We start from the raw sequence: 101468 nt of genomic DNA on the forward strand, positions 1-101468 counted from the left end.
AAACTCTGGGCTTGGGGGACAGTAATATCAGGGCCCTGCACAAGGATTTTCCAAGAGTGATCTTTCAAATTGAGGAGGAAAAGTTTCAAGGTATTTTTTTTTTTGTCTGCCTTGTTACATTTTTAAGTAACTTTTCAAAAATAATGGTCTATAAGAGAAGAATTGGACACAGCCAGAATCAGTACTCTCCCCGGGCACTCCAGCTCCCTTCCTTCGAAGCCAAGTCAACACAGTCCAAAGCCAGTTGACACTGTCAGAGAGCTTCCCAAGAACATCGTGTTTGCTGTTATTATTTTGAATGCATTCAACTTTTCCTCAGGTGTCACTGAACTCTGCTCAGTCTGGCCTTCGGGGCATTGACCCTTAAGCAAATAGATAGTGTTCTCAAAAAAGCTTGAATTCTGTTCAGGGCTTTAAATGAGGAAAACTGGAGTTGGAACAGGTTGGAAAACCTTTTGACTCTCTACAGTGGAGTCCATTATTTCTTCTGGCTTCTTCAAGTTCCTGTTCCCAGGTAAGTGATTTATACTGTCTAGAGGATTGGAAGACTATGTCTGCAAGTCCAATTCCCCTTTAAGTCTTACTTTGTGGGGTGTTGTGTTTCTGACTCATAAAGGCTGGCATCTTGTTATACAAGAACAATGCTACAAGGCTTGGATAGGAACTTGCAGAATACATTAATGATTTCATAATATATATGATACAGATGACTATTGTTTTCTATCTCATTTATAGTAATGCTTTTTTTAATGCATCAATTCTCTTGAGAATATATGTGTGTGTGTGTGTGTGTGTGTGTGTGTGTGTGTGTGTGTGTGTTGGGGGCTGGTGTATAGGAGCATATGGTGCGAATGGGTGAACAGATTGAATAATCTGTCCAAAGTGTAAATGCTAGCAAACTTTTTAAACTTGGCTTTACGAGAGCGCAGTTGTGTTTTTCACTGACCACCACAAAATCCTACCCCAGAAAGCTGCTGCTGCTTTAATACAGAACTATACCAACTCCATCCTCCTAGTTTTCAATAATTTAGATACTGAGCTATGGATTCATGGCTAGAAGCGGAAAAGTTGGATTCTAGAATCTAACTTCCATTTTCAGTTTCCCTAGCCAGTAGAAATCACATGTTGCTGATGATTTGAACACATTGATCAAATATCATTTACTTTAAGACTGAGTATGAAGTGAGGCATTTCTAAACATTTTGAGGGTGGAAGAGCCTTCTAGACATTTTAGAGACAAATTATAATGATTGTCCTTAGAACTCTTAATATTGGAAACTGATAGTGGTTATTATTAAACTTTTAAAGTATTGACTTTTTTACAGGCTTATGCTTAATAGAAGTTCTTTAGTGTGCATCCACCCTCGTCCCTACCCTCCAAACTCCAGACTTATACTCCGCCCTGTAACACTCCTGTTTTAAGCTTCCATCTCCCTGCCTAGGGGATTATGCTCCCCTCCCCACCCTACTCAGTTGTAAGCCCTTGAATAATTTGTGTATCCTACTACGAAGAGTGACAGTGACAAATATTTGCTGATGCATGCTGGAAGTGGACTTGGAAGCAATTTAGGAAGAAAACATTGCCCACTTTGTGGTTTTCGAAGACCTTGAAATTGTTAGAAAATGCCAAGTCCTATTTCGGTAATCAAGTGTTAGGGTTATGTTGCTTTATGAAGGTGAAAGAACTATGCATGTAGAGTTGAAGTGCTGGGAGGAACTTTGGCGTTAAATCCTATTTTCCTCAAGTGCAGTTCATTAGTTCTCCATCTGAACTGTGACTCTGTGAAGCAGGGCTACCGGTGTGCACCTCAAGAATCACTGTGTATTTCTTTCCCTTCTCCATGGGCTGTAGTCTCCAGGGCTGAAGGGCCTCAGTTTCATTATCCCTGGACAGTGTCTTACTTTATTGACACACACTGTCACCCCACAACTTTTTTATCTGCAAGGCAGTATTTTTCTATTTTTCTTGCTTTTTAGTATAAATCAGTATTTCTTTCCTCCTCTGATGATCCTTGGGAGAAAGAAATCATTGGCTGGGTTTGATAATAACAAAGGGTGCCCTTCCTACATCACTACGTGTCAGCAGTGAAAGACATTTCAAAGGCTCTTTAAAAAAAATTAGAATTTGTGGTTTCAAAAGGAACTTGAAAATATTCATGCTGGGATATGGGGTGAAGGAGGCCATGTCTCACATCTCCTCACTCCCCATCACCCCACACCTCAGCTCTCCATGGCTGCAAGTGTGTGTAGATCTTCCTAACCATTGAAGCCTAAATGTGGAAAAACCTTTGCTTTTTCCTCCTGAACTCAGTCTAGGCAAGATCAACATGTTTCAAAAATAGTATTCTGAAGAAAATGAACGCAGAACAAATCTCCCTGAAGAAAATTCAAAGCCAAGAAGAGTGGTAGACTTGAGGAGCCATGTCCTAAATTGACAAGAGCCGGGCCCCGTTGGCTTGGCTGTCCCATCACACAGCCGTTTCCTTTGGTCACCTCAGGCCAGGTTGCCCGGGAGTGAGGTGACCTGGGTATGCTCCTGGCCTGGTAGATGGGGGGCACCACTGCTGGGTCTGGGGGATTTCTATCCTTCCCAACCTGGTCTCTTACTCTAAGAGTATGGACTTATCAGAGTGTTGTGGGTTTTTTTGAAAGTATAAATACGATTATATGCTTTCTTTTCCTGAAAGTCCTTATTAAAGGCCTAAGTCCTCAACATTATTAAGGATTTCAGTCTCCTGAGGAATGAGGCAGCCACATTGTCCACAGCTGTTCCATCCACTGTCCTTCAGACTCACTGGACACCCTTGGGTCCTTATGTATTGTCTCTCAAGTCCGGGCCTTTGCATGAGCCTGGAACTCCTCTTCTCCTGTTTCCTTGGCTAACTTGCCCTGTTTTCAAGGTCTCATCTTAAAAGCACTGGTTGCAAAGCCTTCCCCAACTCTCCAGGTGGGGACAGGGCCCTGCTTGAGGGTCTTGGAGATGCCTGCACTTCTCCTTTCCTCCATGTCATGGGGTTTATTTCTCATGTGTCATCTGTCTTCCCTGCACGATGTGAGCTCCATGAGGACAGGTAGGTTGGAGGGCCTGTGCTCCATTAGGTTTTTAGGTTGGTGAGAACCTTTCAGGTTCTCAAAGGTTTCTCCCCAGGCTTCAGGCTGTTCTGAACTGACCTAATAATGCAGGGGTCTGCAAATATATCAGTGAATATTTTAAGCATCGGTGGGAAGGTGGGAATCATCTCTGTCACAGTAGCTCTGATCTGCCATTGTAGCCCCAAAGCAGCCAAGGACAAAGCAAAAACAAATGGGCGTGACTGAATTCTAGTAAAACTGTATGTATAAAAACAGGCAGTGGGTTGAAGGCCTCTATTATTGTCATATCCTTCAGCCTGGAAGGATTCCAGCTCCCAGGAGAACTATTTTTACCTTGACATTTCTTTTCCCTCCCTGCCTCCTTCCTTCCTTGCTCCCTCCCTTTCTTTCTCCCCTTCTCTCTTGCCTTCTTCTCTCCTCCCTCCTTCCCTTCTTTCTTTCCTTCCTTTCTTTCTTTCCTTCCTTTCTTTCCCCCTTTTCCTACACTGTCAATAGCCAGTTGCTAGTGTTGACCCAGTCTTCAGTGAAGGTCAGCCCACTCATCTGTTGCTCCAGACTGGTGTCTTGAAGTCACACCAGCAGCCTCGTTGGGCACTTAGGATCTTTGATTAGCTCCTGGCACGGCCTGTGGAACGATCTCCTCCAGTTTTGACAGCCTCAACCCCTGGATCCACTGGTCCCTTAGCCCTCTCTCTGAGGTCTGTCAATGTTCCCAGTTCGCTCAGGTGACCCATTCAGGTGCTGCTGTCTGCTTACTCTCTCTCCTCCCTGGCAGTGGTCTTCCAGAATGTTGTTGCTAAAGTTCTAAGGTAGAAAAATCCTTGATGTGTCTACCAAAGGGTTTCCCTTATGGCTCAGGCAGTAGAGAATCCTCCTGCAAGGCAGAAGACCTGGGTTTGATCCCTGGGTTGGGAAGATCCCTTGGAGAAGGGAATAGAAGCCCACTCCAGCATCCTTTCCTGGAGAATCCCATGAGCATAGAAGCCAGGCAGGCTATAGTCCATGGGATTTCAAAGAGTCAGACTTGACTGAGCAACTAACACTATGTCTACCAATAAAGATCAGGAGACTGTTCTCTAATGTGGATTTCTATGTTGATAAGATTACACATTTTATCAAAGAAAAAGAAACTTCAACCCTGAATAGTTAAACAGAAGCACATTGTAGTATATGAGTCATAGACCATGCGCCATTTGGCAGAGGGGGAAATTTGTGTTGGCATGAGCAATTCAGAATTGTTGGAGGATTCCATGATTAGGTGGCCAAAATCTGCTGACCAGTGCTTAGAAATCTTGCTTTCCCACTTTGAGCATCTAGATTCTCTTAAGTTTATCAGAAGACCATATTTTTTTCTGGAAGACATTAAAAACTCAGTCTGTTTTCAAAGAGATTTTTCAGAGATGAGGATAATTTACTACATAAGAAGGTGGAGTGAGGAACCTCCCTGGTGGCCCAGTGGTTAAAACTTTGCCTTCTGGTGCAAGGGGTACAGGTTTTATCCTGTCAGGGAGCTAAGATTCCTCCATACCTAGCGGCCAAAAACCCGAAATTTAAGTAAAAGAAGCTGTATTGTAAGAAATTCACTAAAGACTTTAAAAATGGCCCACATCAAAAGAAAAAAAAATCTTAAAAAAAAAAGGTAGTGTGAAAAGGAAATAGCTCGATACCTTTTAACTCTGAGTTCTCTGGTGTGGGTTAAAGTACAATTTTGTTATTACAAATTAAGAAACCTTAATTAAAACTTCCTGCAATGTATGATACCCAAGTACCTTCCCCACACTTCAGGAAGCTCAAGAACCAATTGTTAGCTTAGAGATAATAGCTGAGACAGTACAATTAGATGACTTGATATCAGCTTGCATTCTTAAGTCATAAATCTTAAATCAGGTGAGGAGGAGGCATAGTCTCATTACCCTGTGTAACAAATGTTTGTCACTGAAATCTAGGTTCCTGCTCTTTTCAGGGTTTCATAGACTAGCAGAGATGTTCTCCAGCATCAGCTATATGAGTTTCCTGGAATCTAATCTAATAAAAAGGGAATTAATCAGTGGGAAAATACATGGTCTACTGATACATCAGACTACACTTACAATGATATGAGGCCATTCATCTAATATCAGAAACATTGTTCCTTTTTTTTTTTTCTCTGAAAAATACCAGGGGCAAAGCCTTCATTGATTCTTTCTAGTCATTTTGATGTCTCCTTGCACTTTCCCAAAAGCAGTGTTAGAAATTTGCCACTGTCTTTGTGGATGCATGCAAGTAATTAATATTCTCCACACAATGACCTTTAAAAGCCATCATGGCCATTTCAGCACTGGCCACAGAGAAGACAGCTAGCTCTCATTTCTGACTGAGCACCTGAGGCATGTCTTGTAGCACTGGAGAGTGTGTGTCTTTTAAAATACAGCTCCTTAGGGTGGACTACCGAAGTTCAGAGTGATGCACTGAACTCTGAGAAAGAAAACAAACAGACGAACAGCTCCAGATATTTGGTCGCTGACCTGGAACTCAGAGCTAAACTGTATTATTTGCTTATTAGAAATAAGCGATCTCTGTACATAATGTATATCAGAATGCCTTTAAAGGTTAACTATATACGTCATACAAGCAAGTTGTACCTTCTTTCTTTTTTCCTCTGTGCTACACAGTGTTCTTATTAGCCATCTCTTCCACACAAGTAGTGTATCTATGTCAATCTCAATGTCTCCACTCATCCCTTGGTATGCACATCCCATGTACTCTACCTCTGTTTTGCAAGCAGGTTCATCTGTACTATTTCTCTAGATTCCACATGTATATATTAATATACAATACTTGTTTTTCTCTTTCTGACTTATTTCCCTCTGTATGGCAATTCCATCCATGTCTCTGAAAATGGCACACTTTGTTCCTTTTTATGACTGAATAATATTCCATTGTATCTATGTACCACATCTTTATCTGTTCTTTTGTTGAGGGGGAGTTAGTATTTAATGGGGACAGAGTTTCTGGAGACGGATGATGGTGAGAGTTGCACAAAACTATATATGTACTTACTGCCTCTGAACTGTACAGTTAATTGTGGTTAAAATAGTATGTTTTATATTATGTGACTTTTTACCACACACACACAAAACATTAAAAAACAAAAGCATCAGGACCAAAAAAAGAAATAATTTCATAGAATACTCACTGTATTGCTCAATGTGCTCTAAGGTAACAGAAACAGTGGGATTATATATAGATACATAGAAAGAGATTTATTGTGAGGGATTGAGTCACACGACTACAGAGGCCAAGGAGTTATTGATCTGCTGTCTGCAAGATGCAGGCCCAGGGAAGTCACGGGTATAGTTCCAGTTCAAATCTAAAGGTCTAAGAACCAAGGGAGCTGTTGGCATAAGTCTCAGTTGGAATCTGAAGGCCCAAGAACCAGGAGAGCAAATGTTGGAGGGCAAAAAAAGTTGGATGTCCCAGCTAAGGCAAATGGGTAAATTCACCCTTCCTCAGCCTTAAAAAATTAAGGCTGACATATAACATATTTGTTGGCATATAGCATTATGTCAGTTTAAGGCATATATATAATGACATGTTGATTTGACACATTTATATTTATTACAATATGATTACCACTATACTTTTAGCTAGTAACTTTATCATATCACATAATTATTATTATTTGTTTTGTGGTGAGAACATTTGAAATCTAGTCCCCTAGCAACTTTGAAGTCTACAGTAGAGTATTGACTGCCATTACTGTGCTGTACATTAAATCTCCAGATTGTAAAATGGAGATCACAAAAATCACTATATTCGGAAGGAAGTAAAAGGCAAGCAGACCTCATATGAACCCTAATGTATAGAACAGCTGGGGAAATAGAGATGGAGAGTGAGAGACTAGGTTGGTTTATTAGCTTCTGCTTAACAGGTGATCTGAGGAGGGCAGGTGGGGATGGGGTGGGGGAACTTGGTTGCCAAGCCTGAAGGGCAAAGGGAGCTTTCTCTGCCTTCTCCTTTTGGGACAGCTGATGTACAGACTCAGTTTCCTGTCATTTTTATACCTATCCTGCAAGGTGAATTATACCACCATCACCTTCATTGCCTGACTTAAAAGGTAGAGAAGTCAGGGCCCAGAGAAAGGTTAAAAAGCATATCCAACAACACAGAGCGAAGCTGTAGGCAGTAACAGAATCTGAGAAACTCCAAAGTTCGCAGACAAGACACTACACCAATGGCCTCTAAACACTGCCAAATATTTGCACACCATTGGAAAGAAATCTTTCTAAATGAAGCCAGGAAAAAAAAATTGGAGACTGAATTTTTTCATAAAAGTCTTATTTTAAAATTAGGAAATGAAATATTATAACCATTGTTAAAGTTTTGTTATTATCCCCTTATCAAAGAGTTTCTTAGCTTCTTGAAAAAGTTTTTGGTCAAAATTTCAAAAATGGTGTGACCACCAAACATTGCAGACTGAATGTATTGTTGCTATAGTAAAGAAATTTTGTTGTTGGATAAAGAATTTTGAATTAGCTATTTTTTTTTACTGACCTGATAAACTACATAATTAATGTTTCTCACTCTACTTATTATCGTTTATTTTTAATTTTTTTTTAATAAATCATGTTGAAAGGTACTATTATCTTGATAGTACTTTTGATATGATGTAATGAGAAGGATACTTTACCTCCATGGTCTTCCTCTCCAAAACACACAACCCTTGTCTAATTATGAGAAAAACAGCAGATAAATCCCAATTTAAGGAACATTCTACAAAACAACTCCTCAGTACACCTCAAAACTGTCAAGATCATCAAAAACAAGACAGTTGTAAGAAATTGTCATGGTTAAGAGAAGCTTACAGAGATTTCACAACTTAATGTACTGTGTTTATAGCTTCCCAAAGCTTTGTACTGCTGGATATTTAATCTTTGCCAGTATTTCAGTGAGCTTTTTTAGTATTTGTCATTGATCTGTATCCAAATTTATTCATTGGACTACAATATAATGGTTTTTTTCTAATTTTATGAGCTTTTAAATTTCAGGAAATTAATTCTGATTAAATATCTCTTTCATCTATCAAAATGATCAAAAATGTTTACATTAGATAATCATTGCATTTCTGGTATCAGCATTTCTCACTATATTTTTTTCATAAACTGCTAAATTATGCTGAATATATTTAGTATTTTAAAATCCATTTTCAAAGTAATTATAGTTCTGTTTTTTTTCCTTATAGCATTTCTTCTTGTTCTGATGTCAAGGTTATACTTGTGTTACAAAATGAATTAGGTAGCAGTTTCCCTGGCCCACGCTGAACTTGCTGTATTCTGCATCTAGTGGCTGCATTTACAAAGGAGCACTGAAGCCGACCCACAGTATTTAACAGTATGTGGCTGTCGTTGGTCAGCTTCACTGACCCGAGAATGTCACCAGTGGGTCGTGCCCTTCTACTGGTTTTTAGTTTTACTCACTTAAAAAAATCAATCACATAAACAAGCAGGAGCAGATGAGAAGAAAGAACAAATGAAAAACAGCTATCCGCCTATCAACCAGAGAAACCCATAGTCAATGGTTTGGGATTATTATTTCCTAATAATTAAACTCTTTCATGGGATTATCAACTAACTGAAAAGCCTGCTTTTGTCTGAGATTGTTAGTTAAGGAAATTTCTTGAACCACATTGTTCTGTTTGGCTACATTGATTAAAGATGAGAAAATAAATAATAGTTGCAATGATTTAAAACATTTTTATTTATTTTTAATTGGAGGATAATTGCTTTACAGTATTGTGTTGGATCTGCCATATATCAACATGAATCAGCCATAGGTATACATATGTCCCCTCCCTCTGGAAGTTCCCTCCCATCTCCACCTGATCCCAGCCCTCTAGGTTTTTACAGAGCACTGGTTTGAGCTCCCTGAGTCATACAGCAAATTCACACTGGCTATTTATTTTACATATGGTATGTATATGCCTCCGTGCCACACTCTCCATTCGTCCCACCCCTCCTCCCCCCACTGCTATGTCCACAGCTGTTCTCTATGTCTGTGTCTCCATTGCTGCCGTGCAAATAAGTTCATCAGGACCATCTTTCTAGATTTCATATATATGCATTAATATATGGTATTTGTTTTTTTCTTTCTGACTCACTTCACTCTGTATAATAGACTCTAGGTTCATCTTCTTTTTAGAACTGACTCAAATGCATTCCTTTTTATGGATGAGTAATATTTCATTGTAAATATGTACTACAGCTTCTTTATTCCATTCATCTGTTGATGGACATCTAGGTTGCTTCCTTGTTCTAGCTATTGTAAATAGTGCTGCAATGAATATTGGGATACATGTGTCTTTTTCAGTTGTGGTTTTCTCGGGGTATATTTCTCAGGGTACTGGTCTTTCAGTAGTGGGACTTTTGGGTCATATGGTAGTTTTATTCCTAGTTTTTTAAAGGAATCTCCATACTGTTCTCCATAGTAGCTGTATCAATTTACATTCCCTTCAACAGTGCAAGAGAGTTCCTTTTTTTCCACATTCCAGCATTTATTGTTTATAGATTTTTGGATGATGGCCATTCTGACTGGTATGAGGTGATATCTCATTATAGTTTTGATTTGCATTTCTCTACTAATGAGTGATGTTGAGCATCTTTCCATATGTTTATTAGCCATCTGTATGTCTTCTTCATTGAAATGTCTGTTTAGGTCTTCTGCCCCTTTTTTGATTGGGTTGTTTGTTTTTCTGGTATTGAGTTGCATGAGCTGCTTGTATATTTTGAAAATTAATCCTTTGTCTGTTGTTTCATTTGCTATTATTTTCTCCCATTCTGAGGGTTGTCTTTTCACCTTGTTTATAGTTTCCTTTGCTGTACAAAGTTTTTAAGTTTAATTAGGTCCCATTTGTTTATTTTTGTTTTTATTTCCATTACTCTGGAAAGTGGGACATAGAGGATCTTGCTGTGATTTATGGCATAGACTGTTCTGCCTATGTTTTCCTCTAAGAGTTTCTGGCCTTAGATTTAGGTCTTTAATCCATTTTGAGTTTAGTTTTGTTTCTTATGTTAGGAAGTGTCTTAATTTCATTCTTTTAACATGTAGCTGTCCAGTTTTCCCAGAAGAACTTATTGAAGAGACCATCTTTTCTCCATTGTATATTCTTGCTTCCTTTGTCAAAGATAAGGTGCCCATAGATGCATGGGTTTATCTCTGGGCTTTCTATCTTATTCCATTGCTCTATATTTCTGCTTTTGTGAAAGTACCATACTGTTTTGATGACTGTAGCTTTGTAGTATAGTCTGAATCAGGCAGGTTGATTCCTCCAGTTTCAATCTTCTTTCCCAAGACTGCTTCAGCTCGTCAGAGTCTTTTGTATTTCCATACAAATTGTGAAATTTCTTGTTCTGGTTCTGTGAAAAATACCATTGGTAATTTGACAGGGATTGCACTGAATCTGTAGATTGCTTTTAGTAGTATAGTCATTTTCACAATACTGATTCTTCCAACACAGGAACATGGACTATCTCTCCATCTGTTTATGTTGTCTTTGACTTCTTTCGTCAGTGTCTTATAGTTTTCTGTATACAGTTCTTTTGTCTCCTTAGGTAGGTTTATTCCTAGGTATTTTATTCTTTTTGTTGCAAGGGTAAATGAGATTGATTTCTTAATTTCTCTTTCTGATTTTTCATTGTTACTGTATAGGAATGCAAGTGATTTCTGTATGTTGATTTTGTATCCTGCAACTTTACTAAATTGACTAGCTCTAGTAATTTTCTGATAGTATTTTTAGGGTTTCTATGTATAGTATCATGTCTTCTGTAAACAGTGAGCATTTTACTTCTTCTTTTCCAATCTGGATTCCTTTTATTTCTTTATAATCTTTCTCTGATTGCCCTGGATAGGTCTTCAAAAACTATGTTGAATAATAGTGGTGAGAGAGGGCACCCTTGTCTTATTCCTGATCTTAGAAGAAATGCTTTCAGTTTTTCACCATTGAGAATAATGTTTGCACTGAATTTATCATATACAGCCTTTGTTATGTTGAGGTAGGTTTCTTCTATGCCCATTTTTGGATGAGTTTTTATCATAAATGGGTGCTGAATATATTCAAAAGCTTTTTCTGCATCTATTGAGATTATCATGATTATCGTATGGTTTTTATCTTTCAGTTTGTTAATACAGTGTATCACAATGATTGATTTGTGTATATTGAAGAAGCCTTGTATCCCTGGAATAAATGCAACTTGATAATAGTGTATGACCTTTTTAATATGCTGTCGAATTCTGTTTGCTAGAATTTTTTTGAGGATTTTTGCATATATGTTCATCAGTGATATTGGCCTATAATTTTATTTTTTGTGTGATGTCTTTATCTGGTTTTGGTATCAGGGTGATAGTGGCCTTGTAGAATGAGTTTGGAAGTGTTCTTTCCTCTGCAATTTTTTGAGAAGGATAGGCATTAGCTCGTCTCTAAATGTCTAACAGAATTCACCTGTGGAGCCAATTGGCCCTGTGCTTTTGTTTTTTGAGGGATTTTTTGACCACAGTTTCGATTTCAGTGTTTGTGATTGGCTTATTCATAGTTTCTATTTCTTCCTGGCTCAATTTTGGAAGGTTGAACTTTTCTAAGAATCTGTCCATTTCTTCCAGGTTGTCCATTGTATTGGCATATGAAGTTGCTCATAATAGTCTCTTATGATCCTTTTTATGTCTGCATTGTCTATCGTAACTTCTCCGTTTTCATCTCTAATTTTGTTGATTTGATTCTTCTCCCCTTTTTCCTTGTTGAGTCTGGCTAATAGTTTGTCAATTTTGTTTATCTTCTCAAAGAACCAACTTTCAATTTTATTCTGCTAAGTCACTTCAGTCGTGTCTGACTCTGTGCGACCGCATAGACGGCAGCCCACCAGGCTCCCCTGTCCCTGGGATTCTCCAGGCAAGAACACTGGAGTGGGTTGCCATTTCCTTCTCCATCAGTTTTATTAGTCTTTACTATTTTTTCCTTTATTTCTACTCTGATCTTTATGATTTATTTCCTTCTATTAACCTTGAGGGTTTTTGTTCTTTTTTAGTTGTGTTAGGTGTAAAATTAGGTTGTCTATTTGATGTTTTTCTTGTTTCTTAAGGTAGGACTGTATTGCTATAAGCTTGCCTCTTAGAACAGCTTTTGCTGCATCCCGTAGGTTTTGAGTCATCATGTTTTCATTGCATTTGTTTCTAGGAACTTTTTTATTTCCCTTTTAATTTCTTCAGTAACCTGGTCATTATTTAGAAATGTATTGTTTAATCTCCATGTGTTTCTGCTTTTTTACTGTTGTTTTTCCCCCTGTAATTGATATCTAGTTTCATAGCGTTGTCGTCATAAAAGACGCTTGATACAATTTCAGTTGCCTTAAATTTTACTGAGGTTTGATTTTTGACTCAAGATGTGGTCTATGCTTGAGAATATTCCGTGTCACTTGAGAAGAAAGTGTATTGTTCTGCATTTAGATGAAATGTCCTGAAGATATCAATTAGGTTCCATCTGGTCTAATGTGTCATTTAACACCATGTTTCCTTATTAATTTTCTGTTTTGATGATCTCTCCATTGGTGAAAGTAGAATATCAAGTCCCCTACTACTATTGCGTTACTGTCCATTTCTCCTTTTATGTCTGTTAGCGTTTGCTTTATGTATTGTGGTGCTCCTATGTTGGGTGCATAAATACTTACAATTGTTATGTCTTCTTCTTGGATTGATCCCTTGATCATTATGTAGTGACCTTCATTATTTCTTTTAGTTTTCTTTATTTTAAGGTCTATTTTGTCTGATATGAAAATTGTTACTCTGGCTTTCCCTTGATTTCCATTTGCATGGAATATCTTTTTCCATCCTCTCACGTTCAGTCTGTGTGTGCCTCTAGGTCTGAAGTGGGTCTCTTGTCGACAGCATATATGTGGGTCTTGTTTTTGTATCCATTTAGCCTGTCTGTATGTTTTGGTTGGAGCATTTAATCCATTTGCATTTAAAGTAATTATTGATATATACTTTCCTATTGGCATTCTTCAAAATTGTTTTTATAGGTCTTTTCCTTCTCTTATGTTTCTTGCCTATAGATCTCTTTAACATTGTTGTAAACTGGTTTAGGAGGGCTATATTCTCTCAACTTCTGTTTGTCTGTAAAACTTTTGATTTCTCCATCAACTTTGAATGAGATCCTTGCCAGGTAGAGTAATCTTGGTTGTATATTTTCCTCTTTCAGTACTTTAAATACATCCTGCCATTTCCTCTGGTCTTCAGAGTGTCTGCTGAAAGATCAATTGTTAATCTTATGGGGTTCCTTTTGTATGTTACTTTCTGCTTTTCCCTTGCTGTTTTTAATATTCTTTCTCTGTGTTTAATCTTTGTTAGCTTGATTAGTATGTGTCTTGGCATGTTTCTCCTTGGGTTTATCCTCTATGGAACTTTGTGCTTCTTGGATCGATTGACTATTTCTTTGTCAATTAGGGACGTTTTGGGAAGTTTTCAACTATAATCTTTTCAAAAAATTTCTCAGACCCTTTGTTTTTCTCGTCTTCTTCTAGGACCCCTATAATTCAAATGTTAGTACCTTTAATATTGTCCCAGAAGTTTCTGAGACTATCCTCAATTCTTCTCATTCTCCTCTTATTCTGTTCTTCAGTTATTTCCACTATTCTGTCTTCCAGCTCATTTATCTGTTTTTCTGCCTCAGTTATTCTGCTATTGATTTCTTGTAGAGTATTTTTAATTTCAGTAATTGTGTTGCTTGTCCCTGTTTATTCTTAATTTCTTCTAGGTCTTTGTTAAATGTGTTAATTGATCCTTGCATTTTCTCCATTCTATTTTTGAGGTTTTGGGTCATCTTTACTATCATTATTTTGAATTCTTTTTCATGTAGTTTGCATGTGTCCTCTTTGTTTATTTGGTCTTGTGAATTTTTACCTTGTTCCTTCATTTGTGTAATATTTCTCTCTTTTCATTTTTTTCCAACTTACTTTGTCTGCGGTCTTCTTTTCCCAGGCTTTTGAGTCATATACCTTCTTCCTTTTGGTTACTGCCCTCGGTGGGTGAGGTTGGTCCAGTGGTTTGTGTCAGCTTTGTGTTGGGAGGTACTTGTGTCTGCATTCTGATAGGAGGAGGTGAGTTTTTTTTCCCTCTGATGGACAGGATTTGTGAGGTGGTCGGTTTTGAGGTGTCTGTGGCAAGCCTCTCCGCTAATGATTGGGTTTGTGTTTTTGTCTTACCTGTTGGCTGGGTGAGGTGTCTTGCACTGGGTGCTGCTGGCAGTTGGGTGATTCCAGGTCTTAGACACAAGTGGAGGTCTTCATGGAAGTTCTCAATAATCAATACTCCCTGGTGTCAGTAGGTCTCTGGCAGTCCACTGTCCTGGATTCAGAGCTTCCACTCCAAAGGCTCAGGCCCAATCTTTGCCTGGGGAACTGACACTCCACAAGCCATTTGTTATTGCATTAAAGGGGATTAAAACAAAAACACAAAAATAGCAAAACAAAACAAAATAATAAATAAAAGAGGAGCCCAGACAAATGGTAAATACAAAATCAAGCAAATAATAACAAAAACAAAGGAACACACACACGCACAAAACCCAAAATAGTCCAAAGACAAGAAAGTTCAAGAGAGTGACTTGGAAAGCAAAGAAAACCAAAAATGATACCAACCGATTAAAAACAAAACTAACTAAAACACAAATTGGTAAACAAGACCAAAGCAGAGTGTCAACTGGAGAATAAGCAAAGAAAACAAAACAAACTTACAAAAGGGTGAAATAATGAAAGAAAAGGAAGAAATAAAATATTTATATATATTAAAGAATAACTACAGCAGGAAAAGAACAGTAAGAAAAACAAACAAACAAACAAAATTTTAAAAAGAAAAAAGCCCCACAGAATCACAAAAACCAATGAAAAGGTATAAGTATATAAAGGAAACCAAAAGTGTGATTAAAAAAATTCTCAAAAACTTAGAGTTAATAGTAATAATAAAATCAACAACCATAGCAACAAAGAAGAAAAAAAAAGAAGATAAAAAAACTAGGATCAACTACGGAACAAATTAAAATATATGAACAATAATACGTGTTTTTCTTGGATCTCAGCTGCCAGTGTCCTTTCCTTCACTGTGAGTCACAGTCCACCTCTGCCTCCCTGGGATGCCCTCCAATACCGGCCTGATGTCTGGACCTGCTGTGGGAACAGCTCAGACTGATCTGGCCCTATTCCTGCCATGTTCTTGCCCGCAATGTCCACAGCTACTAGAGCTAGTGTGTTTTCTTTTGTGATAGCTCTCACTGTCCTTTTATATATTCCATAGACACAGTCTTCCTAACTGATCATGTGGATTTAATCTGCACCTTGTACAGCTGGTGGAAAGGCTTTTGATCCTCTTCCTTAGCCACACTGCCCTTGGAGTTCAATTGTGGTTTTATCCCCACCTCTGCGTGTGGGTCATCCACAGGAGTTTGCTCCTGAGGCTGCCCTGGCAGACTTAGGTCTGCCTTAGTGAGGACCGGGTGTGGAGGTGGCTCAGTTGCTTGGATCACAGGGGCCTTGGTGGTGCCAAGTGTGCAGAGATGCTGGTGGCCTCAGGCACAGGAGCTATGGCACTATTACAGTCTTTTTCTAGCCTCTGGCAGCTGGCATTCAAAAGGCCTCTCTGGCTAGTTCTTCTCTGTTGCTTGGTGCAGCAGGCACTCAAAGGTCTCCACTGGCTGGGGTCCTTCTCTATTGCTCTTGCCTCAGACACTCATAGGGTGACCCTCTCTGGGGTCTTTCTCTATTGGTCAGTTGCCAGCACTAGTGTGTGGGGGGAGAGAAGCTACAGTGATGGCTCCTCCCCCTGCACATGACTCAGCAGTACCGCTTTGCTTCAGTGGCTACTCAGCATTTCTCCAAAGATATTCTCCACCATGACTCCTCCCTCATGTCCCTCTGGGCTGTCTCCCAGCAGTCATCAGCAACCCTCACCCGGGGATTGCTCTCCAGTCCCTATGCTCCAGCTCCCAGACACTGTGTATTTCAGGAGACTTGGGTCCCTGACCAGGGTACATACAGCTGCAGCAAGGATTATCTGGTTCTCACTCCATTCAGACAGTCCCAGATCAGCTGCTTCACTCTCCAACAGCCTCAAATACTTCCCCTGTGTCTCCAACGATTGCTTCAATTTGGGGATCCGACCCCTGCTTCAGTTCCCCTAACCCCAGGTGCAGGTCCGGTCCTGCTCATCCTCCTCTTTCCCCCTTCCTTCCTTTGTCCTGCTGAGTTTTGGATCTATATATTCCTTTCCAGTGATCAGGGACTCCTGTCTGCTCTCAGCTGGTGTTCTGCGAGATCTTCTGCATCTGAAGGTGTATTCCTGATGTATCCACGGAGAGAGATGTACTGCACATCTGGCTACTCCTTCGCTATCTTGTCTTCCTCTGCAGTCACTCTTTTCTTTTATTTTCTAGGTTGTTTTTTTTTTCTTGCTGTGAACTGCAATTGTTATGTCTGACTCAGTAATTCTTCGCAGTGTGAAGAAATTTGGAGAGGACAATCATGGTTTTGAGTCAGACAGCTCATGTAAGTGGCCTTTTATCTTATTGTCTCTTGTACAAAAAACAAAACAAAAGTGGAACAAACTAGTGAAGATATTCAAGGAGCAGAGAAAATTCAGCAACAATAAGTAGAACTATTACCTCATATTCTTCTTGCACAACCTGGGTATTTCTCCCAAGAATCCATGTAATGTAACTGCTGAGAGTGCTAGGTAAGAACGTATAAATCCCAGGAGAGTGAAAGCATCTCACTATAAATATTTTTTCCCTGGATAGACTGGGGTTGTTTTAGCACTTGCTCAGATGGTAAAGAATCTGCCTGAAATGCAGGAGAGCTGGGTTTGATCCCTGGGTCAAGAAGATCCCCTGGAGAAGGGAATGGCTATCCACTCCAGTATTCTTGGCTGGAGAATTCCATGGACAGAGGAGTCTGGTGGGCTACAGTCCATGGAGTCGCAAAAAGTCAGACATGACTGAGTGACTAACACTTTCAATACTTTCATTATTATTACCTTTATTCATATATTGCTATAATTGATTATAGTAATATGCATTTAGTGAGCATTGCTCTCTGAGAGGAATGGTACAAAGACACTGCTGGCCAGAGAGAGGTAAAGTGGATGGGGATCCATAGCACCAGTACCTAGAGTGTGGTAAGGCAGATGATTCTATGCTATTATTATTTTCAAAAGTCCTATGATTTGACATTTTATAGAAAAGGAAACTGAGACTTAGAAACATTATCTTAAGCTTGACAAAGATTGCATGGCTATTGATTAAAGGAGCCATAATCCTAACCCAGTTCTGATTCCCAAATATGAGAAGTTAATCTTTGTCTACACTATAATGCCTCTTTACTCTGTATGAAATGAAATGAAAATGCCAGGGGAACCAGGATGTGCTGTCCCATGATGATGGTTGACATTAAAATCCTGGGTTCCTTACACTGTGGCTTCCCTATGCCCATGACCCTGAACCCCCACTTTCACTTCTTCCCTTCCATCTGCTCTGACCTATGCTGGGGAAAATAATATATGCCTCAATTCTATGGCTTCTACTGGCACAGGGGTGTCAATGACATCATATTGTCTGTATTTTATGGTCTGTATTTTAAGTAGATTTATGGTCTGTATTTTAAGTAGATAAATTCTGATGTTTCTAAAAAAACAAACAATAAATAAGTATTCATTTTATTTGGTAGTTCAAAAAAAATCAGATTTTTCTGTAACTAATTTACAAATATTGGTCTTTAGTTAACATTCAGAAGATAAAAAGATTTCATTTTCTGGAGAAGATGTAGTCAAGGGAGCAGTCCTATATGTGAAAGGGTGTTTTCTTCTATAATACGGAGGAAGAAAGAGAAAGGTGAAAAAGCAAATAATTATTTTGTATTGTTCCATGAATAAAATAATCATAGAAATGTTTTTCCAGAGCAAAATTGTTAATGATTATGTTTCATTTTGTCATTATGATTAACTGCTTTATGTATTGTTTTTATCCTGACAGATAACAATGATAAAAAATCAAAGTAAGTGACTGCTTCAAAAATGCAACACATTTTCAAAATAATTCCCCTAATATTCATATCAAAGGCACAAAGCAGAAGTAATATATGTTTTATATATGTTGCACTGCCTACAAATGGTGTATATAATCCATTCTTTTTCTCTTTAAAACATTACTATAATTTGATTTCAAAAATCTTTGGGAATATTCCTTCTGGATTGGGTTCAAATATCCCCTATATGTCCAGGAACCCCACAGAATTTCTGACTTAAACAAGCAGAGGAAATTTTGGATATGTAAGATTTCATGGTTGCAGAGGAAGTTCTTTCTACAGAAGAAAATCCCAATTCTTCCCAAAAGCAAATTGTAGAAACCTAAAATGTAGTGACTAGATATTTCTCTTTAAGAGTTAAAATTCTCTTAGAAACCAAATATCAGTTTATCCTAATTTGACTTGAGGACAGGATTAATGGAGTCTGATTTAGGAGATAAGGATGCCAGCTAAGTTTCTGAAATGGAGGTGGTGGAAAGGTAAAGGCTGAAAATGTGTAAAACATGTTAAGTGTTAATACTGCATGACAAAGAGAGCTGGTGGTTGTGGTAACAGTAGTATTTTACTTGGAATGGTAGGGTCAGTTGAGGACAGAAGAACCACTCTTGTCTCATTGGGTGGGAAACAGATGGAAAAGGGCATGGATGCAGAGAAATGAAGGATGCAGAGAAATGAGCTTCAGTGAGAGGATGAGCAGGAAGGTTGAGTGAGTACTTTGGTTTTTAGAGAAAATGAACCTATGTCTGCATAGATGTGGTAATGAAGAGTGAGAAGATCACAGTGAAAGTTTGATAAAGCCGCTGAGGGGAGTGGGAACAATCTGTAGAGGAATTAAGTATAGTACCTTGGGTTGAGTTGAGGTTGGAGACCATATTCATCTATTCATTTCACAAATATTAATTGAGGACTTCCTGGGTATCATCTGCCTGGTAAAGCATGTGCCTGCAATCCAGGAGACATGGGTTCAATCCCTGGGCTGGGAAGATCCCCTGGAGAAGGAAATGGCAACCCACTACAGTATTCTCGCCTGGAGAATTCCATGAGCAGAGGAGCCTGGTGGGCTACAGTCCATGGGGTTGCAAAGAGTCGGACACAACTGAGCAACTAATACACATACACACATATTGGGTATCAGCCACTGGTTTAGGTGCTGAGGATATAGAAAAGAAAAAAAATGGGCAAAAATCTCTGTCTTGAGGAACTTAACATGCCTTTGAAGAGTTCTCCCCTTTAGTGAGGGAGACATAATAAACACCATAAATAAATAAAATATATAGCATGGTAGATAATGATAATTTATCATCCCCTTTCTAAGAAAAAACAACAAACATGGAAATGGAGATTTGAAATGATGTGGGGGGACAGTTGAAATTATAAAGACTTTGACCATGGATGGCCCCCTTGAAAAGGCAGCTTTTGAGAGAAGGTATGAAGGAGGTGAGGGAGTTCTCCACTCTATTATCCAAAGAAAGAACACTTTGGTGAGAGGAAATAGCAAGTGCAAACACTCAGAGGTGGGAACAGATGTGGTGCGGATGAAAGTCAGCAGAAAGGCCAGGCGGCTCGGGTGGAGTGAAGCAGGAGGAAACAAGGTAAGAGAGTCAACTGGTCAGATCACAGAGGGCTTTGGACGTGTCAGCAAGGGTTTGTGATTCCACCCTGAGCTGGAAGGGAAGCTTAGGGCAGCTGAGCGCTAAGCACAACATGTGTTGATATCTGTTTAGACGGTGGAGAGGTTGTCTTCAGCAGGCCAAACAGCCTGGCTTCAGAAGGAGAAGGGGGAACAGCGAAATGCAGAGATGGAGTTTCCAAAGATGAATTTGGAAAAAAGGATTGAGGATGATGGTGAAAGCATGGTCCAAATGGCTGGCAATGGGACCTAGAATGCCTGGAGGAGGGAGAATCTTTTTTTTTTTTTTACTTTATCTTTGGTTGTGACAGGTCTTTGTTGCTTCGCTCTAGCTTTCTCTGGTTGCAGAGAGTGGGGCTACTCTCCATCTGGGCTTCTCATTGCAGTGGTTTCTCCTGTTTCAGAGCACAGGACCCAGGTGCATGGCTTCAGTAGTTGCTGCTTGTGGACTCTAGAGCACTGGCTCGGTAGTTGTGACGCATGGGCTTAGTTGCTCCAAGGCATGTGGAAACTTCCCAGACAGAGGTTGAACCCCTGTCCCCTGCACTGACAGGCAGATTCTTATCCAGTGTATCACCAGGCAAGTCCAAGGAAGGAGAATCTTGATGGTGTTTAGTGATTGTAAGTAAATGGAGGGTTTAAAGAACTGGGCTTCCCTGGTGGCTCAGATGGTAAAGAATCCATCTGCAATGCAGGAGACCCAGGTTTGATCCCTGGGTTGAAAAGATCCTCTGGAGGAAGAAATGGCAGCCCACTCCAGTATTCTTGCCTTGGGAAATTCCAGAGATAGAGGAGCCTGGTGGGAGAGTGGGACATGACTGAGCAGCTAACACACAAAGAACTGTGGGTCTCAACTGAGATGACAAATAGGTATGGAAGGAGGAAGGAGGTGAGAAAACAAGATGCATGGGTATTCCCAAAGAGCCAATGGAGTAGAGCGGTTCCAGGTGAAAATAAGACCTAAGGTGTATTCGTGGGTAGATAACTTAGGTGAATTAGACCTCTTTGGCATTAGAAAGTTCAAGAATGGGTTAAGTACAATTTTCTGAGCAATAAATTGAATAAGAAATAGTAAGTAAATGTGGTTTTAAGGGAAGTATGGGAGTTTTTGAATGTTTCATATCAGCACTATTTGATGTAGCTGCAAGTAAGAGCTAGAAGCAATAAATTAGATAATACAACCACCAAAATTTACTCACAAGGAAATGAAGGTAGATATAAATTGAGGGTCAACACTGAGGTTCCACAGTTATTTGTTACTGCAACTGGGGGTGCAGAGTACTTTTTGCTTTCTCTCAAAGAGAGAAAAAACCTCTCTGAAAAAACCTCAGTGAATCTCTACTGAACAAGAGACACAGCTATATTGAAATTGCTAGAAGAGGTAAATCGAAAAGTAATAGCCAGTTTTTAAGATATCAGTTTTGGAAAGAATTTCACAGCCAGTGGGGACTTTCATTCTTACTAAAGAATGACTCATGAAGTGACAATTTAGGGAGACTTTCTCATTGTTTTGGAAAGGATGGTCTGTAAATCCCTGTTTTTCTCCTCAGGTTACAAGATGAGAAGAAAGGTGGTAGCAGTCAAGTTGGCTTCTTTCGATTGGTAATAAAACTATGCTGATTAATGGCATAGGTTTTGCAACTGTGAGTTGTTCAGATCATGGAGAAAATGTTAATTTTTTAGTCATATTGGCAGGTGCTTAACTATAGTGATCACTTGTTTCAGTCATAAACTTTGTCTACGTGACAACATGTGGATTAGTAATTAGAAACTATTGCTGATTAAACACACATTCTATCTGGTAGATCAGAAAAGTGTTCTAGAAGATAATCTCTAAGTCCCTAATGATCATTTTAGTGAGGAAAATTGTCACAGTAATCATGTTATGCATATTTTTTCTTATGATGCCTTTAGAAGTTCCATAGTGTAGGTATTTTCTTCAAATTTGCAAATTGGAGACATTTCGGGGCACAAGCAGATGCTCTTCATGATCAATATCAGTTCTGGGAGCCAATTTCTACTATTGCTGAATAAGCCATATGGAGCATCTACACGGCAATAGCATCAGTGTCAGTGATTTTTTTCCCTCTAAGTTGGGGATGAAAAGCTAAGAACTAAAGTCAGCTCTTGGGGTAAAGAGAATGAATTAAGAGGCTAGAAAAGAAAGAACATGAGTTAACAGGGTAACAGTTTAATGACTTGGATAATTGATGCATCGTTTATTTCAGTGTTAGTGAAACTCTACATTTCAATTAAAACGATTCCCTTAAGACTTGGTGTTGAACACTATTTATCAGAATCTAGTAACTAAAATTAAATAGTCCTCCTACCTCTCCTGCTTTTCACCCATAGATGATCTCTGAATCCTTTGTTTTTCAAGTTTCGATTTTCTTCAAAGATTGACATTTGCCTGATGTCTATGGGGAGTTTATGTGCACTTCTCCATGGAGTAGCCTATCCAGGCGTGCTACTCATTTTTGGCACAATGACAGATGTTTTTATTGAGTATGACATGGAATTACAAGAACTCAGTATCCCTGGAAAAGCATGTGTGAATAACACCATAGTGTGGACCAACGACTCCCTCAACCAGAACATGACAAATGGGACACGCTGCGGGTAGGCTGCTATTTGTTTTTATTTATTTATTTATTTTTTGCTCATATCTTAGATTGTAATTCAAAATTACAGAGAACCTTATGTAAAGAGAACCTTATGGAAGGACCTGGAGTGGTATCTAACATGGAGTGAACAGAAACATATTTACACATATTTCTATAAATTACGCTGCCCTGATGTTCTTATTCCACTGGGTTTTAAAATCCCAACGACAGCAACAAAACACAGAATTGGAAATTACTCATTAAATATGTACCCAAATTTCACACTTTGTAGACCGTAGGCTCGAGAATGACACTATCGATACTTAATATCATTGGAAGGTGACTCATAAATTTTACTTGAGTCCTTGTCATTCCTCATATCTGAGACCTCCTTTTCCTTCCCTTCCTCTTTCTTCCGTCCTCCCCTCTTTCCTTCCTTCCTCTCTTCTCTTTTGTCCCCCAACTTCTGTGGCTGTGGCTGATGACCCACTTGACACTAGTCTTCTCTCTACAATGGGAATTTCATCATTCCTGTGCTTTCGGACTTGGAGTAGGGGGCACTGGCCTCAACTAGCAGTTGAGTTGCTGTGAAAGAGTGGTGTGGTGCTAAGAACAGAAGACAGCCATGCAGAGTTAGCCAGAGCTCACTGTGTCCCTGTTCTGTCTGTGATAAGCCTGATAGGCTGCCACGTAATCAGTGAGTCTGCAGTATACACAGGGTTGACTCACTGTCACAGCATGGACTTTGCAGCCTGCCTCACGCTGCCTCAGGGCCAGAACAAGATCATTTTCACATATAAATTCACTCAGGTTCAAGAATCAAAAGCAGGGCACATCCTGGCTAGAGAGGTACTCGGAATGGCTCCCTCAAGTGATTCATATTTTTCTCCACCATTTAAAATTTTTTCTATAGGCTTGACTCCAGATTATGACAAATCCTTCTAAACTGCTGATGTTCTTCTATAATATTTGTTGTTAGCATCTTTCATTCATCTACTCATTCAACCAAAATTTTTGGAACACCAGTTATGTACCAGGAAAATGTGTAAGCATAAAGGCTACAGTGGTGTCTTATGAGTAATGGTCCTTATCTTTGTGGAGCTCACGTCTAATTGGTGAGACCATCATGAAATCAATGACCATGCAGATAAGTATGTAGTTATAAACTGGTTAGCACTTGACAGAAAAGTACAGGACAACATACAATGTACAGAATTATCCTTAAAAAAATAAGCCTACTCATAAGAAATAAATTTCCAACATATAAATGTGTATATTTCTCTTCTAAATTTGGAAGTAACATAACAATTTGTATAAAAGAGAGACTGTCTTCAATGACAGTCTTTAAAATATTTTCACTTGCACCATGTGGCTTGCAAGATCTTAGTTCCCCAACCAGGGATTGAAACTGAGTCCTCTGCAGTGTAACTGCAGAGTCCTAACCACTGGACACGCAGGGAATTCACAATGACAATCTTTTATTTTCTTTCATTTATGTTGGAGAACAGAAGACTTGAACTGATATTTACAGAGTGATATGACTACAAAATGTGAACTAATCACTTCCCCCTTTGAAAAAAAAATCCATTCAGACTTACATATGTAAAAAGACCCCAGTTGTTAATAACATCAGTCAATCCTAAAGGAAATCAACCCTGAATATTCATTGGAAGGACTGATGTCGAAGCTGAAGCTCCAAAACTTTGGCCATCCTACGAGAAGAGTTGACTCATTGGAAAAGACCCTGATACTGGGAAATATTGAGGGCAGGAAGAGAAGAGGGTGATGAAGGATGAGATAGTTGGATGGCATCATCAACTCAATAGACATGAGTTTGAGCAAACTCTGGGAGATAGTGAAGGAGAGGGAAGCCTGACATGCTGTAGTCCATGGGTCACAAAGAGTCAGACACAACTGAGCAACTGGAAAACAATAAATTAATAACACTCATGAAAACAAACACTTCAAGTGAAAAATCCTGAAAGTATATCCTATAATGCCTTAAAAATTGGAAATAAATGTAAGAGGGAGCAGTATTTGAGACATATTCAAGATAACAAGTGCTCGTAAATATTTACTAGATAAACTGAAGAATGAATATGCCCTTAATGTCTGCATCACTGGCATCCATTAGAAAGGCTGCCTACCCATTACTCACTGGGCTTCCCAGCTGGCACTAGCAGTAAAGAACCCACCTGTCTCTTATGCCAAAGGAGACATAAAAGATGTGGGTTCAATCCCTGGGTCAGGAAGATCCTCTGGAGGAGGGAATGGCAACCCACTCCAGTATTCTTGTCTGGAGAAGCTCATGGACAGAGGAACCTGATGGGTTACAGTCCATTGGGTGGCAGAGTTGGACACAACTGGGGAAACTTAGCACATACCCATTATTCACACTTTATTGATTCTTACTGGGTCATATACTTGAAGGTGAGCAAATTGTTCAAAGCAAATAAGGGCTTTCAGAAATTCCTTGGCTTTGGCTGAATTCACATGATACCAAGCATGTAAATAGATATCTGTCTTTTTAAAAAAAATTTTTTTCATAAGGCTATTTGAAATTGTGTAGACCACACCTTTCTTAGGCCTTTACTAGGAGCTCACACAGAAGAGCTAAATATTTTAAATGTGAGTTATTATGGTCACTGACAAGAATACTGCTAATAAGCAGTATTCTGAATAAATGTTTGTTTAGCTTTCATGTGATGAGATCATTGTGAAAATGAACTTGGGTGGGACAGAAGAGAGGCAGGGGATGTTTTCTTACCAGGAAGTAGTGAATGTGCCTCCAAAATTACCCAACTCTTTCACAGATTTCTTTCTTGGAAAAAGTACAACATTAAAAGTACAATGTCTCCACCTACTCTAATCAGTGTGCTAGTCTTGGACTATACAAGCAACTCAGTGATCTTATCAACATAAACATGCATGTACAATGTAGGAGCTGGCTTTTCTCTTTCATTATATTGATTTCGACATATTAGTTATCATCCATTCGATGGAATTTTGGGCTGGAGGCTTCCAAATGGCTGAGTGAATAAGGCTGAGAAGGGTGGCAGAACATTAGGCCTTCTGATTAGCTTCTCAGAATTTGTTTTCTCAGAGTAGTCAAATAAGAAGGTAACAGAATGAAAGAAGAAAGAAAAAAAAATCACGATGCAGTTTACTTTTTTTTTTTAATCCAATTAAAATGTAAAACTCAAATGGAAGCTACAAGGCCTTATAACTTAATTGTGGAAGTGACATACCATCATTTCTGCTGTTTTCTGTTGGTCACACAGACCAACTCTGGTGTAATTTGGGAGAGGACTACACAGGAGCGTGAATGCCAGGGGGCAAAAATAATAAGGGGCTCCTTGGAGAATGGCCCACGACCACTGGGACGTTCATCCTTCCCTACTCAACATGGATGTGTTGATGCAGAAATCTAAGTCTGTACTTCCTCTTGGATTTCAGTCTATGTTCTTAGCAATATACATTTATCTTATGCACTCAGGTACTATTTTGAAGTTAGACACTGAAGATCACGTACTTTGAAAAACAGTTTTATCAGGATTTAATTCATATACCATAAAATTAACCCACTTAAAGTATACAGCTCAGTGGCTTTTAGTATATTCACAGAGCTATGCATTCATCACCGCAATCAATTTTAGAACATTTTTGTTATTTTGCTGCTGCTGCTAAGTCGCTTCAGTCGTGTCCAACTCCGTGCGACCCCATGACGGCAACCCATCAGGCTCTGCTGTCCCTGGGATTCTCCAGGCAAGAACACTGGAGTGGGTTGCCATTTCCTTCTCCAATGCATGAAAGTGAAAAGTGAAAGTGAAGTCGCTCAGTCGTGTCCGACTCTTAGCGACCCCATGGACTGGAGCCCACCAGGCTTCTCCATCTACGGGATTTTCCAGGCAAGAGTACTGGACTGGGGTGCCATTGCCTTCTCCGTTTGTTATTTTATTATCACTTAAATTTCACTCCCCAGTTCCCCATCCTCCCCTCAGCCCTAGACAACCACTAATCTACTTTCCATCTCTGTAGATTTGCTTATTCTGGACATTTCATGTAAATGGAATCATACAATATGTGGGCCTTTGTGACCAGGTTCTTCAACTTAGCCTAATGTTTCCAAGGTTCATCCATGTGGTATTAATAGCATAAATCAATACTTCATTTATTTTAATTGCTGAATAATATTTCATTGTATGAATATAATACATTTATTGTGTGGATATAATGTGTGGATTTATCCATTCATCAGTTGATGGACATTTGAGTTGTTTCCTCTTTTCAGTTATTACAAATGCTGCTATGAACGTTTGTGTACATGGTTTCCTATGGACACATGTTTTCATTTTTCTTGAGTAGATACCTAGAAAGGGGATTACTGGGTCAGATGTTAATTATATGTTTAACATATAATTGCAGAATTTCCAGACTGTTTTTCAAAATGGCTGTACCATTTTATGAGCTTCCCAAGTGGCTCAGACGGTAAAAAATTTGCCTGTAATGCGGGAGACTTGGGTTCGATTCCTGGGTTAGGAAGATCCCCTGAGAAGGAAATGGCAATCCACTCCAGTATTCTTGTGTGGAGAATTCCATGGACAGAGGAGCCTGGTGGGCTACAGTCCATGGGGTCACAAACAGCCGGACATGACTGAGTGACTGACACTTAACATGTGTGAGGGTTCCAGTTTCTTCACACTCACACCAATGCTTGTTATTATCTGTATCTTGACTGTTTCTCCGTGCATGCATGCGTGCTCAGTTGTGTCTGACTCTTTGCCACCGTATGGACTGAGATTTCCAGGCAAGGATACTGGAGTGGGTTGCCATTTCCTCCTCCAGGGGATCTTCTGACCCAGGGATTGAATCTGAATCTCCTTTAACTCCTTGCATTGGCAAGTGGATTCCTTACCACTGAGCCACCTGGGAAGCCCTGACTGTAGCTCCAGTAGGCTGAATAACGGCCCCCAAAGATATCTACGATATTTCTGTGAATGTTACCTTGTATGGGAAAAAGAGTCTATGCAGATATAATTAACTAAAATATCTTGGGATTGGGGAGAGTATACTGGATTACCCAGGTGAGCCCTAACTGCAATCATGAGTATTTTTTAAAAAGACGGTTACTAAAAAGAGGCAGAAGGAGATCTGACTTTAGAGAGAGAAAGAGACAAAAGGTGCCTATAAGGGCCTGAAGTGAGGTCCCAAGCTCAGGAACACCTGTAGCTACCTGAAGCTGGAAGAGGAAGAAACAGATTCTCCTCTAGAGCCTTTGGAGAAAGTGCACCCCCGCCGGCACCTTGATTTCAATCCTGTGAAGCTGATCTCAGACTTCTGGTCTCCAGAAATGTGAGAAAGACGGAAATATGTGTAGATATCAAAGGGTGACATAAGGAATCTTTGAATAAAGAAAATATTCTGCTCTTCATTGTATCCAAGTCAACATCCTGGTTGTGATAATGTCCAATAGTTTTGCAAGATGTTACCACTGGGGGAAAACTAGATAAAGGGCATGCATAATCTCTCTGTAATATATCTCACAATTGCATTAGCCATTCTGGCAATGTGCTAGCATAGTGTGAGGGTATTCTATAAAGCATCTTTACCTAGTAATAAATCATTTGTCCATAGGTCAATGTCCCACGCATTGAGGAATATGGACCCTTGCTATTTTGGAAGTAGGATATGGATACATTTCTACCAGCTGGGTTGCCACTGATATGCACTCTAATGCAATGGTCCACAACCTTCTTGGCAGCAGGGACTGATTTTGTGGAAGACACTTTTTCCCCATGGATTGGGTGTGGGGAGGATGGTTTCAGGATGATTCAAGTGCATTGCATTTATTGTACACTTTGTTTCTAACCTAATTCTGCCACTGAGCTAATGGGAGGTACCTGTATGTGGCCCAGAGGTTAGGGACCTGCTCTAAGGTGTCAATGCTACTGAGTCTACAGTGCATAAGAACCCCTATGAACCCCTACAGTTCATAAAAACCCTAGTGAAAAGAGAGCTTCTGGTGAGTCAATGCCTCTTGTCATAAAGACCTCCTAGGTATCTTCAATGAGAAACCTAAGTCTTTAGTACATCTGAAACCTTGGTATACATTGCTGTTGTCCAGTCGCTAAGTCATGTCTGATTTTTTATGACCCCATGGACTACAGTGCACCAGGCTTTCTTATCTTTCACTATTTCCTGGAGTTTGCTCAAACTCATATCATTGAGTGATTCAATTTATTTATCTTATTTTTCATAAAAAGCAAGGCAAGAATCCTCATATCATCTATTTTACCTTTTCCCTCCAAATGATATTTTTCTCCCCTCTTCTCTCTTTGACAAATGTGCCAGGGCAATCTTATTTACTCAAGAAGGCGTATGTCAGTTTGGTGTTAAAAAGAAAGACACTCAAATCACCTATAAAGTTTATAGAATACTTTCTAGGATTTTATAATCACAATAATTTTCCACCATGCAGATGATAAAGAGTCTAATGTGCAGTCAAAGGATTGAAGTCAATCTCCTGTTTTCCTTCCTAACAGTTCTTCTGATAGGCTTGCCCTATTGTCCCAGAAATATTCCCAAGTAGTCTTTAAAACTCTAATGATTCTTCCCGGAATAAATAAAACTGAGTTAATGATTCATCTCTGGGGTGCCTCATGAGTGAGAAGAACCACAAACCACACATGTTCCTATCCACACCCCCCAACAGTGATGCAGTTCTCCTGAACTTTGCCCCATTAAATCCCACAGCTGAGTCAATGGGTCCTTCGTCCATGACTGGCACTGCATTTTTCATGACAGGCACTCTTTCACCTCTGCTTCCATAGTCTATAGAGTAAATACATCCCAGGGAATCTAAGTAAAACTTTCTGACAAATGCTCATAGTTTTCTGTTTTGGGGACACACAAATTTTATTTCACAAACAGAAAACCAAGAGCATGCACTCATTTGTACATTAGAAATCTTTACTCATCAGTTCAGTTCAGTTGTTCAGTCGTGTCCGACTCTTTGTGACCCCATGAACTGCAGCACGCCAGGCCTCCCTGTCCATCACCAACTCCCGGAGTCCACCCAAACCCATGTCCATTGAGTCGGTGATGCCATCCAACTATTTCATCCTCTGTTGCCTCCTTCTCCTCCTGCCCTCAATCTTTCCCAGCATCAGGGTCTTTTCACATGAGTCACCTCTTCACATGAGGTGGCCAAAGCATTGGAGTTTCAGCCTCAGCATCAGTCCTTCCAATGAACATCCAGGACTGATCTCCTTTAGGATGGACTGGTTGGATCTCCTTGCAGTCCAAGGGACTCTCAAGAGTCTTCTCCAACACCACAGTTCAAAAGCACCAATTCTTTGGCATTCAGCTTTCTTTATAGTCCAACTCTCACATCCATACATGACCACTGGAAAAACCATAGCCTTGACTAGATGGACCTTTGTTGACAAAGTAATGTCTCTGCTTTTGAATATGCTGTCTAGGTTGGTCATAACTTTCCTTCCCAGGAGTAAGTGTCTTTTAATTTCATGGCTGAAATCACCACCTGCAGTGATTTTGAAGCCCAGAAAAATAAAGTCAGCCACTGTTTCCACTGTTTCCCCATCTATTTGCCATGAAGTGATGGGGCTGCATGTCATGATCTTATTTTTCTGAATATAGAGCTTTAAGCCAACTTTTTCACTCTCTTCTTTCACTTTCATCAAGAGGCTCTTTAGTTCTTCTTTACTTTCTGCCATAAGGGTGGTGTCATCTGCATATCTGAGGTTATTGAGATTTCTCCTGGCAATATTGATTCCAGCTTGTGCTTCCTCCAGCCCAGCGTTTCTCATGATGTACTCTGCATATAAGTTAAATAAACAGGGTGACAATATACATAATACTCATAATACTACCTTATACACTCTATCTTTGTAAGAATTTAGGTTTTGAAAAGGTCTCTCTGATTGTGGATACTTGTATATAAGTTTATGATTTTCTAGATCTTGTTCACTCTAGGGGTCCCCTTAAATCATCAAGAAAAACTAGGAATGTGGTAAACACAGACATATTAGCTGGTTTGGAGACTGTCAGAAGGGCAGTTGTTTCCTTCCTCTTTAGTATTTTTCAAGTGAAAGAAAATTCTAGAAACAATTGAGTACCTACTATGTGTAATGTATTGTATCAGGCCTCGGCAGTGAAAGCAAGCAGTCTTTGCTCTCAAGTCACTTGCGGTTTACTAGCAAGAGAAACATGAATATACTCGAAATAAATATATTCAATAAAAATATTGAATAATAGTGCAAAATGGCAATAAAAATCTGCCATGGAATAATAGTTTGTTCTGAATTAAATAAATTATAATTAAATACTTGGTCTGAATTCAGTAGAGGGAGAGAACAATTCAAACTTGGGTCACAAAAGAAAGGCTGATAGAAGCAGAAAGCTGGTAGAATGAGAACATCTAGGCTAAAGATGCTACTTTCTGATTATCTAAAGAAATGGATATCTAGCTTGTCTCTGTGGCTCAGATGTATCATCAACCAATGTGTTAATTTTCCAGTGACAAAACTTCTTAATTCCCGAAAGCAATTTAAGAATCATTTTTTTCTTCCCTTCCTGCCCCTGCCAATTCCAAACCCTGTGTCACAATGTGATAGCTGTGATGGGAAAATGCTGTATAGCTTCCTTGCTTCCTCACAAGTTCTTTGACTTCAGCCTTAGAGATTGTCCAGGAGAGCAAAGCTTTCTGGGCTGTGGTCAGCAGAAAGACTTGGTGAAGAAATTGTTTTTCTCTTTCTATGGGAAGGTAACAGGGGCTTCCCTTATGGCTCAGTAGTAAAAAATCTGCCTGCCAATGCAGGAGACATGGGTTCAATCCCTTGGTTAGAAAGATCCTTTGGAGAAGGAAATGGCAACCTATTCCAGTATTCCTGCCTGGAAAATTTCATGGTCAAAAGAGCCTGGTGGGCTACAGTCCATGGGGTCACAAAGAGTCAGACACAACTTAAAGACTAAACAACAGCAAAACAATGGGAAGGATGACACACACATTTCTCCCACTGTTACTCTGAAAGGAAGGAGTTGAAAAGTTGTTACCTAGAGTAGGTAACATGCCGGGGTCCAGCCCCAGCTGATTCAGGGTATTTGAAAGGGAGACAGCTTCGACGAGTTCACTGGATACAATAGCTTTATTTAAATATTCATTAGAGATATAAAGAGTAATAGAATGAGGATAGCTCAGCAGGAAAATTCAGTGGAGGAAAGAGGCTGAGTAGCTTGGTTTACACGGGAAATCAGTATAACCTGTGACATCAGGTTAGCTCTGACCACGGAGGCCGCAGGCGCCCTCTCGAATAGCGGAAGGTGCCCCACCTTAGGCACCTTCTCGAGTGGGTCTTAGAAGCCCAGGCAAATAAATGGTCGCAGAGGACCTCCACGCTCCAGATGGAAACTTCAGCCAGAAATTGAGAAAAAGAATGACATGGGGAGACCAAGCTTCAGTGAGCAAGGCCCGTAGCTTTATTTTCAACAGGAGCTTTTATACCCTAAGTTGCACATAGAGGATAATAGGGGATGTGAAATCATACAAAGTCAGCAGTTTTTGATCCTTATCGAAACCAGGGTTTCTTTTCTACAAACTTATTATACAAATGGTTTAGGTGATTTACATCATCTTCTGGCCAGAAGGCCTATTAATATTTTATGACTCTTGACAAAGGTTTGTCAACTGTAAGACTTATTTTCTCTAAGAGTAATTATTTTAAGGTTTGGTGCCATCCTCCGAAGGTGTTAGATAAAGTTGCATTCCTATAGGGCAGAGGTACAGTGGGTTTACAACAAAGGAAAAAATTTATTACCTTAAGGGTCTAAAGTTGCTAACACCAAGACCACTACTTATTTTTTCTACATACCAACTATATTAATTAATACACATTCAAGGATACAATACAGGGGATGTGGAAACTTGGCAGCAAGCATTGGCTCATCAATGAAATCTTTTACTAGTTTTATTCTGACAGTTTCTAACTCTCTGAGAGGCTCTAAGCTATTTGAATATCTTAAGCTTCCTGTGCCTCTCGAGACTGAGAGACTGTAAACAATCTGCATAGCTGTAAGAGTCCGGGTAAACCTGTCAGGCGAGTTAGAGAGCTATCTAAGGGGTTTAGATTTAAACACTCCTAATGCCCAGGAACTTTATTAACTGGAGCTGTAAGTTAACTCTTTATCAGAGAGAGCGAGATGGTGGTGGGGGACAGCCCCCAGTAAAGTCAGAAGTGAGAGCACAAAGCAGTAAAGTAGGCAGACTCTGGTTTTTGCGGGGTAGATGCTCGAGAATATCCTGGGGGACTCCTGAGGCTCGATCCCGCCTTTGCGTATGCCGAGCCTCCTTCCTCATGACCTTTGCCACGGGTGGAGCTCCTCACTTTGGCTCCTGGCAGTAACGTAAGTTGTTACTTAGAGTAGGTAACATAAGCCTCCTGATTTATAGCACACATCTCTATACCAGTGCCTTTGCAGACACTGGTCTGGCTTTTTGAAATCTTTCTCCAGCTGTGACTGTGCTTTCACTAGTAATGACCACAAGTGAAAGGAGCCTCAGTGGACAGAGCTCTAGGCTGCCATCTAGGGTCCCCTGTCTTCCCACAACTGCCTATTAATTACTAAACAACCCTCACCTCTCTACCATAAACATGAAGGAGGTAGGCATGTTTGCTACGATGGGTACCATGAGGTCTGTTTGGGGATTTGGATTGATTGTAATTCTACACAGATAAAATGCTTTATCCATTTTATTTACAATATGTATGTAACATATAATGTGTATATTTTAAATATATAATATGTGTATTTTAAAATCCTCTGTATGAACAAAGGCAATCTTTGGTAGCTAAATCCTACCTGTGAGTCTTACCATTTTTTCCCCTCTTTTGAAGGTTTCTGGACATTGAATCCGAAATGGTCAACTTTGCCAGTTACTATGCTGGCGTCGCTGTCGGAGTGCTTGTCACAGGATATTTTCAAGTTAGTGACACCTGCATTTTATTTATAGATCAACATCTGGGTTCAAAGACATGACAATGAAATACAAAATGTGTTCTTTAAAGTTATTCAGAAGCCCCAAGGACTAAAGTTTTATTTCAGGGGATGAAGAGGATGGAAAGAATTTTTCCTCTCAGCTGGGGAGGAGGATATGGGCACTTGCATAGAGAGGTAGAGAATAGACATTCAGCTTCAGTGTCTTGTCCTCTCCTGCCCTCCCTGCTTCACTCTCTCTTCTAAACTCAGAAATAGTGGTGGATGTTTTCATACAGGGAGACTGAGTCCCTGTGGAAAGTGGATGTGGGGAATTGGAGGAAAGCAAGCTTGACTTTCTTTTTTCTCTAGAATTCCAACCCAAATTCTGTAAACTGAACCCATATTCTAGATTTCAGTTATGGGCGGGCTTGGTGTTATTTAACTCTTACTAAGGAAGAAAAACATTTTATCTTTTGCCTTCTCATGTAGAGAAATAATAAATTCCCCCTACTCTCCATTCACTTATGAATTCCAGGAAGTTAGTTTTAGTTATAAAGAGAAATGAGTTAATCCTCATCCCCTACCTCCCCCTGTCCCCCCAACCATCCTGGCACTAAAGCTTTAATGACAGGCTTCTTTTGCTTGGGAGGGAAACTGTAGGCAAGATTCCCTGCTTATGTCATAATTTTTGTCTTACTTTTTTCTGAAAATCATTGTCCAAGAGCTTGAAAACTACAAGCATTCATGTTAAGTCATTTCAGTTGTGTCTGACTTGTTGTGACCCTTTGGACCATAGCCTACCAGGCTCCTCTGTCCATGGGATTCTCCAGGCAAGAATACTGGAATGGATTGCCACGTCCTCCTCCAGGGTTGAAAACTCTGCATGCATGTTTATTGGCAGGCCTCTCAAGAGAAAACTTTACTTGGAAGTGGCATGCAAAAGTAGTGATTTAAGAGCAAAAATTTATTTGTGGTGTGATGAGCCTTCTTTTACATATGAGGAGAGTGACAGTTAGTAAGGTTAACTCTGGAAGTGGTCAAGCTGGATTCAAACCCAAGTCTCTGGCTTCCCTGTTCACAGGGTTCCACTTGTCTCCACTCTCAGCTGCAGATGTCAGAGCTCACACCTTAGTTCTGAACAAGAGGCATGTTGTGAATTAATTTCCTCTTTTTTTCAGCTATTCTAGTGAAAGTATTTTCTAATGAAAAGAGAAGGAATTAATGCCTGTTCTTATCACAATGCTAAACATTCCTTGCTCCATTTCCAGATATGCTTTTGGGTAATTGCTGCAGCTCGTCAGATACAGAAAATGAGAAAATTTTACTTTAGGAGCATAATGAGGATGGAAATTGGATGGTTTGACTGCAATTCAGTGGGAGAGCTGAATACAAGATTTTCTGAGTAAGTGGCTGGTAGGATTTTTTTCTTTTTCTTTTTTTGGTCTGCACCACAGGGCATGTGAGATCCAGTTCCCTGACCAGGGATTAAACCTATGCACCATGCAGTGGAAGCATGAGTCTTAACCACTGGACTGCCAGGTAAATCCCTGGTAGGATGTTTTAATGGACATGTGATTTTTCTCTAATGAAACTTTTGTTTCTAAATTAATGACAATTGCTGAAACATTTTCAGTTCTTTTTGCTACATTTTGTCTCTTAAGTTGGGCTTTTATAGGTAGCATGACTTTTTTATAGGTAATGGTTTATCAAATTATTATGTATTATAGAAGACAGTTTAAAAGAAGTAGGGTTATTTGGCCTTGAAAGGAGAAACTGAGGGATGTCACAATCTATGTCCCCATACGGAAAACAATATAATCAGAATGAATTATTAATATCTTGCTTTGTCTGTTGATGTAATTTCTGCACATAAAAACAAAAGCAAAAAATTCAAAATAGTTTGAGAAAGATTTAAACTGAAAACTGGATTTAAATCCAGTTTATTTCTAAATACTTTGTTGTAGTTTAGTCACTAAGTCATGTCCGACTCTGTGTGACCCCCATGGACTGCAGCCCGCCAGGCTCCTCTGTCCATGGGATTTCCTAGGTAAAGTACTGGAGTGGGTTACCAAGCCCTTCTCCAGGGGATCTTCCTGATCCAGGGATTGAACCTGTATCTCCTGTATTGGCAGGTGAATTCTTTACCACTAAGCCACCCACAAAGCCCATACCTAAATATTAGTTTGAGTCATTAATAGTATCCCCCCCAACCCCATGTAATTTTTGAATGAGCCAAGCCCTGATTAATGAGAACTGTTGAACCTTATTGAAATTTGAGGTCCCATGAAAGACAGTTAGCAGTGTAGTGACAATAAAAGAAGACTGAATATTGGGAGTCCTAGTCTCCAGCACTGATTCTGCCTTTACTTATTTTGACTTTGAATAGATACTCATCCTTGTTAGAATACAATTGTCTAATCTCTATGTAATATCTGAGATCCTTTTGCTATTAAGTCCTGACCCTTGTTTGTTCCATCTGGACAAGAGATTATGGAAGGTTTGCAGGAATATGAATTTAATGTAATTATTGTCAACCAATACTCTGGAGCACTTACCCTGTGCAAGGCATTAAGGTATACCACAGAACTCCTGATCTCAAGGAACTTACATAGCAAATAATCAGAGCTAAGAGATATTGATCGCTTACAATATGCTAGACACTGTTCTACATACTTGACATATATTAACTAATACTCATTGCTACCTATTGAGGTAGGTTCTGTTATTATCCCCATTTTATAGATGAGGAAACTGAGACACAGAAAGATTAAGTAACTTGCCTAAGAAGACCTTGTGTTTAAATTCAGAGTCTGGCTCCAGAGTCAGGACTGTTAACCACTCTCCTATACTACCTATAAGCAGGAAGCAATAATTACATACACATACATGAAAACATGTATATGGATTAATTGGAGGCTTCCCTGATGGCTCACCAGGTAAAGAATCTGCCTGCAATGCAGGAGACGCAGGAGACACAGGTTAAATCTCTGGGTCAGGAAGATCCCGTGCAGGAGTAAATGGCAACCCATTCTAATATTTCTTGCCTGAAAAACCCCATGGACAGAGGAACCTGGCGGGCTATAGTTCAGTGGGTTGCAAAGAGTCAGATATGACTCAACCACTAAGCACACACACAGAGATTAATCACATTGCTATGGAAACACCGGGAAGAAGATAATACTTCTCCCTGCAGGATTATATAAATTTTTATGAAATAGGTGGTATGTGAGTAGAACTTTGAGACTGAAAAGATTTAGCATATACAAAGGAAAGAAGGGTTCTTCATGTCAGACCGGGATGTTAGCTTTCCGTTCAGTTCAGTTCAGTCACTCAGTCATGCCCAACTCTTTGCAACCCCATGGACTGCAGCACGCCAGGCTTCCCTGTCCATCACCAACTCCCAGAGCTTGCTCAAACTCATATCCATCGAGTTGGTGATACCATCCAACCACCTCATCCTCTGTCGTCCCCTTCTCCTCCTACCTTCAATCTTTCCCAGTATCAGGGTCTTTTCCAATGAGTCAGTTCTTTGCATCAGGTGGCCAAAGTATTGGAGTTTCAGCTTTAGCATCAGTCCTTCCAATGAATATTCAGGACTGATTTCCTTTAGGATGGACTGGTTGGATGTCCTTGCTGTCCAAGGGACTCTCAATAGTCTTCTCCAACACCACAGTTCAAAAGCATCAATTCTTTGGTGCTCAGCTTTCTTTATAAGCCCAACTCTCACATCCATACATGATTACTGGAAAAACCATAGCTTTGTTGGCAAAGCAATGTCTCTGGTTTTTAATACGCTGTCTAGGTTGGTCATAACTTTTTTTCCAAGGAGCAAGTGTCTTTTAATTTCATGGCTGCAGTCACCATCTGCAGTGATTTTGGAACTCAAGAAAATAAAGTCTCTCACTGTTTCCATTGTTTCCCCATCTATTTGCCATGAAGTGATAGGACCGGATGCCATGATCTTAGTTTAAAAGAGACAAATAAGATGGTTTCCAAAAGCCTTTGCCTATTTTGAGTAAACATCAGTTGGGAAAATTGGATTAAAGGCAAACTCCCTTGGCTATGAGGGGAGAGACTTAATGACCTCCCACACTACGGCAAATTTTCCAAGACATGAGAAGCTACTAAGTTTCCCAAGGGTAATGGGATACAGAAATGGGAGCATTTAGGAAAAAAAAAGGTTAAACTTTCTGGGAAAGATATTTGAATTGACCAAATTCAGTTTTAGTGATCAAAGCCTCTTTTGTTTCTAGTGATATTAACAAGGTCAATGATGCCATTGCTGACCAAATGGGTATTTTCATTCAGCGCATGACCACAAGCATCTTTGGGTTCCTGATGGGATTTTACCAGGGTTGGAAACTGACCTTGGTTATTATCTCTGTCAGCCCTCTCATTGGGATTGGAGCAGCCATCATTGGTCTGGTAAGAATGTCTTCTCACTTCTGTCCTTGGAAGACTTTTGCACTGAGAAACAGCCAAAAATGTGAAACTTGTTTTCCTTCTCCTGAGTGTGTTTAGTTAACATCATTATCACTACATTAATTTATTTTGTTTGATTATTACTCAGTATCAAATAACATGCACATATATTATTATATTAGTAATAGTAAAAATGTGCTTAGTCACTCAGTCATGTCTGACTCTTTGTGACCCCAAGGACTGAAGTCTGCCAGGCTCCTCTGTCCATGTGGATTCTCCAGGCAAGAATACTGGAGTAGGTTGCCATGCTCTCCTCCAATAATAACTGTATTAACTGGACATTTACGATTTTGCCAGGCATTATTAGGAGCTTCATGGACATGATCTATAATTTTACAACAATCTTATAAAGTATTAATGCCATTTTAAATATAAGAAACGGAGGCTAAGAGAGGTAAAGGGACTTTTACAGAACTGCACAGCCAGCAAGAGACAGAACGGGATTCGAATTCGAGGAAGCCTGATTCCAAATCCCCACCCACTGTCTAGTGTACATATGGCTTCCATGGTCTCCCAGGTTTAGATGCTTCCCTCAGAAAGACCCAGCAAATACACCTGGATCAGTAGCAAGCACATACAAGAGATTTCTGCAATCACGCTGTGTTCTCCATCCCGTGTGATCAGTTTCAGAGAGGTATCTGACCCATTCAGAGAAGTATCCCTGTCAGTTTCCATTCCCCAGGTATGCAAGTCAGGAAAAAGTGTAGGTGTAGGAACTTGGAGTCATCCCCCCAAAAAACACTCCCAAAGATTGAGAAATTATTTCATTTTACTTTCAGAGCAGTCCTTTGAGATAACACATCATGGGATCTGGCACACTAATAATTTGCTGTAAATGAGAATAGGGTTTAAGTGAAAAACCGCACACATATTCACATCACTGAGCAACAGGTACCAATCTCCATGACTATATTTTCTAGCAAAATATTCTTTACCCTCCACTGGCTATATTACTCAAACACATCCCAGGTAATACAGAGTGACAATAGCAAAGAGCTCACTCTACTTAAGTAGGTCACCACCTGGCTCTATCACTTGGCTCAAGAAAAATATGTTTAACCTGTCAAATGTCAGTTTCCTCCTTGTTAAAATAAAGTTAATACCCCCCAAAGTCATTGTGATGACTCAAGGCATTATCCATGTTATGTACTTAGCACAGCAGCAGGCACAGAACTAATTGCTAAAGAGATATTAGCTTTTATTTTTTTTCTCAATCTACTGAATCATGCAAGCTTTACAACAGTTTTTCCTATCAAATGCTTTCCAGTGGCACTCCAGGAAAGCTTCAACTTTTCCAGCAGGTTGTTGGGGACTCTGCAAACATTTGATTCAGCATTTTCCCCCCTAAATATATTTAATCTCTTACTTCAAACCCACCATAGATTAATAATCACCCTTAAATGGCTCATGTGTCACATTTTAACATGTTGGAGACCAATAACATGGCCTGGTTTACTTGGTCTCAAATAGGCTCAAAGCACAGTTTCTTTTGTCATCTCAGTGTCTATATTTCAACTTCTTGTAAATGTGTCACCAATTTGGAATGTTGTAGTTCTGCACTGGTTTCTTCTTGAATTCAGGTCTGTGCATGTTTATGTAAAATGATGTGAGCAATTTTACAAAGCTCAATTCACAAGCAGAAGAGAAAAAGGTGGAGGGGGCAATGCATGACATATTAGAAATGATTGTGGGTCTTGTATGCCTTTTCTGACTTTTATATTTACTGTAGGAAACATGATATTGCCAATATGCATCTTTTAAGCTTCTATATCAGTTTAGCTGGGGTATTAAGAGATTCTTTAATGTGACTCCCTGGTGGGTCAGATGGTAAAGAATCTGCCTGCAATGCAGGAGACCAGGGTTTGATCCCTGGGTTGGGAAGACCTCCTGTAGAAGGGAATGGCCACCCACTCTAGTATTCTTGCCTGGAGAATTCCATGGACAGAGGAGCCTGGCGGGCTCCATGGGGTCCATGGGGTCGCAAAGAGTTGGACAGAACTGAGTGACTAACATTTTCACTTTTCATTTTACAATAAAAACTGATAACATTTGCAACTACTTAATTTTCTCATTACTATGCTGCCTATCAGCTTCTCTGGTGGCTCAGTGTTAAAGAATCCACCTACCAATGCAGGAAACACGAGTACAATACCTGTGTTGGGAAAATCCCCTGGAGAAGGAAATGGCAAACCAATCCATTTTTCTTGCCTGGAAAATCCCATGGCAGGCTACAGTCCATGGGGTCTCAAAAGAGTTGGACACAACTTAGCAACTAAACAACAACATGCCACCTCTATGTATTTCAGAAGTACATTAGAAGAGGATTGTGGTAAAAACTGCAATGGCATCCATACTAACCAAATTCATATTTTAATGTTGACAAAAATATTCTCACTTTCCTTTATTGTTGACTTTTCAATCTTGTGAAATAAATATACTGGAATAAAATACTGCTTGTATGCTAAAATTCTAAGATTTTGTTTGATAAGATTCTTGCTGCTAAAAATTTGGAAAAACTTGGAGTATAAACTCCCTTAGTCTGGGTACTATATATATTTTTAGATTTCTGAGTCAGTTAATCTTTCACAACATTTGTTTTCTCCCCTTCTTGTTTCTTAACCTGTGTCAGGGAATTCTTTTGGTGGTTGATTCTAACTAGGACTCAATTCAAGTCCAATTTTAGAAGAAGTAACTTGTTTACTATTAAGTGCAATGTCTTTTTCTTTCCTTTTGTGAAAAGCAAACCTCGTTAGTTGAACCCCTACAGTAGAGTTGAAGTGGTGTAAGTTTTCTCCTTTGGAATTGCCTCTGCGTATCATATCATGTTTTTGGCTGCTCAGAACCTCTTTCTTATTCTATATTCTAATCAATATGATGCCTGCATGGTCCTTGGTCTTTGTATCTGGTGTTTGTAAACTATAACATGGCCTTTGGCCAATAGTAATGAAATGTGACAATTTGACTTGAAAACATCATTAATATGATGACTGAAATACTATGGTCCTGCAAAATGCCCTATCTGGGACTTAATCTGTGAGAGTTTTTTTGAAGCTGACTTTTAATGGAATTATTTTGATATGTCAACAAACATCCATGAATGAGGCTTGGTGGTGGCAGTGGTTTAGTTGCTAAGCCTTATCTGACTCTTTTGTGACGCGGTAGACTATCGTCTGCCAGGCTCCTCTGCTCCTGGGATTTCCCTGGCAAGAATATGGGGATGGGTTGCCATTTCCTTCTCCAGAGGATCTTCCCAATACAGGGATTGAACCCGAGTCTCCTACATTGCAAGTGGTCTCTGGCATTGCAGGTGGTCTCTGGCATTGCTGGTGGTCTCAGGCATTGCAGGTGGTCTGCACTGCAGGCAGATTCTTTACCGACTGAGCCACCAGGAAAGCCCAGATGAAGCTGGAAAGCCCAGGGAAGCCCAGATGAGGCTTAACATGGCTCAAACTTGACCAAATTCTTTCTTTCGTAAACACTGTCCCCGTGGGAATCTAGTTTTGTCTTAAGCCATACCACGTGTTTACTCTGCTAAATACACCACTGAGTGACAAGGTGACTTATCTGGTCTTCACATTTTGTTTTCTTCTTTTGGATTTCAGAGTGTGTCCAGATTTACCGACTATGAATTAAGGGCCTATGCCAAAGCTGGCTCAGTTGCTGATGAAGTCATATCATCTATCCGAACAGTGGCTGCTTTTGGTGGTGAGAAAAAAGAGGTTGAAAGGTTAGTTAATTGAGGGACTTCCCTGGTGAATCAGTGGTTAAAACTCTGAGCTTCCAATGCTGGGGCTGTGCATTCTATCCATCCCTGGTCAGGGAACTGAGATCCCACATGACTCGTAGCAAAGCCAAAAAGTAAAATAAAAAGGGAGTAAGAAATAAAAAGAAAGAAAGAAAAGCTAGTTAATTGAAATGTCTGACACTTCCTTGGAGTTTGTTGATCTGCACACTACCCTGAATCTTCCCCCATTTTGTATAAAGTGGCAGATTCACCTTGCTAGGGTACCCGGAGGGAGCTTTTGTTCAAGAAATAGCTAAGCAAAGTAATGAGATTGGTGAAAACACTTACAAAAGACTCCCAAACCTTTAGCTCTGTGTTTTCGAAGATGATGTAGTTGGTGGTTTTTAAAAAGTGATTTTAGTTTGGATACTTACGTCAAACTCTGATGATGTGTGTGTATGCACCCCACACACACTTCATGCCAATCTAAACCACTGTCTTCTGCCATTAAGGAAAAACTTACAAGATTTAAAATGCAATTCTGCACATTTTTATTGAATAGCATTTTATTCAATGTGTTTTACTTAGCTACCGTAGGCTCATTTGAAGTCCAAGATTTCCATTCAATCAAACAAAATTTGACATTGATATATTACAGACCATCATTCTAGGAGATAACTGTTAATACATATCAAAACCTAAATGGCCAAAACAACACAGTTGTTAAAACTTTGATTTTGTTTATTTTTCCATTTATTTAGTATTTATTGCGTGTTTATCAGGTTCTAGGTACTGATTCTATAAAATAGCCACCAACTTAATTAAACTCTTATTTCATATGTTATAGATCTAGCATGATCACATTCTCAGTTGCTACCAAATTCACCAAATGAAAAATAAAATAGGATTTACACTATCTAATTCAGAGAAGGCAATGGCACCCCACTCCAGTATTCTTGCCTGGAAAATCCATGGACAGAGGAGCCTGGTAGGCTGCAGTCCATGGGGTCGCTAAGAGTCAGACACGACTGAGCGACTTCCCTTTCACTTTTCACTTTCATGCACTGGAGAAGGAAATGGCAACCCACTCCAGTGTTCTTGCCTGGAGAATCCCAGGGACGGCAGAGCCTGGTGGGCTCACACAGAGTCGGACATGACTGAAGCAACTTACACACTATCTAATTATCCTCTTTTCTTTTTTCTCTTTTGCTTCTTTGGTTGTTTACCTTATTTCTCATAAAAAATTTCAGTAGCCCATTTCCTCCACTATGAGAGATATTATCTTTCATACCATATGACTTAATAAAAGAATTCAAACTCAAATAGTGTTGCAGTGAAAAGTAAAGAAAAGGAAGGAGTTTTTTTTCTTTTTCTTTCCTGAGGACAAGAAGATAAAGAGAACAGTGAGAAGACCTGAACAATCCTAGTTTTTTTTTTACTTTAACTGCTCCGAACTCTGCATATCTATAACTAAGCTTGCTTTTCTGCCCCCTTACTCTGCAAGAGTTACATATCGCACCTACTATCCTTTGCTTACCTTCGCAACAGCCTCTTCCCCTTGTAGTTCTTGTATCAGGAGGAAGGCCACAGAGCCAGGGAACTGCCAAACTCAATTACTGGGTTATTGACGCTAGCTTATGTTTTTGAACAAGATCCTAACACCTTTGTTTCTCATCACTGGCTCCTGACTGCAAGCCCTCATCTTGTATAAGCCCCTAGACTCCTCATGGAGGGGGTCACAGTTCTTGAGGCATGAGCCTACTGTGTTACTCTCTCTGCTGGCTGAGAATTAAAGGCAGCTTTCTATTTCCTCCAAACTCCGTCTCTGTATTTTCTTATTCAGCCCCAGTCGGCAGAGAAAGTGACGATTTTGGCCAGCAACAACAGTACTGGATCTCTTATGTCCAAATCGTTTTGTTGAAAATTCTTTTCTCCTGGGGGCAAAACTTGCCCCATCGTACTCATCCAAGAAGTCATCAACTATGAGACTTTCTTAGGCATCAATACATTGTCAATGCCAGCTTGAAATAAACTTTAAGCAACTACACAGATGTGATTGTTGTTTTCTTTCCCTACAGCTGCTCTGTGTTTGAAGTGATTTTATTATCATTGATTAAAACCACTGCATTGTGGCCTGTTTTAAACATTTTAACTTAAGCTGCTGTTGCTAAAATATACTCAAATGTTTTCTCTTCACAGGTATGAGAAAAATCTTGTGTTTGCCCAGCGCTGGGGAATTAGAAAAGGGATAGTGATGGGATTCTTTACTGGATTCATGTGGTGTCTCATCTTCCTGTGTTACGCGCTGGCCTTCTGGTATGGCTCCAAACTTGTCCTGGATGACGAAGAATATACACCAGGAGTTCTTGTCCAGGTACTTCCATCTTGATGACCTAGACAGAACATTTCCTGCCTGTATCTAGGAAAAGTCCACAGAGAAGGCATTTGGTTTATTCCATTAGTGTCTGAGAGAGGACGGCCTCAGTGATTTGATGGAGTCCATCTGCAGATACAAGCAATACTTGTGACTTTCATAGTAAAGGGATGTTGAGCATTTGAGTTGATAAGATTTGCAATTTAATGCTTTTCAATCAATGGAAGATTTTCTAGCTGTAAAACAATGATTTTTCTAACCGAGTCCAAAACATAATATGCCATGAAAATGGAAAGTCAGAGATCTCTCAGCTAAAAATTAATAGTTTATGTGATTGAGCTTAATAATAGCATGAGATATGTGCTGGACATAGTTGTGAAATAAAATGAGTTACTAAAATATGAAGTCAATAATACCCTCAACTGAACAGATAATACAGGCATATTTTATTTCTCACTTGCAGTGTAGCCAAGCTATAGCTAATGCCTTGGCTACTTTAATTTCCAATATCTTTTCAGTTGTTCTTTCAAGAATTAATTATTGGACATCTACTATATATGCCAGATTAATACAAAGTGCAGAGGATTCAATAGTGAGCAAAAGAAGTGTGATCTTTGCCTTGAAGGAATTTACAGTTTAGTGGGGGCAGGTGAGCAATAACTAATCACATCACTGTGTAATGACAATGGTATTATATGCTACAGAGGACAGGACCCTCAACTGTGAAGAGCAGGGTAACCAGGTGTGGCTGGGGTCAGGGAAAGCTCTTCCTCTTGCTTACTATCCCCAAATCTCCCCCCGCTGCCACCTTTATAGCTCCTGTCCTTGTTCAAGTTCTTAACTGGATGGCACTTCACCAGTCAGGTGTTCCATGATCATCCAATCTTTTTTTTTTCTTTTCTTGGGGCTTCCATGGTGGCTCTGTGGTAAAGAATCTGCCTGCCAATGCAGGAGATCTGGGTTTGATCCTAGGTCAGGAAGATCCCCTGGAGAAGGGAATGGCAACCCACTCCAGTGTTCTTGTTTAGGAAATGCCAAGGACAGAGGAGCCTGGCAGGCTGCAGTCCCTGGGACTGTATGGGATCTTTAGTTTACAAGGCTTTTATTTATTATTATCATTTTTTGGCTGTGCCCTGTTGCATGTAGAATCTTAGTTTCCTGACCAGGGATAGAACTTAAGTTCCTTGCAATGGGAGCTCAGAGTCTTAACCACTAGAACACCAGGGAAGTCCCGTCATCCTATCTTTTATTCTCTTGCATGTCCTGCTGAACTTTTCCTTTAGAGTCCTTGAATGCATCCGAACACTTGCATTTACTTATATTTGTTCCAATCGTTCCCAACTTCACACAGTAAGCTCCATGAGGTCAGGGAGGTAAAACAAGAAATATATGTTTCATTTGGTCTATTGATTATTCAATAAATTATATTAATTTTAAAGGCATGCAAGTGGTTTCATATAAGATTTAAAACAAATTGGCTCCAGATTCTTGTAGGACAGGCATAAATTAAATAACACAAAATACCAAAATCTCATATACCAGAAATTTGCTAGCCAGAAGACTGCAATTTGAGACCTACTGCTTTTATATAAATACATATTTAGGGAAAGTTGACAGAGAAGGCACTAGCAACCCACTCCAGTACTCTTGCCTGGAAAATCACATGGATGGAGTAGCCTGGTAGGCTGCAGTCCAGAGGGTCGCTAGGAGTCGGACACGACTGAGTGACTTCACTTTCACTTTTCACTTTCATGCATTGGAGAAGGAAATGGCAACCCACTCCAGTGTTCTTGCCTGGAGAATCCCAGGGACTGGGGAGCCTGGTGGGCTGCCATCTATGGGGTCACACAAGGTCGGACATGAGTGAAGCGACTTAGCAGCAGCAGCAGGGAAAGTTGAATAGAAATTTTATTTGCAAAAAAAAAAAAAGAAATTTTATTTGCAAATAGAAATGATTATTAGAGGCCAGGCTATAATCATTCTAAGCCACTGACTTTATTTCATAAGAACCTGATAATACACTAAGAATGATTTTTAAAAATGTATTTATTTATTATTTAGCTGCACTGGGTCTTCTTTGTGGCACATGGGATCTTCAGCTGTGGCACGTGGACTCTTAGCTGCAGCATGTGGGATCTAGTTCCCTAACCAGGGGTTGAACCCAGGCCTCCTGCATTGGGAGCTTGGAGTCTTATCCACTGTACCACCATGGAAGTGCCATTAAGAAGGACTTTATAAATTTTAGTTTTTCTTTTAAAGATAAACAGTTGGCATCACTTGAACTTTGTTTAAAAAAATTAAATATGATGAATCATGTTAAAATGTTTTGTAAACCTGAAAGGGATAGCATAGATGGAAAGTGTTACTATTATTATAATTTAAGCACTTAATAACTTTAATACAGCTTTGCACATTTGAAAAGCCAGTGAAGCTACTGCAGTTCTAAAATCTGACTGTAAAGTCTTTTTCTTTATTGACCTAATGACTCTTAAGAACTTTCAACTTTATCAAACCAAAAATACCTGTAGTTGACTTCAGTCTCAGCAGCTTGTATCTGCTCATTCTGCAGAAAGGCATTCACTGAGAAAAGAGATTCTTCTTATGATTCCTTGACTGTGAGTAGAGGAGAGAAATGTTCACAAATAACAGTTTCAGAGGGAATAATGAGAAAATGGTAAATTGAAAATACACAATTCTGGTTGGAACCATTGGATTAAAAAAAAAAATCCTTATTGAATCTCTCTAGAAAAGATCCAATTTTATGGTTTTGTTAAAAGATAAATTCAGGCATATTAAAATTTTTAGGAGTTTATTTGAGCAAAAATAATTCCAGTTGGGCCCACCAGGAGTAGCTAGAGGGGTTCTATTAATAGAAGTTAGGGAAAAGACAAACAGAGAAGAGAAGAGCAAGAAGCAAAGCCAGGAAATTATTTGGCTGGCTGTAGCTTAAGTAATTGCCTTATTTTGTTGTTATTTTAGTTGCTAAGTTGTGTCCTACTCTTTGTGACCCCATGGACTGCATGCAGCATACCAGGTGGCTAGATAGCATCAGCGGCTCAACGGACATTAATTTTACCTAACTCTGGGAGGTAGTTGCCTTATTTTGGAAAGCCTCTTTGGCTGTTTGTGATTTAGCTTTGTCCTTAGGTTTTGATTTCTTAGCCTTGAGGCATTCAGGCTTAGGTTTTGGTGGCTTACATAACCTGCTAAGGCATTAAGGCTACCTTAGTCTAATGGCAACCTTGTTTAACTCATTTAACAAGTTTTCACCTTCAAGTTTCCTGCCCAGGGGATTATAGGCTACTGTATACCTTCTATAAGAATTCCTTCTGTCAACGGATATTTTTTGAGTACTTACTATGTGCAGACATGATATGTAATATGTCTCTAACTTTTAATCATCAGTTACTAACCTCACCTCTTACTCCTTGTAAGCCACCATTTATATCTTAAGAAATTTTTCTTTGGGAAGAGGAGAAACATTCTTTAACAGTATGATTGTTGGTAAGCATTCCCTTTCTGGTTCTTTCTCTTTCTCTGTCTTGCATGTGCATGCACTTTATTGGCCATGCTCTGAGCTGTGAACTATTAAGGCTGAGTTTGCATGAGCTGAGTGTTTTTAATCCACTAAACTAATTAACAATTAGGTTAATCTAACACATTTTGTGATGCACAAAATCATTATTGGCTGCATGGTAATTGGGCCTAAATGGTAAGTAGTTCACATAAATGGCGGTAATTAGTATCACTTGTACATAGACAAAAACCGCACTCTGTGATCTATTACAAAAAAAAGATAAAAGGGAACTGAATGGTGCTGAAGTCTGCTCTTTCATGCCCCTTTTAAGTTTCAGGACTCGGTAATGAAAAAGTAACAGCAGTAATAGAGAGGAGCATTATTTAGTGTATACAAGGTGTCAAGCACTGAGTGAAGTATTTAATATAATTACCATGTGTAATAGTCACAACTTCATTCTGTAACTGATGCCATTATGCCACCACTTAAAAATGAGATGGAGCCAGGAGGTGAGAATTATATGCCAAGTAGCAGAGGGTGGGATCTGAGCCCAGATTTCTGTGATTCTGGGACCCGACCCATTAAGCACTGTGTTCCTGTTTCTGAATCTCTTCCAAAGCGCCACAGATTTCATTTTATTTATTTAATTGAAGTACAGTTGATTTACCATGTTGTTTTAGTTTCAGGTGTACAGGAGAGTGATTCAGTTTTACATATATACATACATATATATATATATTCTTTTTCAGATATTTTTCCATTATAGGTTATTATAAAATATTGAATACATTGATAGTTCCCTGTGCTATGCAGTAGGTCCTTGTTTCTTATCATTCTATATATAATAGTTTGCATCTGCTAGTCCCAAACTCCCAATTCATCCCTCCCCTACTCCCCTCTCCTTGGTAACCACAAGTTTGTTTTCTGTGCACAGATCCCCTCTCCAGCATAGCACACTCACAGATACACTGTTCCTCAGAGGCTTCTTTTGCCCACCTTCTTCCCATACTAATGTTTACAGGGCTAAAGACTGTGATATTTGGAATGAGAGATGGTGGTCTACCAGGAGATGTGCTAGCTCCTGCAATGGTATTAGTGCATGCAATGCAGGAGACCCAGATCCGATCCCTGGGTTGGGAGGATCCCCTGGAGAGGGGAGTGGCAACCCGCTCCAGTATTCTCATCTGGAGAATTCCATGGACAGAGGCACCTGGTGGTGGGTGGAGGGGGGTGGGGGCGGTGTACCAAAGAGTCAGACACAACTGAGCAACTAACACTTTTACTTTCTGTCTGTCTCACTCACTCTTCACCTAAGAACCTCAAGAGAGACATTCATTTCAGGTAATGCTTGCAAAAACCAGGCTGATTAAGGGTTTGACTTCAAACTTCAATTTAGGCCACTAGTGAATTGGTCTAGAATCTAGACCAAGGGTCAGCAAACAATGGTCCACAAATCAAATCGAGACTGTGGCCTGTTTTTGTAAATGACATTTTATTGGAACATAGCCACAGTCACTTTTTTCCTACTGTCTATGAATGCTTTTGTCCTACATAGTTGAGGAATTGAGTTGAATAACTGCTTTCTGCCCATATGGCCTGAAAAACCTAAAATCTTTACTAACAGGTCCTTTATGGAAAATGTTTACCAACTCTTGAACCAGGATATGTGGAAAATTAAACCAAGAACAAGTACTTTGTCTGTTCATCTTATCACTTCCTATGTGGAATCTCACTTCTTTCATCACCATCATCACTATTATTTCCATAGCTGTCCTTAGATTAATCATCTCTACACACATTATCATTTAATCCCTGTAAAAACTCCTTAACGTATATGCAGTCATTTTCCTCATGTTATCAATAATGAAATCAGGGCTTGAGAGATTAAGTAATCTGCCCATGGGAGGAATACCTGCCATAATTAAGGAAAAGGACAGATGGACAGATGGAGAACAGATGAAGAGAGAATGTTTATCTCATGCATAGCCTAGGGAATTCAGGGAGACGTCAAGAAGCTGGCCCACAGCATCATGATATATAGATTAGAGAGGATATTGGAGAGAGAGGAGATGGATAGCAGGCTCTGAGAAGCCCCATGGCCTAGCCATAAGGGAAAAAGAGAATGGGGAAGAATTCTGGGGCATTTTGTTCTGATGTGATGTAATCCATGGGAAGAATCCAGCTCATGGAACTACCACAGACTAGGATCACTTGATTACCTGAAAAAGACTACATTCAAGCAGGAGTCAACCTTTATTTTAGCTCAGCAAATAACTCCAATCCTCAATAGACGGCGACCAAGGAAACAGCCTCCATATGAGTCATGAGAAAAACAATCATTCTTTGGTTGAAAGAGTAGAGAGAAAGAATCGTGTGCTCATCCTAGAGGCCAGCATGAGGAATTGCCTGTTCCTTTACAAATAGCACTGATAAAAACAGTGCTGTTGGTTAGGAACAACTGATCGTGATCAGGTAGCCTTCCCCTAACTTAGTGAGATGGCCAGGTTTATGAGTCAAAAAACGTCTTCCCCAGCTCTACCCAGGAAGCTGGCTACTCCACTTGTGTGCAATAGCAGCAGATGAGCCTGAGAGCTGAACAAAATGTGAATGGAGAAAGTGAAAGTCACTCAGTCATGTCTGACTTTTTGTGACCCCATGGACTGTACAGTCTATGGAATTCTCCAGGCCAGAATACTGGAGTGGGTAGCATTTCCCTTCTCCAGGGGATCTTCCCAACCCAGGAATCAAACCGGGGTCTCCTGCATTGCAGGTGGATTCCTAACCAACTGAACTGTCAGGGAAGTCCTGTCTCAAATAGTGCTCTACCACTTAATATACACTGAGACATTAAGTTAGGCAGCCTCTATACACCTCTATTTTCTCTATTATTGTAAGGATTAAATGAAATAATACAAGTAAAGCACTTAGAAACATACCTGATTATTATTGTTATTATTACTGGTGGTAGTGGTATAACTGTGCATGCATGAGTGGGAAGTAGCTTCCGTCGTGTCCAACCCTTTGCGACCCTATGGACTGCAGCCTGCCAGGATCCTGTGTTCACAGAATTCTCCAGGCAAGAATACTAGAGTGGGTTGTCGAGCCCTCCTCCATGGGATCTTCCCAACCCAGGGATCAAACCCTCATCTCTTACGTCTACCTGCATTGGCAGGTGGGTTTTTCACCACTAGCATCACCTGGGAAGCCAGGTATAGCAGTAGTTATCCTAAAAATTAGTTCACTAGTAGCAGGAATACAGCTAGCAGTAAGCACATATTACATGTAACGAACTCTAGGATAGTCAAGCTAATAATAGTGTCTCTATTGTTTCAGTAACCCTTTCATCAGAAAACTATTGTAAGGCTGTTTATATAATGAATCAAATTCTTGTGTCATGACTCTAACTCACTCAGTGTCCATATGCTGCCTTATACACCTCTTACTGACCTAAAAACATGTTATTCTTTGTAGAATAGTTATGTTCAATAAAAAATAATGTATTCTTTTAAATAATAACAGTAGAAAAACTGGAGATACTTGACAGAACAAAAGCTATCCCAAGTGTTTCCAAAGAGTTATTTAGCTTTCAAACTCCCACAGAAGGAACTTCCCTGGTGGTGCAATGAATAGGAATCTGCCTGCCAATGTAGGGAACATTAGTTTGATCCCTGGTCCAGAAATATTCCACATGTTGAGGAGCAGCTAAGCCCATGTGCCACAACTACGAGCCCATGCTCTAGAGCCCAAGAGCTGCAACTATGAGCCCATGTGCTGCAACTGCTGAAGCCCTCACAGCTAAAGCCTATGCGCCACAAGAGAAGCCACTGCAACGAGAAGCCTGCACATCAAATTGAAGAGACGCATCTAGAGAAAGCCTGCATGCAGCAATGAAGACCAAGTGCAACAACAAAATAAATCAATTAAAATAAATAAATAAATTTTAAAAAGCCATGTTGTGAGCTGTCCTATGGAGAGGACCAAGTGATAAGGACTGCATGTCTCTGACCAACAAAGACCTAAGGTGGTCTGCTCACAGCCATTAAAAACACACACACACACACACACACACACAAAAACTCCCATGGAAGAATATTTCTGAGAAATTTTTGAGTTCACTTGGATAGCCCAAATGACAATGAACACTATTTACAAACTGATGAAAACTATGTTTATCTCTTTTTATTTCAGATTTTCCTCAGTGTCATAGTAGGAGCTTTAAATCTTGGCAATGCCTCTTCCTGTTTGGAAGCCTTTGCAGCTGGGCGTGCTGCAGCCGCCAGCATCTTTGAGACAATAGACCGGGTATGTAAAAGCCAAAAGTAAAAGTTGAGGGCAGGGAGAGAAATGAACTCATGAGGAATTTATCCTCAGTGTTAAAAAATATAAGGAACTATCACAATGCCCTTAATTCAGCAATACTTAATAAGTACTGTCATGAGCCAGACCACAGTATGAGATGGGAGTGCTAGAGTGAAATACAGCAAATAAGGCCCCTCCTCTCATATCATATGGGAAATAGGCATTAACGAAGTCAGTCAGTCAGTCAGTCAGTCAGTTCAGTCGCTCAGTGGTGTCCGACTCTTTGCGACCCCATGAATCGCAGCACGCCAGGCCTCCCTGTCCATCACCAACTCCCGCAGTTCACTCAGACTCACGTCCATCAAGTCAGTGATGCCATCCAGCCATCTCATCATCTGTCGTCCCCTTCTCCTCCTGCCCCCAATCCCTCCCAGCATCAGAGTCTTTTCCAATGAGTCAACTCTTCGCATGAGGTGGCCAAAGTACTAGAGGTACTCTGAAATCATCTTTCAGGATTTGAAATAGCATTAACGAAGTAGACATATCCAAAGATAGGATAATATTAGACAGTGATAAGTGCAATGGTGCCTCAGAAGGTAAAGAATCTGCCTGCAATTAGGGAGATGTGGTTCGATCCTGGCTTGGGAAGATCCCCTGCAGGAGGGCATGGAAACCCACTCCAGTATTCTTGCCTGGAGAATCCCCATGGACAGAGGAGCCTGGCGGGCTACAGTCTATGTGGTTGCAACGAGTTGGACACAACTGAGCGACTAAGAAGCAGCAGCAAGTACAGTAATGGAAATAAAACAGGTCACTGCAATAGCAGTTGGGGTAGGGGAAGGAGACTTTATATTGAGTGACAGTGACACCAGTTATGAACTGAGAACCAAAGCAGGTGAGTCAGCCATACAAAAAAGTACTTAGGAGAGGAGTGATGCCTGGGAGGTAAGAGCAGGGAGCATATTCAGGTTGGAACAGGGCTTGGTGAGTGTAAGGAAATAAAACAAAGTCAGTGTGACTGAACAGAGTGAGCAAGAGATAAGATGAAGAGATGGGAAGCGGCCAGATCACACAGGACTTTAAAACCCAGTTCATAAGATTAGATTAACTTCTAAATGTGACAGAAAGTCTACAGGCTTTGACCCTGGTAGCCTAGCTAAGAGTTTCCTGATTAATCTAGTGGAGCACATTGGACATCAAGATAGAAAGGTCAAAATCTACGAACATCTCTGAGAAGATGCCCAGGACTGAGTCAGAAGCCCTGGAAATCCAGACGTGCGTTGTGTCCCTACATTGTTAGTGTTGGTGAGATTAGAATCTGCCTGAGGAAACTGTCCATCACTTTATCTGTTTTATATTTTGGGGTTTCATTTATGGGGCTTTATAGAAAGATAGTTGAAAACCATGTAGAGCTATCCAAATTCTACCTCATTCTTGGCATTGTTGTATGCTCAAAAAAGATGTGTCTAAAACTCCCTTGAAACTATTACAAAAAATTAAGGCATTTAAAAATTTAAGAATAAAGAAGGAGAAATAGATGACACTGTAGCCCCAAAAAGAGATAGGATGATGAGTTTCTCTCACTAGAGTAAGAGAAGGAAGAAGTTGGCCCTGAGTGTTCTGGTAGCAGGAGATAACCCTCACTCTGGTCTGATTATCCACCATGGTTAAGTTCTGAATTAGGCTCACTACTAACAGCCATGGAGGTGAAATTCAGCATGTTGATTAAAAGTTGGTGGCATTTGAAGACACCACTTGAGAACATTCAGTTAGTGTCTATCATCATCTACAATAGTCAAATGTAGGATATTATTGGATCTTGACCACTTGAGACTCCTCTACTTCCTCAATGAACAAATGTGTATCATCTGTCAAGTTAGGTTATGGTGATGATCACATAAAAGAAAAAACATTAAAACACGTGTAGATTGTCTTCTGGGTATCTCAATATTATAGTACTCCATAATAATATCAATATATTATATACCAATATATTAATTACAGATTAATACCATATATTATATTGTGATATTTTCACTATATAAAATATGTCATAGTAATAGAAAATAAAAATACTAATTAAATTAAATTAATGTGATAATGTTTTATACCAATTATATGATTATTGGCAGTTTTAATTATAATTAATTATATGTTATTTATGTAAGTTTGGTTATATATAAATCTACATAATATACATAATATATAATATATTTTAATACAATTATATAGCAATAGTAATTACATAGTATACATCTCAACATTAATTTCCCAATAAGTGTTAGTGAATATTATTACTATTATTAATACAATTTAATGTAGAAGCAGCTTATCTTTGGCAATGTTTAGCCTGATTGCTGTTCTGTATTATGAATAAATTCAAACTGAGATGGACAGTAAATGCGTGTTATACATGCCGTTGCTCTATCCCTTTTCCATTCCACTTAAGAAACCCCTCATTGACTGTATGTCAGAAGATGGTTACAAGCTGGATCGAATTAAGGGTGAAATTGAATTCCATAATGTGACCTTCCACTATCCTTCCAGACCAGAGGTGAAGGTATGTGCCAATCTTTTCCCAATTTTCTTCTTTGATGATTCATTTCCAGAGCCACAGATTATTTATTTTTCTGAAGCATGACTCATTTTCCAGGAACAAGGCACAGAGGCATGTTTCTCTGGAAGTGTCCTCAGGTCTTGTTCCTTAGGCCACTAACCACATTCCTTGTGCTAATAATAATAATATACAAATCTCTTTGGTAGGAACAGTTTGGTAGCACATTCAGGTTAAGTCAGCTGAGTGACACCCTGTTGAAACAAGTGGCAGGTCCTGTCACTGTGAGAGCAGGCTAAACAAACTGCAAGGCAATCAGAACAATCCAGGACAGCTGTGCCAAGTATCTCTTTAGAGGCTGCAGAAGGTCGAACTCTGCCTGGGTGGGGCAGGAAGTGGCAAAGGAAAGCTGCTCTCTGAAATTTTTTACTTCCTATCCATGTTTACAAGGATCATTAGATCAGTCCTTAGAGGAAAGGTAATTTTGTAATCTTATAATCACTGTCTTGTACTATGCAATTGTTCTGGGCACAAGGTGAAGAAAATTTACACTGTTCCCACGCCTACTGAGCAAGTGTCTTTAAAGGCAATTTACCCTACAGGAAACAGAATCTACTTCTCTAAAAGAACTGGCTTTGGAAGGAGAGGAGACTAATTCCTCATTTTTAACAGAGTATCTTTTTCTTTTCATTTATTTACTTTTAATTGAAAAATAATTGATGCACAATATTGCACAACTTTCAGGTGTACTACATAGCAATTAGATACTTGCATACATCATGAAATGATCACTGTGGTAAGTCTAGCTATCATCTGCCCCTACCCAAAATCATTACAATATTATTGACCATATTCCTTATGCTGTATATTATGTCCACGTGCCTTATTTATTTTATAAATTCAGGCTTCTACCTCCTTAACCCCTTCACATATTTCCCCTTCTGGCAATCACTCATTTGTTCTCTGTATCTCTGAGTCTGTTTTCATTTTGTTTTGCTTGTTTGCTTCTTTTATTTTTTAGATTCTACATATAAGTGAGATCATACAGTATTTGTCCTTCTCTGATAGTTCACCTAGCATAATACTTTCTAGATTCATCCATGTTGTCACAAACACCAATATTTAATTTTTTATGTATGAGTAAATTCCTTTGTGTGTATGTGTGTATACATATGCATATGTATACATATATATATTCATCAGTAGATAAATGAGTATAGAAGATGTCTCTCTATATATACCACATTTTATTTACTCATTCATCTATTGATCTATTTAGATTGCTTCCATATCTTGGCTATTGTAAATAATACTGCAATGAACACTGGTATGCATGTATCTTTTCAAATTAATGTTTCGGTTTTTTTCTGATAAATACACAGAAGTGAAATTTCAGGATCATTTGGCATTTCCATTTTTAATATTTTGAGGAAACTTTGACTGTTTTCCATAGTTAGCTACCCTTCCTTAATATTTCTATGTCCCCACAGAGGTCATGGAAATGCAACTTAATTTTAACACTACATAGTTGTAACATAAATAAATTTATATATATACACATAGAAACAAATATACATCATACATACATACTTATATATGTATATAAGATAGGTACATGTATATTCTGATATTTCTGAAGTATATTCTTGATTACAACACACATACATATATAAACATCAAATGTAAAAGTGCCTAGTGAAATATAAATAACAAGGTAGTACTTACTCAGTAAACACTTTTGAATAAATGGCTAAAAACTCACTTTATAATATCTGTTTAGAGACAGCTGTTCAACAAATACCAGTTGAACTGAAACATATTTATTTCATTTCTGTTTTATCTTCTATTCTCAATGCCAGTAGTTTGCTTTAACAAAGTCTTACTGCTAAGTGACTTTCTCCCCTAAGCTAATTGGGACAGTCTCCTTGAGGTATCCTGGCATGTCAGAAATGTTTTAAATTAGATTTTGGAACATAGTTTTCGAGGTTGGCCTGGCTTATTTACTTCAACAGTGTTACCACACGTCATGTTATTTGTTGGCTATGGCTATTAGTTTATGACTAAGTAGTGTGCTAAATGCTAAAACCACATCCTAGCACTGTTTACTAATTTTTCTGGTTATTAATGAAAATCAATGGCTGTTGCTATGAGGGCATAAGTAAACACAAACACAGTCTCCTAACAAAGTGTTCTAACTTGTAGCCTAATTGATGATGATCTGAACATTGTTCTTTTATTTTCTCTGCAGATTTTAAATAAACTTAGCACAGTCATTAAATCAGGGGAAGTGACAGCTATGGTAGGATCCAGTGGAGCTGGGAAAAGCACAGCACTGCAGCTCATTCAGCGATTCTATGACCCCACTGAAGGCATGGTGTGTATCTTCTAGAAACTTCTTAATACATGGGGATGTGTGCATGGATTCTCAGTCATGTCCAACTCTTTGCAACCCCATGGACTAGCCCACCGGCTCCTCTGTCCATGGAATTTTCGAGGCAAGAATATTGGAGTGGGGTGCCATTTCCTCCTCCAAGGATCTTTCTGACCCAGGGATGGAACCTGTGTCTTCTGCCTCTCCCGCATTGGCAGACAGATTCTTTATTAGTGAGCCACCTGGGGATAAGAGGTTGAAAATGGTGATATATTGGTCAAATACAAACACCTAGCAAACACTGACAGCACTTTGACATCTGCGTAGTTCAGTTAATGATTTGTTTGGTTTGGTTTTTTGGCTGTAACCTGCGGCATGTGGGATCTTCCCAGGGATCAAAGTCTGACTTAATGATTTTTTTTTTGACTAAACCAAATGGACGAATTCTCTCCATAGTAGTTGTGTTCAATGAATAATCAGTCCATCTGCTCAGTGATGTAACTGAATGTACAGATACATTCAAAATGGTATTGCTGCCTTTTCAGTGAGGGAAAATTTCCATTTCTTTTTTCATATTATAACAAAATTGTTATTATTCCCTAAAGTTTTCCAAACACTAAGTATAAGAAAGCTTACATGGCCAGCATTAACAGAGAACAGTTCTTGATTGTTACTCTGAGATGTTAGGTCTAAAAATAATTACATTATTTTTGCAAACTACTTAGTCTCTTTCTCCTTGTTTTTGTCTGACTGTAAATATAGACTGAAACTAAAAAAATATTAATAATTGCTACTTATCACACATTATATGTCAAGTACTTTATAGAGATCATTACTTATTTTCACAGCAACTTCCAAAGATAAATATTCCCATTTTACAAATAAGGAAGCAGAGAAATTGAGAGTTGCCTCAGATTTGAACCCAGATCTGTTGGATGTCAAAGACTCTTTTCACTCTGCCTCATAATCATTCTTGTTAACATCTCCTTGATGCCTTGAGATAGAATCACTTGACTGTATATTAAATGACTTCTTCCATGCAATGAGCTCTATATAATGCAGGTACTGTCAGAGTGACGCGGCAAATGTGATAAGGTTTTCTTTTTTCACAGACACTTTATTCTCTGATTGGGTATTCTTTGCTACATACCACTATAATTATACTCTGAATATATAGATATCATGTTTTTTATATAAAATGTTTATATTTTTGCTAATAGTAATGTTTATTTACTTATCCCATTTATAGTTTCAATTGCATTTGAACACCTGAGTGTCATTTGATGAATCAGGCCAGAAAGTAAGATTTTATTCTAAAACATACACACATATGCAAGATAGAGACCACTGGTCATTTTCTTTGTATCTTTTGAAGTTCATTTTGGCTTCAAGTCAAAAGATAGAAATATTTAAAGTATGATGAATAACTGTACTCTTTATTGAGAAATTAAAACTTTTTCTATTCTTGGGCCAACTGAGCTAAACTAAGTAACCTTTATATCAATTGTGTTTCTACAATGAACTGTCCTACAGCTATACTTGATTTCAATTTATATTGTCATCCTTCTATTAACCACATTATAAGAGGAATTGTTTTGCACAGTCGTGTGGGTCTCATTTTTTCTCCTCATAGATCAAGTACAGCACAGTAGTAGTATTCAGAATCTTGAAGGATTCCAAGAGAAGTGATGTTGTGGGTTTTGTCCTCTAGGTGACCTTGGATGGCCATGACATTCGCTCTCTTAACATCCAGTGGCTCAGAGCTCAGATTGGGATAGTGGAGCAAGAGCCTGTTCTGTTTTCCACCACCATTGCAGAGAACATTCGCTATGGCCGAAAAGATGCAACAATGGAAGATATAGTCCGAGCAGCCAAGGAAGCCAATGCCTACAACTTCATCATGGACCTGCCACAGGTACCCCTGGCCTCTCATTCCAGAGGGAAACCCAGAATTCATAGAGGGAAAAAATTTACACAGTAATATGCATTGTTTTTCATTTACATTCTAAATTATCAATGTCATGTTTTCATTTTGTGCCTGGAAATGTACTTTGAATTCCCCTCTTTGTCTGAAAATATGATGTTATTAATACATTAAAATCTACCAAACTGCAGCACCTTCTTTTAGAAGCTGGCTTTAACATAGATACAGTTTCCTAATTTCATCTATTTAAACATTTGTCTAAGCAGATGATAAATTTGTTGTGTGGTGGTAACTTTCACAATGCTCTTTTGATGTCTGCAACTGTTACTGTTCTCAAATTTTCTTGTGTTTGGGCTGCAAATACTGTCTCTTCAGTACTATGTCTCACATATTCAAAATTTCCTCATTTATCTTCATTTCATATGATAGCAGTGACAAAAACCAACTCAGTGTTATACTTGTATGGATTTCTTGGCCAATGGTCTGCTAAATCAAAGAAGAATTATTATTACTATTTAACACATATATAGCGCTTACTCCCAGAGAAGGCAATGGCACCCCACTCCAGTACTCTTGCCTGGGAAATCCCATGGACGGAGGAGCCAGGTAGGCTGCAGTCCATGGGGGTGAGAAGAGTCGGACACGGCTGAGCGATTTCACTTTCACTTTTCACTTTCATGCACTGGAGGAGGAAATGGCAACCCACTCCAGTGTTCTTGCCTGGAGAATCCCAGGGACCGGGGAGCCTGGTGGGCTGCCGTCTATGGGGTCGCACAGAGTCGGACACAACTGAAACGACTTAGCAGCAGCAGTGCTTACTACATATCAGGTACTTTTATAAGCACTTCACAGCTATTAGTTCATTTAACTCTCCCAATCATCCTGTCAGGCAGCTATATTATTATCTCCATCTACAGATGGAGAATTGAGTTTCCAAAAGGTCAAATCACTTGCTCAAGGCAAGGTTCTCATCCAAGGTGGTCCTGGTTACACAGCCTGTGCTCTAGAATACGTCCTTCTCAGCCTTCCAAAATGCCTGAATGAATAGGATTGCAGCTGTGTGTATGACATAGTCTAGTGGTGAAACAATATAAAGCTTCAGAATCAGACCACCTCCGGACAAATCTTCTGCACTTGTAAGATTTATGAACTTGGGCAAGTTACTTTACCCCCTCAGACTGCAGCGTTACTTTATCCATCCTTTAAGGAGAATAGTAGTACCTGCCTCACAGCCTATCAGTCAGGACTAAATGAGATGATATGTGTAAAGAGCTCAGATCCACGCTTTCTACATGGTAGATTCTCAACTCATGTTGCTAATGTAAGTGAGATAAGACACTGACCACATCGCCCCCTTCTGAGATTCCAGTGTAATACTGGGCATGCAGGATAGTAACTTCACTGTTCATGGTAGTGATTATAAAGCTACTTTGATCCTTCATTCATAATATATAGACAACTTTAGTGTTGTGCTTTTCTGTGTTGTCTAGCTAGAAGAAAGAGACAAGGAATTGACATATGCTTTAATCCTCTAAGATGGATTTTCAGGATGCTGATTAACTTTTATTGTGGTGGAAATATTTTAATTGAATTTGAGCTAAAAAGAAACACTTTAATCATCCAGAATAAAAGAATAAATCAATATCCTTATTTTACACACAAATATTGATTAGATAATAACCTGTTTCAGAAAAGGGTTTTTTTAAAAAGTGAAAGATGGATGTGTGAAAACTCCTGCTTGAGGAGGAAGCTAGAAGGGACCTTTGTAATGAATGGATCACTGTCAGGATCCATCAAATTCTTGCTCTTCATCGCTGATGTTGCTTTCTTCCTAGCAATTTGACACTCTTGTTGGGGAAGGAGGAGGCCAGATGAGTGGCGGCCAGAAACAAAGAATAGCCATTGCCAGAGCCCTTGTTCGAAACCCAAAGATCCTGCTTTTGGACATGGCCACCTCGGCACTGGACAATGAGAGCGAAGCCATGGTGCAAGAAGCACTGAGTAAGGTTTGTTGAGAGTCTAGGTTCCTTTCATAAGTCTGTGTGGGAATTCTTGTGTTGTAGGAAAGGCCTCTGTGAAGAGAGGAGAAAGAGAAAGAGAGACATCGAGAGACAGAGAGAGAAGGACTACATGGGTCATTGTATCTGTTTGGAAAATATTGGCTCACCACAATGTTCTGCACAGTTGAACAGAAGACATATCATTTGCTTCTAAAGGCGGCACATGTAAAATTTGTTAAGTCTAACTCACAATATGTGATTTTAAAAATTTACATTTTGGATGTAAGATGTTGATTAATGGCAGCAACTGGAGCAACGTGTGATGTGTTTATTAGCCACAGGAAAGTACGCTGACATTTTCTAATGTCTGTTTAGCCTATTCAAGAATTTAGGGATCGAGCCTGACTTACTTGTGGATTCTGAGACAGTCCAAATGGCACCGTCAGCTTTGTCTTGCAGTCTGACTCAGTGCACTGTACACTCTCACAGGTTCAGCACGGGCACACAATCATCTCTGTCGCTCATCGCCTATCTACAATCAGAACTGCAGACGTAATTATTGGTTTTGAACATGGTACAGCAGTGGAAAGAGGCACCCATGAAGAACTGTTGGAAAGGAAAGGCGTTTACTTCACACTAATGACTCTGCAAAGTCAAGGAGACCAAGCCTTTAATGAAAAAGACATAAAAGGCAAGTGCCTTTTCAGTTATACATTATGTTAAATAATTAACATATATGATGTTTTTGGATTTCTATGCATTTTAATATATATTGTCTTAGTTGTTCTCCTCAAAGCCCTGGGGGACATAACATAGATGATAAAGGAAAGAACAGATGCCCAGGGGGCTTAGTTATTGATCAAGTCATAGTGCTAAAACCCAGGTCTCCTGTGGAAGAAACTTCAATTCCATCCCCTTTTTACCCCTCACACTTTGCAAATAAGAGAGTCTTCCTAGAATCTCCTGCACTCAGTATGAGCTCTCTTCTTGTTGGTTGAGTGAATTAAACAATGACTAAAAACTTTTATGCATATTTTCATTAATGTAGGTAGATACTTCAGGTCCTAATGTACTTTCTCCATTTCAATCTGAATTTTCTTTTTTTTTTTTTTGGCCACATCATGTGACATGTGGGATCCAATTCTCTGAGAAGGGATCAAACCCATGGGCCCTGCAGTGGAAGCATGGAGTCTTAACCTCCGGATTTGGTGGTTTACCTAAACCCATGTTAAGCATCCATTACAAACTTTCTCTCCCATATCAAATCTGGATTTGTTAATACTATTGGGTAAAATGACTGTATACATTGAACATGTGATTTATTCTGAAAAGATTTTTTTTTTAATTTGGTTCATCTACTTTTTTTTTTTGCCACCTAGTGGATTTCTCAGACTTCCCTGGTGGCTCAGACAGTAAAGAACCTGCCTGAAATGCAAGAGTCCTGGGTTTGATCCCTAGGTTGGGAAGATGCCCTGAAGAAGGGAATGGCAACCCACTCCAGTATTCTTGCTGGAGAATTCCATGGCTACAGTCCCTGGTATCAAAAAGAGTTGGACACAACTGAGCAACTAATGCTTTCACTTTTCTTTTCAGTGGGTTTCTCACAAGATTTTTTTGTCATTCATATCAGCTATAGCTATAGGTATCTATTTCTGTGGTGATAACACAGGCTATCATATAATTCAAAAGATTTAATCTTGCTGAGTATTTTTAATTTTTTTGTTGTTAGAATGTGCTGGACAAGTGTTAACAGGTTGTTTGAAATCAGACATAGTAACGATATGCTATGCAAATATAGTAAATAATGTTATTTTGCTTTGATTTTGCTTATTGTATACACTAAGGGATCACTCGTGTTGTATTGAATAGGAAAAGATGAAACCGAAGATGCCTTACTTGAGAGAAAACAGACCTTTAGCAGAGGGAGCTACCAGGCTAGCTTAAGGTAAGCTCAGGCATCGGGGCAGATTTTTAAGTTTTCAGATGTTTTCAGGAACCCTCTGCAGCTAAGATCTTCTGGCAATATCTCAGGTACACTTGGAAAGCCCTAAATACAGCCCTAGGTCTTGTGTAATACGAACATGCAAATGAATCATAGGTTGCCGTATTGACATTTCTGTCTCCAATCCATAGAAGTTTTTAAAATTTGGCTTCTCATTTTATTGAGGGTACGGGGTCATGATAAAGATGCTCTGTAGTTAAAATGTTGTTTGCTGAGCTTAGAAAGGGGATTTTTAAAAATCTGTGTTTAGACTTGTCTCCCAGAGTTAACTGTGGTATGAAGCACTGTCTTAAATGGAAGTCAGATTCATGCCTTTAGCTCCATTCTTTAACCTACTGAGCTGCAATTGAATTACAAATATTTCTGCTCCCAGAGCTCCCCATCCAAGGTGAAATCATTCTTTAACTAGATGAAATATGAGATGTGTCATCTAACACTTAAACCATATTTTCTAAACATGAACTTTTTTTTTTCTGGGTCAATCTGTGGGTATTGACTTCCAAAGCATATTTTTGGAGCATATTGTAGCAAGACTATAAATTTAATATTTCATTCTGGTTTAAAAGTTTAAAAAAAATAGTTCCTTTAATGTTAAAAGTCTGTATATTAAGAAAAATTCTGCCCGAGAGTATTTGTGTGTATTTGTGAAAATGTTATTCAAGATCTTTTTTTCTTAAGTTCGGAGACTATTTGTAGGCTATAGACTGACATTTCTCTACCCAATCCCTTATCATATTTCTAGTATATTTGATTCAAGGCTGTGCTCTAAACAAAGGCTCAATTTATGACTTGCTCATTCAAGATAGCTAATTGTTTATTGAAAAATGGTTAAAGAGGCTTAAAATATAATATTCTAGAAACAACTCTAAGTAGTTCAAACACAGATTTATTTACTTTTAATGTTCAAAGACTAGTCAACTGGGTTTTATGCTTAGGGGTTTTATTTTTCTTTTTAAGGACAGGTCTATTCAGAAAATTTCAAGAAATGCTAGTTTCATTGAATTTTTTCAGGTAATAAAGCAATAGTTCAAATGTAAAAGCTATAAAAATTGCCAAAATTATTGGGTAATTTTTAAGGACATCTGGCATGAATTATTTCATCATGTTTTTTCTGATTGGAAGAAAAAAATTATAAAGATCATCGGAATCACAGTTTGAAGATATATACTAACTTCTTAAACCCAGAAAATGACTAGGCATCTCTTTTGATCACTAAGTTAAAGGTTGCAAAGAGGAATGTATCTCATGGTGAGGTCAAAAGAAAATAAATATTTTCTTAATTTTTCAGATGAACAGAATTTTTCCCATTCTAAATAGTTTACTTACAGTTTACTATTAGGCCCAGATAACTGTTTTAATATAAACATTTCTTATTTGGCCATTAGTTCTTACAAATTCTACATTTTGGTGACTAGGGAGAGAAGCCCAGAAATACAACCTGTACACAGAAAGTAGCTATTAACCTCCTACAGAGAAAGATTTATAGGTTTGAGTAAGAAGGTCTGTTAAAAATATCTTATTGTGTATGCTGACAGATTTTTTTTTAAGAGGACTAATTGAAATGTTAATTTGTATCTTATTTCCTCGGTCTGATGCCTAAGTCTCCCTTTAGTAATATATTTTAGATTCAAGAACAATTTCCATGGATGACAATAATTTCCTAAGTAATAATGTTGAGAGAGAGAGAACATATATTCCCAAATTAGCTGTTTTTGCTTCCGATGAGAAGTGGTGCACAGCTTCTGAGGAAGGGTGGGGCAGCCGTTGCAGGTTTCTGAAAAGGGGAGTGACAGAATTCTAACGCTCGTGTTTACGGCAGACCAGAGCGGGCAGGTCGGGCCCCTGCCTTGCACCCATGCTGTTCATGGTCTCCTTGGTGCAGCTTATGCCAGACAGGTAGAATGCTGGATGAATGGGCAACAGGGAACGAGAGAAAGAGAGATTGAAGAAACATAAGATTAAAGTAGTAGAGGGGATAAGGATTGATGTCTTCCCTGCTCAGAACTGGGAGGTAGTCAACTATTTTGATGCCCTCTTCTCCACATACTCTTACCTTGTCTGCCAATGCTCTGAGTTTCTTTTTTAGGCCCATAACCTTCAGTCTCAGCCCTCTCTTGCACTTAGCTCTCTCTAGCTGACACAGAGCTATCCCTCTCATCTCTGGGAGTTGAGCTCTTGACCTCAGTTACCTAACTTAAAGAAATGACTCTATTGCTGCAGAGTTTCAGGCCAAACGGGACGGGCTTGGGTGTCCCAGAAGCCAGTTTGGTAGCAGGAAGTCTGAGTGGGGTGTGGTTTCATGCCTGTTCACAATGAGAGTTTGAGCAAGAGCAAGAGGGAGGACTTGACGTAAATGCACCTGTTGAACCTGGTGACTAAGAGGATAAAGATGCCATCAAATGAACGTGGGAATAAGTGAGGGTCATGAAGTTGATGCATTGCTGTTTTCTCAAGAAGGATAGATGAGCATCTATAATAGGCAGGTGCCACCTTGGTATTTGTTTTAGTCTAGCTTAACCTGAATACGGATGATAGGAGACTTACGAATAACACCATCTGGCTCGCACTACCACAGCTGATGCAGATCTCCTCATCACTACAAGCTCCCTCTTTACACGGTATTTCTTCAGGCTAAGTGCTTTGAGAATGTAACTTCCATCCTTTCAAGTCTTCAGGATTACCTTTATCACTTAGCAGTTTATTTGCAAATGGCTAAAAACCTCAGCCAACCTGGTTTAACCTTTAAAGGGAAAGAATGACAACATAACTAAATAGTTCAAAGAGGCTTTGGCTTCAGGCAAGACTGGGGCTTCAGTGAGAGACTTGGTCAATATACATACAATTTCTTTTTCTTCCCTTCTCAGCTCTACTTTTTTTTTCAGTATTCATTTTTTAGGAAGCTTCTTTTCTTGACATAATTGCCAACGGCTTCCAGTGTCACATACTTTCAAATTTAACCTAGAAGATAGTAGAAGTCTCCTTCCCAGAAACCTCAGGGAGAAACAAAACAACTCGAATCACTTCTTATATCTGCTCTATACTGTTTATGTAACTAGTAACCCTATCTCCATACTTCTCTTTATACCGTTCTGTCAATCAGCAATGCCCTTTCCTCTAGCCTACAGATACCCACAGCCTACCTTAGCCACCTCCTCCATGAAGCTTTTCATGGTAGCACCTGACATATGTTCTTTTATCCTTTAAATTTCCATACTGTTTATTTAAACCTGCTTTATGGCAACCCACTCCAGTGTTCTTGCCTGGGGAATCCCAGGGACGGGGGAGCCTGGTGGGCTGCAGTCTATGGGGTCGCACAGAGTCGGACACGACTGAAGTGATTTAGCAGCAGCTTAGCAGCTATAGCACTTATCACATTCTTCCTTATATTAGGTTGGTTACATGCGTTGTTCTTCTATAAAACTTGAAGTGCCTTAAGGGAGAAGTCTGTAATTGTCCAGTCTTTGTGTCCCCTCACAACACCTAACTTTGATCTGTAGGTTGTAGGCGCACAATCATCTTTTGTTGAATGAATCAGTGAACACATCAAGCTAAATTATATTTCAATAATATATTTGTTAATTAAATCCATCCCTAAAGGCAGTACATAGTCTGGAGACATTTCCACTAGGGTCCCTGTTTCCTCCTACTAGTCTATTTGTGTCCAGGTAGAATTATGCTAAAGCAAACATCAGGGAGAGAGAGAAAGAGAGATATCAAAACTCATCCTGCAGTCCTGAGGGAGGTAATAGTGATGGGCCATTGCCATTAGAGCAATAGCAGAACCATGTGGGTTGGGGATGGAGTTGAGTCTTGGACGCTTTTTTTCTTGGTGGACTAGTGAAACGACTTCGCCCCCTCTCCTCCTCCCTCTGTGCGTGTACTCTGAATCAGGGTTTAGCTCGGCACCATGGCAACCAGACTGAACGTTGTGTCAAACCCACTCAGGAAGTGCCTGCACCTGACAGGTGATGTAGACTCGGAACCAATTGAGTCCTGTTCCACAAGCCACAGACTAATCCATCTTTCTTTTTACTTACAGAGCTTCCATCCGACAGCGCTCCAAGTCTCAGCTTTCTTACCTGGGTCATGAATCGTCACTAGCACTTGTAGATCATAAGTCTACTCATGAACAAGACAGAAAGGTCAGACGCCAATGGCTCATGCGGGGATGGAAGAAGTCTCTCCTGGAGACTATCGTATGCCCTTTAAGCTTAGAATCTGAGTTTTCAAGGCCTTTATCTAGTAATGTTTCACTGCTGCTGCCGCTAAGTCGCTTCAGTCGTGTCCAACTCTGTGCGACCCCATAGACAGCAGCCCACCAGACTCCTCCGTCCATGGGATTTTCCAGGCAAGAGTACTGGACTGGGGTGCCATTGCCTTCTCCTATGTTTCACTAAGTCAAACTAAATGAGAGGCTCCATTAAGATGCGAACGAAACTCTAAATTTTATATCATGTTTTACATAATATTTTAAGAGAAGCATAAATAATAAAATATTTTAAGAATACATGGTAACTAAGATGAAGTATTAAAAGTTCACTGATAATTCTTATGTGAGCCATTCTAATAAACACAATTACATGTACTTAGCAGACTATTTGATTATGTAGGAATCCCTTTCAAGCTCTTAAGACTATCTGAAAACCTGTCTTTGTAAAACTTTAAATCTCCTTCTTAAATAATTATAATTATAAAGTGTTTAATACAAGTTACTGCAAATTTTAAATTAATGGGGACTGATTAGGTTTTACAGACATTTGTTTACTTAATACAATTTTATAATAATTGTTTTAGGGTACATTTGAAATGAACACTATTAATTTTAACACTATTCAAAGCAACATAAAAATGAAATAGGAGAAGAATCAACACATATAGCAATATTCAACTTTATTCATCAGGATGTCCACTGCTGCAGTGGGCACAGTCTAACTTTCACATAAGGTGACTATCCCTCCTACTCAGAGCCTTTCTTAATCACTGAACTTTATTCTTCAGCCCTGATCCTCTCATTTTCAATCCCCCATTAGTCTTCATTTCAGTCTTTTCATGGCAATTTTCTTATTGAGGCTTATTTCAGATCATGTTGTCTTATCCTGTTACTAAATTACAAGCTTCTTAAAGTTAGTAACTGTTATTTGTGTTTGTATCAACTTGGGCATCTTGCTTTGCCTGGAAACTCCTTTATCTGGTTACCATTAGCCTACCAGGCTCCTCAGTCCATGGGATTTTCCAGGCAAGAGTACTGGAGTGGGGTGCCATTTCCTTCTCCAGGGGATCTTCCCGATCCAGGGATTGAACCCAGATCTCCCACATTGTAGGCAGATGCTTTACTGTCTGAGCCACCAGGGAAGTTCTGGTTACCATGAGACCTAGCAAACATTTCTGTTTATTTGACACATGTAAACCTAGAACCAACCAAATCCTGTTCCAATCTGCTCATAATCTACAGACTCTTTCATCTTTCTGTTTAGTTACAGAGCTGCACATGGTGGGACATCAAGCGATTTTTAAAACTAGGATGAAAAATTAACTTTTTATAGTAAAATAATGTCCAAACCGTAAGATTTATCAAAGAAAACGAGTCAGAGAATATTTTAATTACAAGCACATCCATTATGCATGATGTAATTTCAAATTATGTTTAAAACATTTCAGTATGAGAATCCTTTGGGGGAGTAATTATAAACACCGATTCACAATGCCAAATTTGGAATAAAGTACTACATATGATTTTATGACTATGATGGAAGGATTATTAAGGCTCTCTTTTGGTTTTAAGATATTAATAATAAATAACATTCTTAATTATCTAATATTGTTATTGTTGTAGTTGTTCAGTTGCTAATTGGTATTCGACTCTGAATAGATAGTGTTCTCAGTATCTAATATAGCTGGTTTAAATAAACTTCGTAGAGGAACACTTTGTCTCAGGAACAGCAGGGTGGATCCAAGGACAGAAAATGTTCAGCAAGTGTGGTTGCTTACTGCATATTGCCATTAAGGACTCAGCACCTCTTCTCATTCTAGAAATAGTTTTTTCATTTATATCTGTGGTACTGCCACCCATAAGTACAAGAGGCATTATACAAGGAGTTTAATAAGCTTCAAGGAAGAAAGAACGAAACACTACATTGACATTTCAAACATAACAGCACCAATTATATTCAATTTTTGCATTTTTATTTTTTTCCCTAGTTTCTGGGAAAATATTTGACAACACAAACAAGAGAGTTAGGAAGGAAAAGAAAATCCAATTTTGTTATTGTTGAAGCTGGTAGATGGCTCAGCACTGTTGGAGAGAACAATCAGATTTCCTGAAGATCTGAAGATCAGGTTCCCAGACTGCTGATGCAGGGAAAACTCAGAAGGGAGTTATTTAAATAAAAGGAAATGTAAATCAAATACAGAGAGTAGTTCCAGAGAAAACAAAACTACTCCCTAAGTATTCTACTCATCAGCATTGCCAACTAGAATATAATAAATAATTAAATGGAAACCAAGAATCTGCCTGCAATGAAGGAGACCCAGGTTCAGTTCCTGGGTGGGGGAACTATCTCTTGGAGAAGGGAATGGCAACCCACTCCAATACTCCGCCTAGAAAATCCATGGACAGAAGAGCCTGGTGGGCTACAGTCCATGGGGTTGCAAAGAGTTGGTCATGACAGAGCATCTGAGCAGAGAGAGTGTAATTTTAAATAGACAACACTTTGATTTCTTTCTTTAGTTAAGGAAGGAAAAGGAAAAAAGTGACAGAGAGCCAATGTGAAAAAAGTGACAGAGAGCCAATGTGATTCTGTTAAAGGTAGAAGTGGAACAGGCCTTGTGCTTATATTAATACTGCTCATTTTATGACAATTATCTTAGAACTTTTTTGATTTAAAAATTAAATATTTTAAAAAAGGAAACAGCAGAATCAGCACTGATAGAATTTAATATAAGGACTTCCTGTTCAGAGTAAATTTTAAAGTATTTTCGATATTTAGGTTATTCTAATCCCAAGTAAATTTTAAAGTATTTTGATAGTTAACTAAATTATTTAAGATCAAACACTGGTAAAAAAAATTTTTTTTCATATTTTGATGAACAAGCTCTAACCTGACCGTCTGTTGTTTGGGAGATGTTCTGTTTTGTGTGGCAAGGCAAAAAGGTTTACTTCTGTAAAGGCGTTATCTCCACCTTGTGGTCTCTTTGGGTTTTGACTCTGAAAACTTGAGATGGTTTCAAAAGTCTGTGCTTCCAAAGTGTAAGTGGGGTGTCTGACCCAACATTTCATAGTTAGCTGGTGATAGAGCCAAGACTGTAGCCTGTTTTTTCTTGGTCTCCAAGCTATACTCTTGGCTTTCATAAATCAGATCACAGTTATAATGCTAATAAAATTGAGATTAGGATTAGCGGAAAACTGTAGGCTAAAGCTTCCAGTTTCTAAAGAGTCTTCTTCCTCTTTTAGAGGAACTAAAAAGTAGAATATGTATGAGATTGTGTCAAGGTCAAATATTAAAAACCCATCACTTCATCACAGCTAACTTATAGTAGGGTTTAGGCATTGGTTAGGAGATAGGACAGGGTTTCCCAGGTGGCTCAGTGGTAAAGAATCCACCTGCCAATGCAGGCGATGTGAGTTAAGTCCCTGGGTTGGGAAGATCCCCAGGAGAAGTAAATGACAACCCACTCAAAAAATCTGGAAAATCTCATGGGCAGAGGAGCCTGGTGGGCAAGGTCCATTGGGTTGCAAAGAGGTGGACACGACTGAGTGACTGAGCATGCACACGCATAGGAGATAGGACAGAAGATCTATAAAAGTGACTGCTAGTATTTGATCATTTGGAAAGTCCCTGTTTCTTGGTCATAGTTACCATTTACCATCATCATATCTTAAAGTTGTCATCAAGGCAGGAGACTGCCTATGGGTTGGCATGAAGAAATCGATGTAACAAAGTATAGAAATCTGGACATGAGATTTAAGTAGGAAGCTATATTTTTACCTGAGCTACACAGGATATGGATGGAAGGAAGCTGGGAAAAGCCCTTTGTTTAGCACTGAACCATCTACCTTATAAGTAAGTGAACAGTATTTTTTAAATAAATGTTTTTTTTTACATTTATGCACCAGGAGCATAAAAGCTTCATTCATTCTTTCATCCAATAAACATTGATTATACACCTAACAAGTGCCAGATATTGACTTAGGGATGCAAAGATGAGTAAGAGCACTGTCCTTCTTCCTTCCCTGGAGCTGCTGGCAGGAGACTTCTTTACGTATGATAAATAAGTGAGCACTGTGCAACTTATCATTGACACAATAGAGGAAGGAACTGCAGTGAGAAAGCGGATATAAACTTTTATAATTTTGTCCATCTGTGAGTTACTGGTTTGCTGTGAATTCATTATATCTATGTATATATACTTATCTTTGTGTATGTATATATATATACACACACACACACACACATACCTATATTTTAGGGCTTCCCTGATAGGTCAGCTGGTGAAGAATCAGCCTGCAATGCAGGAGACCCCAGTTTGATTCCTGGGTTGGGAAGATCTGCTGGAGAACGGATAGGCTACCCACTCCAGTATTCTTGGGTTTCCCTTGTGGCTCAGCTGGTAAAGAATCCGCCTGTAATGCAGGAGACCTGGATTTGATCCCTGGGTTGGGAAGATCCCCTGGAGAAAGGAATAGTTACCCACTCTAGTATTCTGGCCTGGAGAACTCCATTGACTGTATAGTCCATGGGGTTGCAAAGAGTCGGACATGACTGAGCGACTTTCACTGTAATACATATCTTTAGCCTTTTAGCTTTTTTTAGATGAGTTCATTTGTCTTTGTCTTTGCAAAATCCCAGAGGAAAAAACCCTTCTGTACATGATGACTTCCATTTTCTTTTGTTTTTATACCACTTTTAGTTCAGTTCAGTTGCTCAGTCATGTCCAACTCTTTGCAACCCCATGGACTGCAGCACGCCAGGCCTCCCTGTCCATCCCAACTCCCGGAGTTTATTCAAACTCATGTCCATTGAGTCAGTGATGCCATCCAACCATCTCATCCTCTGTCACCCTCTTCTCCTCCTGCCTTCAATTTTTCCCAGCATCAGGATCTTTTCAAATGAGTCAGCTCTTCGCATCAGGTGGTCAAAGTACTGGAGTTTCAGCTTCAACATCAGTCCTTCCAATGAATATTCAGAGTTGATTTCCTTTAAGATTGACTGGTTTGATCTCCTTGCAGTCCAAGGGACTTTCAAGAGTCTTTCTCCAACACCACAGTTTGAAAGCATCAATTTTTTGGTGCTTAGCCTTCTTTACAGCCCAACTCTCACATCCACACAGGGAAAAGGCTAACAGAGTTTTGCCAAGAGAATGCACTGGTCATAGGAAACACCCTTCTCCAAGAAGCTATCAAGTTAGCCTGACACAATTTTATGGATTCTGGATAATACATAAGAGCTGTGTCAGAGATGAAAGACTTTACTCAGAGCATGAGCAGGAGCCAGTGCACAGCATTTCCACTGACTCCCCGGCCTACCCCCACTTCTCAGCTGATGAAAGAGAAGTAGGTGATACCAGCAAAGGAAGGGGAAGAGGAATCCTAGGCTTGAGAAACCTGGTGTTTTTATAATGAGCAATAAGCCCTTTTCTTAGGATGGAAACGCTATCCCCCTCCTCCAAGGCTATTTGCTATACCAACATTCTTGAGAAAACAGCCTCAACAAAGGTGGTCAGTGCCTCTTTTCACAAGATGTGCAGAAACATAAGAGAGCCATAGAGAACTTTGTCTATTTCTTTCCTTTTGAGGAGGAGAAGGCAACCGAGCCCCAGAGAGCCGAAGTGCTCAGTGATAGATTCCATCAGTGGCCACGTGGGGCTCATCCAAGAACCACATTCTTTCCACATGCCCGTTTCCCTCACGCTTTCACAGGCACCTTTCTTCCTCTCTGCATTGATTTCCTAGAGTTGAGTAAGACATCAGAGATGAAATCATTGAAGGATTTGCTGCATGAGTGTGTAGCAACTATTGAGGGCAGACCAAGAGAGAACCTGAAATGGAGGCATTGACAGATCCATCACCAAGCAAGCTCTCCCTCCATCCTATTTGGCTTGCAACTAGAATAAGGACACCGGGCTTTTATTTCAATTGAATTGGTAATGAAATCTTTGACTTTGGAAGCAAAAGGATAGTATCTGAAGTTCCTTACTGCTGTCTGTTCCTGATGGTCAGCTCCTTAAGGGGTAAATAACTGTGTGTTAATGAAATAGAACACTAACAGTTTTGTAGTCAATTTGCTGTAGACATTTTTAGTATATTTTAATAGAAAAAGTAAAAAAAAATCAATACAGATCTATATAATCCACCTAAAATCTTTTCTCAAACAAAGTGAACAATAAATTTAGCAAATTATTGAAGAATGGGCCTCACGACCAAGTACTGGAGAATATCATTAGCGAGGAAAAATGATTGTAAAAATGATGAAGTTCTGAATATAATTTTTGCCTTCAAGAGGCTAAAAATTTGCTAGCTCTGACACTTTAATGGCAATTAAAGAAATTGGAATGGGGAAATTTTAAAATAATTTGTACTCCTTGTAAAGAACATGAAGAATTTAGAAATCCAAATTGATTACCATTTACTTCTGGGCACTAATTAAAGAAAACCTTCACAGAAATACGCAATTGATAACCATTGTCACCAGTTAATACATTTTAAAAATTATTTTGCGTTGTTTAGATACACTGGCCTGCCTTGGGGCTTGAGGCAGTCACTAGACTTTGACATTTATAAAGGACATATTTTGAAAATTTCACAAATCCTTGAATGTGTAAATACCGCTCACTGTAGCACAAAGGGTTGCAAAGAGTCAGACACGACTGAAGCGACATAGCACTCCACATACTCACTATAGCACAAAAATGTTTCTAAACTGGGAGTTATTTTTCTTATAGATCCAACTTATTTACCACTCCCCAAGTGTTAATACCTCTGCAATTGTGAAATGAGAACTACCAGCTCACCTTCAGATGAGCAGACACTCTAAAATCAGTCCCATCCAAGTCATAGCACGTGGTACTGTTTAGTCCCTAAATCGTGTCTGACTCTTCTGTGACCCCATGGATGGTAACAGCCCACAGGAGTCCTCTGTCCATGGGACTAGCCTAGCAAGAATACAGCAGTGGGTTGTCATTTCCTATTCGAGGGGTTCTTCTCGACCCAGGGGTTGAGCCTGTGTCTCCTGTGTCTCCTGCACTGGCAGGCGGATTCTTTACCACTGAGCTACCAGGGAAGCCCAAGTCATAGCATGGCAGCAAGCAGCTCAAAACCATCTCTCACAAGCTATCATATCACCCTGTCTTATAGGTCTTTGAGGTCACTCACAACCAATCAAACCATGACTCACATCTGTGAATGCCAAAGGGACAACTGTATAATAAAAGAGTGTATGCAAACATTTAAATAATTAATGTAACCTCCTCTCCCCTCAAGGACAAGAACATTCCTGTGGAAGAAGAAATTGAACCAGCCCCAGTGAGGAGGATTCTGAGACTCAATGCTCGAGAATGGCCCTACATGCTGGTAGGCTCTGTGGGTGCAGCTGTCAATGGGACGGTCACACCCATGTATGCCTTTTTATTCAGCCAGATTCTTGGGGTAAGCAAGCAGCTGGACCAGCTTTATTCTCCTCCTACCTTTTGTTTGTCTGGATATTGTCACTTTTGATAAGTTGGTTGTAATGTATTTAACTTTTTTTTAAGTTTTTTGTTGTTGTTGTTCTTTTAGTTCTTTTTCCCCTCCTCTCATCTCTAAAGAATTAAAAATGTCTCAAGTCTCCATCAAACAGGAGGTGAGAAGACAAAGCTGAGACTCTCATTTGGGCTGGCAGCACACTCTGACAGTCATTGTGTCTGTTAAAAAAAAGAAAGAAAGAAAAAGACTATGGCTGCAAACTTAGTGTCAAAAGAGGGCAGTTCACCCATATGCAAACCAAATAAGAATGCAAAGCAAGTTCTTTGAATGATATAAAAGGATTTGGGGGCCATTTCGATCTTGCTGATCAGCTGAGGTACAAAGTTTGATTTGTAATAGCAAGTATTCATGCATGTTGTATAATACTCTGCTCTTCTGCTCATTGCACCATTGAAATGGGCAGTTGGGGGAGAAAACAGGAAAAGGAAGAGATAAGTAAAATAAGGCATGTACAAAGAATACACTTACTTCAGTTTTTCATCTCCTAGGAGTTTTGATATTCTCCATCTGATATTATTGCTATAAAAATAATAATATTGATGATAATAATAAGTACAAACATTAATTAGGCACTATCTAAGAACTTTATAGGAGAAGGCAATGGCACCCCACTCCAGTACTCTTGCCTGGAAAATCCCATGGATGGAGGAGCCTGGAAGGCTGCAGTCCATGGGGTCGCTAAGGATCAGACACGACTGAGTGACTTCCCTTTCACTTTTCACTTTCATGCGTTGGAGAAGGAAATGGCAACCCACTCCAGAATTCTTGCCTGGAGAATCCCAGGGACAGAGGAGCCTGGTGGGCTGCCGTCTATGGGGTTGCACAGAGTCGGACACAACTGAAGTGACTTAGCAGCAGCAAGAACTTTATATATAATAGTTCACTAAACTTTCCTAATAACCAGCTGTGGTAGGTATTCTTATTGTTCCTATTTGACAAAGGAGCAAACTAAAGAACTTAGAGGAGTAAGTGATGGATCTGGGACTCAAATCCAGGCAATGTGACTGCAGAGCTGAGTCCAATAAAATCTTATCATTGCGAAGTCAGTTCTCGAAATGTTGACATATTTTCTCAGTTGAAATTCACACACACATACACGAATCCTATGAGATCAACAAGGAGGAAAACCTAGAATCTTGGAGAACTTATGAACTTGTTTAAGGTGACACAGGGTCACAGAAGGTGGTGGGACCAGCCCTATACCCTGCTTTTCTGAAGCCTAACCTAAAGGATGTGTAAGAGTCCCAAGTTTCAGTTTTCCCCTCTATTTTCCTTTGACTTTTATGGTCTCTCTGGCAGAGATCCTGACCAGAAAATTGTCCCAGCAGTCACGAGTTATACAGAAAGACCAATAGAGTTCAAACTATAACACCTGCCCTCCAACAGCACCCACTTGGTTACTGATGGTGAGAATATTCTCTGTGACTCTTCTGGTCACAACCAGAAAATCCTAGCCTAAGCAGTTGGGGTTTTCACCTAAGGACCAAAGGATCAGAGTAGCAGGATGAAATCCCAAATCTGTTCATCTTTGATGTTCCCACAGGGTTAAGTTTGCTAAGAGAATAAAGCTTTATTATTTTTCTTCTTTGATAAACACGGTTGTTTTTGTCTCTTAGCATAATTATCACAGATTCATCAGTGGGTTCATGATGGTTTCATCTCATAGGGTATAATCATGAGTCAGATAATAGTCTGGTTTTAATTGTGCTATTGTCATTCTGACATATCTAAAGGGCACGATATTCACATTTGGTATTGAGACCATAGTTTGTAACAAGGACACAGCAAAAAAAAAGTGGGCATTAGGAGCCTGGTTGCTAATCTAGTGAAGCCTCAATGTACACGTAAGGCTTACTTTCTCTGGTTCACTTTCACTGGCTCTGTTTGGCTTGGAACAGTAGCTTGGATGTAGCATGCAAGGGATTCCCAGATGGCACTAATGGTAAAGAATCTCCCTGCCAATGTAGGAGATGTAAGAGATGTGGGTTTGATCCCTGGGTTGGGAAGAACCCCTGGAGGAGGGCATGGCAACCCACTCCAGTATTCTTGCCAAGAGAATCCTATGGACAGAGGAGCCTGGCAGGCTCCATAGGGTCACAAAGGGTCAGACACAACTGAAGCGACTTAGCACGCAGCACACACCCATGCTGAGGAAAAGCATGAATGTTGGAATCAGCCAGCCTTGGATTTGCTGCCTTCTCTGCTCTGCACTGTTTGTGTGTGTTTAGGCAAGTGGCTTCTTCTTGATGAGTCTTAGTTTCTTTATCTGTAATATGGGACAAGAAAATCTACCTTACTGGGTTGTTTTAAGAATCCCAATTTTAAGGAAATCCTCATTTAAATTAAAGTAGATTAAGTAATACATCTGTATCTAGTAAATAGCAAGAATCTAATGAAATTTCATTTTCTCCCTAAACTCACCTTTACAAGATGGTATAGATGTGTGCGCAAACTATAGCTGGTCTAAGAACAGAGAAACCTATGGATGGGCAGCCCTTTGGGGTGCATTTCAGTAAGAATGTACAAAGGACTCATGCAGTAGAGTTTAGGGGTAAATATTACAGATAGATGATGCCCAATCTTGAATTTAGTGTTAGCCAAATATTCTTTTTTTTTTTTTTAATACTGAGAAGATGGATATTACCCAGAACCAACAGAGTTGTGCCCAGAAAAAAAAAAAAAACCATTGCACTGGAATCTGGAAAACAGGCATTTCCTTCAGAGTGCCTTGAAGAATTATGGATGGACGTTCGTAACATTGTATAGGAGGTGGTGATCAAGACTATCCCCAAGATAAGGAAATGCAAAAAGACAAAATGGTTATCTGAGGAGACCTTACAAATAGCTGAGAAAAGAAGAGAAGTGAAAAGCAAAGGAGAAAAAGAAAGATATACCCATCTGAATGCAGAGTTCCAAAGAATAGTAAGGAGAGATAAGAAAGTCTTCCTCAGTGATCAATGCAAAGAAATAGAGGAAAACAATAGTTTGGGAAAGACTAGAGATCTCTTCAAGAAAATTAGAGATACCAAGGGACTATTTCATGTAAAGATGGGCAAAATAAAGGACAGAAATGGTATGGACCTAACAGAAGCAGAAGAGATTAAGTAGAGATGGCAAGAATACACAGAAGAGCTATACAAAAAAGAGCTTCATGACCAAGATAACCACGATGGTGTGATTACTCACCAAGAGTCAGACATACTAGAATGCGAAGTCAAGTGGGTCTTAGGAATCATCACTACGAACAAAGCTAGTGGAGGTGATAAAATTCTAGTTGAGCTATTTCAAATCATAAAAGATGATGCTGTGAAAGTGCTGTGCTCAATATGCCAGCAAATTTGGAAAACTCAGTGGCAACTGGACTGGAAAAGGTCAGTTTTCATTGCAATACCAAAGAAAGGCAATGCCAAAGAATGTTCAAAATATCACATAATGGCACTCATCTCACACGCTAGCAAAGTAATGCTCAAAATTCTCCAAGCCAGGCTACAACAGTATGTGGACCGTGAACTTCCAGATGGTCAAGCTGGATTTAGAAAAGGTAGAGAAACCAGACATCAAATTGCCAACATCTGTTGGATCATTGGAAAAGCAAGAGAGTTCCAGAAAAACATCTATTTCTGCTTTGTTGACTATGCCAAAGCCTTTGACTGTGTGGATCACAACAAATTGTGGGAAATTCTTCAAGAAATGGGAATACCAGACCACCTGACCTGCCTCCTGAGAAATCTGTATGCAGGTCAAGAAGCAACAGTTAGAACCAGATATGGAACAACGGACTGGTTCCAAATTGGGAAAGGAGTACGTCAAGGCTGTGTGTTGTCACCCTGCTTACTTAACTTAACGTGCAGAGTACATCATGTGAAATGCTGGACTGGAAGAAGCACAAGCTGGAATCAAGATTGCAAGAAGTATCAATAACCTCGGATATGCAGATGACACCACCCTTATGGCAAAAGCGAAGAAGAACTAAAGAGCCTCTTGATGAAAGTGAAAGAGGAGAGTGAAAAGCTGGCTTAAAACTCAACATTCAAAAATCTAAAAGCATGGCATCCGGTCCCATCACTTCATGGCAAACAGATGGGGAAACAATGGAAACAGTGAGAAACTATTTTTGGAGGCTCCAAAATCACTGCAGATGGTGACTGCAGATGGTGACTGCAGCCATGAAATTAAAAAACACTTGTTCCTTGGAAGTAAAGTTATGACCAACCTAGATAGCATATTAAAAAGCAGAGACATTACTTTGCCAACAAAGGTTCATCTAGTCAAAGCTATGGTTTTTCCAGTGGTTATGTATGGATGTGAGAGTTGGACTATAAAGAAGCCTGAGCACTGAAGAATTGATGCTTTTGAACTATGATGCTGGAGAAGACTCTTGAGTGTCTCTTGGACTGCAAGGAGATCCAGCCAGTCCATCCTAAAGGAGATCAGTCCTAAATATTCATTGGAAGGACTGATGCCGAAGCTAAAATTCCAATACTTTGGCCACCTGATGCAAACAGCTGACTCATTTGAAAATTCCCTGATGCTGGGAAAGATTGAAGGTGGGAGGAGAAGGGGACGACAGAGGATGAGATGGTTGGATGGCATCACCAACTCAATTGACATGAGTTTGAACGAGCTCCGGGAGTTGGTGATGTACAGGGAAGCCTGGCATGTTGCAGTCCATGCGGTTGCAAAGAGTCAAACACGACTGAGCAACAGAACAGAACAGAACAGAGCAATAACCATCAGCTAAACAAACCTGGACAGAGGACTTGAGCTTGTGGGCTTTAGTTTCCCATCTGTAAAATAAAAGTTAAACTGGTTAATCTGTAGTGCTATAGTCCATGATTATAATAGAGAACCATAGGGAGGAATGAGAATTATGGCATCACAGTTTGGGGTTTGGGGGGATTTGTATAGTGTTTTCTAAAACCAAACTGAAATATAAGTTCTTTTATTTATAAACTGTAAAATAAACTTACAAGAGTTATTCCATGCTGGGATGAATGACTGTGGCATCTTCTGAACCCACTTCATTCATTAAGAATAAATGTATCTTTTATTACTAAGAGCTATAAAGGCCCCAGAAACTCTGTCCTGGAAACAATACATCTCATTAATTTAGAACACCTCCTCCCAAATTGAAATTTGTGATGATTTCAATGGGTTACTTCTGCTTTACAAAAAAGGGCTTGTTAATGGAGAAGTAAACATTGCTTTCAGGAGATTTATTTGGCATACAGCAGTCACTCCAATATTTATTGAATAAATGGTTTCCTTTGAGCAACTGCTTGCTGGCATTGTTCTAGTTATTCAAATTAATGCAGAGCAATCAATAAAGATTTATTGTGCAGTTCTCTAATGAATAGTCTTTCTGAACTCTCACAGCTCCCTCACATAGTCTGAATTAGGAAGGTTTTGTTGTACCTAAAACCTACTGTAAGGCGATGTTATTAAGAGTATGCAGCTGTTCTTCACATTTTCTTATTGCAACAGCTTGGGCTGTTGTCAGTTACTTGAACATGTGCCTCTAAGTTCAGAATATACTTATGAATATAGTTTGCCACTTATTATAGACTGGAAAAAACCCACTCATAATTTCCATAGTTTTTTTTGAGGGGGATGTTTTCAACTTCGGATGATTTAGAGGCAGCAATTTCAGCCTCTGATGTATGAAAGCTTTTCTGTCCTAGGCCAATCCCAGTCAATGCCTTGATAGCTAGTTGCTTTGGTGTGGTGTATGCCAATTGCTTTTTTAATGATGCTATTATTTGTACATATATAAATACTATAAAACTAATACTAGGTGAGAATAATATTCTTAGATTCTCAAATAACTTCCCCACTTCTTTCCTTTCTTCTTTTCTTTTTCCCTTACCTTATTATGTAAAGAATTTGAAGCATTCATCATATTTTTCATCTGTATCAAAGAAAAGTCAATAAAATTGCCTACAGCAGGCAAAGAAGCAAGGTAAAAATTCTTCAAATCACAACTATTGGTTTCCATTCACCAGCCTTCCTTCTCCACAGATAAAGTACACATATTCATAGTTAACTTTGGTTTAATACTAGTATGTTTATAGTGAAGTTGTTTTTAACCCAATGCCTAAGAGAAATTTCTTTTAAACATATTTGAATTTATTTCTTTTGCTGTTGTTTGTAATAATAAAGTGACCTCCTTGCTTACTGTCTTGCAAAGACTTTTTCGATTCCTGATAAAGAAGAACAAAGATCACAGATCCATGGTGTGTGCCTGCTCTTTGTAGCAATAGGCTGTCTCTCTCTTTGCACTCAGTTTTTGCAGGTAAGGAATTTTGTTTTTCAGTAAGCAATTTAGCTATTTTCTGCCATTTCAAGTTAAAATATCACTAAAGATTCCTTTATGTTTTAGGGATACGCTTTTGCCAAATCCGGGGAACTTCTGACAAAAAGGCTACGTAAATTGGGTTTCAGAGCAATGTTAGGGCAAGACATCGGCTGGTTCGATGACCTCAGAAATAGCCCCGGAGCCCTGACAACAAGGCTTGCTACAGATGCTTCCCAAGTTCAAGGGGTAAGCCATGGGGGAGACCAGGGATGTAGCAACTGGAGTAGACTTTCTTTCCTTTGCGTATTCTGATAATTACATACGTTGTTGTTGCTGTTCAGTCACTCACTCATGTCTGAACTCTGCGACCCCATGGACAGCAGCACACCAGGCTTCCCTTTCCTTCACCATCTCCCAGAGCTTGCTCAAACTCATGTCTATTGAGTTGGTAATGCCATTCAACCAACTCGTCCTCTGTGGTCCCCTTCTCCTCCAACCTTCAATCTTTCCCAGCATCAGGGTCTTTTCTAATGAGTCAGCTGTTTGCATCAGATGGCCGAAGCACTGGAGTTTCAGCTTCAGCATCAGTCCTTCCAGTGAATATTCAGGACTGATTCCCCTTAGGATTGACTGGTTTGATCTCCTTGCAGTCCAAGGGACTCTGAAGAGTCTTCTCCAACACCACAGCTCAAAAGCATCAATTCTTCAGTGCTCAGCCTTCTATATGGTCCAACTCTCACATCCATATATGACTACTGGAAAAACCATAGCTCTGACTATATGAACCTTTGCTGGCAAAGTAATGTCTCTGTTTTTTTAATACACTGTCAAGATTTGTCATAGCTTTTCTTCCAAGGAGCAAGCATCTTTTAATTTCATGGCTGTAGTCACCATCTACAGTGATTTTGGAGCCCAAGAAAATAAAGTCTGTCACTGTTTCCAACATTTCCCTATCTATTTGCCAAGAAATGATGGGACTGGATGCCATGATTTTAGTTTTTTGAATGTTGAGTTTTAAGCCAGCTTTTCCCCTCCTCTTTCACTTTCATCAAGAGGTTCTTTTAGAATTACGTAGGTATTTCCTATGAAATGGGAACTCGTGGGACTAGGGTACCCCAGAGCCACATTTTCTCTCGTTTCCAAAGCTGACAAACAGCAGTGAGAACAAACCATCTCCTCGGCAGTGCCGAGAATCAGTGTTACAGCATGAATCAAAATCTGTCAGGGTTTCGGATTTCCTGCAAGTTTAGTAATTGAGAACTTTTCCAGGTCTCCTTTCTCAGATTATTTTTAGGCCCAGAGGCTCCGATTCCATGGGACTTAATAGCGCCCCCAAGAGGGCGTATGGATAAAAGCCTCTTCCACACGTACTCGGGGTTATAAATTAGTTTTAGGAAAAGAGAAGTTGTTCTGAGCAGCCCAGGAAATCAAGGGAAAGATGGAAATGATCGCTGTCTATAATCTTGACACATTCCAAAGCCTGTGTATCTGAATAATGGAGACTAAGCTGTGGTTTCTTGTTGCCTTGTTCAGGAGACTTACCCACATGTAAAGGTGAGTCTATACCTTTATAAAATCAAGCATTTGGATTAAAGTGATGAGAGCTTGCCTCCCAACACCTCTACTCGCTTTCCATTATAAAAAGGCAAAGAGGGAAAAAGTCATGGTTTGTCTGTGAGGCTCTTCCTGGAAGAAAAAACTTGCTGGATTGCCGATGCCTTACTGTATGTATATCTCAACTCCTACCAGTTCAACCAACAATATGGACAATGACATGGAGATTTTCAAAGGAGCATAGAATCCTTTTACTGAGAGGAAAGTCCCTGTAAATTTTTTCATGTTGATCATTCTAGGCTTTTTCTCTGGGGCTTCCCTAGTGGCTCAGACGATAAAGAATCTGCCTGGAATGCAGGAGACCCAGGTTTGGTTCCTGGGTCAGAAAGATTCCCTGGAGAAGGGAATGGCTACCCACTGCAGTATCCTTGCTTGGGAAATTCCACGGACAGAGGAGACTGACAGGCTACAGGCCATGGGATTGCAAACAGTTGGACATGACTGAGTGACTAACACGTGTTTACATAGGTTTTTTCTGTGGAAATGTGTTTCTCACAGTCTTTGGGTTACACTCTGCATATTATTTTGTAATCTTTCTTTTTTTCTGTCAAGCAACCTGATGTGAGCATATTTTTGCCCTTATATATTCTTCTATGATAAATTTTTAATAACTACATAATTCATTATTTTTATATATCACAATTTCTTAAAGAATTTCCCATTTAGGTCTCCTCCTTGTAAGTAATGTATATCATTTTACATCAGGCTTGGCATATTCTTGATTATTTTTTTAGTTCTTAAAATATAATCATTGGATCAAAATGTATCATCATTTTGAAAGGTTTTAATATGCATTATCTTGCTGCTTAAAGAGTTTATACCAATTTTACTCTTATCATCTGACTTTTCTGGTATCTAGTTCACCTTATTCTTGACCTTAGACTAAATAAATAAGCCATAAGCTCATTTCTACTATTTTTACAACCTTCCATCTTCAAGGAGTTTTATAGGTTATTCATTATCACTAGAATTAATCTCTCACTGACTGCTCTAGCTCTGATACCCATGAAATGAGATTAGTCAATAGATGAGCTCCCAAGAAGCTGTGAATAAGAGGTAATACTTTTATTAATCCAGCGTTCAAATGCTCTACGGGGGTCTCATTATGTAGAAGATTCTCCCTTTTTTAAACATAGAACTACTACTCTATGATCAGTGATTTCGTTCCTAAGTATATATACCCGAAAGAATTGAAAGCAGGGACACAAACAAATCCTTGTGCACCCATGTTTATGTCACCATTATTCATTATGGTCAAAAGCTGAAAGCTACTCAAGTGTTTATCAACAGCAATGAATAAACAAAATATGGTATATACTCACTAAGGAATATTGTTCAGCTTTAAAATAAATAAAATTCTGATACCTGCTCTAACATGGATGAACCTTGAAAATATTACGCTTAGTAAAATCAGCTAGGCATAGAGGGATAAATGTTGTATGGTTTCACTTGTATGTGGTGCCTAGAACTGACAAAGTCACAGAGACAGAAAATAGAATAGAGGTTAACAGGAGCTGGAGAGAGGGAGGAAGGGGTGTTAATATTGATTGGGTATTGAGTTTTTGTTAGGGATGATGAAAAAACTTTGGGAATAGATATGGTGATGGTTACATGACATTGTGAAGGTATTTAATACCACTGGTTTATACTTTTAGGAATGGCTAAAATGATAAACATTATGTTTTATATATATTATATATTACAATTTTATCATAATAATTTAAACAATCTATCTTTTTGTTAGAAAACAACCTTCTCATAATGTTTAGTCAGACACTGCATATCTGAGATTGTTTGATTGCTTTTGGTTTGCAGGCTACTGGCTCTCAGATCGGGATGATGGTCAATGCCTTCACTAACATTGCTGTGGCTATGATCATTGCCTTCTTGTTTAGCTGGAAGCTAAGCCTGGTTATAGTGTGCTTCTTCCCTTTCTTGGCTTTATCGGGAGCCATACAGACCAGAATGTTGATGGGATTTGCCACTCATGACAAGGAGTCTCTGGAAGTAGCGGGACAGGTAATCTCCCACATTCACTGTTCAAGCTGCTTATGGCTGAGTGGCTGTCAAACTGCTAAGAAGGAGTAGTGCAAATAGGCCTAAGGAAGCTGTTAGCCTGCAATCACTCATGGTTAGAAACTTCCCATTAGCCTTTTCCATATATGCCTCTGATGCTATGAGATTGAGCAGATGTGGAGAAATAGTGGGGCAAACACAGAGGTTACATGTTCAGTTTACTCCCAGACAGTTATCTTTTCCCACATCCCAATTTGGCATCCTCCTTTGCAGGAGTGGATAGTTACCTTTATTGTCTGTTCTTCTTTTTCTTTTAGCTTAATGGTTTCTCCAGGTCATACTACCAACATAGAAAGGAATTACCATCTTTTTGGCACACACTTTTAACTTTCACACTTCAGTGTCTGCTAGACTTGTGGCAAGTATCTTTCCCAAAGAGAACCATGAGATACATACAGCTTAGATCCTGAATACACTTAGGCTGCAGCTATGCACTTTTAAGACTGTACTAATTAAATCTGGTTATCAGAGATAAGTGAAGAGATGATGGCATAGACATTTATCAGGGACAAGAAATCATCCACACACACATATATACACCCTCCCCTTTTAATAAATTTACTATCAACTAAGGTTTGTCTCTTTGAAGAGGAAAAGTTAACATAGCCCAAGTAGGCAGAAGCCAGAAGAATTTTGTATGCCAATGGTAGAAAATAGCCCACTTTTCTACCTTTTTTAGGATAGGACCCTAATTCAGAAATAGTAATTATTTACCCTAGAGTAGGGATTGAAACAAATACAAATTCATAGTATAGACTAAAAACTAAGCTTTATACTTAATTTTTCTTATGTAATATGTTGTCAGAATAATTTTTAAGAAATAGAATCTAATATTTTAAATTTATATTATGGAAACAATCTTCTGTTTCAGACACACCTAAAGAAACCATTTTGGACATTTCAAATGAATTCATAAAGAGAGCCTTCTGTACCATTTTTCTCCCTCTCCTCTCTTCCTCAACAATTAGAGGCAATGAAGCCATGTTCAGTTCAGTTCAGTTCAGTCACTCAGTCATGTCCGACTCTTTGCGACCCCATGAACCACAGGACGCCGGGCCTCCCTGTCCATCACCAATTCCCGGAGTCCACCCAAACCCATGTCCATTGAGTCGGTGATGCCATCCAACTATCTCATCGTCTGTTGTCCCCTTCTCCTCCTGCCCTCAATCTTTCCCAGCGTCAGGGTCTTTTCAGATGAGTCAGCACTTCGCATCAGGTGGCCAAAGTATTGGAGTTTCAGCTTCAACATCAGTCCTTCCAATGAACACCCAAGACTGATCTGCTTTAGGATGGACTGGTTGGATCTCTTTGCAGTCCAAGGGACTCTCAAGAGTCTTCTCCAACACCACAGTTCAAAAGCATCAATTCTTCGATGCTCAGCTTTCTTTATAGTCCAACTCTCACATTCATACATGACTACTGGAAAAGCCATAGCCTTAACTAGACAGACCCTCGTTAATAGTGAGTAGAACTTGAACTGATAGGATGTCTCAGGGACTAGTCAAGTTGATTTCCAGCAACTTCTTTTTGTTCCCAGAAGATGTGATGTGTATCGCCTTCTGCCATTTGCACTGGATCTAATCCATGTAACCACTGAAGATGTCGTGAAAGTAGTTACCTCTGCTCTTTTATTTCTAAAGCTCTTTTTCCTTCTTCAGATTACAAATGAAGCCCTCAGTAATATCCGTACTGTGGCTGGGATTGGAAAGGAGAGGCAGTTTATAGAAGCATTTGAGGCAGAACTGGAGAAGCCGTACAAGACAGCCCTCCGAAAAGCGAATATTTACGGACTCTGCTTTGGTTTTTCCCAGTGCATCGTGTTTGTTGCTAATTCTGCTTCCTACAGATATGGAGGTTACTTAATTCCCAATGAAGGGCTCCATTTCAGCTATGTGTTCAGGTGAGGAATGTCTGGCTAAAATCATAAAAGATCAACATTCGAGGGAGGAATAGTCTGGTCTGATTTGTTAGTGGCTGCCATTTAAACCATCCCAAACTTGGTGTCTTAAACAGCTGAGATTTATTATTTCTTAAAGATTCTGTGGGTTTTCAGGGTGGTAGATAGTTCTGGACTGATTCAGTTAGGCTTCTGAGTGGCCTTGTGTCCATGTGGGCTGTTAGCAGCCTATTTTCTTCGCTTTGTGCTCTTGGAAGACAGAGGATTGCCAGCCCCAATGTGCACGTGCTTGCCACGTCTCTGCATGCATCACATTTTCTAATATCTCTTTAGCCAAAGAGCGTTCTATATGACAAAGCCCAGATTCAAAGGAAAGAGGAATGTAACCCATCTTTTGATGAGAGGGTCTGATAAATGTTTCTCCTTCCTGCCCACACTGCTGTCACACAGCACTGACACTGGGTGGATGTCCCACAGTTCAGTTCATACTGACACTGTTTACCTGGAGGGAGCACTGGATCCTCTCACAGGTTAAGGACTCGGTCCTATAGGATCGCCTCTCCCTCAATCCTCCCTACCAAGGCAAGTCTAGGTAATCCCCCGTGCTTCTCACCAACCAGCTAGAGACCCAAGGTTCCAATGACATCCTCTTCAGCTTTGATTTATATGCTAGAGTGTTTCATAGAACTCAGAGGAACATTTTACTTCCAGATTACCAGTTCACTGGGCTTCCCAGGCGGCGTAGTTATAAAGAATCTGCCTGCCGATGCAGGAAGATGCAAGAGATGTGGGTTCAATACCCAGGTGGGAAGATCCCCTGGAGTAGGAAATGGCCGCAACTCCAGTACTTTTGCCTGGAAAACTCCATGGACAGAGGAGCCTGGCAGGCTGCAGTTCACAGGGCCACAAAGAGTCCTACATGACTGAGCACACACAGCAGAGCTCAGAAACAGCCAGCTGGAAGAGACCCAGCAGGTGTGCTGTGTGGGAAGGGCTTGGAGCTTTCATACTCTCTCCAGGAATGCCACTCTCCCCAAACCTCCACATCTTCTCCAAACCAGAGGCTCTATGAACTCTGTCTTTGGGGTTTTTTATGGAGGCTCCATCTTGTTAGAACTGATTAATTAAATCGTTGACCATCAATCAAAGTCAATATCCAGCCTCTTCCCTTCCCTGAGGTCTGAGAAGGGACTGAAGTTCCATCTCTCTAATCACATGGTTGACTCTCCTGGCAACCAGGCCCCATCCTTAGGTTGTGTGTATGTGCTGAGTCGCTCAGTCGTGTCTGACTCTTTGGGACACTGTGGGCTGTATCCTGTCACATGCCTCTGTCCATGGAATTTTCCTGGAAAGAATACTGGAATGTATTGCCATTTCCTACTCCAGGGGATTTTCCCAACCCAGAGATCGAACCTAAATCTCTTGCTCATGTCTTTTGCATCTCCTGCATTGGCAGGTGGATTCTTTTCCCCTGTGCCTCCTGGGAAGCTCATCCTTAGGTTATCCAGAGTTTTTAGAAAAGACAGTTCCTTAACATAACAAAAGACACATTGATCCCTCAAAATTTGGGAAATTCCACAGGTTTAGGAGCTCCAAGCCAGAAACTGACAGAAGACCAAATATATATTTCTTACTAGAAGTCCCAATATCAGAGGAGTAAAAAGTCATATTGCAAAGGGATGTGTATAGAGTAATAAGATTAATTAAGCATTTTCACAGTCTACCATACTGGTTAATGCTGAGAAAACCTAGAAGCCTAAAATAAGATGGTTCATAGATCTACTTTATTTGAACTCTACTTCTCGCTAAGAAGGCAAGTCTCCAGCTGACTCTTCCTAGGTGGAGATAGCAAAGACCCAGTCAGGGGAATCATGTTCCTTTCTTATAGCTGGAGTCTACTCTTCTAAGATTAGCTTTGAGTCCAGTTTCTCACATTTCCAGAGCCTGAGGGTGTCAGGGTACCAAGGAACTGGGTGTACATGTATATGAGTGTGGTGTGATGGGGTGGGGGACCTTGGAAGGATGAGGGGGGAGATGGTCTGAGAAAACCCTGGAGGACATTAGGAAAATCAGCCCTAGTAAAAGTCTGTTCTCAAGTCATGAACCAGTTCTGTCTTCCTGCCTTCTATCTTCTCCTAGAAATAAAAGAAAAATTTTCTCCTGCTCCACTACACCCTCCACCCACCAGAAAGTTCTCTTTTCTAAATTTTTGCATATTTAGAGCTGCTGCTGCTAAGTCGCTTCAGTCGTGTCCAACTCTGTGCGACCCCATAGACAGCAGTCCACCAGGCTCCCCCATCGCTGGGATTCTCCAGGCAAGAACACTGGAGTGGGTTGCCATTTCCGTCTCCAATGCATGAAAGTGAAAAGTGAAAGTGAAGTCACTCAGTCGTGTCCAACCCTCAGCGACCCCATAGACTGCAGCCTTCCAGGCTCCTCCGTTCTTGAGATTTTCCAGGCACGAGTACTGGAGTGGGGTGCCATTGCCTTTTCCAACATTTAGAGCTACTAACCCCAAATTGGAAACCACAAACTGTTGACTTATTTAGTTTAGATAAGATTTTTGAAGAATTATTTGCCAACATGTAAAAATCAGAGACTATAAAAAAACTCCCAATTTCTGGCTTCTCTTTAAAAACTGAAAGATGACCTCCTATCACTTCCTGTTTTATTCCAGGTGCTTGTCATTGCTTTAAGCTTTGGACTGGGATCCTGGAGATGTTTGGGTTTGCAGGTCTGCCCTAAAACTGTTTCTGCTTATAAACTGAGCAGTAAAACATACAAAGAGTCGGACGCAACTGAGCGACTAAGCAACTGAGCACAAGCACACGCAATGTGCATAAGCTGGGATGAGTAGAAGGATTCAGGCAATCACGTCTTTCTCATGCTTCTCTGAAGCATGAGTTACATGCCTGCTTGGTACAGAATTGATGCTTATATCACCAATCATTGTCTTTCACACACTGATGTATAGATTCATAGAATGTTAACATTGGATTGGATTGACCAAAAGGTTCATTTGGGTTTTTCCATAACAACTTTGAAAATGTTCCAATGAACTTTTTCACCACCCCCAATAAAAAAGTCCAAGGCAATCTGGTGATCTTTCAACTACTCTCTTTTTTCCCCCAAGAAGTCTTTTTCTCAAACAACTTTTTTTTTAAAGGCTGCTCTACTTGAAGCTGGGTTTGGAGATTTGAAGCCCCTTGTGCAATCCTCCCCTCATGCTTTCTTGTTAGAACACAACTTAAACACCATTCATCTCCCCATTTTCCCATTCCCAGATAAGTCTAAAGAGACCTGTTCAAGGCTGTTCTGTCCTTTCCAAGGCTGAGGCTGCTGCTGCTAAGTCGCTTCAGTCATGTCTGACTCTGTGCGACCCCATAGACGGGAGCCCACGAGGCTCCCCTGTCCCTGGGATTCTCCAGGCAAGAACACTGGAGTGGGTTGCCATTTCCTTTACCAATGCATGAAAGTGAAAAGTGAAAGTGAAGTCGCTCAGTCCTGTCTGACTCTTAGCGACCCCATGGACTACAGCCCACCAGGCCCTCCGTCCATGGGATTTTCCAGGCAAGAGTACTGGAGTGGGGTGCCATTGCCAAGGCTAGACCCCCCAAACTCTGGCCTCTTAGGCCACCACACCAACCACACTGCCCCCTTTTTAGCTGGGTGTCTGTCTGATTGCAGGGTGATATCTTCAGTTGTACTGAGTGCGACAGCTCTTGGGAGAGCCTCCTCTTACACACCAAGTTATGCCAAAGCTAAAATCTCAGCTGCACGCTTTTTCCAACTGCTGGACCGACGACCCGCAATCAATGTGTACAGCAGTGCAGGTGAAAGATGGGTAAGTACTGGAGGTGGGGTAAGGAGTGCAGGGTGTGTCTGCTGGACAGCCATTGGGGCTGGTTATTTAAGACCACTTAGTTTTGAAATTCTGCAGTATATGGGTGCATTCATGTGCACTCAGAATGAGCAGATAGTAGATTTATCAATGTAAAAGAATGATGTACATTAGCATTAAAATTATTCATGAAGCTGGCATTTGAATAAGGCAATTCTATTCAGTGAATACTTGTTTTATAATACACAGTTACTATAAAACACACTTAGTTCCAGAATGAATGAAGCTATAAGTCTTTGAGACTTGCTCAATCACCGTGATTTTACTGATGTTCTGCTATGGAATGTAGAAAAACCAGTTTCTCCTGTCCAGTAATACTGACTTATTTCATGTTTGCCTTAGTTCCACATGCCTTCATGTGGACTCTCAGAAAATCAATTTGATCTCAATGAAACATCACTTTTTCTAATTGATAGTCCCTACAGGTGTCTTTTTAAATCTTCCTTGCTTGATTTTTAATATCCCAGTATGTTCAAGAGAGCAAAACAACCTAAACTCGGGTAAAGTTAACTAAAGTCAGAAATCTTAAAATTGGTCAAACGCCCCATTTCTCCTCCAGCTCAGTAAAAGGCAAGTCTCTGTGTGGTTTATTAAATGTCTATCCATTTCTAGAGTTCACATGTCAGATAGTACAACTGAAGGTTTTCACCTTTGCAATTCAGGGTTCAAGTAACTTTCTGTGGAGGTCATTTCAAGTGTAAAGTTATTATTTTAAATCTTTGGGGGAACAGAACTGTAGGAGTTTGCATAGTTACTGGCTTCTGTGATATAATCATCTCTTCTCTTCCATGCAGAATGACTGAAAAGAAGTCCCCTTAGGTTATAACAGGAATCAAATATCTTTAAACTCAATGCCCCACCCTCCGTTTATTCTACATCTGTTAAAATAGGGAATAGAATGCTGTTTCATTAAGTTGCTGTCTTTATACTTTACATTTTGGCAGCTTGGTGTTGAAGGTATCTTAAGCAAGGATTTAAAACTCAGGTGCATTCTCAACAGTCTAGATTCTAGTAGGAGAATATATAATTCTAATCTCTCCATCCACAGGACAACTTCCGGGGACAGATTGACTTTGTTGACTGTAAATTTACATATCCTTCCCGCCCTGATGTACAAGTTCTGAATGGTCTTTCAGTGTCTGTTGGTCCAGGGAAAACCCTGGCATTTGTTGGGAGCAGTGGATGTGGTAAAAGCACCAGCATTCAGCTGTTGGAACGTTTCTATGATCCTGACCAAGGGAAGGTGGTAAGCAATGCAAATGCCTTTGAGAATTCAGCTTTCTGCAGAGGATCTCCAACTTCTTAAAGGGGGTCTTCAAGGTTGTGCCTTACCATTCTCATTCTGCAGCGCTTGCCTTGGGCTCTATTCTCTAGGTCCAGTCATTTGCTGCTTGACCGGATTCTACCTCACAATTTCTAATGTTAGATTCATTCTTCCCAGTTCCAGATGGTCTCCTGACCAGATAGGCAAAGAAAACTGCAAAGCTGGAGATGAGTGTACTTAATAGAAGCATTCACTTACCTGTAAATGGGGCAGAAAGTGCAGACTAATCAGGAGACTAATGAGTGGGAACAGAAAAAGTGGGGGTGATGAGAAACACAATGATAAATGAGTAAGAAAGGGAATTTTTCTTTTTTCTTTTTCTTTTTTTTTTATTTATTTTTTTTTTGCATTGATTGATTTTATTTTTAAACTTTACATAATTGTATTAGTTTTGCCAAATATCAAAATGAATCCGCCACAGGTATACATGTGTTCCCCATCCTGAACCCTCCTCCCTCCTCCCTCCCCAGAAAGGGAATTTAATATAAAAAATCAGAGACAATCCTGGTTCAAGAAGCTAAAGTCTAAATAATAATGTAAGTCATGTGCCTTACATCTTTGGTAAAGATATTTGAAAAATTGGTGGCTTGCTTTGTTGCTTATTTTCCACAGAATTTATTTCTCTTTTCTTTTTCCTTTCTATCTTTCCAAATAATATATGCAGAGGAGTACAAAGTAAAATAAGAAATATTTGTTAAAGCAAAACAAAACAAAATCAACCTTTTATTCCACCATTTCTACCCCACCCCCCTTTTTCTGTTCAAAGGCAACTATTTTTAATCACTTGATGTTTTTAGATCTCCCAACAATTACCTCAGTGTCCCTAAGTAATATGCTCATGTTACTATTTCATTACTTAACAAATTTAGACCCTCTGTTGATTTATTCGCAAGAGATGGAAATTTAGATTCCCCTCCTCCTCTCCCCTCCTTTGACCCACCTCCTCCCAATATGGTTATATTACTTTTAAAAGCTTCTCTTTTTGGAAATTTAATCAATACAGCTCTGTTTCTTTTCCATCACCTGCAGATAACATCTCTTGAATCCTCATTTTCTAAGATGAGATTAGCAATTCTACCTCTATTTTCACTTTTTCCTCCCCCTCCCTTTTTTTTTTTTTTTTTTGCCTCTCAATCCCTAATAGCTACACTTTTACTTTATCAAGAATATAAAATGCTTGCATTTTGTTTATACTATTTACTGTCTTCCATGCTTTTTCTCTAGGCTGATTCTAAAAGTTGAAAATCTATTAACTTTTATTATGGCTATGGAAATATTGTTCATCTCACAGTTAAGGAGTGAGGTACATTAGCATCACAGTTTCCTTTCTTGCTTTTCTGAAAGACTTTCTTTTTTTCTTGTATTCTCTGCCTTTATAAAATCTTTAGGTTCTTCCCATGTTCTATATCGATACTTATTCTGAGGAGCCTGCTTCTTTCCTTTATTTCTGCCACAGCCTGGACTAATTGCATCCTATATCTGTTAAGCAATTGTCAGTCTATGAGTTTCCTGCAGTAGCTTTTGGATTCGGTCCATTATTTCCTAATTCATGTATTTTCCTCTTTCTTTAGTTTCCCCTCTTATTTTGTTGGAGTGCATCTGTAAGCATTTTTCTAAGAAATGATTCAGAGGTGTGGGTCTGATTGAATCCACATATTTTGAAAAAGGACTTTCTGATATCCCTGAATAACGTAATTGTCATTGCAATTGAGGATAGATAACATGATGAGGAGAAATGCTGAGGGAAATTTGAAAGAGGTAACTAAAGTTTCCTTTGCATAAAGCAAAACAGGGAAACAAGCAAACCGATAGTGGTAAAATCCAGGAAATTATGAAAATAAGGAGTAAGAGTTGATTATCTGAAGATTATAATCACTTATTAATTTTAGGTATAGGGATTTTATTTGTTTGAAATTATTTGGTGATTGATGGCTCTAGAAGTACATGGCACTGGGGGGTCTGATCTCTGCAAAGGAGAGGATCCAGTTTAACCAAACGTCAGATCTTTCATGACTATCACCTGTGTAGACTGTGAACTAACTACATGACATACAGGAATTTGAATTCTTCATGTTCAACTTCTTTAACATTAACATGCATATTAAACATATTTCTCTGAATGTACTCAGTGAATGTTCTGGTCACAGGCAAAAAGCAATGCCTATGGAAAAAATCAATATGTTTCCTTGCATTTCATAAACACAATGTATTTTATTATATCATTGTAAAATGTTATTACAGACATTTTTCATTTAGAAAAATACCACCTTTAATGAATTTTTAAAAATCCTCTTTGCTCTTAAGGAAGCTAACAAATGCAGGCATTCAATGTTTTTAGTGTTTAATTGGGTGCCTGTAATGTGCCCAGATTAGTTCCTGTGGGAAATTCTAAGGAGCATGAAGCATGTCTTCTGTCTTCTGGGAGCTTACAATACTTGCACATAGACAACAATTAGCAAACAGTTCCAGTACTTAATTAAGTATTAGTGCTTTGCAGTGTATAAGTCAGAGAAGGCAATGGCAACCCACTCCAGTACTCTTGCCTGGAAAATCCCATGGACAGAGGAGCCTGGTGGGCTGCAGTCTGTGGGGTCGAGAAGAGTCGGACACGACTGAACAACTTCACTTTCACTTTTCACTTTCATGCATTGGAGGAGGAAATGGCAACCCACTCCAGTGTTCTTGCCTGGAGAATCCCAGGGACGGGGGAGCCTGGTGGGCTGCTGTCTATGGGGTCGCACAGAGTCGGACACGACTGAAGCGACTTAGCAGCAGCAGCAGCAGTGTATAAGTACTATGGAAAATGCATGAAGGAAGAGGAGCAAGGGCTAATTGTTGAGGAATGCCATATAGTTTTTCTAGTAGTGTTTGTGTTTTATGCTGTCAAAAAATTATCTAAAATGTAGTCTATCCATACCACTTAACATAGTCTTTTTCTGAAATCATGGGGCGAAATACTTTATAGTAGTATGTTAGACATACTGTCCTTTTACTGTTCTAGGTCTTTTAAGTGAAAGAGCTCAAATGGTAGATATTTGCATTCCTGTACTCAACTGCCTAAATAAATCGTGTTGTTGTTGTTCAGTCACTAAGTTGTGTCCTACTCTTTGCAACCACATGAACTGCAGCTCACCAGGCCCCCCTGCCCCTCATTATCTCCTGAAGTTTGCCCAAGTTCATGTCCATTGAGTCCATGATGCTATGCAATCATAAAAATAGATCATGAGTTCCTAGAAAATAGAATTTTTTTTTTCTATAGCATACCAAAGACTGCCTAGCATGGTGCCTTTGTGGCAGGTTATTCTGTATATGTCTGTTGGTTGACCAAGTGAATAAATATACACCTTTCTTATTGGGATTCATTATCTTCAATCATTCAGAGGTTAGTATCATTGAAATCAACGGGTTTGATTCTTATATTGTCCAGTAGCTTTACATAGGAAACCCCATTTCATAACCCATGGAGTCTCAAAGTTGAGCAATTATGTGTACTTGGAGAGGATGATAAGGGAAGTTTTTGTTTTTTAAACTAGATAATGTCTTGAGTGCCTTTCTTGTTTGATACCACCTGTAGAGCTAGAGTTTGGGAAACAAACAAACAAAACCATGTCTGATCACAGCTTTGACACCGCTTCTGGCAGACACCATCTCCAGAGGTCAAAGGCAGCATAATTTATTTCCAAGAATCCTGAGCTTGTTGTCTCTTAAGCAAAGCACGCATCTTGCATAACACTAACTCTAGGATATGAACTTTCCTCACTGCTGAAATTCTAAAATTCAGTGCCCTGGTTGTCACCTCTGTTGGCAGATGATAGATGGGCATGACAGCAAAAATGTAAACATCCAATTCCTCCGCTCAAACATTGGAATCGTTTCCCAGGAACCAGTGTTGTTTGCCTGTAGCATAATGGACAACATCAAGTATGGAGACAACACCAAAGAAATCCCTATGGAAAAGGTTATAGAAGCTGCGAAGCAGGCTCAGCTGCATGACTTTGTCATGTCCCTCCCAGAGGTAGGTACACAGTCAGAGTCATTCCTGATGGGAGACAGGGAGGGAGACAGGTAGAACGACCAGAAAGTCATTATGACTGTGGCTCAAGGAGAAGGTCAAAGGCAGTGCAACTTATTCCCCAGTGCCCTGGGATTGTCTCAGCCTTTTAAGCAAAATAAATGTCCTCCATCAACATAATCTTTAGGGCTTTATGCAATTTTTTTGGATGTGGACCATTTTTAAAGTCTTTATTGAATTTGTTACAATATTGCTTCTGTTGTTAGTGTTCTGGTTTTTTGACCTTGACCGAACCCACAATCCCTTTATTGGAAAGTGAAGTCTTAACCACTGAATTGCCAGGAAAGTCCCTGATCATTAGTTTTGAACAGTATTATATTATCCAACGCAAGGTATGTTATAGAACTCGTTGTACAAAAAGTAATACCACATTGAGCATCAGCTTGCATGTGTGTGCTTAGTCACTTGTTTGTGTCCAGCTCTTTGCGACTCCATGGACTGTAGACTTCCAGGCTCTGTTCATGGAATTCTTCGGGCAAGAATACTGGAGTGGGTGGCTGTTCCCTTCTCCAAGGGATCTTTCTGACCCAGGGATTGAACCCAGATCTCCTGCATTGCAGGCAGATTCTTTATAGTCTGAACCACTAGGAAAGCCCTGTGTATCAGCTTAGCATAATTGAAAAAAAAAAAAAAAATCCTGAGATTTGGAGCAGACATTGATTTGAATCCAAGTGAGGTCACTTTCTAGTGTAAAGTTACTTCTGTAACTGTGGGATAACTACTTTTCTTTTCTGAGACTCAGTCATCTACAAAAAGGTAAAAGGTAACTTAGAATGAAAGAGTATACAAAATAGCCACACAAAGAAAGCTGCTTCTGTTGTTACTGTCATTGTCATTCCATTTCTTGGCAGCAACTATTATACATGTAGAGTAAGTTGCACTTGGTTTGGAGTAAGTCTTACTTTCCAGAGCCAAGTCTGAATGCAGTGTAACATTGACCCTAAATTTTTCCATCCACCAATGGTATTTCTTGGTGTTTGATCACAAAAAAAAAATGAAAACATGGAAACTGAAAAATTTTCAAAAAAGAAACTGAAAAATAGGTAATAGGGAGAAAATGATTTCTGTGAACATTAAATAATAATCTGGCTAGAGTAGTTAGCACCATACCTGATACACAGGAAATATTCTGTGAATGTAACTTTTTTTACACAAGCATTCAGCGAGGGATGCTGTTTCATAATTTCATAAAAGTGACAAATATGTGAATAGGTTATTAATATCTGCATTTTCAGGTGAGTTTGCAGCTCACAGAAATGTAAATAATTTGTTTATGATCACAGAGCTAGTATACAGCAAGAGTAAAATTCAAAGCAAGGCTTGCATTCCAGAACAATGCCACCTCAACAAGGGAATGGACGAGAAGATCTCCCAAAGGTCCTGACATTCTAGGACGATTCTGTCTTGGAAAGATCTTCCAGACAGGAGATTGGAAATCAGGGAATCTTACATCAGGGAGGATCTCATACTAAGGAGAAAGAGATTAAAAAATAAATACATAGAAAAGCATACAAAGTCCCCTTGTTTTCCAGCATGAAAGGTCACAAATGCCATATTTTTTTTTTAGATCCTAGATGGATTTGAAGTCCTTTATAAAAATGATTCACAATTTCATAAAACAACAAATTGTTTCAATCCTGAGGAGTCATTGATGGGGGCTCCGTAAAGCACAGGAGCATGCTTCTGGTTCTCAAATTTACCATATGTTTTCCAGAAATATGAAACTAATGTTGGGTCCCAGGGGTCTCAACTCTCTCGAGGAGAGAAACAACGCATTGCTATTGCTCGGGCCATCGTACGGGATCCGAAAATCTTGCTACTAGATGAAGCCACTTCTGCCTTAGACACAGAAAGTGAAAAGGTAGGTATTGATTTTCTAAGCCTTAGACCATTGTGAATGAGTCTCTTGCTGTAATATTTGTCTTTATAAAATGGTAGTATTGTTAATTTTCTGATTCATTAACCGTAGAAATGGCTACTCCTTTGCGGAACCAAAAGACAATAGTTTAGAGAAAGGATTTAAAATAGGATTGCTTCGAATAAAAAAAAAATTTTAACTTTAAAATAAGAATTGTTTTTAAATTGTTTAGGTTAGGTGACTTTTTTTTCAAGGGCAAATGATTAGCTATCTTAAGTAAAATAAAATAATCCTGGCCATCTGTTAGGCATTTCATATTTTACAGTTCTAAAGTTCTGTGGCAGAGCAGATGGGAAGCATACAAACAAAGTAAGAGGTGGTTTCTGACATGCATTTTGCATAAAAGTAGATGCAATTGGGCAAAACACAATTATGAAATTTACCATTTATAATTAACTCCTTAAAAATTAGGATTCCATTTTGGAGACAGCTAAATTGTCCTCAATGAAGAATGGTAGGGAATGACCACCTAACTGCTATCTTACATTGTTTCCCTGGTTTTATTTTATTAATAGTAAACTAGACCATTGAGTAATGTAAAACTACTTCATGGTCTCATAGTTTGGTTCTTTACAGGTTCAGTGAAATTTTTCAGCCTGTGGACTGCAATTTAAGTCATTGATGCGTTGCATTCAGCAAGTATTTCTTTAAACCTCTCTCTCATATCAAGCCCTGAATATAGTGATGTTACTCAGGTGGTATGAAGCAGAACTCAGACAGTAGTGGACTATGGAACAAACATATGTCTTTGCACCAACTTTCCATCTTCTCTTTGTAGACAGTGCAAGTCGCCCTGGACAAAGCCAGAGAAGGTCGAACCTGCATTGTCATTGCCCATCGTTTGTCCACCATCCGGAACTCAGATATCATTGCTGTCATGTCACAGGGGATAGTGATTGAAAAGGGGACCCATGAAGAACTGATGGCTCAGAAAGGGGCCTATTACAAACTTGTTACCACAGGAGCGCCCATCAGCTGACCTGACTTGTGAGATTCATGCACAGATGGTACACCAATTACAGGGAGTGCCACGGACTGTTTTTTTTTTTTTTCTTTAAGCAGAAATAATGATATTTTACTTTTACAGACATACATTGGACCTGAGCTAGTTTACCTTCAATAATAATTTCATTTTAAATGTCTGTATATAGAAAATGAAAGAAACCAGGGTCATTGGCGGTAAGAATTCAATGTCAAGCAGCCATCATCCGGTGCTTTCACCAGTCCCAGTTACTCCATGGGAATTAGCGAGACGTCGTGATGTGGAGAAAATAAGACTTGGAGTTCCCCAGGGGCAGAGAACCATCCCTTGCATTTTGAACGCTTGAGGTACACAGAGCCTGATCTAGACTAGACACTTGACAAATATCTACTGAGCTGGACCAAGGTCATATGGAGAAGAACAGAAGGACTGAAGACCGGCTGTTTTTGGATTAAAGTTTTCTTGCATGTGAAAGCAGATTCATCCATCTCTAAGGATGGAGAGAAAGGAGGACTCTCAGACTGAAAGGGGCAGAAAAAGACAGGTATTAAAAAGGGTTTACCAGTCAGGAATGTTGATTTATAGATTCAAGGTGTAGAACGTGGGTGGTAAAGTCCTCATTTTCTGGACTAGGTTCTGCCGTGTGGCTGGAGCAGGGGGCTCTATCCTGGGCCTTGTACTCCTCTTCACCCCTGTCCACATTGGTTGCTGTCCTTTGTTTCCCCAAGTCCCAGCATGAAGTGAAAACAGTGGATTTTACCTTGTGTAAGTCTTTTCTTCCCATGGACAACAAATGAAATTCTGCCTACAAAGTAAGCCTGAGCTATTATATCAAGGTATATTATGTCTGTCTCTGGTCTAGTGTTTCCTGGTGAATAACCACGCAGGTGGTTTAGCAGGTTAACTAGTTACAACAGAAGAACTGATGGTTGTGAAGTCAGAAAGGGAGAGGGTAGAGGGCAGCATTCTACTTATGACAAATGGCAGTGATAAGTTGCAGAATAAAGATGCCTTTGAGAAGGAATTAAGCTTTGTAGGAAGCACATGCTTATCCTGTAATACTAAAGAAAAAAGACCAACATCCATTTGTTTTAAGTTTTTGTTTCAGAGGAAGAACATAAGCTATGTGCTGGGAGGATGCCAGTTTCCTGGAATAGAATGGATGATTAAATTATTTTTTAAATAAGATACTTGGAAGTTTTTGATGAGAGGGAAGAGCTTGACTGGAGAGGGTTTGAAATGATTTGGGAAAACACTTGAATTACAACTTCAAAAATACAGAAGTAAATAAAGTTGCAAGTTTATTTTACAATGTCAGGGACTGCCAATGTCTTCATTTTTGTCATGTATCCCGTACCACTCATGAAGATTTGGTTTCTAAAATTTTATATTATTGTTTCTCAGATGATGGAAAGACTTGCTTAATCTGTTGTGACTGACACGATCTCAAGTCTTTCTGTAATTTCTAATGTTTTCAGGATGGGTTCTGCTGTGTTCAAACTTTTTCCATAACCCCAGTTAATAAAACTTTATGGAAGAAAAAAATACAAGGATTGGAAGATAAAGTTGGGAAAATTTTTCTGAGGGTAGGACAAAAAGACCTGAAAAGTATAAAAAGACTTAGAGGAACAATTCAGGAGATGCAATAATTAGCTAACAGCCGTTCCGGAAAGAAAATTCAGAGAAAACTGATGGGAAACATGATTAAATAGTCCAAGAATATGTCCTATAGTTGAAGGATATGAATTTCCAACTTGAAAGCGTTCACAAAGTGTCAAATATAATAAATAAAGATCTTACCTGGGCACACCATTATGCAATTTTGGAAAACTGAGGCAAAGGAGAAGATACTAAAAGCTTGCGAGAGAAGGGGAACATGTAATAAAGAAGCATAATGACATAGGACCTCTTGACTGTGACACTGAAATTCAGAAGACATAAAAATTTGCCTTCAGAATTCTGAGGGGAAAATTATTTCTGTTCTGGAATTTTATTCCCAGCAAGCTATTCTCAAGAATGAGAGATGCCTAAAGAAATTCTGCCGTGTAAGATTTTCAAAATTGTATGGAAGCAGGTGCCTATAAACCAGAAATGTTACTATTTGAGAAAAAAAAATAGAAGAGTTGACCTCCAACTTTTTGTCTAGAAACACTTTTTCATGTAGTTACTCTCGGTCTATTCTACCTGTGCTCTTGGGAAATTATTTCAATAAAAAGACACTTTGAATTTAATAATGCAGTCATGCATACAATTTTTGGCAATCGTACACTCATTTAAAAATGTAAATCCAGTAGTATTTTGATGTTATGTTCTTAAAGAGGAAAATACATAGGATCATAATTAGATATAGTTCACCACATATTTTTTAATGCATTAAAGGTAAGTTTCCTATCCTAAGAAAATATCAGAATATTCTCATCAGTCTGTTTCAGGATCACACATTATATTTCCAGCTAATGAGTTGGATTTATTAATATGTCTTATGCATGTAGAATCTCTCTGCAATCAGATCAATAAGGATATTAGTGGAGATAAAAAATTGCAAATTTGGCTGCTCTTTCCAAACATGTTTTGAGATATATTTACATATGCGTGTGTACCATTATAAAATAAGCATTATGTCCATTTGTATTGCTGTAACTTTCCAAGTCAAATGAACAATCTCACCTGCCTATAAGAGATGGCAGGTGAAATTAACTGAAATCCAATTCCAATTTCTTTCACACTGTGTTCAGTTAAATACCCAATTAATTTAAATGGATAGACTGTAAATAAAGCAATGCACATGATTATCATCTAATTAGAACTGGCCAGCATTATAATGTGCTCATTAGTGAGTTATATGGGATCCTAAGGCTCATAATGAGTCATCAGGGTACACGTGACTGGCATGTAGCTGTCTGGATGCAGCTACTAAACTCCATAAACCATCACTAAGACAGAATGTGCAGTAGGAAAAGCAAGAAGAATACACAGCCAGACAGTGAGTCGG

At 39.4% G+C, this 101468-nt stretch overlaps 1 protein-coding gene across 6 annotated transcripts; it reads left to right on the forward strand.

The window, feature by feature from the left end:
- The first annotated feature begins 361 nt into the window (after positions 1-361).
- On the forward strand, positions 362-100710 carry ABCB11 (ATP binding cassette subfamily B member 11). Of its 6 annotated transcripts, XM_070803738.1 has the most exons (28): positions 362-514; positions 16541-16652; positions 18134-18155; positions 21366-21417; positions 22196-22434; positions 33332-33419; positions 34682-34815; positions 37667-37838; positions 41498-41622; positions 43819-43993; positions 51699-51812; positions 54259-54369; positions 56612-56737; positions 58446-58649; positions 60494-60664; positions 61148-61349; positions 62528-62603; positions 66700-66802; positions 74137-74301; positions 80585-80689; positions 80777-80938; positions 84122-84325; positions 86041-86282; positions 89967-90123; positions 91229-91426; positions 95313-95519; positions 97291-97437; positions 98273-100710. In XM_070803738.1, the coding sequence occupies exons 2-28, from the start codon at positions 16577-16579 to the stop codon at positions 98471-98473; spliced, it is 3978 nt and encodes a 1325-aa protein (XP_070659839.1). In that variant the 5' UTR covers positions 362-514; positions 16541-16576; the 3' UTR covers positions 98474-100710. The 6 variants fall into 6 exon arrangements, with proteins under 6 accessions (XP_070659839.1, XP_070659860.1, XP_070659848.1 ...); XM_070803747.1 differs by lacking the exons at positions 362-514; positions 18134-18155 and adding an exon at positions 17881-17992; XM_070803742.1 differs by lacking the exons at positions 362-514; positions 18134-18155.
- The last annotated feature ends 758 nt before the right edge of the window (positions 100711-101468 follow it).

This window comes from Bos indicus, chromosome 2 (assembly GCF_029378745.1).
Source record: "Bos indicus isolate NIAB-ARS_2022 breed Sahiwal x Tharparkar chromosome 2, NIAB-ARS_B.indTharparkar_mat_pri_1.0, whole genome shotgun sequence".
Classification (NCBI taxonomy): Eukaryota; Metazoa; Chordata; class Mammalia; order Artiodactyla; family Bovidae; genus Bos; species Bos indicus.

Excerpts from the sequence above, each read along its gene's own strand:
- ABCB11 (XM_070803738.1), top strand. The coding sequence starts at position 16,577 with ATGTCTGACTCAGTAATTCTTCGCAGTGTGAAGAAATTTGGAGAGGAC. Across the intron at positions 61,350-62,527 it reads TAATGAAAAAGACATAAAAG|GAAAAGATGAAACCGAAGAT; the intron begins GCAAGTGCCTTT and ends TGTATTGAATAG. Across the intron at positions 90,124-91,228 it reads GCAGTGCAGGTGAAAGATGG|GACAACTTCCGGGGACAGAT; the intron begins GTAAGTACTGGA and ends CTCCATCCACAG.